Genomic DNA, 123,048 nt, shown 5'->3' with positions numbered 1-123,048 from the left:
ACGGACGACGGACGCAACGGTATGGCATAAGCTCACCTTGGTCCTTCGGACCAGGTGAGCTAATAAATAAATGATTGATTTCCAGTATATCAATGGCTATGTTTCCTCAATATATCTAAAATGTTAAACTTTAAAATGAATATTTTTCCAGTGTTTATCTAGCATTACTTCAAAGTTGTATACAGTATCTGCATCTATAATATAATAATTATTCCATACATCTATTATTCTGTTACTGAAGAAATTCTTTCTTAATTCTAGATTACGTTTCTTAAAAATTTTCTCAGTGACCTCTCGTCCGACTAGAACTGTCCATTTGGAAAAAGTTCTCAGTTACTCTATAATCAATAACATTGATAATGTCCCCTCTAGTTCTTCGATGTTGTAAAGTTGGAAGATTTAGTTTCTCTAGGCATTCCTCATATGTAAGGTTTTTGAGTCCCGGAATAAGTTTTGATGCCCTTCTTTGAACGTTCTCGATCAGGTCGATATCTGCTACTTGATATGGGTTCCATACACTTGCCGCGTATTCCAAGTGTGGTCTGACGAGAGCTTTAAATAATAACTTGAACATTGACTCATCAAGATATACAAACGATCATCGTATCAGTCCAACTATGCTGTTCGCTTTGTTTACAATGTTATGCAGGCGAGTTTTGAAATTCAGGTCCTCATCGATGGTAACCCAAATGTCCTTTTCGTGTGTGATGTTTTCCAGCTGAATCCTCTCTCCTTCCTGTCCATTCATATAGTAATGTCTTTTCTTGGAAGCTTTTATTGATATTACTTTACATTTGTTGGGGTGGAATTTGAGTAACCATTTGTTCGACCAAATTTGGAGTTTATCCAGGTCCTCCTGGAGGATTCTCACATCTTCCTCGTTCCTAATCCGTCTGTATAACTTTGTGTAATCTGCAAATAGCGGCGACGAAGATGTTGGTATTTCAGGAAGATCGTTTATATATACTACAAATAAGATTGGGCCCAGTACACTGCCTTGGTTCATTTTCATACTGTTAGTCTGAGATTACTATTGGCCTGATGAAACTTTTTCTTAAATAATATTTCCTGAAATTGTTGAGGAAATTAACAACTTTTGGCCTGGTCACTAAGCCCCTCACTTTGAAAACCCCTAAACTCCCTACCTGAAAACTGCAAATGTTTGAATGACAATTTTAATCTCGTTTAACACTAAACATGTATATGCTTTCAGCCAAACTTGTCATGTAAACATTTTAATCCATGCTTTAAGGTACCAAAAGGATATGAAATTTGGGGAAATCCACTTGAAGGAAATGGAAGTCAAGAAATTAAGAGGGAAAAACAACATTAAACCTAATACGCTTGTAAATATCCTTTAATTATGCTTTACATTAGAACAAGGTAATATACTCTTTGATGAATCAACAACTCCATGTATGATTGGATTAAATAATAAAGTAATATATATTGATAATTGTGACAGGTTATAATTAAATACATGATATGATTTAATACATCGATCACATTTCATTTTCAATACAACAAATCCATTGACCCATGGCAAATTTTAACAGGCAACTCATCACTGAGTGACTGCTACGGATTACAATTCGAAAGTGATTCTCATGAACAGAGGAAAAACCAGATGTACCAAAATGTAAACACTTATATCTGTCATGTTTTTACTTCAGAAATCCTTGGTGTTGATAAAAAATGTTTACACAATGTTCCTGAAAAAATCTGTCCACAGCTCCCTGTTATCAATATGGCTGTGAAATCTAGATTCAAAACATGTATTGCTAACATGAGTGAAATGTTATGGTCACAGGCTGCAAGCAAAGGCACATAATCTGAAACATTGTAATAAGAAAAAACAAGAGATCCCAGAGGGATCTTGGCGCCCACCATTGAATGATCTTCATAGGTTCCATGTCAGATTGATCTTTTCTCTACTTTTCCCTTCATTTTACTAATCTGTGCAAATTGAGACATCCCTCCAGTACTTTTCAAACAAGGGAATCCTAGCTATATAAGAAATTTGAGATTTAACGATGGCTGTCTGTTTGCCAGGTTGTTTTCAGGACAGACTGGTCCAAAAATGCAACACAAGGGACCAAGGGGAACCTACATATGAAATTTGAGAAAGATCCCTTCAGTACTTTCTCAGAAATAGTGATAACAAACTTCAATTGTCAAAATCCAAGATGGCTGCCTGTCGGCCATGTTGTTTTCAGATTGGTCTCAAAACGCAATAAGCATAACTAGGCACCAAGGGAAACATACATATGAAATTTCAGAAAGATCCATTCAGAACTTCCTCAGAAATAGCGATAACAAACTTCAATTGTCAAAATCCAAGATGGCTGCCTGTCGGCCATGTTGTTATCCGATTGGTCTCAAAACGCAATATGCATAACTAGGCACCAAGGGGAACCTTCATATGAAATTTGAGAAAGATCCCTTCAGTACTTTCTCAGAAATAGCGATAACAAACTTCAATTGTCAAAATCCAAGATGGCTGCCTGTCAGCCATGTTGTTATCTGATTGGTCTCAAAACGCAATATGCATAACTATGCACCAAGGGAAACCTACATATGAAATTTCAGAAAGATCCCTTATATACTTTCTCAGAAATAGTGATAATAAACTTCAATTGTCAAAATCCAAGATGGCTGCCTGTCGGCCATGTTGTTTTCTGATTGGTCTCAAAACGCAATATGCATAACTAGGCACCAAGGGAAACTTACATATGAAATTTCAGAAAGATCCATTCAGTACATTCTCAGAAATAGCGATAACAATCTTCAATTGTCAAAATCCAAGATGGCTGCCTGTCGGCCATGTTGTTTTCGGAATGGTCTCAAATCGCAATATGCATAACAAGGCACCAAGGGGAACCTACATATGAAATTTGAGAAAGATCCCTTCAGTACATTCTCAGAAATAGCGATAACAAACTTCAATTGTCAAAATCCAAGATGGCTGCCTGTCGGCCATGTTGTTTTCTGATTGGTCTCAAAACGCAATATGCATAACTAGGCACCAAGGGGAACCTACATATGAAATTTGAGAAAGATCCCTTCAGCACTTTCTGAGAAATAGCGATAACAAGAATTGTTTACGGACGGAGGGACGGAGGGACGGACGGACGGACGGAGGGACGGACGGACGGACGGACGACGGACCACGGACGCAGGGCGATTTGAATAGCCCACCATCTGATGATGGTGGGCTAAAAAGATTACCCAGGAAGATGGATCACTCTAGCAGGTTACCAAGCATGGCAAAACATTCTGCTAGGTTATCAAGGAAGGTGGAACATTCTACCAGGTTACCAAGGAAGGTGGAACATTCTGCCAGGTTACCAAGGAAGGTGGAACATTCTACCAGGTTACCAAGGAAGGTGGAACATTCTGCCAGGTTACTAAGGAGAGTTGAAAATTCTGTCAGATTACCAAGGAAGGTAGAACACTCTACCAGGATAGCAATGAAGATTGAACATTCCATAAATGATACCAAAGAAGGTGGAAAATACTATCAGGTTACCAAGGAAGGTGGAACATTCTACCTAGAAGCCATAGAAGGTATAACTGAATACCAGATAGCCTTAAAAGTCACCTTTATTAATAAATCACTACATAGTATAGCTTTATTGACGGTCACAACGGCATTTAAAGTTCTTACTGTGTTTGTCATTTATGTGTTCAGTACGCTTGAGGAAAGCAATAATTACATATTCTTACAAAGATGTGAAAATATATTCAAAGCATGAATCACAACATTTCAACATTGGGTCTTGCTGCAGTGAAACAGCTAGGATAATTGTATAACTGATAATCAGTTCTTATAATCAAGATGTTCTAAATATTTTCTTCAATTCAATCATTGCATCTTAATATTGCACAAGAACTTCATCACAAAATCACAGAGGATAAGATTGCTTGGCCATTATACATGGAAACGTTTACACCTTGGCCACAAAATACCTACATATGTTTATACAAACAAAATATAATCTAACAGATAGCAGCTTCTATAGAAGTGACCATGCACATACCCGGGTATTTAATCATTCAGAACCAATACATTTACTTAACAATTAACATTTCAATTGCTTCTTCTGCTGACAAACCTTTTATTATTACTTTAACAGTATCATGTTTTTACAAACTAGTGTCAAAGAGTGCTCTATCAATACACTGTTTGGATATATTCACTGCAATATCCCTTCCCTTCTATACCATAGCCACTTAAGACAATTTCTTAAAGCATAAGCCTCATCTTCCAAGTACCAAATAAATAGTGTAAAGAGATATCATTACATGTATATACAAAATTAAGCCCTTGTCAAAATAAACTGGCATATCAATAAGGCTTCTGATGCTGGTGGACTAAAACTGTAGTATCAAATTTAAAAGTATTGTCATGAAATTTACTGATGATGTATGAATTACTATTAGTTCAAACAACCTTTATAGCCGACTACTGTTTTAGTTTCTTGTGCAGTAGTCAAGTATTATTTACCAATGACATACCTGGTGTGGCAGGTTTTAATTGTACATAGTGATACAGGTCCCATTCCAGCTTCACACTTGGGGAATTTCCCCTTAGTTCAGTCTGTAGAGCGGCAGACCAGTAAGCTGAGGGTGTCGATCCCTGGTGGAGGCACAATACTAATTTTTCCTGGTACACCTGGTAAGTTATTCTAACAAATGATCATACATACTCTACGAATAAGGAAGTTGGTATCAAAATCAAGGGTTCATTAAAACAAACTATGACCTTTGAATATCAACTTGAAAAATTTCAGTTTTACTTAAAACACTACTATGCATAAAAAATCTTCTTTTAACTAACATTTTATTATACAACAATAAAACCAAAAGGCAATATACTGGTACATACAGGTTAAAAATACAAATAAAAACAAACTTTGTCAAAAATAATAATAACTGACCTTAACTTTGAAACTATTATGGCTTCATTATGCTCAACATTTACTGCACCAGTTTGTACATTGCATACATGTATTTTACATGTACACAAAGATTATTATAATGCCACACCTATCTACTTCTATGACACAACTTCTATCTGGGGTACTGGTAGTGATGTTGCCAGAGAGCTTTTATGACAATCTTTAATCCTTTTTGTTGATAGTGTACTTATTATCTACCCTATCTATTATTTACTAGTTTTGTCATTATCTCCTCAGACTTAATACGATTTTAGTTGTTGTAAGACCATTAACCCTACTAAACAAAATCTATTTATAGTCCACTCATGATTTAGGACTATGACAGGGTTATATTATCTAAGTTCTTCTTCAAGGGGCTTCTACAAACCCAGTGATCTAACCTATACAGGCTATTTAACTATTAATACTAAACTTGGTTCCCAACACTGTTATGGAAGGAACTGGAATTTCAACAAGATTTGATTGTGAATATAAATACTTGTGATCAACATGTTATAAATTCAGATAGAGTATTCCCACTTAATTTGTTTATATCTTAACTGTAAATATATAATTCTATAGCTATATATATCTATCAATTAGAACCTTGACCTGAGCCTGAATACAGGTTGCGTGCAATATGCAAGTTACAAAATTCTCAATGTCATTAAAAAAAATATTCAATGCTATAATCGTGTGGAATGCAGAAAAAAAATATATCCATACTTAAATTTTTCCCCTATCCTAATGTGTATAATAATAAACTTTCAAATTCTATAATTATATTATGATATGAATATGTGAATTACAACCGTACAAACCTTTTGGTGGTACGAAGTATAACAAGCTTGTGTACACACCTGGTAGTGACTTGGAAAATGTTACAACCTATCTACATCAACAAAAATTCAAAATACATATACAGTGCATCACTTTGGCATTAAAATGTGTTGTGTGTACAATACAGTAGGCTGTCCAGGTCTAACACATAACAAAACCATGATTTAAGTTTGTACATAAACACTGCTGTAGCACCTTACACAACGTACATTCCAAACTGAACAAAACTTCACACTCACGTTTACATGCAGTTAATGTAAAACTGTAGGTTTATAAACGGAAACTAGCAAATAAACGTTCCACAAGGAATGACTGCTTATCAAGTTTAACTATATTTATCGTTAGATTTTAAAAAACGAACTGCTCATTTATTGTTGTAAAAATTACAGATACAGAGAGATATACACAAGATAAACTATGGCCACCAACTGTGGAACATTTTTCAAATCATTCACCGTGTTATTTTACAATCATGCCAGAAAGAAATTATCTAAGATGATGATTTGAATATGTATATCAAAATATCCTACACCCATCTTTATTATTTTGGTACACATACTACAATGGCAATTGTTTTTTTAACAAAAAATGTTTAAGCAATTCATATGTCAACTTACAATCACTGTTACATTAAATCAGTGGCAGATGTTTCTATCGATTACAGCAATCTCCTAACAGGCTCCTTCCGTATCTATGGGTTTTAACCAATCAAAGTGATGGAAGGTGTTAATACAAAAGGTAGAATTTAGGATCTCATGTCTGCCACATCATGGTGTGTAATGGTATATTTTCTAGAGGAATGCAAGGTACCATGAAAGGAAGCTATAGATCTTAATGAAACAATCCAATTTACCCAAACAAACTATTCAAAATCTGTTTACTATACATATCTCCTTATCTCACTACTGGTCAGCAGTGTCACCTCCTGCCACCGTGTCTCCCTCCGCCTTCACGGTCACCTTCACGGTCACCTCCAATTCCTTCTCTACCTTAGATTTGTCCCCACTATCAGAATCCTGAAAAACAATCATTGGAAATGCTTCCATATTTATATTGCTGCATGCCATATCAAACATACTGTATCTCGACTATCAATTAGTACACACTGACAAGAATAGCACTTTTGTATTTTCTAAGTTCATGCAAATCTTTAAAAAGAAAAAAAAAGAAAAACATCATTCTGAACCTTCAAAAATAATTGTAAGTTCCCGACAACCTACATGTACTACATGAAATAGTGGGCATGCTGCAGACTTATATCACTATGTTTATATCATCAGCGGTTATACTGGAAATGAAATATGAAATTCAACTATCAGATAAATGAATATTTATTGTTGACCTGATTAATTATTAACTGTCGGAATATATATAAAGTGAGTTGATTATGAATAATTGATTAATTAAATTATGTGTGGATTAGACAAATGATATTTATATCACAAAGTTATTCACAGTTCATCAACACTCTGTACATGGAAAAATGTATACCTGTATCACTAATGAGTTAAAAATTACCTGGAATAACTGTGAATTTTCTGTTATTATATATATATATGTACCATCACACCAGAAATATGGTATTAGTTCTGATCACCAGAATACACAAATTACTCAAAAATTTAAAGAAAAAGTAGAAATAAAAATGTAAAATAAATTGAAAGAAACTACTTGACATATTACATATTTTTAGAGATATAGATATCTGGTAAATCAAATTATAAATTAGGTGTTGTTTAGATTAATAAAGTGGTAAAATTATTAAAATTCTTCAGACTGTCAATTGCTTTATTTACCATTGATACAAAATAAAACGATACCTGCTAAATAAGCTGATAAGCATTTTCTCTAGTCCAACTACTGTGTAAAAGCATGAAATGTCACCAGGACAAATGAAGTTAAGGGGGAAAGTAGTAATATTGAGCCAACATCTCTTCCAATTTCAATAACAGAAAAAATAACACCACCAAAAGCGAATCAGAAACCATCCAATATAATGAAAAACAAAAAGTTCTGATATGTGGTCGTCAAGAGTCATGCATTTGCTTTGATGGAAGTTTATATATATATGTACATATATGTTATTTTCTGAATAAAATTATTTATATGGTATACTATAGGTCTAAAATATGTTTCCATGGTTACACATAATTGTAATAAAATTTGACATCAGTCCACTGATTTGTATAAAATGAAATATATAGTTTGCATGGTCCTGTTTACCCATATCAGATACAGAGTCAGTACTGGTACGGTCAGGTCAGATACAGAGTCGGTACTGGTACGGTCAGATCAGATACAGAGTCAGTACTGGTACGGTCAGGTCAGATACAGAGTCGGTACTGGTACGGTCAGATCAGATACAGAGTCGGTACTGGTACGGTCAGGTCAGATACAGAGTCGGTACTGGTACGGTCAGGTCAGATACAGAGTCGGTACTGGTACGGTCCTGTTTACCCATATCAGATACAGAGTCGGTACTGGTACGATCAGGTCAGACACACAGAGTCGGTACTGGTACGGTCAGGTCAGATACAGAGTGGGTACTGGTACGGTCAGGTCAGATACAGACTCAGTACTGGTACGGTCAGGTCAGATACAGAGTCGGTACTGGTACGATCAGGTCAGATACAGAGTCGGTACTGGTACGGTCAGGTTAGATACAGAGTCGGTACTGGTACGGTCAGGTCAAATACAGAGTCGGTACTGGTACGGTCAGATCAGATACAGTCGGTACTGGTACGGTCAGGTCAGATACAGAGTCGGTACTGGTACGGTCAGGTCAGATACAGAGTCGGTACTGGTACGGTCAGGTCAGATACAGAGTCGGTACTGGTACGGTCAGGTCAGATACAGAGTCGGTACTGGTACGGTCAGGTCAGATACAGAGTCGGTACTGGTACGGTCAGGTCAGATACAGAGTCGGTACTGGTACGGTCAGGTCAGATACAGAGTCGGTACTGGTACGGTCAGGTCAGATACAGAGTCGGTACTGGTACGGTCAGGTCAGATACAGAGACGGTACTGGTACGGTCAGGTCAGATACAGAGACGGTACTGGTACGGTCAGGTCAGATACAGAGTCAGTACTGGTACGGTCACAGGTCAGATACAGAGTTGGTACTGGTACGGTCAGGTCAGATACAGAGTCGGTACTGGTACGGTCAGATCAGATACAGAGTCGGTACTGGTACGGTCAGGTCAGATACAGAGTCAGTACTGGTACGGTCAGGTCAGATACAGAGTCGGTACTGGTACGGTCAGGTCAGATACAGAGTCAGTACTGGTACGGTCAGGTCAGATACAGAGTCAGTACTGGTACGGTCAGGTCAGGTCAGATACAGAGTCGGTACTGGTACGGTCAGGTCAGATACAGAGTCAGTACTGGTACGGTCAGGTCAGATACAGAGTCGGTACTGGTACGGTCAGATCAGATACAGAGTCGGTACTGGTACGGTCAGATCAGATACAGAGTCGGTACTGGTACGGTCCTGTTTACCCAGATCAGATACAGAGTCGGTACTGGTACGGTCAGGTCAGATACAGAGTCGGTACTGGTACGGTCAGGTCAGATACAGAGTCGGTACTGGTACGGTCAGGTCAGATACAGAGTCAGTACTGGTACGGTCAGGTCAGATACAGAGTCGGTACTGGTACGGTCAGATCAGATACAGAGTCGGTACTGGTACGGTCAGGTCAGATACAGAGTCGGTACTGGTACGGTCCTGTTTACCCAGATCAGATACAGAGTCGGTACTGGTACGGTCAGATCAGATACAGTCGGTACTGGTACGGTCAGGTCAGATACAGAGTCGGTACTGGTACGGTCAGGTCAGATACAGAGTCGGTACTGGTACGGTCCTGTTTACCCATATCAGATACAGAGTCGGTACTGGTACGGTCAGGTCAGATACAGAGTCGGTACTGGTACGGTCAGGTCAGATACAGAGTCGGTACTGGTACGGTCAGGTTAGATACAGAGTCAGTACTGGTACGGTCAGGTCAGATACAGAGTCGGTACTGGTACGGTCCTGTTTACCCAGATCAGATACAGAGTCGGTACTGGTACGGTCAGGTCAGATACAGAGTCAGTACTGGTACGGTCAGGTCAGATACAGAGTCGGTACTGGTACGGTCCTGTTTACCCAGATCAGATACAGAGTCGGTACTGGTACGGTCAGATCAGATACAGTCGGTACTGGTACGGTCAGGTTAGATACAGAGTCAGTACTGGTACGGTCAGGTCAGATACAGAGTCGGTACTGGTACGGTCAGGTCAGATACAGAGTCGGTACTGGTACGGTCAGGTCAGATACAGAGTCGGTACAGGTACGGTCAGATCAGATACAGAGTCGGTACTGGTACGGTCAGATCAGATACAGAGTCGGTACTGGTACGGTCAGGTCAGATACAGAGTCGGTACTGGTACGGTCAGGTCAGATACAGAGTCGGTACTGGTACGGTCCTGTTTACCCTGTTTACTCAATCCGACCAAAATAATCTGTATCAATTTATATGGAGAACACATTACTCCAGGACAAGATATTGATATCTAAATAGAATAAATTTCAACTATGGAGGACTGATATCAATTTTACCACAAGATGATCTAACAGGAGATAGAAGGAGCCGAGCATACCTGGCAGAAGGTAAGTAAGATATATGATTTGGAGCCTTAATCCATTTCCCACTCCTCATTAAAGTAGCTGGCTGGGGCTTCCGAGGGCATGCCGGAGGTTGAGGACTCAGAGTCAGAGGAGGCATGCTCAGAGGAGTCTATGTCTATGGTATGAGATAGAGCATAGAATGATGAGTTTTTGGTGGATACACTCCTACTATTAGTAATATTACGAGTAGCAGATACCCTGTTAGTCAGTATATCATTTATATATTTGGAGCTTGATGATACACCACCAAATTTGCCTCGTTTTACCTCCGAGTCTGACGAGGAGTAAGGCGTGCTCACACTGCTGCTGGACGAGGAGGAATTTCCCGTCTTTTTATCACCACCTTCAGCTTTGGAATGCTGTGAATCCTGGCTGGAGTCCTGTTCTAGTGTCCAATCTGTAAACTCCATTGTCTGTCGAGGTGAATCTGCAGCATCCTTTACCTTACCAACTAACTGCAATTCATCCCCAATGTAATCGTCCCATTCAAAAGTGTCTTGCACTCCATTGGAGAAAAAAGAATCATCACCAGGGTCAACAAACTTCAGGCCACTGTTCGAGGGTGAATCCATGGGAACAGCATCCTCAGGAATGGTTGTCAGATTTCTGGATGAAGTGTGTTCTGTGGGCGGTATCGTGGTGCCCTTAGAAATGTAAATCTCTCTTGCAATATCATACTCATCTCGCGGCGATCCATCTCCACCATCCTTAGCACTTTCACTATGCTCAGATGTAATACTAGATTTCATGCTAAATGCATCCTCAATGCTTTCTTTCAGCATCCGTAACTTATCAGCCTCACTTCCATTAACCGCTGTTGCTTCATCCTGTTTTTCATCATCAGATCTGTTCAGTTCAACAAACTCTACACTGTTAGCACTTGTACAACTAGTAGTATCTTCCTCATCATCACTCATCTCTGCATTCATAACTGTATCCCGCTGACTCAACATGTCCCCTTCACTCTTGGTGGGAGTGACAAGTCCAGGCAAGTCCCCACGTCCTCTGCTATCAAGAGACATGTCTACAGAGAAGAATTCACTTCCCTGATTGGTACTCACTGCTGTGACATACTCTGATGACACGTTTCTGGAAACAGGGGTACTTGTCAACTGGAATGAAGGACCACTGAAAGATGATTCTTTCTCATTCATTGTCACGATCACTTTGTCTGCATATTCTTCAGTTTGAAAAGACGGTGAATCAGAAGTGGCCCCTTTCACTACCATATCACTGTTGATATTATCTTCATCCGCAATGATGATAGATGGTTCATTTTCTGTAAAGTTCAAATCAGTTCCTGGAGTCTTTTGCATTCTAAAACTGTCACTATCAGCAGTTTCAATATTCACCACACTGTTATCAGTATTATTGTCCTTTGTAGATAATACATTTTTTTCAACAGGTTCTTTTGAAGCAGCTGTACCAGCATCATTTGGTGAGGCACTTTCCCATTTTGACTCAAAATCTGTATGTAGTTCTTTTTCACGGTCAAGCATTATCTGGGACATCAAGGCACTAATTTCTTCCATAGTAGGTCTTTCTTCCAGAACTATCCAGCAAAACTGCATCACCTCATTTCTATACAAATATTAAGAAAAAAGAGTATCAGTGGAACTGATGAATGTTCCCGGAAAACAGTTTTATTGGAGGCTTTTCCTGTCTGTAAACATAAATGACACATATCTGTATGAAAATGTTAGAATTGTAGAGTTTGGATGAGTAAAGAAAAATGTTTTGATAGGATACAAACCTGTATTTGTGTCCAACACATGAAAGTAAGGGCATATTTCATTAAGTCTGATGTTTAATGTACATATCAGCTGTAAGTTTCATCCACATCAATCACGATACAGTTATAATATATTATATGAAATATTTTCACAAAGAACAATAACTCTGTAATTAAGGGGTTGCTGGCCCTGAATTTAGAATACAGCACATCGCCTAAGTATAACTAATGTATTCTCCAAGCTCAATATCCTAGTGTTTATCTCAATGTGGTTATCTCAATAAAGAATAAGAGTTCAAACAATACAATTTACCAATACATGTACCAGGGTATATATGATTAGAATTTGAAACCTTTAAGAAAATATATTGATGACCCAAATAGAACCATATTCAATGGAGTTGAATGTTATGTGAACTGAATCACTCTTCACACAAAATCTAATAAATATTCTGTTAGGTTGTATGGTAAACAGTATATTTTTAGCGTTTAGACTTTATTTTTACATGAATAAACCGAACAGAATAGACTGTTTGTAAGCCTTAGGGTTGCTGCCTACGGATATGATCACCCCTGCATGTGTTTTCTGTACATCTGACTTACAATCTCTGCTTTATCTGTCCTTGTGAAGAAGTTGTTGGAAGTTTGAGAATACGGTCGATGACCACTTTTTGGAGAACCTCCTCATCCTTCAGAGAGTTGTATGGGAGTTTAGCCATCTGTATTACCTCCCAAATGGCTACCCCATACGACCAGACATTAGCAGCCTTCGTGAACTCAGTGACTTGCCATATATGTTGATTGAGAGTGAGAGTTTCGGGGGCCATCCATCGTACAGGCAGGAGATCTCGCCCAGTGTCATAATAATCTTCCTGTAAAAAGAAATAAAGTCTATAATGAAGGTAAAAGTCCTTTTGAATAGCCATCAAGTTTGAAATTCATAAACAGAATAATAATTCCAGACACTGTGAAAAGAAATTGTGTTGCTATCAAAATTTCAGAAGTCAATTTAGTATTAGCAGACTCCATGTTCTTTAAAACATTTCTAACTGATATCAATGTTTCTACAGGTTTATCATATGTTTTTGTAAGAGATCCCAGAGTCTAAAGTCTGGATGGACGGTCAGACTGACAGATTACTGGCAAACCTTAAGTACACTCTGCCAAAAAAGCAAATAAAACACATAATAACAACATTTTTGAAAGCAATTGCATGCAAGCACTTTTAGAAATAAAGCATTGCATGACGCATCAGTTTGATTGGTAAAAGCAAACTCCAGTTATTGCTTGGAAAGTGATTTTCTATATTCAGCAACAGTGACCTAGACCTTTGACCTTTGACACAGAAAAGCAATCCAAAGCAAGCTCTTTAAATAAGCACTGTATGAAGTTTGAGTTCAATCAGCCCGAAGGAAACTCATGAATGCTATTATAAGGAAACTGATTTCTATTTATACTAACACTGACCTTGACCTTTGACCTTCAAAACTGTAAAAATCAATTCTAAGCAAAGTTTTAGTTAGATTGGCCATAACAAACTCTAGATTTGCTTGAAGGTGATTTGTTTATCTATTTTGTAACAATGACCTTGACCTTCAAATTTTGATGCTGAAAAACAATTCTAAGCAAGCCCTTTAAATAAGGAAGCACTGTGAGAAGTTCGAGCTACATCAGCCCAAGGAAACTCAAGATATTGCTTTGAAACTGATTTTCTATTATAGTAACAGTGACCTTGACCTGTGACAAATAAAAAGGAATCACAAGCAGGAACTTTCAATAAGAAGGCACTCTATGATTTTTTAGTTTCACCAGCCTATGGATACTCAAGTTATTGTACAGAAGTAAAAGTGCTGAAAGACAGACTGACGGACAGATGGACGGACGGACATATTTCTATGTCATGTTTTCTATCTTCAATGAGATTCTACCGACTCTGTGTTGTTTTCTATCTCCAATGAGATTCTACCGACTTTGTGATGTTTTCTATCTCCAATGAGATTCTCCCCACTCTGTGATGTTTTCTTTCTCCAATGAGATTCTACCAACCAACCCTGTGATGTTTTCTATCTCCAATGAGATTCTACCCACCCAGTGTTGTTTTCTATCTCCAATGAGATTCTACCGACTCTGTGATGTTTTCTATCTCCAATGAGATTCTACCGACTCTGTGATGTTTTCTATCTCCAATGAGATTCTACCGACTCTGTGATGTTTCTACTTTCAAATTAGATCCTACCTACCCTGTGTTGGTCTTCAGAAATTCCATAGTCTCCAACTTTTACTTTGAAGTTTGCCATCACCAAGCAGTTACGACACGAGAAATCACTGAAAAAAAAATTAAAATGTTCTTATAACAAGAGAACTGATAAAGTGACGTAATGGCGTTAAATTAATATACATGTATTTGGAAATGGTTATAATAGAATCTTCCCCCACTTTGAGGATGTGACCGAGAAATCTCCAACCAGAGGACTAATTTTCTTGGTTTTCTCACCCAAGGCTCTGCTAAGGATTACACAATCAAGAATACCATCCGAGGAAAGGAATGGTTATATTTCTCACATTATACTATTCTATTTATGGAGGACCTATTTGTTCAAACATATATTTAAGAATAATTAATTCAACACAATGTTGACCATGTGCTATTGTATTGCTGCCTTGAGATCCTTATATCATTGTTGTGACGTCATTGTATTGCTGCATGCTATCTGTCATACCCTAAGAGTTGACAGAGAAATCACTCCCTTGGGGGTGACAGAGAAATCACTCCCTTGTGAGTGACAGATCAAGCCCGTCATTTGTACAATTTTGAATCCTTAACCAAAGGGAATGCTACCAGTCAAATATGAGAGATATCCATTGCTTAGTTTCAGAGGAGAAGTTGTTCATATCAATTAAGCCAAATTGACCCCTCTTGGCACCGCCCCTCAGGCCCTTGAGGGGTCAGCCTCATGATCACCATTTGTACAATTTTGAATCCCCACCCCATAGTGATGCAACCAGGCAAATATGAGCAATATCCATTGCTGGTTTCAGAGAAGAAGTCCTTTATATCAATATAGCCCAATTGACCACATTTGGCCCCGCCCCTCAGGCCCTTGGGGGTCAGTCCCATCATTTGCACAATTTTGAATCCCCACCCAATAGTGATGCTACCAGACAAATATGAGTGATATCCATTGCTAGGTTTCACAGAAGTCGCTTATATCAATATAGCCAAACTGACCACATTTGGCCCCGCCCCTCAGGCCCCTGGGAGGTCAGCCCTATAATTTGTACAATTTTGAATCCCCACCCCATAGTGATGCTACCAGGCAAATATGAGCAATATCCATTGCTCGGTTTCTGAGAAGAAGTCGTTTATATCAATACAGCTATATTGACCCCTTTTGGCCCGCCCCTCAGGCCCCCAGGGGGTCAGCCCCACCATTTGTACAATTTTGAATCCCCACCCCATAGTGATGCTACCAGGCAAATAGGAGCAATATCCTTTGCTTGGTTTCAGAGAAGAAGTCGTTTATATTAATAGAGCCAAATTGACCCTTTTTGGCCCACCCCTCAAACCCCTGGGGGGTCAGCCCCACCATTTGTACAATTTTGAGTCCCCACCCCATAGTGGTTTTGAAGAAGAAGTCAATTGTTGACGGATGACGGACGGACGCTACGGTATGGCATAAGCTCACCTTGGTCCTTTGGACCAGGTGAGCTAATAAACCACAGGATTTCAGCAATGTCACATTCAAATGGAAATGTAAATCAAAGTATGCAGTAAGATTCCTTTTCTTGCAATGGCAAGCAAGAACCAATGTTTCACTATCTGTTTACTTTAGCTTACAAGGACAAACCTGTAGTGGACTTGACATGTTTTTCCATAACCGAGTATTTTGTGCGATACCTAAGTAAAGTGTAGCTTACTGGTGGATATATCCATACTGGTGTAGACAGGATAGACCAGCTGCCATGTCTAACATAAACTGTAGTAACACGCCTCTCTTCACCAAATCATCCTCCTCATGACGATGACGCTTCAGATAACTCTTTAAGTCACCCTAGGAGTAACAGCATATATAAGATAAGGATTTACACAAGATACACACAAGAAGCATAACATGTAAGCTTTTCAGAATACTTATATACTTTTCAAGAATGACATGAAGTTGATGTGTCCTCATTTCTTTCTTTTAATTCTATGTTCCGTGACTGACTTTGTTGTATTTAATCAAACAAATGTGGAGCTGTTAAAAAATATTTTTAAATTATACGATATGATCTAAAGGTTGTTGTGATAACTGGGAAATGAGACTTACATGAGGAGCATGCTCCAGAATGACGATAAAAGGATATGTCTCTGTACACTGACCCAGGAGACTGACTACATTATCGTGCTCTAGTTCTCTGTTAGAAAAAATAATCATCTTAAAATGTCTGAGTGGAGGTCTTCAAATTAATCTGTTATCACCAGAAAGTCATCAAATTAACCTGTAATCACCAGAAAGTCATCAAATTAATCTGTTATCATCAGAACGTCATCAAATTAACCTGTTATCACCAGAAAGTCATCAAATTAACCTGTTATCATCAGAAAGTCATCAAATTAATCTGTAATCACCAGAAAGTCATCAAATTAACCTGTAATCACCAGAAAGTCTTCAAATTAACCTGTTATCATCAGAAAGTCATCAAATTAATCTGTTATCAACAGAAAGTCAAATGGACTACTGTTTTGAAAGAAAAATATTTGATAAATCAGTTATTTTCAGTTGACCATTGCATATGGACAATGTATGTTCCAAAAGGATTATAACATGTGATAATTCATAAAGACAGACTTTGGTATATCACAACCAGTATTGGATATTATGTATCGGTGACTACTCTCTGTCACCTTCATCAGACAAATCACCAGGCAAGCATATGTAAATTGAGGTGTGAAGTGTACAGACATACAGACTTTTTTGCTTACTTTTTAATGTATTTTCCATCTCAATGTTAATCAGATTTTAGTGTAGCCAAAAAGAATATCCTTCATTTGTTAAGTATGAAAAAAAAAAGCTTTGACATATGTAAATAGACAGTTTTACTGAATGTTCTCAGCCTTATCATGCGTGAAATATTTATTGAAATCAGAAATATCTTAATACATGTACGGATATTCGAAGGTGGTTAAGATAGAAAATTCTACAGTATGTTTCATAGGAACGACTTATACCTAAATGGTACCATCTCCTCAAGGAAAAGTTGTCTATCTGATAGAACTGCATCATCTTTTAATAGTTTGACTATCACTCGACTCCGTTTGGATCCAGTTAAAATTCTTTCTGCATCACCAACTAAAACCTGCAATAGAAAATCATCTTGCAAAAGTATAGACATTACAAAAGTATAGACATTACAAAAGTATAGAGATTACAAAAGTATAGACATAACAAAAGTATAGAGATTACAAAAGTATAGAGATTACAAAAGTATAGAGATTACAAAAGTATAGAGATTACAAAAGTATAGACATTACAAAAGTATAGACATAACAAAAGTATAGAGATTACAAAAGTATAGACATTACAAAAGTATAGACATAACAAAAGTATAGAGATTACAAAAGTATAGAGATTACAAAAGTATAGACATAACAAAAGTATAGAGATTACAAAAGAATAGACATTACAAAAGTATAGAGATTACAAAAGTATAGACATTACAAAAGTATAGAGATTACAAAAGTATAGACATAACAAAAGTATTGAGATTACAAAAGTATAGAGATTACAAAAGTATAGACATAACAAAAGTATAGAGATTACAAAAGTATAGAGATTACAAAAGTATAGAGATTACAAAAGTTTGGAGATTACAAAAGTATAGAGATTACAAAAGTATAGACATAACAAAAGTATAGAGATTACAAAAGTATAGAGATTACAAAAGTATAGACATAACAAAAGTATAGAGATTACAAAAGTATAGAGATTACAAAAGTATAGAGATTACAACAGTATAGATATTACAAAAGTATAGACATAACAAAAGTATAGAGATTACAAAAGTATAGAGATTACAAAAGTATAGACATTACAAAACTATAGAGATTACAAAAGTATAGAGATTACAAAAGTATAGACATTACAAAAGTATAGACATTACAAAAGCTGCAAGATTAAACTGGAATTGTGGGAAATTAAACAATATATTTTGGGTGTTACATCATGGTTTGACAATTATTGAAAATTATTAATTGGTATGACCACCGAATGTTAGTTTTCAGTCACATTACCATTACAGTACTCAAACTTACCTGTCCAAACCACCCAAGTCCAAGCTCTTTAATAAATGTCAGCTGAATTCTCTGGAATGGTTTATATGTAGCTGGAAAAAAAATAATAACAATTTACACCACGTTATTTTTTACTCATTATGTGTTAATACTTTTTTTGCATACAAAGTCTAGTACAAAAAATTAAACACATCACCCTATACAATTAAAAGTGATAATGACAATGTAATCATGTTATATATATATAATTATATATATAAGTCCTTAAATATGATAACGACAATGTAAACATGCTATTTAAGTCCTTAAACATGATAACAACAATGTAAACATGTTATATTAGTTCTTAAACATGATAACGACAATGTAAACATGTTATATAAGTCCTTAAACATGATAACAACAATGTAAACATGTTATTTAAGTCCTTAAACATGACAATGACAATGCAAACATGCTATTTAAGTCCTTAAACATGATAACGACAATGAAAACATGTTATATTAGTCCTTAAACATGACAATGACAATGTAAACATGCTATTTAAGTCCTTAAACATGATAACGACAATGAAAACATGTTATATTAGTCCTTAAACATGACAATGACAATGTAAAATGCTATTTAAGTCCTTAAACATGATAACAACAATGCAAACATGTTATATTAGTCCTTAAACATGACAATGACAATGTAAATATGTTTTATTAGTCTTTAAACATGATAACGACAATGTAAACAACAGTTATATAATTAAATGATAATATGACTGACTGAGGATGCAACAATTACCCTTGGACATGTCTCCCTAGTGGTGTCATGGTAAAGAGTTGGTGTAACTAGTAGGATACAACAATTACCCTTGGACATTACTCCATAGTGATGTCATGGTAAAGAGTTGGTGTATCTAGTAGGATACAACAATTACCCTTGGACATGTCTTCCTAGTGGTGTCATGGTAAAGAGTTGGTGTATCTAGTAGGATACAACAATTACCCTTGGACATTACTCCCTAGTGGTGTCATGGTAAAGAGTTGGTGTATCTAGTAGGATACAACAATTACCCTTGGACATTACTCCATAGTGATGTCATGGTAAAGAGTTGGTGTATCTAGTAGGATACAACAATTACCCTTGGACATGTCTCCCTAGTGGTGTCATGGTAAAGAGTTGGTGTATCTAGTAGGATACAACAATTACCCTTGGACATTACTCCATAGTGATGTCATGGTAAAGAGTTGGTGTATCTAGTAGGATACAACAATTACCCTTGGACATGTCTCCCTAGTGGTGTCATGGTAAAGAGTTGGTGTAACTAGTAGGATACAACAATTACCCTTGGACATGTCTCCCTAGTGGTGTCATGGTAAAGAGTTGGTGTATCTAGTAGTATTCCAATCATTTCCAGTTTGAAATGTGATTGGAAATTGAAATTGAGTGTTACTGGGCTGTCTCTGTGTGGTCTAGTTGGTGTGGATGTACAGATTTATAAAAGTATTTGCTGATTGAGCATTTACAATGTCTATCATGACAATATGCCAACAGCTGTATAGTGATCATGCTTAATAAGCAGGGTCAGGCTTCTTCTTAGAGTGCCATAGCTTAATGAAAAGCTGATCCGTTTTGGTGTTGAATTAGGAGGGCACTGGTGGTCGCTAATTTTCCACTTAAAAGACACCAGTAGGGACGTGGGTGTTAGAGACAGATGATTGGTTCCTGTGAGGCAGGAGTACTGCCAGTGTGTGAGGCGGACTGCATGAGAGTGCCTGAGGAAACATAAGTTTTCCCAGTCAGTTGTTATAAGTTATAATTAAGATAAACATGGTAATGATGAAAGTATGTACTTATTTGACGTGCTGCCTCCTTCTGCCACTCCTTGTCCACTGAAGTTATTCGTGGCCTCAGTGCTGTCGCAGCTACAGTTTTGGCAAGGATGTCAGGCAATGGTTCAAAGGTCACATTGGAAACAATGGATGAGTCACCTGACTCGTTGGTCGGTGACATAGAATAGTCATGACCAGCCTCTTCATCATTCTCAAAGGACTAGAAAACAAAGAAACAACTGTTTTTAACATTTCAGATCACACTACACTGATAACAATGTTCACATCTGGAAATGCAGATATTTACAACAGAGGTGATTTTTTAAATTAAACACACCATTCTATCAAATTTTGTCACTTTTAGGCTGTTTGATTGTTTATATAAATATCACCTGTACCATTTATAAAGCAGATAGTATTTTACTGTAAACAGCAGTCAAGGGACTTGATGACAAAATTGCGTTCTCTCACCATTGTATTTTTGTATTTGTACATGTAAACAGTACTAAGAAGGTTTATCATTGGTAAAATCGATTAGCCTCAACCTATAATCATCAATATGTAAATCTATTTCATTTTTACTCAATGGTCATCATGCATGAATCAGAGTTTGCGTTTCCTGGGGCCTTGGCACCCAGAAATTCAAACTCCTTCTAAGTATTCTCATCACTGACCACTACAGGAAGTTTGATTGAAATCTGTTTAACAAGATATAAAAGACAGATCTTGGCGCCCACCATAGAATGATCTTTATTGTTCTATGCCAGACTGATCTTCTCTTTACTTTTCCCATCTTTCTTCTTTTCCTCTTAATGATCTGATGAGCAGGCTAAGTGAACTTCATTTGAAGTTTGAGAAATATCCCTCCAGTTATTTTCAAGAGAAAGCAATAACAAACTTCAATTCTCAAAATCCAGAAAGGCCGACTGTTGGTCATTTTCTTTTCCAGATGAAAAATCTAACTTGAAATGGCACAACTAGGTACCAAGGGCAAATTAACCAACACAGGAAGTTTGAGGAATATTCCTGCAGTACTTTTCAAGAAATAGCGATAACAAACTTCAATTCTCAAAATCTAAGATGCTGTCTGGCAACCATTATCTTTATACGGTCCATTTGATAAATCAAAATTAAATTGGCACAACTTGGGACCAAGGGGAACCTACATAGGAAATTTGAAGAATATCCTTGAGGTTAAAGTTCTCAAGAAATAGCGATAACAAGGGTTGTTTAAAGAAGAACGGATGGCAGACAGATGACGGACAGTGTGATTTGAATAGTCCATCGTCTGATTATGATAGGCTAAAGATGAAGTCAATAGCAACAGTGGCCTTGTCCCTGATCTTGGCACTCTAAAGCACAAATTTGTTCAAGGTATTTTCATACATGAATTGACCATTATATGAAGTTTTATCAAAATCTTGTTTCGAAATGGAGTCACTAGAGCGCTGACAAAAGGTGAATAAACATTTGTATGAACAGAACACTACATATATCCCCTTCCTGACTTCATCACAAGGGGATGATTTCTTGTGATGGGATAATCATATAGGTATACAATACTGTATATAACGTACTTACTGAGAATGGGGCTGAGCGCTTGAACAGATGGCACAAGCATCCAAACAGAAGAGTGACCGAGCACAGGGCAAAGCCTACCCCGAGGATCAGAGCAATTTCCAACATTTCATTGCTGTTTTGTTCCCATGATGCCTGAAATAGAAGTTAGCAGTCAATATAAGTATTCTCATATACTACACAGGATGATCCCGTAGTTACTAGGGAGGGGATAGACTAATCTCACATACTACACAGGATGATCCCGTAGTTACTAGGGAGGGGGTAGACTAATCTCACATACTACACAGGATGATCCCGTAGTTACTAGGGACACATACTACACAGGATGATCCCGTCGTTACTAGGGAGGGAATAGACTAATCTCACATACTACACAGGATGATCCCGTAGTTACTAGGGAGGGGATAGACTAATCTCACATACTACACAGGATGATCCCGTAGTTACTAGGGAGGGGATAGACTAATCTCACATACTACACAGGATGATCCCGTAGTTACTAGGGAGGGGATAGACTAATTTCACATACTTCACAGGATGATCCCGTAGTTACTAGGGAGGGGATAGACTAATCTTACATGGGGAAGGGAAATACAGCTGGCATATGCCAAGAGGCCACTCACAATAGGATTACGTCATCATTTTATGCAGCGTAACTATGTCAAAAATTGGTAATGCCATCAATTTCAATGTACATTTCATATGCATACCCAATATGATGGTGCGATGAACAGGTTTCACAACACCTCACAATTTGTTACTTTTTCTAAGTTTTCTAAGTGTGTGAGAAAAATAATCAAACATGGGCCTGTACTGTGGACAGGGATATATCAACCCTCATGTAAAATTTGGCTGACCAGCACCCTGCAAGCTTCATGCTGACCAGCCAAATTCTTACACTTGGGTTGAGATATCCTGTCCACAGAACAGGTCCATGTGGTAGGTTCTATCACCAGAGTATCAGCTGTCATTAACAAATGATGTAGAATGTCACTGTTAATACATGTACACTCTCCACATTAAAGAATCCATATTGGGCTTTTCAAGCATATATGCACAACAGGATGGCTCTTATAAATTATATTGTGATGAAATAAATCTTATGTAAAATGGTAAACTGCTACTTCATTGATGTCATAAAAAAAATTTGGAACTCCCTTGAAACAGACTTAACTAGTGCTCCTTCACTGAACATTTTTAAATCAAAATTGAATAGAAATAGACCTTTAAACACTGATACTACTCATTTATTTAAACTATGCTCACCTGGAAAATTAAATATCACTCTTTGCCAATTAAGAAACTCTGCTAGCAACTTAAATTATCACAGATTAATAGATCATCTAATTCCAAATTCAGCCTGTTCCTGTGGTTATTATTCTGAGGATCTAGAGCATTACTTCTTCTACTGTCCAAATTACAACCATATAAGGCACTTTATACATGACATATTTATACAAGTTGGTTTTATAAATATTAACTTATTAACATGTGGTAACTATGAACTTTCACTTGATCTTAATAAATTTGTATTAAGTAATGTAGAAAGATTTATAACTAATTCGAGAAGGTTTTAATTCTCTTTTATTTCTCTTTGGATCAATTAATTATATAATATTTCATTGATATGTATGTATATCATTATAATTGTTCAATAAAATACTCTTCTTTCTCACCGTCAGGTAGGTGAAGCGCTTTTGCTTTACAAAGTCTTCTATAATTATCTTACAAAGTCTTCTATAATTATCTATTTTCTATATATAATTTATATAAATAAAAATATTTCCTGAACTTTTGATACTTTTCAACTATAAATTATTCCATTAAACTATGAATGACTACTTAAATTATTACAATGATGTGTATATGAGCAAGTGTTACAAATAACCCTAATTATATAGTTCTATTGTTCAATTACTTTATCAAAATGTCATTTATGTGGGAGAAGACTGATATAGGCAAAGCCTGTTGTCAAATCCCTTTGTACTATAACATCTTGTATAATAAAATTTGTTGAAATGTGAAATGGTATGTGAGAATTTCAAATTGTTTTTTTTTCTAGCAAAGATAGGCTTGCAGCACCGGCTGTTGTTTATCTGATTTTGCCACAATATTGTTTGCTTGATTGTCCTCTTGTTGCATAATTTTGTTTTAAGATCCATTTACAATCAAACTAAAAAGTTATTAATAGGGCAAACTTTGTCATTTAATTTGTTATTTAAAGCATTACAATATCAGGACATGTTTCAGCTTAGCTGAGATTTTTACCTGGGTCATCCATATTCGGATATCCACGGTATTAAGCTACACTAGCCTATATAGTAAATACTTATTTACAATCAACAGTGGGTTCGTATACGATTGGAGTCATCAAGAAGGAAAACAATATAGTGTCTTCGCGGGTAAACAAGGACATTTCACGGTGCAATCAAACTATCAGAAACTTTACAGAATGAGGGATCGATTCAACCACACGATATCTGTGTTGGATTACGGAGGTAACACCTGTGCAGCTTTCCGTACTGTATCCTCTGATTGTCAATGAACCAAATCACAGCAATGACGTTTCTTTGCTGAGACTTTGGTTTCAGTTGGATTAGAAAACTATTTAAAACTAAGCTTGATATTCGTGAAGAGTTTTGGTCGTTGAATTACAAAAATACGCATTACGAATAGGCTTACTCTACTTTGTGATTAACAAGGAGGCGTGTCATCACATTCCAGTCTTCATTCTCTCTCGTTCATTTCGTCTGCCATTTTTTTTCTGTTCGGAGCCTATCGGCGTGTTCTCGAGTCTATAACGAAAGTTTCCAGTGCCTTCCGAAATTCCTTCAGGAGAAAATCATTCAAATTATTGTAATTAGATCTAAATGAATAAAGTAAATACAAATTGTGATGAATTTTATATTAGATATGATAAACCCACGCATCTACGAAGTCTGTTATTTTTAATTTGATGTGAAAGAATAATCTATTTTTAGTTCGAGATTAGCTTCTGACGATCCCAAAAGGCAAATGGCGGGCGACTAAGGAGGAAGTGGGTATCAGAATCTCATCACTACAGTAAAAATTGGGTGCTGAACTTTATTTATTTATTGCGTTTTGTGATCAGCGATATTAAGATAAACACCTCAACATGGAACCACAGAATAACAACCACTTCGACCTTTCAGGTAAATATAAACAGCAATCTGGTTTCAGCAGAGCGAGTGAATATTGTTCTTCAGCAACAAAGCTGACTCACAGAGAGACTTTTTGCAAAACAACCAAGTAACGAACATGGCGGCAGTCTCACGGGCGTATATTTGGATGTACAAACTAATTGGTTACAACCGAATTACTTCTCCGATTCTCTCCCGTTACCGCTTAAACAGCCTTTCCATGGGTAGAAGAAAACAAAAAGGAAGATTTCCATTTCTATACATCAAAATAAAAAGAATGACAGTTTGCTGAGGATAATCAAACAGGTGTATACATTGGGTGTAAACGAGCAACCATGAATGTGTTACACTACAAGAAAGATGACCAATTTGTACACAATGAATCAGAGATGATTAGAACTGAAATATGGATGTTTTCTGTTTTGTCTTTTTTAACTGACCAAGCAATGCAAGATTCTATCAGAATGTCCTGAGGTCAGGCATGTTTTGTGGAGACTATTTTTATAACCCTGGTAAATACTAGCCACAATATATCGCTTGGCTAGGGAAATCTTCTCTTTACCTCATTTGGTTGAGCATAATACTTATAATAATTATAAGCCTGAGGTCCCGGGTTCGATCCCTAGGGGAGGCAGTGATTTAGATTTAATTAATCATGTGCTCTGTTACAAACTTGTATATATGGATTATTTTGTCTTCAAAATCAAGGCCAATTGGCACTTACGACTGCAAAAGTTTAAAGCACTTTTAAAAATAACTTGCATTGTGCAGGAGGGAATTTCCCCTCATCCTATAGTAGCTGCATGTCCGTGTAGAGAGCAAGAGGTTGCTAGTTTAAGCCTTAACGATGCAGGAAAATTTTCATAAAATGTTTCTTTTTAAGTACAAAAACCTTCTTAATTGTTATGTCAACATGCATGTACACCAGGAAAAAAAAGTATATATATGTGTATCCAACCTAATAAACACTCCTTTATAGGTCTACCTCTATAGGTGCAACCCCAGCTTTTTTCAAGGGGATGTGTGCGCTGATTAAAACATATGAAAAATTCCTTTTTTAATTCTGCTACATAAAGATACCGTAAAACCGTGTAATTTGCACTTTTTTGTACTGAAATAAAGTTTTATGTTGGGGGTGCACAAATTATACAGGTAGAGATGTTTTCAAATATTTTTTTTTTACAGAAAAAAAAGATCGTCAATTCTCAATGTCCACCATCTTGTAAAGACGGAAATTCCTGTTAGGAACTTAAGATTAATAAAGATGCACACAGCCATTTATTCTTGTTAAATATGTCAAATAATAAAGTTGTGTATAGCTACTATACCTACTATATGTGTTGATACTTGAGTTAATTAGGGATTCATGACAATTAGATAAAAATCAGTTCTGGAAAAAGTAACTAAAGAATGATGCAACAGTGTCATACTTAGGTCTTCAAAATTAATATTTATTTTCACAAATTCCTTATAAAAAGGAGGAATGTATTCATGCAGTGTTATCATACAGATTTAAAAAAAATAATTAACCTATTAAATCCTATTGTTTAAAAGTCTGCCATGATGATGGACTTGTACCAATCATTGATCTTTGAATCCTGGACTCCACGGAGCTAGGCCAATTATTAATTGAATTCTTTTGTTTGATTGAGAAATCATCGCCTCTTATCTGTTACTGGTTGTAATCTAATTACACTGGTCTCACCCTAAAAATTGCATACGCTTCTCACCCTAAAAATGGACTATACCCAATCTTAAAACTGTGGCTGGAACAGTCTAATGACGCTTACCTGAGGGGAGAGGATGTTGATGTACACAGGCTTAAATAGCTTAGCTTGCCGGTGACATTATTGCCAATATGTTTGTGTAGTATGAAATGACACTTTTTACAGACTTTATTATAAATATTTATTATGAATTGAAAAATACTAATATAAAGTCGAAGATGTATTCATTTAAGATTAATTGACAATAAAAATGCTTGTATCTTGCATATTTACGATCAACACTGAGCAAACTATGATAATCACATGCAGTCACTTTGGTAACCAGGACCGGGCCGGTGTTCACTTTTTTATTTGGGAGGGTCTTGTAAATTGGAGTACTTTAGAAATATTATCAACATGACCAGTACCCATATTTTAGGACAATCAATGATAAGATAATTAGTATACCAGCCACAAGGTCAGTTACACTACTTTATAACTACTATACCAGTGGCTCTGAGGGAAGCGTAACACCAACATTATCCAAGCGGACATTATTTCTGTCGTCAGTTGCCACATTAAGCTTTTTTGGGCTAATTAATTGCGCATACTTGTGGCGATATGCAAAAGTGATAACTTAATTCTACTTTTCTTTGAAAGTTTGTGTAAGCTTGGTTAATGAACTAATAAATGTTTAAAATGCTGTGTGCACGGCGCTTACCGTAGCTTTTCCTCTTACGGTCAATTTAAAGAAAACAAACAAGACACAATTTTGCTATTTCCTCATTACAAACACAAAATTATCAAATTATTTAAATCATCAAGTAGTGGTGTTCCGAATGATCGAGTTCGTCGAGTATCACTTGTTTGAGACGTTTGATCAATTAATCGAGTAAGAAATATGTAATCGAGTTTCGTCGGAAGTGTCCTACTTCAGGTTTTATGAAAATATATTCGCCGGATTTCAGATAAACATCCGCAAGTTCAGCTTGACAATGTCTACAACACAGTCGCTTGCGGGAAATGGTTATGCTTGTATCATACAAAATCAAGCGTCGCAATAACTGGTACAGTGTTGTAATACTAGGAGGAATGCAAACGTACCGATGACTAAGATTTTGTTTGTGAGAACATAAGCGAATAGCTATGGAAGCAACGTCAATGTATACAATCCTTCTTCCTGGTAAACGCACAGGGTCTATTTTATGGAAACATTTTGGTTTTTAATGAAAACAAGAAGCATTAGGTCTGTTAAGTACTGATACTTTAAATATGACAAAAACTATTTATAAAATGTGCAGAAAGTCGTATTCCTTCAATGGTAAGTCACAGTTCTACTTTTGTTTTCAAAGTATATTAGACTTTCGATAACGGATGGATTAAAGCATTTTACAGCCTGTGCAAAAATTTCCAATGAGCTGAATACTCCAATGAACAATCCTTTTGTTGTTGTTTTTTATGTGTTGAATAAAATTATATGTGTTGAATAAAATTATCAAAAAAAAACAATTTTGGTTCACTTTTATCTGTGTAATAAACAAATAAACATACAGGAAGATAGTATACATGTAGCTATATAGGTATAACAGTTATTAGTTACTGAAATTGTTGTTGAAAGCATTTCACAAAATATTGAGACATGAATACAAAATATACATTTGGAAATTAATCGATTTTAATCGATAATCGATCGGTTACACACAAGTGATGATCGATCACAAAAATTCAACCGATTCCCAACACTATCATCAAGTATTAATAGAATGTTTTTGTGTTAGTGTCATATTCAAACAATTAAATGTCATCTTATAACTAGTGCTTGCAATGGTCAGCAAAAATGCCAACTGGATTAGCAAAAACTGCCAACTGGGTAACCAAATTGGGCTAATTAACCAAACCGTAACCGGTTATCATGTAACCAGCCTTTGGTGTTGAACGCTTCTGGCTGTAGAAAAATATTATAGTACTGTACAGTACACCAAAGCTTATTGGTTCACACATTGTTCCATGAATACATCACATTGAGTTCAGTTATTAATTTCATTCAGGTTTACCAGAACTTCAGGATAACTAACCACAAAACTTATGTCAATATGTTAACAATTGTAACTTGTACTGACTGTCTTTCACGTAGTTCTAATGTGCATCCTATTGCTACCTGTGCATTAATGATATCCGGTAACTCATACATTTATTTCAATTTATCATGGGAAGTTTTAAAGATGACACATGACAAGATACAAGATGTGATACAGTGTTGTTTTATTGTTCAAACACATTGTGTGTACCATGTTGTTTTATTATTCAGGGCACAGGAAAAACTTTCAAAAGCACTCCCACTTGCTGCTTTGTTAAAGAAAAATGTAAGATTCATCAGATGAATGCAAGTCTGCATTTGAGAAACTGAAAGCGTAATATCGCCAGTTCTAACTGCTCCAGATTTGCCATCGGACTAGTGGCCTGGTTAAAAGTACTTGTCCGAACAAAGAATTCACTAGTCCGGAAAAACAATCCAATTTTCAAAACAATCCAATTTTCGTTGAGGCATTTTTATTCAGACATCCTCGGCCATCACCCATTATACTTATATGACAGTATGGAATGGGAAAGTGTGATGACAGTATGTTTTATAATCAGAGATATCTAAAGAAAGAAATAAATGGATTGATGTCAGATAAAAGAGAGAGAATGGAAGACAGAATGTTAAGAACAGGGTGTTATTGTGAGATAATGTATGATGTAAAAGAAAGGCAGGAAGCTGGATGAAAGAAGAAGGGAGATTGGCATCATTAAGTATAATTAAAAGGTATGGGTTAGCCTGGGAAACTCTGGACAGAGTAGTGGACAATGGACCACCTAATAGCTGTCCATCTCAGGAAGATAAGCCCACCCATATCATGTAGTTGACCAATAGAAACATCATTCAGATAATTTGCATTTCAAGTAAATCCTAACTTTAGCAAAACTAGAAGAGAGTCTGAGAGAGAGGGAGACAGTAGCAGGGGAGACAGAGGCAAGAGTCAGAAGGGATAACATCAGGAGTAGATTGTCATGCTTCTCCAATATTGAGAGAGTGAAGCGAGAAAATGGTGTTAGTACTGTTACTTTTCCAGTAACAGCATCAGTGCAACATCTCGCTTTATTACTGACACAATGCAAACACTCTTCTTTGGGGAAATCAAGATCCCACTTTTGACCGAAATAGTGAAACTTTTACCTTTGTATGTAAGTACATTAACATCAAAAGAAAAGTGATGCTTACAAGAACCTCAATGGACTGGCTAAAGATAAAATTTGGATTCATTTATGTAATATCATGTAACGTTTAAATATAGTGTTAGCTAAACATATGCATAATGGGAGCGACGTCTTAAAGAATGTCGTCATAATCACATACTATTTTTAGACTCATACAGGATCCGCATTTAATGTGCAATAGCTATAGGGTAAAAATATTTGTAAGAATTTGTCCTGCTGAAGCTGACATAAGGCGAAACCGGTCGACGAAGTAATATAAGTCTAAAAGTTACCACTTCGACTGCTGTTGTGATCGATACACGTATCATATTTCTCCTATTGCTCGGTCACCCTCTATCCATCCTACGAAACGCACGGTGTTGGCTCTATTAACTGCTTCCTTCTAAGTACATTAAGGATACAAACCATTTCTAGTAGTCTAGATTACAAAATTATGTCATGTTTTTGTGTGAAAACCTTGGTTAATACTCTTGAGTAGTTCAGGGTACAAAGAAACAACTGTCAACAAATTACAACAAAATTATTTTGTTAACTCAATTTATCCAAAAGTATACTTAAATGTACATGTTAAGACAGCCATGATGTATGTAAAATGTATTTATGTTAGGAGTAGGCTTACTACCGGGGTAAGTTGTAAGAACTTGTGCCTAATCCTTTTTGTCATTTTAAGGCAATAAAATATGTTTAAACCAATGAATAGATATATGGCCTACCCTGATATTTGAATGAAATGGTAATTAGGTAAGTATGAAGGTATCTACATTAATAATCTAAATTCACTTCTAGAAGTTGCATTAGAAGCAGGTGAGGGATACAGTCCCATTGGGCAACATGTTTCAGAATACTTTATTTTACAACTTTATCTTAGAATCAACAACCACAACAAAAGTTGTTCTGTCCAGCCTACACTTTAAAACACAACTGCAATTATAGGGTGATTGTTTTAAACCTTGGCCCAAAAGGCCATCCGTCTGTCGTCCTTCAACATTTGCTTTAAATCACTACTAGTCAAAAAGGCCTGAATGGATTTGAACCAAATTTGGTCAGTCAGATCCTTGGGGAAAGGGGAACAGATTTTGCATAAATGGCGGCTGACCCCCCTGGTGGGCTAAGAGGTAGGGCCAAAAGGGGTCAATTTGGATTAACTGATATAAAACTTCTTCTCTGGAACTAAGCAATGGATATAGCAGCATTATTGCTCATATTTGCTTGGTAGCATGGTTATTGGGTAGGGATTCAAAATTGTTCAAATGTTGGAGGTGACCCCCTGGGGGCCTGAGGGTGGGGCCAACAGGGGTCAATTTGGCTTAATATATATAAACGGCTTCTTCTCTGAAACTGAGCAATGGATATCATTCATATTTGTCTGGTACCATCCTTATGGGATGGGGATTAAAAATTGTTCAAATGATGGGGCTGACACCCCGGGGACCTGTGCATGAGTGGCAGGGCCAAAAGGGATCAATTTGGCTAAATTGATATAAACGACTTCTTCTCTTAAACTAAGCAATGGATATCGCTAATATTTGAGTTGTTACATCCTTATGGGGTAGGGATACAAAATTGTACAAATGGTGGAGCTGACCCCCTGGGGGCCTGAGGGGCAGGGCCAATAGGGGTCAATTTGGCTTAAATGTAAGACATTGATATTTCAGTGGTAACATCCCCTAGGAGGCTGGGATTCAAATTTGAACAATTAACACCCCTTTAAATACAATCATGTTGAATCTCGACTTTGTTACTGGGTTATATCTCTTCCCCACCAGCAGTTGAGATCCCCACAACATAATCATCCATCAACAAATAAAGCTATTAGCAAATGGAACATCAGCATTATTTTGATGTTTGCTCAAATAAACCATGTGAGTGATACAGGCCCTCTGGGCCTCTTGTATTAGTGTGTCCATTTTGTATATATATTGTAAAGACCCTGTTTATGTGACCTGACGAAATCTCGGGTGACACGGTAAGCCTCGTGTGGAAAATAGTTTTCCATAAGACTTTAATCATGTGATTCACATTATAAATATGGCTTGGAAATGTTTGGAAACTAATATTATTTGGAAACTCAGAGGTGGATTATAAATGAGTGGATTGGCCTGTTTATATATTTTGACATGCCTGTATGGTTATGATCAGGTTTTCGGAAAATGATCAATGTTTTCGACATGTATGTGTTTTCTCTAGACATGATCATGTTGAATAGTTGAAAATGTAAAGTGCCAGCCCGCCTTGGGCCCCTTCCCCCCACCACCACCACGGCAGGAGTTCTGAACTTAGTCGGCCCATATCAGATTTTAAAGAGGCTGATGATTACGTAAAACATCAGAAATTTTAGGATTTACTATTACTATGACTAAACTTTTAATATTCAAACTCCATCAACTTCAATTTTTCATCAATGAAACATCATAGTCTTGTTATACTTTTGATAAGTTCGTAAGAGGAGGGAAGAAGTATTGGCGGCAATGCCTTTATGAAAGGTACAAACATTGGTATTCTGTATTGTCAATTATATTCCCAGTCTAACTCTGAACATAGTGTAACAGAATACAGGATTTGTTTGACAAAAGTATGGTTTAATTCAATAAAGCTATTATCAGAGGTTGCTTTCAAACTCATTTATTTTCGAATGTTACAAAGGTGCCTGGACCCTACATGTACAACTGACATTTATTTATAATTTATTGAAAGTAGCATTTTGTGTTTTATTTGAACTGTCAGGTACACATTACTAAAGTGTTTTATAAATCTGAATAAGCCATATGCTTTCACACTTGTACAAATGTGTGAATTTGGTTGTATGATGAATACAATGTATGGATCCCATTAAATGGATGTGGTATTTCATCTGAGATATGGAATTCATTCCAAGTTTTTTTGTAATTATCCTTCTAAACTGATGGACACATTACTAGGTTTAAGTTTTAGCAATTCATCAGTTGGTAATACATATGAATTTTTGATATTTGGCTTTATTGAATTTCTGTTCCATCCTGGATCATATTCAGTACTAGTCTTTCCAGAAATTACAAGGGACGTGATGGTATTTTACGTTGTATCCTATTAACTACTTTCAAATGGACCGGTCTGTATTATGTATGAGAGAAAGACTAACAGGGGTGCCAAATGGACTTGTTTATAACTAGAACGAAACATTTGATTGGATGTGATATATGCTTATTAATACATGATTAGACACAGGTGAGGACTCCAGCATCTGGATGGAATCAGATTCTGTTTCTCAGGTAGAGCTACAGATGTTCTATAGATTAGTGGAAAATATTGTTTAGATGCAGACATGATGGTTTTGTGGTTTCAACTGCATTGATGTAAAATTATAGGTTGATGTTTGATGAACATGTTTTACTTCATGTGATGATCCCTGAACGACTTTGTGACTGCAGGCCACCAAAAATGAATAGTTTATAAATGATCCTGACTATATATGCTGTGTCTGTGTAAATATTTGCTTATTGTGACCAACACTGCAAACCAAAGGAGAATTATATAATAATGTAATATACAATATTAATGTCTGAGACAGATAGACCTGTAATATACATGATTGATGTCTGTGAGACAGATAGACCTGTAATGTACAGGATTGATGTCTGTGAGACAGATAGACCTGTAATATACAGGATTGATGTCTGTGAGACAGATAGACCTGTAATGTACAGGATTGATGTCCGTGAGACAGATAGACCTGTAATGTACTGGATTGATGTCCGTGAGACAGATAGACCTGTAATGTACTGGATTGATGTCTGTGAGACAGATAGACCTGTAATATACAGGATTGATGTCTGTGAGACAGATAGACCTGTAATGTACAGAATTGATGTCTGTTAGACAGACAGACCTGTAATATACAGGATTGATGTCTGTGAGACAGATAGACCTGTAATATACAGGATTGATGTCTGTGAGACAGATAGACCTGTAATGTACAGGATTGATGTCTGTGAGACAGATAGACCTGTAATATACAGGATTGATGTCTGTGAGACAGATAGACCTGTAATGTACAGGATTGATGTCTGTGAGACAGATAGACCTGTAATGTACAGGATTGATGTCTGTGAGACAGATAGACCTGTAATGTACAGGATTGATGTCAGTGAGACAGATAGACCTGTAATATACAGGATTGATGTCTGTGAGACAGATGGACCTGTAATGTACAGGATTGATGTCCGTGAGACAGATAGACCTGTAATGTACAGGATTGATGTCTGTGAGACAGATAGACCTGTAATGTATAGGATTGATGTCTGTTAGACAGATAGACCTGTAATGTACAGGATTGATGTCAGTGAGACAGATAGACCTGTAATGTACAGGATTGATGTCTGTGAGACAGATAGACCTGTAATGTACAGGATTCATGTCTGTGAGACAGATAGACCTGTAATGTACAGGATTCATGTCTGTGAGACAGATAGACCTGTAATATACAGGATTGATGTCTGTGAGACAGATAGACCTGTAATGTACAGGATTGATGTCCGTGAGACAGATAGACCTGTAATATACAGGATTGATGTCCGTGAGACAGATAGACCTGTAATATACAGGATTGATGTCTGTGAGACAGATAGACCTGTAATGTACATGATTGATGTCTGTGAGACAGATAGATCTGTAATATACAGGATTGATGTCTGTGAGACAGATAGACCTGTAATATGCAAGGCTGATGTTTGTGAGACAGATAGACCTGTAATGTACAGGATTGATGTCTGTGAGACAGATAGACCTAGGCCTGTAATGTACAGGATTGATGTCTGTGAGACAGATAGATCTGTAATATACAGGATTGATGTCCGTGAGACAGATAGACCTGCAATATACAAGGCTGATGTCTGTGAGACAGATAGACCTGTAATGTACAGGATTGATGTCTGTGAGACAGATAGACCTGTAATGTACAGGATTGATGACTGTGAGACAGATAGACCTGTAATGTACAGGATTGATGTCTGTGAGACAGATAGACCTGTAATGTACAGGATTGATGTCTGTGAGACAAATAGACCTGTAATATACAGGATTGATGTCTGTGAGACTGCAGATAGACCTGTAATATACAGGATTGATGTCTGTGAGACAGATAGACCTGTAATGTACAGGATTGGTGTCTGTGAGACAGATAGACCTGTAATGTACAGGATTGATGTCCGTGAGACAGATAGATCTGTAATGTACAGGATTGATGTCTGTGAGACAGATAGACCTGTAATGTACAGGATTGATGTCTGTGAGACAGATAGACCTGTAATATACAGAATTGATGTCTGTGAGACAGATAGACCTGTAATGTACAGGATTGATGTCTGTGAGACAGATAGACCTGTAATATACAGGATTGATGTCTGTGAGACAGATAGACCTGTAATGTACAGGATTGATGTCTGTTAGACAGATAGACCTGTTATGTACAGGATTGATGTCTGTGAGACAGATAGACCTGTAATGTACAGGATTGATGTCTGTGAGACAGATAGACCTGTAATGTACAGGATTGATGTCCGTGAGACAGATAGACCTGTAATATACAGGATTGATGTCCGTGAGACAGATAGACCTGTAATGTACAGGATTGGTGTCCGTGAGACAGATAGACCTGTAATGTACAGGATTGATGTCTGTGAGACAGATAGACCTGTAATATACAGGATTGATGTCCGTGAGACAGATAGACCTGTAATGTACAGGATTGATGTCTGTGAGACAGATAGACCTGTAATGTACAGGATTAATGTCTGTGAGACAGATAGACCTGTAATATACAGGATTGATGTCTGTGAGACAGATAGACCTGTAATGTACAGGATTGATATCCGTGAGACAGATAGACCTGTAATATACAGGATTGATGTCTGTTAGACAGATAGACCTGTAATGTACAAGGCTGATGTCTGAGAAATTTGAAATCATACACATGAATGGATAAGTTGTATTAGTAATGCCTAGTATTACAGAATGTTTTGTTGATCATAATTACACCATACCAGGGAATGATATATTGTATATTAGTCAGCTGGGAAAAACAATTGAAACTGTTCAAATGAATTTGATACAGTACAAGCAATCTTAAATGACAAAAGAACTCTGTTTATTGAAAAAAAATCAGTACATGAACATTCAGTTTTCATTTATTCTTCAGTGGACATGGAAATTAAAAACATAAAAAGCAATGATTTAAAAGTTTTCAATGTTCATATTTAATTTGTACAAAGCAAAAGTTTGTATGTAGTTTGGTTTCAGTTTCATGCCCCTTTGTTTGATGGAAATATCCCTGTTTGCATTTTTCAATGCCAACTTAAGTGTGTAAACCATTATGAAATTTAATTTTGTTCTTTTGAATGAGTAGATTGTTGAACACAAGAACAGGAAGTAAAGATATACAGTGTAATGGAGAAAACTGGTATTGAAATGGAATGGGTTGAGCAGACGGCAGTGAGTCAGCAGAGTTAGTGACTATATACTGGTGCCTCGAACCACTAGGCCCACTACTGTACATCATTACCAGGGCTCATGGTGGCCCCGTTGTGTAGTAATGGAGGGAGAACCCAAACACTACACCAACACAACAGACAGTAGTAGCTGACTCCCAGGCCTACTGTAGGTCTAGATCCTCCTCCAGCATCCTACACATATATACTACTCCATGGAGTTAGCACTTCCAGATGTCAATGATGAATCAACTGCTTGCCTGCTGGGGGAATACAAAACCAACATGAGTGCCAGCTGTACTTATGCATGGCCATGTCTGCTTTCATAGATGATACGGGAGTAAAATCATCTCATAACAGTCACTTGTATTAGCATTGTACATGTATATAATGATGTATAGTTAGTCTATACTGGTCCTGCTTTATGAGAACGGATGTCATCAATTTGTTTCCATGAATAACCATGCCATACTCCGGAGTAAATTCAGATTGCTGACGCTGTTGTGTGTATGTTTGGCAGTAAATGTCACCAATTTGAATGAATATCACTTAATACAATACAATGTGACCGTGCATACTGTTGATGGACTCTGGTGATGGTGTGTAATCATTATTGGGATTTATTTGTCAAGCTTGTGTTATTCAGGATTATACATCTCATTTTCCAAGTATCAGAAACTGGAAGGTAAACAGAAGTGAAGATTTCTCCTGACAACTTGTTTGTTTTGATAATACAGAATTTATGCTTGTTACAGATTTAACAGCAGAAGAACAGAAATTGCTTACTAGCATCAGGGACAGGAAAGCTAAGCTGCTGAAGGAGATTCAGGTAAACATACTGCTATCCTCCCCTACACATATATCTAGGTAATCACTTTCTCCTGGCTTACAGGATTCCTACAGTTCCTTATCTACCATACCTAAGATAGAAACTTCCCCTCCATCCCCACTGGGTTTTGACTGGTAAGAATGCATATTTTTTATTCAGAAAAAAACAAGTAGCAGCTGAGAGAATTAAAATCTAGAGATATTTGTAGAGCATCTATAACCATAGGAAGGCAGTGAATGTAATCTAATGGCCTGTCAATCAGAACAAAATTGTATGATGCAGTACCCTGTACCCCCATCCTGGTAGACAGCCTATCTGTGGGTGTTTATGTAGGTATCACCTGATACCAGGTGATAAATATAGATGCGTGGTGATCACAGCTTAATAATTGGAAATGAATAAACAGGTGCCCGGGTTTTAAATGATTTCTTTAACTCAGTTGTGGTGTTATAAATTATAAATCTTATTGGAATTCTTTATGTATTTGAAATGGATTTAAAACAGTAGTTGAAAGTGTGTAGCTATTGCTACATACTGTTATATAAGAGGTTTGTATAAGTCACCACTACCATCACACACACTACATATTGTATATATCATATTGTGAAGATGTCTCATGCTCATCATTGTGATATGTTTGCCTTTAAATGAAGATTTGATGTATAAAGAACCAATTGTGAAATTAGAGATGGACAAATTGTATACCTTTTTACTGAGTTAAAAAAATCAAAATATTAGATTAATTTGAAAACACTTTGAAAAATGAATAACCTTGACCTTCATTCAAGATCACAGGGGTCAAATATGCTAAAATCTTTAAGCCTGTAGCATGCTGGAGTGAAGGACCTTGAACTTCATTACAGGTCACAGGGGCCAAATATCCTCAAATCTTTAAACGACTTCTTATTACCCGAGAAGCCCAGAATCCTGATATTGGGCATATAGCATGCTGGGACAAAGGGCAATAATGATTGTTCAGATTAAAATCCAACAGAATCCAACATAATAACCAAGCCATAATTCAGACTCGGAATCAATTTAAACCCAACTGAGTCTGACATAATATCCAAGCCATAATTCAGATCAAAATCAATTTAAACCCAACGGAGTCTGACATAATATCCAAGCCATAATTCAGATCAAAATCAATTTAAACCCAACTGAGTCTGACATAATAACCAAGCCATAATTCAGATCAAAATCAATTTAAACCCAACGGAGTCTGACATAATATCCAAGCCATAATTCAGATCAAAATCAATTTAAACCCAACGGAGTCTGACATAATATCCAAGCCATAATTCAGATCAAAATCAATTTAAACCCAACTGAGTCTGACATAATAACCAAGCCATAATTCAGATCAAAATCAATTTAAACCCAACTGAGTCTGACATAATAACCAAGCCATAATTCAGATCAAAATCAATTTAAACCCAACGGAGTCTGACATAATAACCAAGCCATAATTCAGATCAAAATCAATTAAATAAGGGAAAATATAAACAAAAATATAGACTTTCATGGAGACCACTGATAAAGTATAAGGAATATAAAAGTATAAGACTAGTCTGTACTGGTGGTGACCTTGAGCATCTGTCTGTGTTACTGATAGGTCATTTGTATCCTGTTTCCCTATTCAGTCACATGTACGTACACACTTATCGTAATTGAGATAGACCTGTCTTCACTACTCCTTTTCGAAAAAAGGGAAGTAATGAGGCACATAGATTAAGAGAAAACAACAAATTTGGATTAAAGGTTGAAACTGATACATGTTATGATAAGGACTGACAGTAAAGTTTGTTATCAGTAAAGTTATGTTGGCCATTTCAGATAGTTAGGGTGGAGAAGGATCTAGTCCTCATATGAGTAGGACAACACACTAATATATGTGTGTAACATGAAATAGATATATTGTCTTGATGTAACAAAGGTAAGACATAGTGTTAACACATTTACTACTAAAAGTGTAAATTATCATAGGAATAAATTAAACAAGTCATACAAAGAGTTCATTCGTTTGTATAAGTGAACAAAATAAACCATAAAAAGCAGTCAAAAAATTTGGTTGAGCAACAGCTGATGATAATTTTTTGTAAACATTAAAGCATATACATAGAACTTTATAGGTGAAATATGATCATTTAGTTTTACAATAAAATGGTACATCAAAAAGACTGATTCCCATGTATGATATACTGTGGGGTTGTTTTATAAACTGACTATTCACTTCCTTATTGTACATGGGAAATGTGAGCTAGCTATGTAGATACATTTTACTGTAGATTTATATACAAATTTAGTTTGGGGACAGGTCTATGTGGGTGTTCTTATTCACTTCCTTATCCCTTCAAGTACCAAAGTGTTTACCTCAAACTGATGTAACCACTTACATCATTACTAATCATTCCACATTTAAAAATCTCATACAGAAAACAAATGATGCTGATGTTGTCCTTGTTTGTCTCTCTGTAGGAGCTTAAAGATGAGATAGCAGAAGTTGCAAATGAGATGGAGGCTATCGATGTCTCCGAGGATAGGTAAGTTTTTTTCCATTAATCTGCATGATATTGGGATGTCCCTGTGATGTTTTTTTTTTTTAATTGATGAACATTTACATTATTCAACAGCACTATTATCTCCCTGGCTGCTGATAAACTGTTGCCAGGATATTAAACTTTGGGGGGGGGGGGGGGATGATTAGGATTCCAATGTTTCATAGCGATTCTACCATGTCACTCACTGGCAAGTAATCATCTGAATAGTTATTGAAGAAAAACAAGTACATGTAACTTAAGACAATTTGATGTATAGAATGGTCTCCAATGTGTATGTGTGTGTATATGTTCCTAATTAGTTATTCCTTGGTCTAAGCCATGGGATTGAGTCCTAGAAGTCTGTTTATCAGATGTAAACAGTGTTTTACTGAAGAGAAGGTTCCCATGGCACTAATCTAGATGAAAGACTGTTAATGCAGACTGCAGTCACTCTAGACCTTGGCCTTATCACTCAGCAGAAAATTAGAATTTTGAAGGCCCCTGCACTCCCCTGCCTCTGTAACTCACCAATTATTTACTTCAGTGAGTAAACAGACCAGAAATGTATGTTAGATATAAGGGTATGTCAAGATTGGAAATAGTCCTAATTGATAGAAAGGTAAATAAATGGCAGTGTTCTTTAATCAGCACTCAGTTTTCATGAACACCTTGAATTCATAACCTCTGTACTATTTAGATATGTGATACTGTAAATTTGGTAATTTTCATTGGGGATTTAATATTGCTATATTCCTGGCCATTGATACAGTGCAAAAATAAAGGCCATCCAATATTAATATATACAGAATATTTAGTTGTGTTAGTGGGACATGGCAATGTTTTACCACATATGAACTCCTATAATCAAACATCATCTTGTCAATTTTATATATGTATAGCAAGGGTTCGTAATTACCATGCGTCCACCTATCAGTGGTATGTATATTATGTTTCATTGTAATTTCTGTATGAAATATCTGAAGTATGAAACTGAAATATTCTGTTTGTTTGTGTGGATATCAGGACACACATGTTCTAGGCACAGATTATTGGACTTATAAAACATAGCCAATACGCTTGGTTACCGTCTTAAACATAGCCAATACGCTTGGTTACCGTCTTAAACATAGCCAATACGCTTGGTTACCGTCTTAAACATAGCCAATACGCTTGGTTACCGTCTTAAACATAGCCAATACGCTTGGTTACCGTCTTAAACATAGCCAATACGCTTGGTTACTGTCTTAAAACTGCATTTGTTGTTTGTCTGATTCAACGGTAATGGATTGACAGAGTTGATATATCGGTAATGGATTGACAGAGTTGATATATCGGTAATGGATTGACAGAGTTGATATATAGGTAATGTATTGACAGAGTTGATATATCGGTAATGGATTGACAGAGTTGATATATAGGTAATGGATTGACAGAGTTGATATATAGGTAATGGATTGACAGAGTTGATATATAGGTAATGGATTGACAGAGTTGATATATAGGTAATGGATTGACAGAGTTAATATATAGGTAATGGATTGACAGAGTTGATATATCGGTAATGGATTGACAGAGTTGATATATCGGTAATGGATTGACAGAGTTGATATATAGGTAATGTATTGACAGAGTTGATATATCCATAATGGATTGACAGAGTTGATATATCGGTAATGGATTGACAGAGTTGATATGTCGGTAATGGATTGACAGAGTTGATATATAGGTAATGGATTGACAGTTGATATATAGGTAATGGATTGACAGAGTTGATATATCCGTAATGGATTGACAGAGTTGTTATATCTGTAATGGATTGACAGAGTTGATATATCCATAATGGATTGACAGAGTTGATATATCGGTAATGGATTGACAGAGTTGATATATCGGTAATGGATTGACAGAGTTGATATATCGGTAATGGATTGACAGAGTTGATATATCCATAATGGATTGACAGAGTTGATATATCGGTAATGGATTGACAGAGTTGATATATCCATAATGGATTGACAGAGTTGATATATCGGTAATGGATTGACAGAGTTGATATATAGGTAATGTATTGACAGAGTTGATATATCGGTAATGGATTGACAGAATTGATATATAGGTAATGGATTGACAGAGTTGATATATAGGTAATGGATTGACAGAGTTGATATATCGGTAATGGTTTGACAGAGTTGATATATAGGTAATGGATTGACAGAGTTGATATATCGGTAATGGATTGACAGAGTTGATATATCCGTAATGGATTGACAGAGTTGATATATCCGTAATGGATTGACAGAGTTGATATGTCGGTAATGGATTGACAGAGTTGATATATTGGTAATGGATCGACAGAGTTGATATGTCGGTAATGGATTGACAGAGTTGATATGTCGGTAATGGATTGACGTAGTTGATATGTCGGTAATGGATTGACAGAGTTGATATATCGGTAATGGATTGACAGAGTTGATATATCGGTAATGGATTGACAGAAATTCCAAAAATTGAAGATGCAATAATTTTGATTTCAAATTAATTACACATGAATAGAGTTGTATATCATTTATGGTTAAATTTTAATAACAAATGTAAATGTTAATTGTTAAAGTGTTTATTAGAAGTTTAACTATAAGAATGATATTGAAGTCATTTGTAATAAATTCATGTATTACATTTGAATGTAAAATGTGTCCAGTTCATCATGTTCTAGTCATGAGGGCCAATTCAATCTAAATATAAAATAGGGATCATTTTACCAAATAACAGGTCATGATTTTGAAACTATCACAATTAAATATGTTTGCCTGAAAAATATTTCCTTTCATAGCATTCTGCCACACATTTAGTAGAAAGTTGAAATTCTTCATGTCTTGTATATACTCACTAAAATCCTCAGTAATTTGTCACACAGCTTTAATTTAGCTGAAATGTTTGCCCTATCAATTTTAACGCTACCAAAACTATACTGCTATACAGTACAGTAGACTATATAATATGGCCATTGTCAGATCAAAGTAAACATTGCAATAAGATGCTACAATTAACTGGCGTTTCAACTTTCAGTAATCTGCATGTAATGTAGCGTGAAATAAGTTAAAAGACAACTTCTCTTTAACAGTATTTGATGTACTCACCGATCTTTGTTTTCTTTAAATTATTATTATAAAAAAAACATCCATCAACAAAGTCTCATTTGACCTATTGCGATCATGTTTTGTCCGGCGTTGTAAACAATTGACTTTTTCGACTTCTTCTGCAAAACCGCTGAACCATTTGATGAAATATGGCAGGAAGCTTCCTTAGGTAAAGGCCAACCAAATTGTGAATTATATGGTCCCTACCCCTCAGTAGCCTGAGGGGTAGGGCCAAAAAGGGTTCAATTGACTGAAATTTCAAAAATCATCTTCTTAATCACAGATATGCAAGAATCGGATAATCTTCATAGATAAAAAAAAAAAGTCTGAAGGTACTTAACCAAAATTGTGAATTTCATAATCCCGGGGTCTCACGTTTGTAGCATGGAATGACAGTTTGATGGTATGCACATGTTGACCTTGACTGACCCCCAGGGGCTGATGGGCGGGGCCAAAATGGTCAAATTAGTTTAAATTTAAAAAAAAATCATCTTCTCAAGGGTCAAATAAGGTCAAATCAAATATATAATCTTCATAAATTGAAGGTGCTATGCCAAAATTATGAATTTCCTGACCCTGGGGTCTCATGTTTGCCCCTGGGGCGGAGAAAAGCTTATCTATAATTTATTAAAGGAAATCACATCTGTTTCATTTCTATTGGAAGTAGCAGTTTTTGAAGGCAGTTCGCTGGTATGTGATTATTGGCCCCAACTGACCCCCAGGGACTGATGGGCGGGTCAAAGGGTTAAATACATTGTATACAGAAATATCAAGTGTATCAGAAACTCAGTTGACCATTAAGGCCTATGGACCTCTTGTTAGGAATGAAAGTGACCAAGGATTCTGAATGCTTTTATATTTAGAAAGATGATACTGAGTAGGTGCAAGAAGAAAAGTATGCAGTTGATACTGTATTTTCCAGCTTGGATTTAATGATAAATCACTCATAAGATTCCATTTGACATGATTTTAAAAATGAATTATACAGCAAGGCAAAGGTATTTTTTTAACATGAAACTCTGAATCAGAAACTAGGCATGTATTGTAGAAGTTTGGTATCCATAGAAGTGATTTGATTCTATCTGCACTTTTGACCTTGGTAGGGGATGGATATAGTTGACATGCTGTGAGCTCAGGGAGAAGTGTGCTAGAACTGCCACAAGGGAGATTTAGTGAGGTATAGGTTATCCTGGAGGCTAAGGTCAATTCTACACAATCAGATTGTATTTCTCCTTGAAACAAAGATTTTATTATGCACTCTGCCCGCTGCAGATGTTTTAGTATTTTAATGGACATCTAATATCTGTACCTAATAGTATTAAATAAACTGATAAATGGTTCAATGATTTGTTACCTAAATGCTTTGTCATACCAAATTCAAAACATTTTATGAAATTTATGCAAAAAGGATTGTACAACATTAAATTTTGAACAAATATGAAAAAAATCACAATACAATAAATATGCACCATCCCAAAGCCATGTTTTAGCTCTGTGAAGACAGAAAAGATGTTTTGTGCTAGCTGACATATGGTAACTACCAGCTGCAAAAGTTGGCAATAGTGTATACATGTAAATGGATCCCAAGGTCAGATTGAAGGGAACTGACCTTTGATTTTGTATCTACACAAAACATACATGAATGAAGATTGTTGTTATACAAGGAAATTGATACTGCACACTGAATTCTGACTCATTAATTGGTCCAAGTATAGTCTGGAGGGGCAAATCACCTCAGTGTAGAATACCTTGTCGACCTTGACTATGTTAAACATGTGTGTTATTTTGGGATGATATAACTTGTCATAAATAGGAGGAATTAGATGTACAGTACTTCATTAAAGTGCATCCATGGGGGAGCGGAAATAATTGATGTCAGAACAAAGTGAGATGCATTTGGCACAGAAATAGAAGTATAAATTTTAGGGTCGCTGTGGATAAAGTAGATATACATGTATAGAAATGTGAAGGAAGTTCTTTGATCTTCAACAGAACGACTCTAATGCAAACCCTCATGTAAACCCTCTAGGGGAAAAAATCTGTTTTCGATGTGTCTAGATCTGTTTATAGACTGTATTGTAAAACCTGTTCCGATGTGTGTGTTCATAGTCTGTATTGTAAAAAACTGTTTTCTGTGTGTCTGTTCAAAGACTGCAGCATAAAAAACTGTTTTCCATGTGTCTGTTCAAAGACTAGTGCAATCTGGATCAGGTATGAAATTAGAAACAGTGTATAAAGTGAATGTTTTAGTCCATAAAATTCCTCCTAGCATGACACAAAACAGAAAAGAAAAAGTAATTGGTTTTATAAGTGTACCTAACTAAAGGTCATAACAATAAATCCTACTAATGTAATTGATTTATAATGCTATATGTCCACCTCCACCCCTGGATAATAATGTAATTGATTTATAATGCTATATGTCCACCTCTACCTCTGGATAATAATGTAATTGATTTATAATGATATATGTCCACCCCTGGATAATAATGTAATTGATTTATAATGCTATATGTCCACCTCTACCTCTGGATAATAATGTAATTGATTTATAATGCTATATGTCCACCTCTGGATAATAATGTAATTGATTTATAATGCTATATGTCCACCTCCACCTCTGGATAATAATGTAATTGATTTATAATGCTATATGTCCACCTCCACCTCTGGATAATAATGTAATTGATTTATAATGCTATATGTCCACCCCTGGATAATAATGTAATTGATTTATAATGCTATATGTCCACCTCCACCTCTGGATAATAATGTAATTGATTTATAATGCTATATGTCCACCTCCACCTCTGGATAATAATGTAATTGATTTATAATGCTATATGTCCACCTCCACCTCTGGATAATAATGTAATTGATTTATAATGCTATATGTCCACCTCCACCTCTGGATAATAATGTAGTTGATTTATAATGCTATATGTCCACCTCTGGATAATAATGTAATTGATTTATAATGCTATATGTCCACCTCTGGATAATAATGTAATTGATTTATAATGCTATATGTCCACCTCTGGATAATAATGTAATTGATTTATAATGCTATATGTCCACCTCTGGATAATAATGTAATTGATTTATAATGCTATATGTCCACCTCCATCTCTGGATAACAATGTAATTGATTTATAATGCTATATGTCCACCTCCATCTCTGGATAACAATGTAATTGATTTATAATGCTATATGTCCACCTCCATCTCTGGATAACAATGTAATTGATTTATAATGCTATATGTCCACCTCCACCTCTGGATAATAATGTAATTGATTTATAATGCTATATGTCCACCTCCATCTCTGGATAATAATGTAATTGATTTATAATGCTATATGTCCACCTCCATCTCTGGATAACAATGTAATTGATTTATAATGCTATATGTCCACCTCCACCCCTGGATAATAATGTAATTGATTTATAATGCTATATGTCCACCTCCACCTCTGGATAATAATGTAATTGATTTATAATGCTATATGTCCACCCCTGGATAATAATGTAATTGATTTATAATGCTATATGTCCACCTCCACCTCTGGATAATAATGTAATTGATTTATAATGCTATATGTCCACCCCTGGATAATAATGTAATTGATTTATAATGCTATATGTCCACCTCCACCTCTGGATAATAATGTAATTGATTTATAATGCTATATGTCCACCTCCACCTCTGGACTTCAGTGGATATAATCTTTTGTTTCCCACTTACAGCAAAAACAACCCCAAAACAAAGCAAATGTCCATTGGGAAGAAGAAATTCAATATGGACCCCAAAAAGGTAGGTTTGCTCTATACAAGAAAATGTGTTGTGGGTTATCAAACCCAGCTGACATATGTAAACTTCCTGTTTGATTGGCAGTACCATACACTGGCCAGACAGACAGCAAAGCACCCTCTCCCCAATACACATATTTTATTACTCCAGAGCTATTTAAAATATACTGACAAAATCCATTAAAATTTAATTTAGGGCCTACCATGGCTGTACAGTGTGTATCTCTACATCCATGTCACATGATGAAAACTTTAACCAGAAGATGTTATTAAAGCTGTTTCCTGTGTTTGGTAAAAAAAACAACCTGGCAAGATGCTATCCATTTAAGACAGTTAATTTTGATTGTACACTCTATAGAGCAACTTAACTTGGACTTAGAAATACACTTTATTACATCAAAATATATTTGATCATAGTTTGATTGAAAAATATCATTCCGCTATCCCTGTTCATAAAAAAGATCCATTTTGATAGAGCACTTCCTCTTCCCTGTACACATGATACTAGTATAGAAATCCACACTAAGTTGTTTACTTCAGACATCTTAAGGAAGTAGATCTTTACTGTACACAGATTTACTGGGGGGATTGCCTTACAGACTGGTAATTGAGTAGGAAAGACATTTTTGAGATATTAGCAGAAGTTGGTCAGAAATGGTTCCTGATAATAGTCATTTACTCTGAAAATAACATAATTTCTAGATTACATGGTTCTTTGAAGACCAGTGTACCATGACAGACCTGAGGGAGATAAGGTACCACCCAAATGTTAACCATCACTGGTATTCCTGTTTCAGTTGTAGACAGCAGTGTACAGGTCCAGGCTGTGTCCTGGTTTTACAATGTTAACATTACAGTAAGCTCTTCTGCCATACAATTTGATTCAGGGTGAGAATAAAGGGCAAAATTAAGCAACAATAAACAGACCAAGTTAACACATCATGAGTGTACTGCATCTTCTCAGTTTGTTGTTTTACAAACATACATCCATTGTATAGTTGTAGGAGCAGCCTAAATTTAGCTCCAGACTTGCCCTCCCTCTACAAGAGGTCATCAGCGGATGATGCATGCTTATCTTGTTGCTGTTACTGTAGCATAACTCAAATTTCTTCATTAGAATTTGTTAAAGAGCCAAAAACCCCTACACAATGATAGAAGTGATCATGATCAGATTTTATCATACGATGTATGTGTAGTTTTATCTTTGATTGTTTCCAAACTACAAACATCAGTTCCATAATGCCTTGATTGAGTTCAACCATATACTGTAAACATGCATAACTTAGCAGGAATCTTATTTTAGCATTTTTTGCACTGGAAACTTTTCACTAAATTATGATTATGCGCTAAATGTACCGGTAGTTTAATTGGTTTCTATGGCAATTATTGAGTGTCAAACTAAGTAAATTTACAGTAGCTTGATCTGGTTTGTTGATCTGTCATAGCTTGTCATAAACTGAAGCTAGGGCAATGAAATTTTATGTACTGGTATATAAATAGTGGTAGTAGTGTTGTGTTCAGGTCTGATGTTTACATTCAAGGTCATTTGGAGGTCAAAACTCAATAATACATTTTTTGGGCATAACTTTGTCTCTGATTCCTAGAATGGTAAGGCATATGTTGTACATGATTAAAGGTCACATTTAGGTCAGACGTCATTCACTAAATTCTGAAATGCTTTTCTGGGTAGTATACTACTAACATGTAGGTTCAGTAAAATTATGTGGATATGTATAGAAAGTCGAGGCTGGGTACATACCATTACCAGGTCTGTAGTATTGTATAACCTCTGTAAACTGACCACCTGTATTTCAGGACCTTCATTTTAACATTTTACAAGTTTGATTTCCATTTCAGTTCAATCCTGTGTGCAAATATACATACCTTGGTACATACATATGGATGTAAAGTGGTTTATTTTTTTGAAGGATACATATTTTTCATGTCGTTTATTCGTTCAATGATATATGCAGTTTTAATATTCATTTGACTGACAAATTATAAAATGTGTTTTAACTGTTGCAGGGTATTGAATACCTTATTGACAATGGACTTTTGCCAAATGACCCAGCAGAGGTGGCCAAGTTTCTACACCAAGGAGAGGGACTTAACAAGACTGCTATAGGGGACTATCTCGGAGAAAGGTAATTCATTCCACTAGAGATAAGAAACTTAACTAAAAGAAGAAACTAGGGTAAATCAACTTGCTAGGTAAATCTTTTCCATTATATTTGTTTACAATGTGTATGAAAAAGTACCTTAAGTCTGTCCTTGTTGTCATTATAAATATTAGGTAGGCAGACTTATCTGGTATTCTGCGGGTGTTCAGTTGATGTTTTGACTTGGTTGATTTTGCCAATTAGAGGGAAAGATAAGAAACAGTAGTAGTTATTACTCAATCACAAACAAATTTGTAGGACATATATATGGGGTCTTTACTCAAACACAGGCAAGTTTCTAGGACATTGAAGGAGCTAATTCCCTAGTACCTCACAAGTGTCTAGGATATATGGGTCATCATTGAAGGAGCTAATTCCCTAGTACCTCACAAGTGTCTAGTATATATGGGTCATCATTGAAGGAGCTAATTCCCTAGCATCACACAAGTGTCTAGGATATATGGGTCATCATTGAAGGAGCTAATTCCCTAGTACCTCACAAGTGTCTAGGATATATGGGTCATCATTGAAGGAGCTAATTCCCTAGCATCACACAAGTGTCTAGGATATATGGGTCATCATTGAAGGAGCTAATTCCCTAGCATCACACAAGTGTCTAGGATATATGGGTCATCATTGAAGGAGCTAATTCCCTAGGATCACACAAGTGTCTAGGATATATGGGTCATCATTGAAGGAGCTATTTCCCTAGCATCACACAAGTGTCTGAAATAATGTCTAGCACTAAAGATTTTGACGTATCTATGTACATGACCATATATATGACCATATTGTTTTCTTGCAGACATGAATTCAACATCAACGTGTTGAAGGCCTTTGTGAATTTGCACGCGTTCTCGAACATGATCCTGGTTCAGGCTTTGAGGTGAGATAAAGATCATCATTTAATTGTCTGAGTCTTTATAAAACACACCTACCAGGTACTTGTTATGATTTATGTAGTACTGGGATCATAGACATTATGTAAGCTATAATTATAACCATCTGTCCATTTCTGAAGCCTATAGAATGTGATCAGGGTGATGATACACAGAACTTCAGACAACACATGTCTAACCCAGTGCTAACTCATCAATTTTCTGCATCTGTTACCAAACACTAGGAATGATCTGTTTCTATTTTTGTGAAGTAATGAAAAATGCCCTGACATACTGATGTATTTGTTTACTTTTTGTATTTTAGACAATTTCTCTGGAGTTTCCGTTTACCAGGGGAGGCACAGAAGATTGACAGAATGATGGAGTGTTTTGCGCAAAGATATTGTGAATTGAACACTGATGTATTCACAAGTTCAGGTAAAGAAAAGAGATTGATTATGCTGTATTTTTATTATCAAACCGATAATTTTCAACAAAGTACGTGCTCTTTCTTTTCAAATGTTAGGAAGACTACTAATAAAGCAGCATACTGGTATCCTCGGCATTTCTGGGTTGGTTTACCGTCTCCTATAATCACTACCATGGGCTGCGTGCAGGCGACATGGGGGGGCATGATCCCGTGCCTGTTTCCGCCTCTGCCAGCATTTCTTCTGTTGGGAGTGTCTTGTTCATTTGGAGATTAGGTACTCGTATGTTAACAATATAAGGCCAAGCTGTCCTTTCAGTTGTCATTAAGGTTTTTTGACCATACAAAGTGTACTATATCCACCAGTAATTAATACACAATCATGCCCCTAATAATATGATATAAGGGGCTATACTAAACTCAGGACTTGTTACAGGATGATAGAAAATAGCTTAATGCATTGATGAGATGTAGATAGTCACTACTACAATACTGCCTTATGCTAGTTATACCCCCGCAACGAAGTTAGGGGGGGGGTATACTGGAATCAGGTTGTCCGTCCGTCCGTCTGTCTGTAGACGCATATTGTCCGGACAACTTCTCCTAAACCGATTTGCCAATTCCGCTGAAACTTCACACAAATATTAATGATCATGTGTAGATGTGCATGCCACTTTATTTTTCTCAAAATTATGGTTGCTATGGCAACTGGTCACTATAAACAGGTTTTCCGATAAGAACCATAACTTTAAGTTTGTCCGGACAACTCCTCCTAAACTAAATGGCCAATTTCAATGAAACTTCACACAAATATAGAGGACCATGTGTAGATGTGCATGCCACTTTCTTTTCTTTCAAAATTATGGTTGCTATGGCAACTGGTCACTATAAACAGGTTTTCTGATAAGAACCATAACTTTAAGTTTGTCCGACAACTCCTCCTAAACCGAAAGGCCGATTTCAATGAAACTTTACACAAATATAGAGGACCATGTGTAGATGTGCATGCCACTTTATTTTTCACAAAATTATGGTTGCTATGGCAACTGGTCACTATAAACAGGTTTTCCGATAAGAACCATAACTTTAAGTTTTTTCCGGACAACTCCTCCTAAACCGAAGGGCTAATTTCAATGAATCTTCACACAAATATAGAGGACCATGTGTAGATGTGCATGCCACTTTCTTTTTTTTTCAAAATTATGGTTACTATGGCAACTGGTCACTATATTACTGGGTTATCTTGGTTAGCCTCTAATTAACAGTTCCAATTCACCATTGACTTGTGCAGATTGCGGGGGTGTATTAGTCAGCCATCCTGGCGACAGTTCTAGTTGACATATTTAAATCAGGAAATGGTGGTATATCTGAAGCTTCCTTCCTTCCTTTACACAGGAATTCCTAAGTGTGGTTTGTATCAGGATGATTGTGCCTCATTATAAACCAGGTTTGGAGTCTGTTTTATGTTCATACGTTCTTTCTGTATTGAGGTTTATCAACTAATCGGCATTGGATGAATCATTGAAAGTAATGCATTACTGTTTACTTAACATTAATGATGTCACTGATTAGATGTCTTTTGTAACAGTGGCCCTAACATACATGCTGTGTTTTAAGTTAAAAACATAATGATGATATCTCTTGCTGAATTACCTGTATTTATAACAATGTTTGTGATTTCTGATGTTTTTAGACACATGCTATGTACTGTCCTTTGCCATAATCATGCTGAACACCAGTCTACACAACCCCAGTGTGAAAGACAAACCCACGGTAGACCGCTTCATACAGATGAACCGAGGCATCAATGATGGTGGAAACCTTCCAGAGGACCTCCTCACTGTAGGCTATTAGCAATCAATAAAGTCTCAAGTGACCTATAATAATCACCCTTTGTCCTTCCTCAGTCTTTAAACAATTTACTTCTCTGAAACCCCATTTCAAAAATCTTCATCTCAAGATCAAGATAAGGTACCCTAAAAATATGTGTAATTTGCGCACCAGTGTAATTTTTGCAGTTACTTGGGCTGAAAATGCTGGAAAAAACTAAATTAAAAAAATTTGACCAAAAACGATGTCAAGGAGGTCCCGAAATCGATGAATGAAAATGACACTAACTCCGATTAGCTCCAAACATTGTTTAAAACCATTCTATTAATACTTGATGATTTAAATAATTTGATCATTTTGTGTTTGTTATTATTAAATAGCAAAATTGTGTTTTGTTTATTTTCTTGAAAATTATAAACATTTATCAGCTTAAGCTTACACAAACTTTCAATGAAAAGTAAAATTAAGTAATAATAATAATAAATTAAACCAATAAAGCTTAATGCGGTTGCTGAAGACAGAAATAATGCTTGGATTATGTAGGTGTTACGCTTCCCTCAGAACCACTGCTGTTGGTAGCTATAAAATAGTGTAACTGACCTTGTGGCTGGTATACTAATTATATCATCATTGATTGTTCTTAAATATGGGTTGTGGTCGTGTTGATAATATTTGTTAAGTGCTCTAATTTACGAGACTTCAAAAAAAATCCCGGTTACCAAAGTGACCGCATGTGATCATCGTACAGTTAGCTCAGTGGTAAATGGAGACAAGACACACTCATAATGTTAAATAGGCTTACTACCCTAATTAATTAGATTAGATTACAGCCAGTAACAGATAAGAGGCGATGATTTCTCAATCAAACAAAAGAATTCAGTTAAAGAATTCAGTTTGTAATTGGCCTAGCTCCGTGATTCAAAGATCGGTAAGCCCATCACAATGGCGGACTTTTAAACAATACAATTAATAGGCTAATTGCTTTATCAATCTGTTTTTGATGTTGCATCATTCTTAGTTACGTTTTTCCAGAACTTAGTTCTATTTAATTGTGATGAATCCCTAATTAACGCAAGTATCAACACATATAGTAGGTAGCTATACATCACTTTATTATATGACATATTTAGCAAGAATAAATTGCTTTGTGCATGTTTATTAATCTTCAATTCCTAACGGGAATTTCCCTCTTTTTCCAAGATGGCGAACATTGAGCATTGACAATCTTTTTTCTGTAAAAAAAACTTGAAAACATCTCTACCTGTATAATTTGTGCACCCCCAACTTAAAACTTTATTTCAGTACCAAAAAAATGCAAATTACACAAGTTTTTACGGTAGATTCAAATAAAAAGGGTCAAATTAAGTGAAATTTTAAAAATATTCTTCTCAATACCCAGAGAAGGTAGATGAAAATACTCTTTATATGGAAGGGTTTTTAAGTGTTTTTCCAAACTGTGAATTTCATAGTTTATATAGGAAAATCACATTTTTTAGCACATTTTTTTTTCTTTTGGGCTAGTCCAATGTTGCTGCTAAAGATTCCTTTTTTAAATTGAAGTTCTAATTTAACTAAACATGGAAGTGATAATGGTAGAACAATCTGATTTCACTTACTCCAAAATAATCCAGTCTCTACCACAGAAGTACTAGTATTGTTGTCTGCATGTAAAATGAGCTAGTAACATATGTATTACAAATAAACTTTCATGATAAATTTAAACGAAAGATATTTTGAAATTAAAAACCATTTTCTTCATTTCCATTTGAAACAAAATTAAAAATTTTGCATTGCTGGATATTTTCAGAGTTTGTATGACAGCATCAAAAAAGAACCGTTTAAGATACCAGAGGATGATGGAAATGACCTCATGCACACTTTCTTCAACCCAGACAAGGAGGGGTGGTTGTGGAAACAAGGTAACTTGAAATGTACCACAATATTCTGTAATAGCAGGTTTTGTAGCAAGATCAACTTGTCTCTGTCTATTTACTCAGGTCTAACAAATGAACTGTGAGAGTTTTCACAACAATCAGTATGATTGGCATGTCTAAGAAAAAAAACAATAATTCATTAGTATTGAGGCGCCATTGATCAATGAAGGGGGTATTTGGGTAATATGACACAGAGACAAGTGGTTGGACTACAGAGCCAGTGTAGTAAGTAGATGGTGCGTGCTGGCTAGTGTATGGGAGAGCGGATGCATGGATGACTGGATAGACTATAGCAATGTCTACATAGTTAGCTATAGGCTTCACCTACTGTTAGTGTTCCATGTACTGGCTATGACAAAGTAACACCCTTGAGTCTTGATACCAAGCTACGGCGGAACTTCCTTTGGCAGATACGCATGATGAGATCTCCTATATCTAGCTAGTTGAATATGTCCAGCTTTTATACTCGCAGGATGTTGATTGAAGTAAAATAACAAATAAAAGATTATCAAGTTGAAACAGAAGTAAATTACTGTCTTTTTCATGCTACATTCTGCTGCTTTGTAATATCTGCTCCATGATTGAATGTTTTTCAATGAGGTTATGCATAGCCTAATGATATATTAAAATCTAAATAGCGTTGAAATTGAATCAACTTTGTAACTATTCCACGTATACTGTAACTTTACTTTTCTGCTTATGCATTATTTTTCTGATCTCTACCACACGGTGTTAAGCAGGGCCATTGTTTACTATCTGGTGCACAAGGTGTTAGAACTAGTGTCTGATTGGCTGCTACATAGGGTTTCTATTGACTTAAATCTAACAGGTTTTTTCATTGGATAATTCTATATCTATAACCAGTTCAAAATACTTTTGACATTAACAAGTTTGATCTATTTAGGTGTGGGATCTAAGACATGTTGGCTTTATAAATTGTTTGCATGGTTTAAAATTCTCCCTATTTTGATAATGACCTAGCATATTATTAACCCAGACCTTGATGCCTAACATAGCTGCAATGGCACAGATTGATCAAAAGTACTTTCATTCCATTATGATTCCAGGGATTTCTGTCACATGATAGATTGGAGGCATGCTTTATCGGCACGTTGACATGTAGATATATGTGTACTATTCCAAGCTTCTGTGAAGTGTCTGTTCCCAGTAGAAAAATGCTCCTACCGCAATCTAATTAAAAAGAATGGCCAAATTCACTTCATTTTTCTGCACTTTTATTACATGTTGATCTGACACACCTGACATTGGCATCACTGTTTACCAATTATCAACCAATCATATTATCTGTCTCTTTTAATATTCAAAAACAAGACAGTGACAAAAATTACCTTTTGACCAGTCATATGGTCAAGGTCACTGCTGCAGAATTTAAAGGTCCTAGATAGACTTAAGCAAACCATTCACATTTTCGACTTTCAGAAACCCCTGAACCAATTTCAATGAAATTTTGCAGAAACCTTCCATGGCTTAAGGCAAACCAAAATTGTGAATTATATGATCCCAACCCCCAAACGCCTGAGGGACAGGGCAAAATAAGGTGTTTTTTTGTTTTTTTTTCATGACCCACTTAATGTAGAATCAAATACTGTCACATACTTATTTTGGCAGTTGTTTAATTTTAGCCCTGTTTGTGCACACAATATTACATGCAGAGCTAAATTTTTTATTTGAAACTGAACATGAACAAAGTATGTACAGTGAAGATCACTTAACCCACCCTTTCTTTTATGTGCATTTTTGGAAGACCTATAGCCATCGTGCTTCTTTGGTCGTCATGCACCGTCCGCCGTGCGTAAGACTTTATTTTTAAAAAAAAACTCCTTCTTAACCCCAATGCGGATTACTACCAAATTTTTTTTGAAGCATAATTGGGGGAGGGCGATCATATCTTATGTAAAAGAGGCTGGTCTGACCCCCTGGGGACAGAGGGGCGGGGCCCTTAAAGGGGAACTTTGGTGAATTTTTGCTTTAAAACGCTACTCCTTAATGCCTTAATGGATTACAACCAAATTTAGTTTGAAACATCATAAAGCGACAGCAATCATAATTTATGTAAATGAGGCTTGTGGGGCCTCTGGGACTGGGCTTTACCAAAGTTGTGAATTTCATGATCCTAGGGTCTCACATTTCACCCTGGTGTTGGGGTAAAATTAGCTAGAATAGTTTATATACATAATTCATATTTTTGAACATTATGGGATGGCAGTGTAATGGTATGCACATATTGGCCTTGAATGACTCCCAGGGGCTGATGGGTGGAATGGCAGAAATACAATGTATATTGAATTTAGAACCCAGGTGTCTTTTAAGGCCCATAAAACTAAACCAAGTTTGATGAAACTTTGCATGTAGCCATATATTGACAAGGTCTTGGACGAGATCGGAAAATGGGAACTATTCAACTATAACAGATCTATCATGACAACATTTTTTTAGCTCACCTGGCCTAAAGGGTAAATATTTCAGAAATGCTAATAGTCCTGAAAAACCAGATGGATTTTGATGAAATTTGGTCTGGAGAATTATTTGGCAATATTGGATGTTGCATAAATGAAGGATGTAATACTCTTGGGGTGGAAGAATTGGGGCTCAATAAGGGAAATATAGCAAAAACAAAAAAACTTTAAAATACTCTTTCTTTTTCAAGAATGACAGGATTTAGTTAACCTGTAGTTTGAAAACATTTTTGGGAGAGTCAGTTCAAAAGAAGGCAAATACATGTATTTGAAATTTTACTTAAATCAGAGTATTTTGTCGTACTTACTGAAATATCCTTGTGAGCAATGCAGGTCCTCTGGCAGTCATTTGTTGTTTGCTTTATCTTTGATGACATTTGTGACATGGATGCCAACATACAGGCTTTGTAACTATCTATTGCCTATTTGATAACACTTGGTTGCTTCTGTTAGAGACCTGGCAAATTTGATTGGTTGATATAGCCAGATGTCAATTGGACGGTGATTCTTCAGATCTCTTTGGAACAAAGGGTAGATAAATGTTGCTTGAGAGATCTGATTTTAATTAGATTGTGCTTAGCAGTTTGTTGTTTGGCTGACTTAATTCTAGTTATGGTCAGAAGAAACTAATGAGTGTCAGCATGGTTTATATAGATACTGAAAATCAGGACTTTTTTACAGTAGATTTTACCAACAATAAATTGACTGGATGAGAATTGTAGTCAGTGGAATGTTGCTGCAAATGTATTGTATTTTAAACATCAGTTCCATAATTACAGGGGAAAGTTTAGAGGAAAGACAATGCCATAGAAATGGATATCGTGTGTAGATGTCACTGGGTTGTTCCATGTTGTCTAGTATACATATGGATAGTGATAAGAATTGTTGTTATAAAGATGTGTGTGCATGTGAAATATTTTGCATGACTATTGAGTAATTCTTACTTCATTTATGAAATAAGGTGGTACTTCTAGATCTTTTGTTGTCAAATATTTCTCTTTTGATGTATTTTTTTCAAATTGCACTGTTGTGATTTTGTATCCCTGTATTTCCTTACACAGGAGCTTCCAAAAAATTAAGTAAGTGTGGCGTAGTTTGCGTCATTGTTTACTGCTCGTTATTCTTTGTTTACAGTTATATGACCCTGACCTGTTCATTTTTCGGCAAAAGCTTTTTGGTGCTTGGAGATTTATGGCTATTGCTGTAGAATGTTTGCAATGCATCAAACTGGTTGAGATGGTTATATGTTCCAGTTCAAAAATATCCTATCAATTTCCTCCGACCTTTTAGACAAAAAAATGTTTGAAAATGCAAAATGATAACCATATTGATGTAACTGTAAACATTTCAGGTTCAGTTTTTGGCTTTATTTTAGTTTGACATATGTCTCAAATTATTTACAACCTTCATCATCATCAAAATAATGGAAGATATTAACATAATAATAACTTTGTTCATTATCAGCAAACTATATTGTGAATTTGCTGAGGAATCATTTTAATTTAATGTTGAAAAGCATTTCTGTTGTTTACATGGTAGAGAGTAGTAGAACCTGTTTTTTCCTGCATGCATGTCATCAATTGAGCCAATCAGATACTAAATTACTTTTGTTACCATGGCAACCAGATGAGCCATCATGTCGCCATGGTTTCGTGGTGTGCGATATAATTAGTATAATCAATGAGCACCAGTAGAGCAGTACTTGGCACTTGTTATGATATAATGGTGGTGGTTAACTGTTTACTGTAACAGCTATGATGATCAAATGCAACATTCAATAATTGATGCAGAATTTTAAAATATTAATACTAATAACAATGTTTTACCTCATAGATAATGCAAAATTTTAAAATAACTAACAGCTGTGATCAATGAAATGCAAACAGAATGCTAATTTATTCTTATTGCCAGAATTTAAATATATTGTTAATGCTAAAATAAAGGAAAGCAAAAACGTAACTAATATTAATTAAATCATATCAAAGAATAAATAAAATTTCAATCCATTTATAATCTCAAAAAATTTTTGTTTACCAAAATCTGACCTATTATCTGTTACTGAATTACAGATTTGTGTGTTTTGATTTGAAAATTAAAGAATACACTAATATGTGTAGCTATAGGATGTGTTTTACTGTACCAAATGTTGTTTTGATGCTTTAAGGAACACAACCATCCAACCTCCTCATCTGCAAACAGAGTAAAAGAGACATGGTCTCAGCCAACTGAGTTTGGCAAAATTGGGCTGTTAATGACAATAACGTAGCGCAAACAACCAGCGTGGTGTATGATAATCAGAAAGCTTTTGCCATGTACTGTTAATCCCTATTGTAGATCTGCTTTGTAAATCGTGGGATCAAAGAATATCTCTCCACCCTGGATTTTGTTGGTGTAAAGTTTGACCTAACTTTAAATGACTGCTGTATAATTGAAGTCGATCTTTCTCTATAGCGGCCATCTCTTAAACATCTCATTATAAACATTGATGATTTCTTGGTTTATATGCTGTATATATCTTACTGTGTCACTTTTCTGGACCCTAGTATCTGCTTGGTATACATATTAACAGTTACTCTCATATAGGCACATCTAGTACACTATAAAACATAACTGTTTCCTCCGTGTTGGTACTATAGATATACTGCGTACAAAAATTGTATGCAGCAGGTCCTGTCTGATTGAATTGTTATAGGACAGATTCCCTGCTGAAATACATAATGTTGCCTTTTCTTTTATGTCATTTTCTTGGTAAATCTCATCTCAACTTGTTGAAAGGTTAAAATATTTAAAATTTGTGTAAAATTTGGACTTGATATGTTTCATCCAAATTAGATCTAAAGGTTGTTTCAGATTTTAACAAATCACTTGGAATTTCCTGTTAAAAAAGAGTAAGAAAACTGGACAAAGATTCCAATGATACAAATATATCTTACGGATGATGGAAGTGGTAGAGATAAACCTCCACAGAAGATATACTGTCGGTGACAAGATCTATCTAGGCTATGTATATTGACCCTTTCTCTCCTTTGCTTTGTGTATTAATAACATTGAAGTTCTCTCCCACTAGAACGTTTAGAACAGTTCAGCACTGCAGCATACAGACCCAGCATGCCTATAAATGGGAGGAACCTCTCAAATATCAAAACCACAGTTCCTGTTACAATGTCATTTATTGTTCCTTTGAATTTTGTACTTTTTTTTTCAATAATCCTGATACTTGATATGTAAAAAATCACATTCTCAAACATGAGACCGAATTGTTAATAATGTTGTGATGAAATCATCAAGGGATTATTAATCAAATCAAATAAAACCAATATAATCCAACTAGCATATAAGGGATATTTTCCACATGTTTTTGCTGTTATGAAAAATGTATAAAAACATGTGCTTCTGATGGAAATCATGTGTCTTCATTTACCTAAATAAACATACAATATCTTATTTGTAGAATATAGATTTATATCTAGATCAATTTACAAATGTTTGCAGAGCCCTGATCGCATCACAACAGGTTTGCATTTTAGCTGAACAGTGCAAAGTTTTTGTACATTTTAATAATCGACAAATAAGCCTAACGATGCAATATTTTTGTAAAATGTATTATCCAATGCCCCTTAGTTCCATTGCACTATATATTAATTTTATATTCGTCGGGAGTATTTCCACTAATCAAAAGTCATTAGAGTTAAGGTACAGAACAGCCAGAAATGTTCCAACTTAGCGGAATATCCCTTAAAACATGATGTAGTGGACAATGTGTGAAAGTCTGATATACATGTTATGCACAAGAAAGTAAATTAAGATTCTGAAATTTATATAGAAGTTTGAATGTCAGTCAGACTTGATTACCTGGGTATGTGCATGTACATGGCTTTGGTCAAATGTATCACCGCTTTTACAGACTGTTACAAGGACACAGTTGCCTCCCCTGTCTGCTCTCTATTGGATTGTCAGATTAAACAGCTTCTGTAAATCTTTAACACCCCCACAATCTTAACAAAGGAACCCTATATAGCTTTATATTTACCAGCGGTGATCATTTAAGGGACTTTTCTGTAAACTTTGTTGAAACTTCAATTATCAGGAACATTTATAAAAAGATTGTGATTAAAACATGTTTGAAATAGATTTGCCAATAGATTTAATAAATATCTGAGGTAGTCTTTCTGTCATTTCAACACGGTACAATTCAGCAGTTCAACCAGATACACCAATGCATGTTGTTGTAGTCTAGAATTACACTGGCTCACATCAATCATCCAATAAATGTTGCAATAATAGTGAAAACTTCACAAATTATCATATGATTCAAGCAAACATATTAATTAACATGTTACATGGTAAGTCCTGAGACCAAGAAACATACAGTTGTGAATACTTCTACAAAAATTCAGGCATAATTAACATATTGTCCAAAATTGTTGAAAATATCAGTTGCAATACAATTCCGCAGGTAACAATCTTTGGAGCCAAATGCATGCTCTGTATCAGTTTCTTGGGTCATTTGTACCCAACATGTTTAAAGTTTTGGATATGCCTTGATTTCTTCAGAACTGTTTAAGGAGGCAATTTTAGCAAAAATTCTTAGTAGAAACAATGACCAGTCTATATAGCATTGTCTCCAGGATAAACTAGAGTGTGATATTTATGCATTAAGGTTATGAATTCCATTTGATAAGTGACTGATTTGATAAGTATCATTTGTCCATACAGAGTTATATTATATGTTATAAAGTATAACATTTTCAGTATATTTTTTGTTTTAGGCGGTCGGTACAAGAACTGGAAAAGAAGATGGTTCATTCTGAATGATAACTGCCTCTACTACTTTCAGTTCACCACTGTAAGTTACTCAAAACTCAATCGAAACCTTTAATACTGGTTTTATTGACATGTCAGGTCCAGTTAATTGCTACACATTACATTTCATTTTCTGTGCATTCTATGCATGCGTCTATGTATATTTAAGATAGAGATCTATATAGCACAACAAGTTCACAGTGCGGTTGTACTATATCGGCAATTTAAAACATGACATGAAGCATATGAGATGATGATCAAGAAATCAATTTGCAACACTCATACAGTGGATACCGTATTGGATACAGTGACATAATTTCTATGACAGGACAAAGAACCAAAGGGGATTATACCGCTGGAGAACATACAAGTGAGAGAGGTACCTCCAGAGAAGTCCTCCAAACCTAACGCATTTGAATTGTATGCGGCAAGCAACGACATCATTAAAGCTTGTAAAGTTGACAGAGAAGGCAAGGTCGTGGAAGGTCAGTATTTGGCTATTGTTTTACAGACATTTGAGCAGTAATCATCTTTACTTGGATTTAAATATTTTGCATGAATGAGGCTAGAAATTACTGCAATTTGATTAGTAAGCTTGTATTCAATGATAAGTGTTGTTTTTGTGGTGTGATATTTGATACACTGGTAAATTGATTTATCACGTAGGTAAACACAATGTGTACCGAATGTCATCTGCAACAGCCGACGACAAGGAGGAATGGATCCGATGTATCAGGTTGGTATCCCCAATTCATTAAATTTCTACATAATACCATCATTTAGTAGAATGTTTGCTTGTTGTTAAGTTTAAAATTTAGTGAACATGTCTGCTATGAATTTTACAACTGGTAAATCTGTAACATGTTCTTCAGGCTATCACTGTTAAACATATGCACATTGACAACTCAGTTTTGTGAACCTTTCCTTCTATTTTAACTTTACCACTATTTGCTTGTAGAGCCAGTATAAGTGAGAATCCATTCTATGATATGCTGTCCGCCCGTAGGAAGAAGGTCATTACAAAGTGAAGAGGTGGCCTGCTGGATACAAGGCCTGGATGGTCACACACAACATGCTGTACATCTTCACATACTCATCAACACATAGTGAAAATGGTTCTTGTATAGAAAACCTGTAATGCTCCTGTCTGTGATTGTGTAGGATAGCAGACTTGAAATGATAATTTATTGTTCAATTACTGATTCAGAAGTACTATTGTATGAAATCCTAGCTTTAATTGCACTATGGGTTTCTAAAGTCAGAAAACTTGACCTGTTATATGTCAATTTTACTGTAAACATAAATCTTGTTTTTTATATTTGACTTCAATAACTGATTGGTTTGTTGATATTACTCAGACAAATGCTATCATAAATGGCTGAAGTTGCTGCTCACCAATTGTGCCACAATCCCTGACCGTTGTGCCCCTTCAAAGAAAACCTCAACAATTGTGTCACTGGTATTGGTATGCGTGTAGTAAAACAGCATGTATTTACCTGGTATAATATATCAATTCAATCTTTATAGGTTGTTTCAGATTTTATTAAATACTGTTTTTATTTATTATTTCAAAAATGCATAAAAATAGGATGACATTTGAAAAACATTCTCTACATTGAACTTTTTTTTTTTTTTTGCATTTTGAGAATAAAACCAAGAGCTATTGAATTGAAGGGATTAACTAAAATTGTTTGAAACATATTTCTGATGATATATTTGAGATGTATAAACAGTATTTGTAGCTTTTTAGGTCATCTGAGAAGTCTCAAGTGACATTTGCGATCATGTTTTTGTCCGTCGTTGTGCATTAACTGTCTGTAAACAATTTACATTTTCACCATCTCAGAAACTCTAGAACCAAATTACATGAAATTAAATTTCAACCAAAATTTTGAATTATATGGTCCTATCCTCCAGGGTTCCTGAGGGGTGGGGTAAATTAGCTGAAATTTCAAAAATCTTCTCGGGGGCCAGATATGGTCAGGTAGAATCAGATAATTTTTCTAGATGGAATGATCTAGATGCTTTAACCAAAATAGTGAATTTGATAGCATCGGGGCTCCCGTTCCTCCCTAAGGGAGGTGGCAAGATTTACAATAGTTTATAAAGGAAAATCACATTTTTGAGCATCATTTGTTGAACTACCATTGAATATGATTTAAGACTGGGTTAATAGTACGGTATGAGTTTGGGATGACAGTTTGATGGTACATGTATTCACACATTGGCCCTGACTGACCGCCAGAGGCTGGGCAGGGCTACAATGGGTCAAATGGACCGAAATATATATATGAACACACGTGACCGTTAAGGCCCATAGGCCTTGTGTTTGATATGAAGAACTGTGATAAGTCCACAGTTGGACTTGAAAGCAATAATAAGGATTACACTTTGGGTACTCAGACCAAACTTGTAGAAGTAGGGAAGTACTGGAGACAATATTTATTGTATAATAGTTGTACGTTCTATATATAAAGTGATTCTAGTCAGAATAGGTTTGAGAGCCACAGGATTTGAAATATATCCTTGTGTTGGTCCATGATTCATTAAGCTTTATTTATACTGTTAATGTAAGAATTTGGTGTGAAATACCTTTGTTTGACTCACTTTGTGATGCATTGATTACCTCCCCTTAATTAGTTGATCACGTGCCCAGATTGGGCACCTTAGGAGAAGATTACACCAATCATCCAGGGACCAACATTGTACTTGTGTATAGGACTAGTGTATTAAGTCAACACTAGTAATCACTTTACCTGTCGGTCACGCTATGTCTGATGTCAACCCTATGACTAACTAGTGGTCACTATACCACTCGGTCACTCTACACCTGTCTGGTGTTGTCTAGTGACCAGTGTGTCGCATCAAAACTGACCAGCTAGTGGTCACTATCCTTCTATTTCACGCTATACATGTATATAACTATGTTCGAGATCAACCCTCGACTAATTAGTGGCCGTGATACCTGTGTATTTTCTAAGGACCAGTATGTGACCACCTGTTTGTATCTGCCATGTTGATAGGTTGTGTCCTTACGAAATAATATATTTTTGGGAGTCCTTCATACCTCGTGTATCCAATCATAAACAGGTTGTGGAAAACCACCAACTTTCGTATAATACACAATTTTCATTATATGTCATTTGAGTTATAGCTTTGTTACTAAAAATATCCAAAATCACTTAAAACTTCACCTTTTAAATTTTCTTATCTAAATGGCATCTATTTAGTCATGAAACATCATTCAAAAGGAAAAATAAAATTAATTTGCACGTGGGAAAGTACCGAAAATTATGCAATACTTCCGGTGTAGCAACATCAAGTTTCTAAGTAGCCAAAGCTTTCAGTAAACATCTTTTAGTGAAATATTGTTTACTTTGTTCAAAATTAATACACCTTGCAAAGTATACTGTTTAAGAGATTCTTGCAATTTTTTAGTAACAAATCCATACCCCAACTGGTGTATAATAGGCGAGTTTGTGTATTATATGCAAGTTTGTTTTCTCCAACCTGATAATGCACTGACCACTGGTCATGGGGATCAGGTAAACCAAAGGAGCTGTCCTTAGTTGGTTGTACAGATGTTTTTTAAGAATAACTTGTAACTTCATTTGTTTATTTAATGTAAAATTTAATGTTAGAATAAGTGTGTCTACCTTTAATGTCATGACTGTGAGTTGAAATAAGAGTGAATTGAAATCCGTGCCAGTTTGTTCATGTAAATGACGGGTGAGTGATGATGGTGGTTTGAATGGTTTAAAATATTCGTATTGAATTGATTAAAACTGATATGCACATCGGTATTACTGAATCAATGATGTTAAAATTTTTGTCTCATGCACATCTAAAACACAAAGCCAAGACAATGGTGTTACTTTAACCCAACTTGATATATACAGTTAGAGCATGTAGTGGACATCTCAACTTACCCTTCATTTACGGAATATCATACAGATTTATGATCCAGTGACTATGGAAATGAGGGATGTTGGGAATCTAGACTTTTAGTTTTGTGTTTAGCTCAGCTTCTTCCAACCAGACCTAAAATATGGCTGCATGCTAGTATGGACATCTCCACACTTTACAGATTATGTGAATTTTCATTTTAGATTTTGAGAAACTAATTGAAAATCTATTGCTCCTCCAATTGATACAAAATTTTGTTTATAGTTAAATTGGAATGAATTCTATAATGTATGGGTGAATTTTCTTCTAAAGAATATTTCGAGTAAAAATGACAGGAGAATTTTGAGAATAAGTGTTCTGTGAAATTTGATATTTGTCTTGCAGTGCATAATTATTTACACTTCATAGTGTATACATGGTGCTTCCATACCACCAAATTGAGTTTTTGGAAAATATACTTAATTTTTTGTGAATTTTGGAGTTTGCTTAAAATCCGATATACATATTTATTAACTTTTAGTGAGACAGGCGAGGCATAATTAGTTCTTCTTGTTAAATAGAGTTTAAGATGAATATGAAATCACTTCAAATGTGAAAGTTTGTCAGGTGTGTGATTGATGGTTTGAGTAATGTTCTCCTCAGTGTTTGTACATTATAATGGACCTATATATAGACTAACCTCCCTGTATAGCTTGGTAGGGCCTTGTGTAAGGTATTTATTAATACACAGGTATGTAAATATGTTGTTTAGTTCATTGTTTGAAGATAGAGCTACCAATAGCTCAGTACCATACAATCACAATACTGTTCATATTTATGTTCTTGGTATTAGATGTATTTTTTAAATATATTGTAATGTTATGAGTGGTCAGACTTTGAAAGCTGTGATTTTGAAACTGTCATAAAAATAGTCACATGACATCTTAATACCTCTGTAACCTGTTTGCACAGATCATGGAATATTGATTATGACACACAAAGTTTTAGTCATCTATACCATTCAGTAAGTTTCACATCTAACATGTTGGTCCTGTTTACTCAGAAGATCGCTCAGCATACAAAATGTCAAACTTCCTTCAGCTCATTATGTACAGACTATGCAGTCACTTTCACATATGTAGATCGATCAAGAGTGTTATGCATCATCACATTTTAATCTGTATTATGATTGAAGATATATATATCTTGTAATATTGTTTATAACACACGATTATGTATCCACGTTTGTAAGGAAAAATGGCAAAGACATTTTTGTCATCAGTAATGGTCAACATATTACAGATGTATACGGAACACAAATTAACAAAAAAAAATACTACATGTATTACTTAAATAAATTTGTATCTCTAAAACCTATTTCTAGCATTGTTTTTTAAGCACATACCTGCAGGGCAAGGGGAAATCTATGTACAAAGTGTACAGTCATGTAAGTAACTGTTGTAGATATTTGATATACTTCATTTTCTTTTCTCATTTGCCCAGCTTTGCAAGGTTACCAAAACGTTAATTCATTCTTCATTTAGATGATTATCAATATCAAAAGGTACTGTTTGAATTTTTTGTCGCCAGTTCCCATGTATATTTCAACATCCTTCGGCTGCAGGGTATAAGGTACCACATACATCTTTAGAACAAGGTATTGTAGTATATTGGTAATCTTAAAAAAAGAATAGTTATTACCTCAGCAACTACATGTAATAGAATTTATATATTTTTGCCAGAATCTGATGGTTAACCATGTGTCGAGATGTCTAGAGACATATTTCAAGCATCGAGAGTGGAAATGTTGAATTTTGGTTTCCTGCCTTTGAGATTGGTCAAGATCAAAAGATACTTTTTAGACATACTTTATATTCCTTTGATCCACATGTTATACAGACCAAAACCAGTTGCCAAAGTATGCTAACAACAAAGATGATCATCAGAAATCATTTAAACAAGCATACTGAGGATTGCTTAAGCAATACATGTCCCCTATCAGCCCCGCCAGCTATTACACTGTAATGATTTTTAAAGAAACATGGTTTTCTAAAAACAGTAGCAGTGACTTTGACCTTGACCTCAAGTAATAAAGCCAGTAGAATGCTTAACAATGGATTTTCTAAAAATAGTAACAACCTTGACCCAACATCCCTGTCCTTAGATATTATGGTCCATTGCAATTGTGTGAAATTAGATCAAAATCACTGAAGAAATGAAGCCGCTGGAGCACTGACAAAGGATTTTCTAAAAATAGCAACCTTGACCCAACAACCCAGAAAGTCGAACTTATAAAGATATAATGGTCGTTTTTAATTGTGTGAAGTTTCATCAAAAACCCTCGATGAATTAAGCCTCTAGAGAAGTGACTAACTTCACCATCCCCTAGGTTTCATCGGTGAAAGGGAGTAATAACATGTTTGGCCACTGTGCTCTGGGAAATGGATGATTCGTTTGAATAAATATGGTTAAGGATAAATTGTGAAAAGGAAACTCATTTATAAGTTTATAATAATAAAGATGATGGCGGAAAACTAACTCACAAAAATAAATTATTTATGGAATTTTAACACAAGCCCTGAACAGAATAATAAATAAAGAAAACACTGTTATTATCACTGAAGAATTATCTTCCATTGCATTTATTGACATCCATCATATGTGCAACATGACTTGATGAAACACCATTACAGTATTATATTTATACTATTACAGTATAATGTATTAATTATCCAATATGAAGATGAGGTTATGCCCGATAACACATAGACTCTGCAATTTCAAAACATGAACAATGCACTCAGCATGTAAACAAAGTGAATTTTACTAATTATTTCACATTCATTTCCGGAGATCTAAACATATATATTGAATATCAACATGGATGTTAGGGCAGACATGCCTAATGAGTACACACTCGGGATCAGAAGGACTACATTGTTCTACTGTTACCATGACATATTACCTACACTGTTACCATGACATTACACAAGCTTTTGCTATATTCCATACACACGAAGAATTAATTAACAGATAATGTATATTCTAAAATAGGAGCCAATACATCTCGTTGGCCAACTTCGAATAGTTCCAAAAGGTAAAAATAAAAAAATAATAATTGAATCGACCCGAAAAAAGACAATATCAGGATTTTTTTCTTGCCCTTTTATTCCTGAGTATTCGACCAGGCTTTTTAAGGATTAATAATGACTGATACAACTTATAGCCTTCAATGATACTTCATGAAACATGTAATGAGCAAGAGGATGGCAGCAATGGTTTATGTATATATGGAAGCAACTTAGAATAGGCAATTGAGCCACAACATGTAGTTACAGTGTTACAATCTCACTACTAATAGATCCAATACAAAACAGCAATGGCATGGATTCTGGAATACCACAAACTATAAACAGAATTGCAATTTCACTGATGTGACTGAAAGCAGAGGCCAGAGTTGTATTACAGTTGATGTTGCTGTTGTAAGCGTGTAGTAATCATAAGCACTGGTTAAATCAGTAAAGTATATAATTATTATTATTGTGGCACCTGTGAATGAGCTACTGATAATATACATTTATACGTGGTATCTGTTAGAAAACGGACAGCTTGTGTATCCAGTATACTAGTTGAAAATTTTTATCTTTTTTTTTATTTTTGGCATCACAACATAACCCTGAATGCTTCCGATATTCGGTTAGAAATTTCAACCTTCTTACATTTTCAGAGTCTGATTGTCATACCATTGAAATCTTCTACTGACAGCATGGTAAGGAAACTTAACAACAGTACCGCGTGGCAGAACAACTTATACCCCTGTTCAATGGCGTGTGGTGTGATTGATGAATACAAATTTGTACCGGATGAAGAGTTTGACTTCAGCTACATGTATTTGGTTTTGAAGGTGAATTTTGAAATTTTAGTCAATTTCCTCAATTTTGGGGACAATATCTAATTTTTAAACCATATAGATTGTCATCCCATGATAAATGTATTCAACAAGAAATCCTAGGCAAAATTACCTTGGAAGTGCTTAGACAATCCTTCCCTTGAAATGCCATAGTAAACTTTATCCCTTCCAATTTCAAGTTTTTTACAAAATTGCCAGATAAAAATTAATCCAACTGTCAATATCAAATGCACATTATACTTTTGTTTTTATTACTATTTTAACAATAAATGTAGTAAGACAAAAAAAACTACCTAAAAATATGGAAACAATTGCATTGCTCACCTGGATATTTCAGTAATTATGGCAAAATACTCTAATTTAAGTCATATTTCAAATATTTTCCTACTTTTGAGCTGCCTCTCCCAACAATGGTTCAAACTACAGGTGAACTCAATCCTGTCATTCTTGAAAAAGAAAAAACATCTTAAATTTGCTATATTTCCCCTTTTGGGCCCCCTTTCTCTCTGGCCAGGTGAACCAAAAAACCTGTATATAATATTATCTTTACAAAGGACAATAACTTACGTAAGTTACAGTCACATAATTCCCATTTTCGAACACATCCAAGGTCTTGTTGATACATCTATATTGCTACATACAAAGTTTCATCAAACTTGGTAGATATTTACTCCAGTTGTTGTGTTCACCAATAATGATATTATACAAAGGGCAATAACTAAGTTACTGTCGAATAATTCCCATTTGTTCACCAATAATGATATTATACAAAGGGCAATAACTTCCCATTTGTTCACCAATAATGATATTATACAAAGGGCAATAACTTCCCATTTGTTCACCAATAATGATATTATACAAAGGGCAATAACTTCCCATTTGTTCACCAATAATGATATTATACAAAGGGCAATAACTTCCCATTTGTTCACCAATAATGATATTATACAAAGGGCAATAACTAAGTTACTGTCGAATAATTCCCATTTGTTCACCAATAATGATATTATACAAAGGGCAATAACTAAGTTACTGTCGAATAATTCCCATTTTTTTTAACTCATCCGAGAGCTTGACGATATCTGAAATACATACAAAGTTTCATCAAAGTTGGTGTGAGAAAAATACCTGATCAGTATCCTCATTAGTATTGACACAACACTGTTTTATAAAAACTCTGACCTAGCTGTCTACTGATACCGGTGCAGGGGTACGGCAATAGCACCCCTGCACTTTGTCCCGCAAGCTAAAAATAAGGTTTTTCTTTCATGGCAAATAAATTCCTAACAACTAATACCTCCATAGGTATATTTCAAGTCAAAACAAAAATAAGGAAACCAATCGGTGCTAATCCAGTAAAATATCTACCAAATGGAGTTATGTCCAACAGGGACCATCAATAGAACTTATTTACCATCATTGTATTAAGCTGCAATGTCTCCACTACATACTCAGCATGCTTAGAATTTCTTTTCTGGAGGATATATATTTGACTAAAATGGCCCTAAATAGCATAACTTAGACACTCCAGTGCGGACTTATCTTCATAAGAATTGGTTATAAAATTTCCCTTAACTCAACATTTCAATGCACAGTGACGTGTCCAAGTAGTGCTAAATTGTTGTAATGGAGAGCCAGACAAATATTGTAGGATGACTTATGTTATATAAATATGTTTACTTATTTGTATTACTTTACAAATTTGGTATTAACGCAAAACTCATAACTGTGACAATCCAGGAAAAATAGAAATTATTAAATATTTTCACAGGAACAAAAATTGAGTGCAAAATGCAGGAATCCATCTTTAATGACATTGCATGCTTCCTTTCCCACTCTCTCCAAATATGGCATTAATTTATCTGGATGTAGATATTTTGCTATGTTTAGTGTGGCAAATGTATGCAATGTTGGGTTTAATGAAAATCTTTTGAAGAGAAAGCAAGTCATAGTGTGCAGTTGTGTAGGACATTCCATCCTTGGGTGTAGAATATCCCACAAAATGAAATATACATTTTGCAATGGATTATAATATCTGTAAACAGTAATCCCTCTAAAATCACTAAACACGTAGTAAAGTATGAATTGTGTATCATGATACAACTGGTTCTTGTTTAATTAACATTACATGATCTCAAATACATTAATTTTGTACAAGCCTTGATAATAGTACAGTAAATGATATGTTTATGAACCATATTCAGATAGCAAATATCAACTTTGTTAATAGCTTAGATTCTAGGTTTTGGTTTCGGTAGCTGAAATCTTTGACAAATCACATGCATGATATATATCATTCATTAAGTTGATAAAAGATGTCCAAACAATTCTTGAACAGAAGTACAAATGGACTTAACCATGATGTAACAGTAGTATTTATAGACAGGTAACCATAGTATTTTGACACCTATAGTGTTTTCAAGCAGCGCAAACTGACACAAATTTAAACACAAAACTATAATTAAGCATTAACTTACAAGACATGTTCAGCACAGCAGAGACATCAAAATATAATCTCTCTCTCTCTCTCTCTCTCTGTCTCTCTTGGTATATTAGCTGACTTAAAAATAAAAACTATTCAGTTCAGTATAAATAATTAACTGTAAGCAATAACATCTACACATTTTTAAAACTCATGACTGAGAAAATCACACATGCTTATCATATATTCTACAAATATAAATGTTGACAGATCATCACATCTGTTGTACCAAGTCAAACATTCCAGTATAATAACTGCTCTACAGTTGTCCATTTCCTGGCAACACACCTCGGACAATCATTAACTATATTTGCACTTTTCCCATCAATATACAAATGCCATCTACAGGTAACACTTTCCTAAAGTAAATAGATTACACATTCCATCTAATTCAAACATTCATGTCCAAAGACAAAACATCAATTTAATCTGATTTGAAAAAAAAAAAAAATCCCAGAGAACGTGAGACCAATCCTAAGCAAACTTATTGGAGGACCATCAAAGGCAGTCTGGTTATGACCTTGCTAGATACCAGCTCAAGGCAAGATCTGGTAGGACTTTGGCAATGAAAACAAAATCAAAGGCAAAGTCTGGTGCAACCTTGCAGGAGAGAAATCCATAACGAGATCTGGTATCAACTGCTGTCAATGCTTGTTGTATTTGGCTGATGAATGACTGCTGTGCTGTAAGTAGCTGCGACTGTTGTCTCGGTCTCGGTGTCGATGTTCACTATGATGACTGTGAAAGTGAGGACCATTGGAAGGTTTGTGGTGAGACCCATTGGTGCCATTGTTGTAGCCATTGTTATAGTAGGAACTCCCGTCATATGACCCTTTCCACTAAACAAAATAATCGATATATGATAAATTCATGAATTAATCACACAGAATATAAAGCACTTTCACATTTATTTGCTATATGCCACATCCGTGTTTCAGCTAGGATTTGAAAAGTGCAGGGCCCTGGCCAAAAAAAGCAATTTTTTATGCACAATATTTCTTTTGGGGGCATGTTTTTGTGCTGGGTCATTCCGTGTGTAGCATCTTTATCAACATTATGTTCATGTATTGTGCAAGGCCTGGTTCATAATTATATTAGACAATAAAACTCTTTTTATTTATTGTTCTATTTGATACATTTCTTCTATTGATTTTTTGTTTCAAGATTTTAAAGAATAAGCATTTTTCTTTATAATTTACCTATACACTTCTTTGAATTTTAGACAAAAGATACATATGAAGCATTAGTTGACTGCAGTCATTTCAAAAAGATTTCAGATAACGAATAACAGCTCAAAATAATTCTGAAAAATAGTAAACATAACTAAAACAAGAGCTGTTGGAGAACAGCATAGCTCGTCTCGCAAATGTTTGTCAATAAATAATCAAAATATATTAATTGGAATGGTTTCGCAAATTGCATTAATAATATTTATATTGTTTACTGTACTTGATCAGATTATGTTTTGTGAATTCATGCAATTTTCAAAACCATACCAATTTATATATATATAAATTATTTATTGAAAACATTCGGGAGACAAGCTATGCGGTTGTAGATTAAATGAATTTATTAAATACAAATGTAAATTGCTTTTGGACATATTTCTTCAATTTTTTGACAAAATATTATCCTAATGAGAGTTATCTCCCTTGAAAAATGTGGACCGGTATAAATTGTCTATTGTGAGCATTTTCACATTGTTTTATTTTCAGTTTCACCCCCAAGAAGGGATAGTGTAACTCCATAGGGACTCATTTACCAAATATCAGCACCCTAGTACAATCATAAAGTGATGTGTTAATAGCTTTCAACATTTGCACAAAAATTTTAAAAAATGTGTTTTTTCCCCAAAAAAATATTTCAGTTTAACTATGGCAAGGGATAGTTTAACCCCCACAGGGAACCTAATACCATGTATTACTATGCCTTTCAACACTCACAACATAAACTTAACACAAATTCCAAAAATTTAAAACAAAACAAAAACACAGATTTTAAAGTTTTACTCCAGGAAGGGATTGTCTTACTCCATAGGGACTCTATTGCCAAATATCAGCACCCTAGTACAATTATAAAGTGATGTATTAAAACCTCTTAACACTTGCACCAAAAACTTAACGCAGAAATATTTTAGGTCCAAAAATTTGAAAATTCTGGTTTTTTCCCCAAAAAAAATCTTTTAGTTTAACTCCGGCAGGAGATAGTTTAACCCTAGAGGGACTCTATGTTTACTTTAAAGAAATACTCGCATCTTATACTATATACAGGATTTGGTACACTGCCCTAGATTGATACATTCATGACATGGAAATACAGTGGATCCTAGATACATACACTGTAAGGTCCATACCAGCCTATGTTGAATATCTTTACTCGCCTGAGTAGAAGGATAACAATTTTTCCATTGAAATTTCCAAAAACCTTACCTCAAATAAGCAATTCTTCAATTCAAATCCTTTGTGTTCCCATGTTATGATTAATTGTAATAAGTTACAGCTTCATATGTATAAAGTGTACTTGGCAAATTCCAAATATACTTCAACATGTAGATGATTTAATATATAGAAACTTTGTATATTTGCATTACTGTCACTATGCTTTGTATCAAAAGGAAAATAAAAACATTTTGCAAAAAAAAAAATGTGTATTTACCATTTTCTAGTACACCAATATTACACACAAAATGGCAGCTTCCTTCAAATGGTTTACAGTTAGTCTCCTGTCCGATTACATATGGTTGTTTTAATAAAGATTATTTATACCTATACACCTGTCACCTTCCCAAGAAAGATTTGCTGCCAGGGAAGGTAAAGTAAATTATGCCCCGATTATAATTTTTAGAATTTTTTCAAACACGAAACTAAAGGCACAGGCACAGGAGTTAAAAGGCAGGGCACATTAGAAAACATTGAAAATAAGGGCATGCAGGGTGAGCATCCTACTAACCAGGCCTAGCTGGAATACTGCATCTATTGAATATTTGTTTCACATTATAAACTCAATATTATTAACATTTTAAAAGAGTGATGTAAAAAACAAAAAGAAGCTTTCCTGGAATCTGGACAAATATTTTACTTGCTTGCTGCATGTAAATACGAGACAAACATTCTGTTGATAATACTACTCACTCTGTTCCTATCTTGATTGCGTTCATCTTGCATCTTTTGGAAGTTGTTATTGGGTAAAAAGTCAAAGTCAGCATAATGCTTTTTAACTTTCTTCACCTGAAAAAAAGACAAGATGGAAATCAGAATGTAGCAAGAGACATCTTTCTACCACAATACGCTGCGTTATTCCACCCTCAAGCCAGTGTATAAATGTGCCGACTGTTGGATATATATACAGTACATTCCAGTTAATCGGGTAACGCTTAATCGGGTATTTCGTTTAATTGGGTAAAATTTCAAAAACCAAAACCATTTTCTCTTAAATCATATTAAAAAAATTCGTTTGATTGGGTTGGAAAAGTCGTATTTTTCGGTTATTCGAATAGAACAATCGGACAAAAAAAATTAGAAATGCTCCGATTTTCACGAAAGTCATCACATATTTCTAGACATTTATCAACAAATAGGGTAATTTAGATGGTTAAAATGTAAAAAAAAAAAACGGTAAAATATTACCTTAAACGATAATGTTATGTCGGGGTTTTGTCATGTTCAGAACTGTGTTGTTGTTAATTCTGCCTCGTGAGGTTTTCCCCCAACAGGAAATCGATTAAGAATTGTGGGTAAAATTAAATGTTATTTTTAGAGTCAGCAGCAGGCCAACGTAATGGGGGTTTAAAAGCATAATTAAGCTACTAGACAATTAAACTTTTACTTCTGGGATGTAAAATCTTCGAAGTAGAAACCAAAACAATAGGTTTTGACCTGGGTCTGACATTGCTACAGATCGATTGATAACACTGCTTACTGTATGTGGCGAATCCAAAGTGAGGGGTTCGCCACTGGGAAATGTGACGACACCGGTACACAGGTGAGTTATTAAAAAAAACAGTAGCGAGCAGTAAAAGGACAGACGCCCGACGTTAGCTAAAAATTCCTATTCAGGTAAGGATTAGAACTGGTTAATAAAAAACATTACATTGGATTTCGTGTTGTTTTATCAGTGACAGCCAGTGTCAAGTTCGTATAAATTTATACCACAGGAAATGACGTAAATAAACTCGGTTTCTCCGATCTCTGTGCTTTGGCAATATAATATGGAATATTTTAAACTTCATAGCGAACATAAGAATGTCTCTATGATAAACATGAATGATTTTAGCTGTAATTGTCGGCGAGTCCTTAGATCGTATGTCAAGTTATATTAGGAACACGTGGATGAAACAGGGATGTATGACCCCCGATTTGAGGTGCTATGATTGTACTGTGTCACGAATAAGAAACAATCTTTAAGGTTTTATTATTTTAATACATGTATTTTTATACAATTAGTTAAAGTAATCTGACAATTTGACATCAGTAAAAGCACAAACAAAAACACTGTTTATTAACAATAATAACGCAAATATTTTCATCCAAATTCGACCCAAGTCTTAACCATTACGGACCAAATCTAAGATGGTGACGTGCATATCAGCTCATTGCATAAGTTGGTTAATCGGGTAAAAAGTCCCCGCAAATAGGCAACCCAATTAAGTGGAATGCACTGTATATGTTATATTCCACTAGTGGAATATGATCAATATGATCTTCCAGCCTTTTGATTGGTCAAGAATTCGAACTTTGAACCGAGTTGCAATTGTTATTGACGTCATTCGATTACATCACTGGGTCCCGGCCGTCACCTGTAAACCTTATTTGCATATGCGAAATAAGACTTGGCTACATTTCCCTTTGATTCAAGCCGATATTATTGTAGTAGAAACAGGTCACACGACTCCTGATTTTTGGATATATAATTTATTTCACACTCGTTAGTAGTTTTTTTTTAATTACAAAAGACACTCACTAAAGCTCATGTCTTTTGTAACATATAAAAAATAACTTACTCATGTGAAATAAATTCCATATTCAACAACTCGTTGTGTAACCACAACTTGCAATCCTTATTACACTGTACCTCCTATTGCCTCCAATTCCTCTACACAATCATACTACTAATTGGAGAGTATACCTCCTACTACCTCAAATCTCTCCAACACAATTATACTACCTCCTACACAATTATGCTACCTCCTACTACCTCCTACACAATTGGATTATGCTACCACCTACTACCTCCTACACAATTATACTTCCTCCTACTACCTCCTACACAATTATACTACCTCCTACACAATTATACTACCTCCTACTAAATTACACTACCTCCTACACAATCATACTACCTCCTACACAATTATACTACCTCCTACTACCTCCTACACAATTATACTACCTCCTACTACCTCCTACACAATTATACTACCTCCTACTACCTCCTACACAATTACACTACCTCCTACACAATCATACTACCTCCTACACAATTATACTACCTCCTACACAATTATACTACCTCCTACACAATTATACTACCTCTAACACAATTACACTACCTCCTACACAATCATACTACCTCCTACACAATCATACTACCTCCTACACAATTATACTACCTCCTACACAATTACACTACCTCCTACACAATCATACTACCTCCTACACAATTATACTACCTCCTACCTTACACAATGAGACTTACCTCCTACTACCTCCTACCAATGATGCTCTCCTCTACCTCCTACACAATTATACTACCTCCTACTACCTCCTACACAATTATACTACCTCCTACACAATTATACTAACTCCTACACAATTATACTACCTCCTACTACCTCCTACACAATTATACTACCTCCTACACAATTATACTACCTCCTACACAATTATACTACCTCCTACTACCTCCTACACAATTATGCTACCTCCTACTACCTCCTACACAATTATACTACCTCCTACACAATTATACTACCTCCTACACAATTATACTACCTCCTACACAATTATACTACCTCCTACACAATTATACTACCTCCTACACAATTGTACTACCTCCTACTACCTCCTACTACCTCCTACACAATTATACTACCTCCTACACAATTATACTACCTCCTACACAATTATGCTACCTCCTACTACCTCCTACACAATTATACTACCTCCTACTACCTCCTACACAATTATACTACCTCCTACACAATTATGCTACCTCCTACACAATTATACTACCTCCTACACAATTATACTACCTCCTACACAATCATACTACCTCCTACTACCTCCTACACAATTATGCTACCTCCTACTACCTCCGATCCCTCTACATAATTGTAGTAGCTCCTACTAACTTCAATCCCTCCAATACAATTTGTACAAAACAAAATATCACAGACCTTTGGAGCCCACCAATAGATATTTACTTGAATAGCCCAACCTCAGATCTTCTCCATTCTTGGACAAATACATTCTAACTACTTGATCCTTAATAAACAGTATTTTAAATGGCACTCATCAAGTGTTCTTTTCAAAATCATGATTATAGATTTAAGTTCCTAATTTGTTAGTAAGGGAACAGATGATTATCAAAATTAGGAAATGCCTGTAAAACATGAATGCCCCAGCTGCCACTTGACACCCAGAAACCTCAGCAGTTCCTGAGATTAGCTAGTTACATTGCTACAAGATGAGACGCGACATACATGGGTAAAACTATCTACCCCTCCATTTCATACCTTTCCTCGGTCAAATTCTTCATCATAGGCATCTGACCATGCACGTTTCCTTTCCCTCTCACGGTCAGCATCTAGGTCCAGAGAACTTTTGCCACCATTCCAGGATGCCACTATGTAAACAAAAGAGTATCAATGTTACTAACAGAACACTTAAGTAAGGGGCCACAAAGCCCCTGCACAGTATCAAATGAACTGTTAAACAAGTGCAATCAATGATTGCGAAAGCTCACCGGCGGCAGCAATCACACTATGCATTCATTTTTTATGTATCTATAAGCATGTCATTTTGAAATTGTACGTCACATAATATCGCTCCTAGACCTCTAATGGATGTATAAACCAAATAAGAAGGGTGTGGACTTACAAGCTTTCAAAAACTTACCCCAAAAATATTTAAAGAGGGTTTTTGTGCCAAAAAACTTACCCCAAAAATATTTAAAGAGGGTTTTTGTACCCCAAAAATATTTAAAGAGTCCACTAAATGGTAAAATGCCAAAAAAAAATCACAATTTATTTTGGCATGATTTTGATATAACATCACTCCGTGACATCTAATGAATGCATAAACCAAATTAGAAGAATGTGAGAGCATAATTTTGGAATTACCCCAAAAAGTTTAAAGTGGATTTTGGTGCTAAAAAAGTTAAGTTCACAAAATGGTAAAATGCGAAAAAATCACAATTTTTTTCTGCATGATTTTGCCATAACATTACTCCTAGACCTCTAATGAATGTATAAACCAAATTAAAAGGGTGTGAGGTGTATACTTTTGGACTTAGAAGCTTTCCAAAAACTGATCCCAAAAACTTAAAGTTTTGGGGTGGGACGCCGACGCCGGGGTGGCAACATTAGCTCTCGGTTACTCGTAACCGGTGAGCTAATAAAAACTACCAGGGTCTCAAAATTCCCTTAAGACTTACACCAACGGACTCCCAACACCCTGTTAACCACCTAGGGAATCCCAACACCCTGTAAACAACCTAGGGAATCCCAACACCCTGTAAACTTACACCTAGGGAATCCCAAAACCCTGTAAACCACCTAGGGAATCCCAACACCCTGTTAACCACCTAGGGAATCCCAACACCCTGTAAACCACCTAGGGACTCCCAACACCCTGTAAACCACCTAGGGACTCCCAACACCCTGTAAACTTATTCCCAGGGACTCCCAACACCCTGTAAACTTATTCCCAGGGACTCCCAACACCCTGTAAACCACCTTGGGAATCCCAACACCCTGTAAACCACCTAGGGAATCCCAATACCCTGTAAACCACCTAGGGACTCCCAACATCCTGTAAGCTTACTCCCAACACTACACAGTAGTTGTGCAATAATAAGTCACCTCATTGATGTAATACCATAGCTTTGATCTCTATAGCATTTTTCATGTTGATAAATATAAAGATATTGGAATCAGCTATTGACTTAACGATAGCTGAATTTTATTTAACAAAACAGCTACTTGAATAGAAGATTTTCCAGTCTGCAAAAACGTCTACCTAACCTTCATAGACCCATCCTTCAATTACTCATGGAGGGGGTTGTCAGAAATGACCCTATTCACTAAATACCTTGCCATAGTGACTCCCAATATCATTTCTTCTGGGACAAAGAGATTATAATTACCTGAAGAGCCGTAGATATGGTGAGCGGATTTTTCCAGCTCATCTGCTACCCGTGCCTTCTTCGTACCATCCCAGTATTGACCAGATCGAGCGTCTCCACCAGGACCATTATTGGGGCGTTTGTAACCATCTTTGATGTGATGATCCCAGCTTTGTACAGGAGCTGTTATTTCAATTTGTTAATTTACAAAAAAAGTTACATTAGTATAGGGCATTGATAGTTACACACATTTATTTCAATTTATTTCAATTTCAATAAAGAAGACAACAGTATTTCTAACAATCTTTCTGTGTCGTGTTAATTTAATTACAGTAATATATACAAACAATTTATGTGCACAGTTAGAGAAAAAAATTGTTCAAATCTTCTATATTATATTCAAGAAGGATCTTGGTGCCCACCAGAATTGGTTCCATGAAAGACTGATTTTTTTCTCTACTTTTCCCTTCTTTCCCTTAATTATTTGATAACATGGGGAACATATCTGAAGAACTTTCTGAAATATATATGAATTATAACAAATTTCAACTGTCAAAATCCCAGATGGCTGCCTGTTAGCCATTTTGTTTTCCCAATCAGACTAATAAATGAATGGACACAACTAAGAACCAATTTCAGGGGGAACCTATATTTATAGCTACATGTAAAGTTTGAGAAATATCCCTCCAGCCCTCCTAAAGAAATAGCCAGAGAAATCTTTAATTGTCAAAATTCAAAATTCCGTCTGTTATTCTCAATATGAAAATACACGACTAGGGACCAAGGAGAACCCACATACGAAATTGAAAAGATCCTTTCTGTACATTCTGAAAAAATATCTGTAAAACAAATCAATTGTAAAATTTCAAAATGGCCAACTGTTGGCCATCTATCTCAAAATTTAACGGGCACAACTAGGGACCAAGGGGAATCCACATATGAAATTTGAGGGAAATCTTTTCAGTACTTCCTAAGAAATAGTGGTAACAGAAGTTGTTTATGGACAGACAGAAGGACAGATCACGAACCACCGAGACTACAGAGGAAAGGGGATTTGAATAGCCCAGGCTGATTAAGTTTCTATTAAAATCATCAGTTTTGATATGTGTGCTGACTACCATTACCTTTGCTATCACCTGTCTTTTCATCTCCACTGGGGCCTTTGAGAGAATCCTTAGTCTTCTCTACCCATACAAACTCCTGGCTGTCCTCAGACTCGCTCTCAGACTTTTTACGAGGTCCGTCTTCCTCCTTTTCTCCATTCATGAGCTTCTTCCTATCCTTACAATAATCACCAGACTTTAATTCCTTCTTTAATTTGTGTTTCTTTTTCTTGTGTTTTTTTGTGCGTTCTGAGCTATCGCTGTCAGGCGCAAGTTCTTGGTACTTCATGTCTTTGTGCTCCTTTTTGTGCTTCTTGCGCTTTTTATGTTTTTTATGAATGGATTGTTTTCCATCTGAACACACATAGCTGTCAGAAAGGAGGCTCTGTTTATCCGATATATCGACAGATTTGTCGTCCATCACCTCACTGATCTGATTCATAGTGGTTGATTTTGAAGACACCATGTCAGAAGTAGAGTTAGACACATGCATTGCTTCAGTGTTACAAGAATCATCTGATTTATCGCACATAATTCTATGCTCCTCAGCAGACCCAGCTGAAGTGTGTCTGGGGTTGGGAGAAGAAGGAGATGGCCTACAATCCTTTATATCTTCTGAACAATTTCCTAATTTTTCATTCTCCTGTACCTTCCATCCTGGAAACTGTCTCTCTGGCACTTTGGGGTACACTGCCATGTCTTTATTGCCCATCACTGTCCATTCAGTGGTGGAGTTCACACTGTCACGACTGGAAGATGAACCAACCGAGGGACTTGGAGCAGAGTCCTGGTTGAACACTTGCCAATTTGTTGTGGAGTTGACCTTTGAACTCCCAGCAGGCACCAGGTTAGTCACACAAGTTATGCCAGGATTATCACCAAGTATCCGTTTCCCTGGGCTGAATGCTGACTTTTCACTGAACTGTAATGTCAGATCCTTTGTTGGACTAACCATTAGATTGAGACCATCCAGTCGATGGTTTTTACTGTCTCCATGACCTTTGGTGTCCAAGAGATTGGCATTTCCTGGTACAGACGTAGTGGCATTTAGCTTCTTATCAAAAACAACTGCAGAATCATCCAAATGTCTTCCGATATTTTTCTGGGAAAATAAAGGCAAACCAATCTTTTTGATATCTTTTTTGATGCTGGATGATTTAGTTTCAGTTTTCTTACCTTTAGTGATACTATTGGTATTTTCCGAATCAGACTCGCTGTCATCACCATACGGTACCAACAGTGACTTCATCTGATCAGAGTCTTTCACAATCTTTGATTTACCATTTGGTGATTTTTCAAAAGTGGTAACTTTGCCATTTTTGATTTGCATGACAATTCTTGGCTTGTCCTCTGTTTGCTGTTTGACAGAAGTCTGTGGTTTGATACCAAAAGCTACCCGATCGCGTTTATCAGGTAATGGAGTACTTAGAGATTGTGTTGAGGTGGACTTCTGCACCTGAGTAGAGGAGGACAATGATGAGGAACTGTTGTTTTTTCTAGCCACACTAGCTCCAACATCACTGCAAGGACCACCTGAAGTATAAATATAACATAAAACTAATTCATGAAAAATTCTGAAAGAAAATAAGCTAGAATCAGTCAAGTATGATCAGACTATGATGATGACCAGTCCAAGCTTTAACAATAACAGGCTGTCTGAAACTAATCAAATAACAAGTCTCTGCATCACATGAAAAGAACATTCCATTTTTCAGGTAATAATATTGTAGAATATTCCTCTATTCCTAGAGCAAAAACCAAACCAGACTACTTACTGATTACTCCATTAACTTTGAATTTCTTGTTGATGGTGTGGTTTGGAGGCAGGCTGGGACCGATGACCTATGAAATAGCAAACATATTATAAACACCTTCATTAACAATTATATTCATAACAAAGGCCTATATGCTTAAATGCTCACATGATCCTTTAATTATTGTTCTATACCTAAAACAAGACACATTGCATGTAGATTTGAATTTTGTTTTACTAATTATAAGATCTAGTTCAATATGTTTACAACATAGCAATGTGGATACTATGGTCATTTAATTCTTTCCATCCTTATTTGTCTACATTTCCTTGACATCCATCCTCTATAAACCGTACAGCTTTATATTCCCAAAGCTCATATATCCAATTAATTTGCACATATCATAACACTACAGGCTTAGTGTCAATGTCAACATATAAGTCATTGGAGGCCAATGGTCAAATTGGCTAGCAATGTACATCAATGTGGTAGATTTTTCATTTGCATATCATATTGTAAATTATTTTCAAGGTCAAAATTAAAGCCTATTAGTCATTTAAAAAAAAAACACTCAAAATTAAACATGTAAAACTAGTGATCAGGGAGAAACAATATACGAATTTTGAAAAATCTTTTCAAGAAATAGCGGTAACAATCTTCAACCTGTCAAAAGTAAAAATGGCTGACAGGCAGAATTCAATATACACAACTAGAGACCATTGGAAACCTGCATATAAAAATTTGAAAGATATGTACAGTACTTCATGAGAAATAGCAGTAACAATCTTCAATTGTCTAAATTCATAATGGCCACGTTAGCTATTTTGTTTTCCAATCATTCTCAAAATCCAACATGCACAACTAGGGACCAAGGAGAACCTAAATCCAAAAATTGAGAAAGATCAATTCAGTACTTTCGGAGAATTAATGGTAACAAGAATTGGAGGAGGATAAATAGACAGATAGACCGTGGAGGAAAGGCAGTTTGAATAGCCCACCATCTGATGATAGTGATAGCCCAACATCTGATGATAGTGATAGCCCACCATCTGATGATAGTGATAGCCCAACATCTGATGATAGTGATAGCCCAACATCTGATGATAGTGATAGCCCACCATCTGATGATGGTGATAGCCCAACATCTGATGATGGTGATAGCCCAACATCTGATGATGGTGATAGCCCAACATCTGATGATAGTGATAGCCCACCATCTGATGATGGTGATAGCCCAACATCTTATGATGGTGATAGCCCAACATCTGATGATAGTTATAGTCCACCATCTGATGATAGTGATAGCCCAACATCTGATGATGGTGATAGCCCAACATCTGATGATAGTGATAGCCCAACATCTGATGATAGTGATAGCCCAACATCTGATGATGGTGTGCTAAAAATCTGGATACCACCATTGCTTGATTATCGCAGTTCACAGGCAAAGGTTTCCCTGACGGTGCCAAAGGGCAGGACAGGTGCATATCAGGCCTAATTTTTCATGCGCAAACAGGTCCGTATTATATAACTGAAAAAAACTTACCTTGTTCAACGGTCTTGGAATAGACTTTGATGACATTTGTGAAGGCTTGGACTTAATGTAGAACAGCAAATAGGCTTCACAAGACAACACCCGTGTGGCACTGACTTGCTGAACCTGTATAGAGAGTCAATAAACAAGTCAATATTTAGACATAACAAAAATAAGCGGTTACATGAGTCTCAAACATATAACTATCTTCTATGTATTTACAAGGTATTTCTAAACAGTTCCACACCATGAAAAAAGTAGTAAAGTTTCGCCCCTCCTCAATTATTGTAACCAAATTTGTATCACTTCCATTTAAATGTGATTTTCTTGCATAAACTATGACAAAGTTAAGGACCTCTCCAGGGAGTGACATAAAACCTATGGGCCATGTAATCGACAATTTTGATAGATCACCTTTAGACCTTTTCATCCATGAAGAGTATTTTGATTATCAAATCTGGGTCTTGAGAAGATTTTTGAAATTTCTGTCAATTTGACCAAAAACATGGGATTTTCATCCTGGAAATGATCTCATGTATGTTATCAATCTGACCAGTCTTTAATAAAAGTTAAATAGTTCCGAGTTTTTGAGAAGGACTGTATCTATGATGTTCACCAACAGACATACCATAGAGTCATTCATGCAGTACCAGATTTGACTAGGAGACTTCACATAGCAGTAGTAATGTCCAGAGTTACAGCTAAAACCAGAATGGACCAGTACAGCATACAGCTGGTACATCACCTTCTCTCCCTGAAACAAAAACAACCAAGCAATTAAAACACCTCCCAGTAATACAATCCATCAATGAAAACTCTATTGTGCAAACACTTATGTAGTTCTAGCTTCATGGAATTTTTCACAGTAGTAGTCTTTGGAGGTAATCTAGAGAAACTAAACTGTTTCAGACAATCTTTGTGCAGAAAGCATCATAACAATAGTGATTATAAAACACAAAGTGGTCAGAAACATTCAGGCTTTTGTATTTCACATATTTAATACTGTGTTGTAAATAGTATGATTTTCCTGAGAAGCATATCATATGAATTACAATATAGCAGTTTTCAAAGTACAATGATTATGTCTAATGACTTGTGTAACTATACTCAACTTACACTTGATCAATAGTTCTGCTTTTCCTCAATTAACTGCTAATAACAGTAAATTTGGCTTCTGATGTTTCCCTTACCCAGTAATCCTAGTGACATGCATCATTTGATATCTTGATCAACATTGGACTTACTTGTCTATAGCTCATGTAAGGACGAAGGTTAAGTTTCTCTGGGAACTGAATGTGGCGACTCACTTTACCCATCAACCTGTTGTAGTCAAACCTATAAAATAAATCCAATATTTACTATAAAATCACTGAATAAACATTATTTACATCCAACAAGTCAACTGAAAAACAAAATTACTAATTAATACAATGACACAAATCCTTCAGGCTATACCAGTTTGGTTTGCATTATTTAATGTCCTATCAAGAGCTAAAGTCATTTAAGGACAGCCTTCTCTGTGTGTGTCAGATGCATATGATTGGTGAATGTGTGTGTTTTGGGAGGCTGTAATATATTCGTGTTTTGTTTCCATGTTGGAACTGATGCCAACTTTGTAGTGCTGCCTCAATGAAGTGCACTGCTGAAGTCATCGAGCAAGACACTCCATCCGGTTACATTATACTGACGATGGACTGAACATTCATCCCACTCCCAAAATACAGAGCATTAAACACAACTAGCAACAACCATTGTTACAGACTCTGGTGTGTCTCAGCCAGAACTCAAAGCCTTCCTCACCGCAGCGAACACTTAACTAAAGGCCAAAAGTAAGGAAGAAGAAAGTAGTTCAGAAAGAAGAGATAAGATAAGATCCCAAATATAATCGCCTTTTACAATCATGCAATGGAGGCAGCAGGTAAAATTTGTACAACCTAGCTGTAGGGCAGATTCTTTACTTGTAAAGTGCATTAGTTTCTAAAATCAAGCTACCAATAATACCAACCTTTTCAGTGAAATTGTCAATATGTTTGGAGCCTTGTGAATTGAAAATCTTTTGTGAGCTGGCACCTTTTGTTTGCATCTAAAACAAAAATAAGTCATTGATAATCTAATTTTAAGTCATTCTTTAAAATTGCGTTTTCAAAATTTATCCTTTAAATATTATTTTTTATCAAAAAAGAAACATCTAAATTTAAACATATATGTTAGAATATACTGTTGATTGAGATAAGAATACTTACTTTGTACACATGTATGCATTGTCATTGTCCAGTGTCTCAGGATGTACATATTTCTCCAAAGCTTTTTCAAGGGTCTGTACAGCCTGGTATATATATATGTAAATAGAATTTCTAATATCAACAGGACATTACACAAGTTAGTGTATTCCTTATACAAGGAAAAATCAAACGGAAACAAACTTACAACACATCTTTTTTTTCTACTTCTTTTTGTGTATTTTTGTTATGGTTTCAAGTATTTTACTCTCAACACCTCAATTCTACATACACTCAATCGCAGAAGTGATCTCTCATATAGATATATAATCCCAGGTGCATACTCTTGTGTGGTCAAATTGTGACTTTTGACCTTCACCAGGAATTGTCGTTGTAGGAAGCGACATAGCAATACCATGGTGTACCATCAGTGAAGGTTTATGATATCTGTTGTACATACTTCCAAATTTGCACGTATAGTGTGCTGTTTGGTTTATTTTGTTAAACATCCTATTAACAGCCAGGGTCATTTAAGGATGGCCAGGTTTTGGAGGTGGAGGAAAACCGGAGTACCCGGAGAAAAACCACCAGCATACAGTCAGTACCAAGCAAGTGCCCCACGTGGGTTTCGAACTCGCGACCCAAAGGTAGAGGGCTAGTGCTAAAAAGTTGGTACACCTTAACCAATAGGCCACTGCAGCCCCTTGTGTGCAGTTAAGTTTTTGAAGTTTGCTTTCCAAAAAAATTGGTGATTTTTTTTTTAATGTTTAGATTTAACTGCACAGTAACTGAATACTCCAGCATAAGAGGATAGAAAACTCCGACTTATCAAAGTTACATCACAAAATTTATTTGGAATCATCGGTCAGATTTGCAAATTAGAATGGACCCGTCTACGATGTTTTGTATACGGAAACAATTCTGCTATCGATGGGCTGATCACTACATATGTACTTTTATATCATTGAAATAAACATGTCGATAGGATAAATTTTACAGTGCAGACAATGAATCAGAGCAGTTTTTACATGATATAATAGGGCCAGTTGGTCAGTGACTGCCGCAGGAGATCAAGGCATTAGTGTTATCCTTGCTTAATTGTGTATGTGTGCCGTTACAGCTTCAGTAAATAAACAAGTAGAACAATTTATAACACGATTTATTTAGAATTATGAATAAACTATGTGCTGACATATCATTTCAAATTTTGTTTCATGTTAATTGAGCCATTAAACATCATATTGCAACTGAATACGACAACTTGCTCAAGTGAGATTGTATGTGTGTGGAACACATGTGGCTCGACAGATCATAAATCCATGCAATTTGCTGATCAATAGATATACAATTTCAGGGAATTAAACATCAAAATAACTGATTATTATTTCCTTGATTATTTGCTAAAATTTTACTTATAAATGCTTTATATATTTAAGTATTAAATTAGTATTCTGTTGTCGAAGGAAATGACGATAACAAATCTCAAATCACATTCATGATATCCAAGCATCTGATTGGCAAAGGCTTCTTCTTGCATACAGTGTGCAGTGGATTTTTCCACCAGACAATTTTTTTTAAAGTGCACACTATATGTGTACATTTACCTTTTGCACTTAAGGAGGACACTTATGCATGACTTGTTAAGACAGAAAGGTAATTTTACCAATATGAAATGTTGAAAAGGTGGTTGTTTGCCTAGTCCAATGATGTATCCTTAAAGCACAGAATCAGCAATGCAAACAACTTTTTTGGAGAGAATTTTTAGCCCACATTTATTCTATTTTGTGCAATATTGACATCAGTACATTTTAGTATTCTTGAGAATTGAAATCTTTTCACAGCTCTGCCAAAATTCACTTGAAGTAATTATTTTTCTTACCTTAATATCCAAGCTGACATCTAGAAAGGGGTCATAAGTATTTGACATCTCCTTACATCGCATACACTGGACTGAATGGGAAGAGAAAAGTGAGATTGCCAAATAAAGGTATTGGAATAAATTAAACTGAAATAATCAAAACTGCAATCCCCACTGATATAAATACATTATATCCTATGGATTAAATATAGTCTTACAAGTGAAAATGTCAGACCAAAGACATTTCAACTTTGCAGAGAGAGAAAAAAAATAATAAATTGTTTGATAAGGTTGATACATACCTTGACTTCTGAGAAACCCTCCAAATATTTGGTTAACCACCGTAGTCTCTTTGCTGAATTTGTCTAATCTGCAACATACAGAAAATATCAATCAAGTCGAGTTGCAATCCAATTTTTTTTTTGCACAGTTAAATCAAAGTACTGAAAGTACTGTAAACGAACATTATTGTTATAATGCAAAATCAGTAACCTTTTAAGTTTAAAGTAGATAAATTGGCTAATTTAAGAATAAATTGCAATTAATTTGAAATGTTTGGAGCTGTTCTGATATGATTGTATGCATGTTTCTCTTAGGTCCTTAATAAAATTGGAAGTAACTATCTTGGATTGATAAAAATAAAATATGTCTTCTTTTTTTTGAAAAGGCCTCATCAGTTATAATACAGTTGGGACATTATTGATGCCAACTTTCCAATATGCACTAAATTTAGGATACTTCCATTGTTAGTTAGGCATATTTCAACTTATTACGATGAAACATGCATAAAGAATTACTGAAAGCCAAAACTAGAGCTTCTGGTATAATCATTGTTAACAACGTGATAAAGGATAACAACCAGATAGATTTTAGGGTCCATTCTCTGAAAATAATGCAAATTTAAGCCCAATTTTTCTCCATTTCGGTATTTCCAAGTCCATTTTGGTAAATATCCTAAACGCATGCGTGTTCTTACATTATACATCGTTTGTCGGCATGTTGTTGGCTATCGGTATTATTATGATTAAATTTTTCGTAATACATAATAGTTTGAAAATAATTTCTATCTCGGAATCATTTGTTTGATTGTTAGAAGTGCATTGTGCAGTAAACAAATTTGTACATTTACATTGGTGAAAATTGCCGTCTTTGTGTCCAAAATCGTGCAAAAGTCAGTCAATCGAATCGATTCTAAGGGTGATTTTGGAGTTACCTCCCTTACAACAGTAAACTACTACCCCCCCCTTTTACATTAAGCATTCACATTCATCATGGATACAAATTTTATAAGCACATGCATGTGCAAAAAGATCTTTTGAATGTAGTTCATTAGTAAAATAACATGCTGATATATCGCTAAGTCTATGGTTTGAAGTGAAAGTTTTGAAGGCAGCCATATTGGATTGAAAACGGAAGTACGTGGTGCATGGGTGAAAAAGTCGCCAAATATGGGCATACACAGCAATTCTACTCTGGATTCTAATAAACGTACATTAATGTTCGTTTAAAAATAATAATTCAAATAGCTTTCTCAAGATAACTGCAATGATAATTGGACAGTTCTTCCAATATTTCTATTCATGTCAACCTACTTGTTATGTCCATTCAGACACGACCGCTGCATGGCATCAACCACATATCTCAGGAATTCGTGAGCATCTTCCTGACGACCCCAGTGCATATGTTTGGCTATCACTACAAAAAAGAAAGGCATTAGGCTCAAGTGTTTTCAAACATAGCTTGATAGAGTCAAAATGTTTGAGGGGAAATAGTCACCTAGAACAGAGGATCATCACTTTGACAGATTTGATGGTTCAAGATTATCTATCACATAATGGAAGATGTTTCCCCATTTGGGTTGACATTTGAGATGACCAGTAATTTAATTGGTTCTACTGCAGAGAGCATGCTACAGGACTCACTTCTCAGTTTCTGTAACACAGATTGTGGTTTGATGGCATTTCCTGAGTTTTCATAGCAACGCTTAACATGGCGCTGTAGTTCACACATCATGCAAAATCCTGCTTGTTTGCCTGGAATATTAAAGGTTTATATAGTCCTTAAATAAACATACAAACCAAGGATGCTATATCAGCATGGATTCTACACCTGTAGATATGGCAAATTAGTAGGCCTTTTGAGCATCGATGATAAAAATCTTTTATGTCTGCTATTTTTTGGATGATATTGATGTAAAAACATCTCAAATCCAATTCCCCAAGCAAAGCTCAAAAATATATCATTCATTTTCAAAACAAAACATACAAAACATACAAAATGTCAAAAATTCAAATTAACTAATATTACATCACAATGTTACATTTTCAATAAAGAACCCTGCTTAGTTTAACAGATATTGTCATGTTGTGTTGACAAACATTTTCTATGAACAGACAAGCTGATTCCATCATTAGTTCAGACTTCAGAGGTACTAACATGTGGTACTGTGTTCATTGCTAAGGCAGAAGTTGACAAGAGGAGCAGTGTAGGTGAGGCACTGGAGAGTGGAGTTTAGGAAGCAGGTATTCCCCATGTTCACTAAACCAGCCCCAATTTTCTGCATCTTCCTCCATTCCAGCTGAACCTTCTCCTCTGGGTACAAAACAACTTTTGGTGTTGGTAGGGAGTCTCCGTCTCCTTCTCCATTCATTCTGGAACCTGAAGTCACCATACTTTTGAAAGTCATGCAGACATACTAAAAAGTTCAGTCATACTTTTAAGCCAAAAACAATTACTTCATTTTCATGACATTTTTTTCAAAGGAGATGGAACTGGGAGGCATTTTTTTCAGTTTCACATGACAATAATGAGACGAAATATTTTTTTATAGGTTTCAATGAAAATCATTATTTTCAAACAAGAGTTTAGTATTACTATTACAAAATGAACATATATCTTGTTAACATAACACAACTAGTTATTGGTTAATAAAAATCAGTAATTTACTTTTGTTTTGGTTCTAGATCTGCCCAAATGAGCAGTGGCTGACTATAAATTCCCAGTTTTTTTTAAGGCATTTTACATTAAAATCTGCAATGCGTGGCCCTTAAATGTGTGTACGCCTGAGAACCAAGATTTTTGTCTAATATACTGATTTACAGGACTCTCCTCAAATCTTAAATTTTTTCAATTTTGGACATGAATTATACACCACTGTATTTGAAGTCAGCAAATATTTTCAATCAAAGACATATTTGTTATCCAAGTTGGCTTGCTTCAAACTAAGATATAAACAAAGTGATTAATCCCTTGTAATGAGGGGTATCTATATATCCAAACCTCAGTTTTCAAATTCATTATATGTGTACTCTCAAGTAAAGAATGTTGATGCAGATGAATTTAATGTCAAGGTTATAATTGAACTGTGTATGAAACCATACAAGCTTTCAATCATCAAATCTATTTTATTTCAAAGCATCTTCTGCTTCCCACACATGTGGGTCATGGTCAGCGCAATGAAAAATCCTTGTTTAAATGACGTCCCTCTATAAATAGAAACTGATCAACGTAACCCTTTCAGAATATAAGAACTCTTCAGGCTTGGAGGGGAAAATTTCAAAATGTGCATGTACAAATATTTCCATGCCCATAAAGGGGTGCAGATTCTGTAATAAACATATATATAGTGGACAAGATGTCCTACATCTCTTTGGGTGTTTTAAACAAGACGTATAACCTAGTGTGGCAATGTGTTTGGGATGTTATTTGTGCATCAATAAGCTAAGCTTAACAGAATATCAGAATGACTTGGCAGTGTCAAAATGGGCTGAAATGCCTGATAACAGGCTTTTCCCTTCACCTAATTAAGCCAGTTTTAATTGACAGGAAGACAACTCTGTCGGACAAAAGGGCATCAATGATATTCTGCTGAAATTATTTAAACTGAGATTGATATTAAGTTTCTAAAACATGTTTTTGAGATTGCCACCACGGTTGTAGATATGCAGCTTATATAAAGTGTATGTTGTTACCTCCAATTTGATTGGCAAAAATTTGGATATGAAAATAGCAGCAGCCTCGAGCTCTACTAAAGTGAAGATTTTTCCCTGAGCAGACCCACGGTGGATTAGTGTAACGTTAATGTGGTAGTCTAGTTAAATCAACTTTGGTTATCTGACAAGGATTTAAAAATTAAAGGGCTTCATATAGAATGGCAATCCCATCTTTAGAGTGTAGTGTTCCTTTGAAAATTATTGCATGTATTAGGTTTTATGGTAGCCAGACAAAAAAAATGGGTCATTAATTAGAGTAACTTGGAAATAACAAGATCTAGAGGACAAAATACATTTTGGGAGTCCTAATATGTAATTACCAATGGTCCTGATCATCCCAAAATAAACAGAAAGTTAAAAAAAAAAAAAAAGCTGAACAAATTTTGTTGAAATGCATTACCTTCTTTCTGTTTATTACTGCCATTCTGCTCAGTAGAATATTTTTTGAACTGATTCAGAGGTATGTATTTAGCTCTCAAAGAGTCCACTTGCAGAGAATATGGCTTCTCTGCTGGTTTGAAATCAATCTTATGCAAGAGGACTTGTTTAGAGGAGGATAGAATTTGACAATCCAAGCTCTCCTCCCCAACCAAGGAGGACTTCAATGTCTCCTCAATTTGCCCGATATTTTCTGAAGAACTTGCAGGCATAGCATTGGTTAATCTGAAAGAACAAAAATATTTTTCATTTTTTTTATTTGGTACATACCCAAAATGAGACAAAAAGGCCCTTTCCCATCCATATCAGTGAGAAAAAACCCTGGATATTGAGATGTACATGTATATTATTACACACTTACTGAGATTCAAACCTGAAACTAGCTAATGATCCCATACTCTTATTATAATTTGTATGTACCTGTAAATCAACTGATTTGGTGACCAATGACTTGCACATACACCACTATGTAAATTTCTTCCATCCGTAATTCAACCAAGTAATCAGTACTTTTTTGTTGTCTTTAATTTTATGGTACTGATTTCTATGATTACATACAGTTGGTTACTAATTGTGTAACAGATCTGGACATTCTTCTATGTGATAATTACCCAGCTGGTATGTTCTTTATTCTGTTCTTTATTTCTTGCAATTGTAAACAGTACATGTACAGTACAACTTCTCGAAACCAATCCTTATCAAAAGCAATTTAATACCTTAAATTTGATATGGAATGAAATAGCTATATAGAATTGATCCTTCTAGTAATAAAAAAACTTCCCTATACTGATCCCTCTGAATTACAAATACCAAACCGATTTTGTGTTCAGAATGGTTATATACCCAAAATTACTTTCGAAAGAAACAATTAAATTTTTCATAAGCCTATTGATTTTAACGATAACGTTCCACCTACCCTAAAATAATATTAATAAAATCAATATAAAGCCTACATAAAATTACGACAAAATGGGTGCCCTTCGATACAAGTTACTCAAATTATTAGTGTTCTATCGATTCTTCAGGCAAAATTTTAGAAGAAACTAGGGGAAATTCAGCCAATCAGATTAGGTATCTATTTAATATGTCATCACTTTTAAGTAAAGCTAGCATAATTTTGGTATCCTTCAGTCCACGCGAAATATCACCGGTCCGTCGGACATGTCGGATAAAATTTCCGTCGGCCCGGTTAAGTGTTGAATAAATCCGGACCGAATGTCCGGTACGTTTTGAACCTTAGAATCGACCCCGATTCTCTATCAAACAACTGTTTGACTGGCGTGGTTCTGATTCGTGACTCATTCAAGCGCTATTTTGACCGCGACTCACAAAACATTCCAGAATTTTCTCGCCTCAACAAGATGTTGCGGTTTATTGAGGGAGCGATTCCCGGCAAACCGATCAAAAAGAAAACATCTGAAACAGAAAGGACTGTTCAGAAAACCGAGGCGAGTAAGAAGTATGAAGCAAAGCGGGCGCCTCATAAACGTAACATTAAATGGAGAGAGAAACGCGAATGGCTGCAGTTCAATATGGAACAGAACACCATGTCATGTTCAGTTTGTATTGATGTTTACGGGAAATCGTCTGCTGGAAGTGGAACAAACACGTTTTTGACCGGATGTTCCAATACCCGTGCTTCGGTCGTAAATGACGGAGAATGATAATCATGATGATTTCCAGTAGTTTTTAAATTTGAGTAAAATTTGATTCTATATGTCATGTCTTGAGTTTTTTTTTTTATTTTGGAGTCAAAATATAGCTTATCAAGTAACATAATTTGGTCTGGTAAAAATTTTACTTTACCAGACCAAAATGTCTCGTAAACATGAATCCGGTCTGGTAATACTTCAGCTTTTACCAGACCAAATGTCCTGTAAAAAAAAACATTTCGCGTGGACTGTATCCTTTTATATGCAACTAATGCGCAATCTCGGAAATCAGCTATTGTCTCTGTTGGCAGAGTTGTTATATTAAGCTAATTCAGCAGCAAATGATGGCCTTTGCGGTGGGAACAGGGTTTGCACAAGCAGTTTATGTCACGTTTGGCAGGATAAGGATTAATTTGGGAAAATGAAAAGTATACAATTAGCTTTAATCGATTTAAATGTAACAAGAAATTGTAATTTTAATATCATGAAAGAGGACTTACATAAAATGAAACTTGAATTTTCTATAAAAAAATAATAATTGCAACAGTGACCTTGGGTCAAGAAACAGAAGCCATACATGACACATCATATTTAGTATCTGTGTATTTTTTTTGTTTGTTTTTAATTGACAATGTATGTTGTAAATGTATACATCTGTTCTATTGCTTTTAAACGTTCAAAATTGTCTGATGTATGCATATACATCCTGTGGCTGTAGTTCACGGTCTATGCGGCATATTTTTAATATAACCTGTCAGTCGGGACGAAGATCTAGAAGACCGGATAAAATTATTTGTACTAGTCTAGTGTTTTCACCGTTCTTTGACAACTATATTTTTACCCAGAGATAACATTGCAGACAACTGTTACAGTATTCAATAACAATTTAAGAAATTCATTACTTGGTTGCTATGTTTTTCAATTCAACATATGAAAACGAAATTTTATCCCGATATCTAAGTGGAGGATAATTGGATGGCTTGGGATCCAGACCTCGTGGTGGTGTACGTGTGGTAACAGTTTCTTGTGCGCATAAACTGAAAGCAGGTCAAGCTGAATTTCCGAATGCATCGATTCAAAAAAATAATAATTCGATCCGCCTATCTGCTATAATGAATAATTATATATATTGTCTGAGAAATATCCATAAATATGTCGCGGACGAAACAGCAGTCGGGCTCATATCGAATGATAACAACATGGAATCCACATTGTTTCTGGCCACGAGACACGACACCGGTTGATAAAATTATTTTGTGCAATGGGATATATTAATTGTATTGGCATAGTACATATATATTTATCTAGGTGAATGGTCAGACCAGACTGTTAAACTAATTTCAACAATATTTGTAAAAGACAAGGCATGTAAAATACATAAATATTACCTGCAACATCCAACACCGAGAAGATTTCGAATGCAACATCCGGGTATTCTGGCAATAGACCTTCCTTCGCATGCGTATGAAACAATATATTGGGTGCATTCGGATAGCAATTGAAACCATTTAAAGATCCTTGTACATTTCCCAATTAGACTTCATTAGTGTCCTAGGCTCGGTTATAACCAGAACAAGGACGTTAAGCCCCATCAATTAATCAACCAATCAATCAACCAATTAGATTTTACTCTAATATTCTAAATAGTTTGTCCTGCGTTCTTTAAGGATTTTTTGTGGATCTATCTGGCAACATAAGAGAAAATCAAAAATCGACATAACAAAACCACAATTCTAACTCGAAATTGATCAAACGAGAGCAAAAACAAACAAAAAACATTCTAAAGGTGCAAAGAGATTTTGGAAACAAAATTGGGGAACAAAGGGCCACAACAACACTCCTGCAGGACACGGTTTTGAGAGACCTTCCTCAGCTCGTCCCATGTCATACCGGCTGTCTTCATTTCAGCGCCCGTGCTCCTTCGCCAAGTCTGCCCGGGTCTGCCAACTTTTCGTTTTCCTTCGAGGTTCCAGTCCAATGCCTGCCGAGTGACGTTTGCTGATGCTTTACGCATTGTGTGGCCAATCCACCCCGTTTTTCTCTTCCCGATGTCTTCTCTGACCGGTGCTTGTTTAGTTCTATTTCAAAGGTCCTCATTTTTAGGATATTGCGCATCTGTTGACGAGTGTTTGTAGTTTGTTCCTGTTTACATATCATGCTCATAATTTCTACCGTTCTAGAGATGGATATCCTTAGGTGTTACACTTTTTTATGCAAATATTGGATAAATGATTTTGTTTGTCTTGTTTACTTGAGAGTGCTACATCGTCGATATAAACTAACTAACCAAATGAGACCAGTCCTTGGGTTCATGGCCCTATATAGTCAGAGAATAGCAGGACTTAAAAAGGATGTATTTGAGTACCTCCTTCAATACGAGGCACACAACATATCAATCATCCCTCGTAAGTCACTAGTTGGACCGTGTCATTCTGTACCAGAGAGTACAAAAAAAAGTCACTAGTTGGACCATCCCTGGAATATACAGCCACAAGCTGGGGCCCTGATACGTCTGACCAAGTCCTTTAGCAGTTATAACAATTAGCTAACACAGGTTTAGAGAGCCTGGCTTGACACGAATTTGAAAATATCACTTAGCTGCCTGGGAGCCCCTAGTTCATTTGGGGGGGGGGGGGGGGGGGGGGGGGGGGTCATAGTCATTATGTTTTCCTTGTTTTTATATATGTCACCTCCGAGGGCCATCAACTGGAAGTAAAAGCTGATCTTTTCCTAGCATTATCATCACATCATTATTCATTTTACAATAGCGAAACAAGTTATAGGAAAGCATAGTGAAGATTACATTTCTGTCGAGAGCCTAACAATTCACGGTCCTACTACATAAGTGACACCGACCAGTTCCTTTTTTCCAGAGTAGATCTACCCAAAGAAAACCCATATTCACGTCCGATAGGCGTGCCACTTCGCCTCTCCCTGCCACCTACAGTGAGTATACAGTACGACTCTGGGAACAATATGAAGACGTAACTTTTCATAGACAGGAACAAGTGATAATGAATTTTAAAATGTAAATACTTACTTTATATTTTTGAATGCTTGTTCATGCATTCGATTATCGGAGGACCTGTTTAATCAATATTGTTGAATTATTAGACCTAATGCACATAATTCGCACATCCCATTTCATACATCTATGTTAGCGTGCCACTTTATGGGCTGGCACCTGCCTTCATTTGAATATGTTTTCTCATTCGAACTCGCCCAAAATGGCCGCATCCATGTGGGGAAGGATACTCGTCAATGCTACGAAATCAGTCAATCCTGTGTGTCGTGTAAAAAACTGCCATAGCTTTTTAAAGACAGGTTGGAAATCATTCGACCGTACTTTACCTTTTAATAATCATGTATATGGTTGCTCTATTTATTTCTCAAGTGTACAACGGTGCAGTGTTAGCGACAAGACCGTCAAAAAAATGATGGACATCCTTACTGACAAATTTGCTGAGGCCCGGGAACTGATGCAAGACGCGGTAAATATATGTTATACGTTGCTTTTGAATAGGGAACATTCGTTCATCAGCAACACTCACGTGATATTAGCCTCTGTTGTTAAGGGGAATTGACGCAAATAATCATGATACAACAAGTCTATAAATTAATATGGTGATGTGATTATTTGATTTTCTTCTTTCAGCGGGAAAGCCAGGGAACTGTCTACTTTTCGGATGACATGTCTGAGGCACAGGAAGCTGTACAAGACACACTTGAAGAATACAGATCACTTCTGAGTAAACTGGATGAAACACAGAAACAGAATGTGGTTAGGACTATTGGACTCCGACTACTGACTGGCGTCTGTTTTCTAGAAAATTTCCAATCCAGCGGTGTGTATTACCCACAATACCATACTGTTTCAATAAGCTCCTATCTCACAAATTGAAACAGTATGGTATTGTGGGTAATACACACCGCTGGATTGGAAATTTTCTAGAAAACAGACGCCAGTCAGTAGTCCTCGAAGGCGAACATTCTTCACTTGTACCAGTAGAGTCAGGGGTACCCCAGGGGTCAGTCCTTGGACCAAGTCTGTTTCTATTTTATATAAACGACATGCCCCAAGGTTTATCCTCCTCTATCAGACTTTTCGCTGACGACACTATTGTTTATATCACTGTCTCCTCAGACAGGGATGCACAAACATTGCAGTCTGACCTAGACAAACTGGCAGCCTGGGAATCTAAGTGGAAAATGGCATTCCATCCTAAAAAATGTAATGTCCTCTCCGTTACCCAACGTAGAAACCCAGTGCAACATGAGTACTATCTCCATGGCCATTGTCTAGAACATGTGGATAAAGCTAAGTACTTGGGAGTTACCATCCAACAGAATCTTAATTGGGGCCCCCACATACAAAACATCTGCAATAAAGCCAACAAAACACTAGGTTTTCTAAAACGAAACTTAAACATCAATTCCATTTCTGTGAAACAGCAAGCATATAAATCATTAGTTCGGCCTTCAGTAGAATATGCTTGTACAATTTGGGACCCACATCTAAAAAACGACATTGACAAACTAGAAATGGTCCAACGACGAGCCGCCCGCTTTGTGACACACAGGTATCACAACACATCCAGTGTTGGCGATATGCTCCAAAGACTAGGCTGGCGTAGTCTTTCAGACAGGCGTAGGGATGCCAGACTCACTATGCTGTATAAAATCACACACAGCCTTGTTGCCATCAACAAAGACAATCATCTCACTACTCAAAACCGTCAAACTCGACTATCACACTCCTTTTCCTATCAAGTCCCGCACTGCCGCACCACCTGTCGTAAAGAATCTTTCTTTCCAAACACCATATCCGAATGGAACAAACTCCCTCCTGATCTCATCTCTGCAAACACTATTACTGCCTTCAAATCCCAGCTCTCTTCCTACAAATATTAATTTCGTCCTCAATGTACATAGTTTTAACCTGATAATTTAGTGCTACTTCTTATTTTTCCCTTTAAGCATAGCGCAGATCATTGACAGCATCTTCATAATGTTGAAGGAGGTCAACAATCGGTAGAAGTAGAAGAATGGAAGAGCTCAAAGCTCAACAGGCTGCATTGGAGGAAAGTCTGAAGGATTAAATATGTGGGACTAGTACTGTGTACAGGCAAACATGGCTTCTTTTGGTAGTTTCTCAGAGTGCTGTTTAACTGTGACAGCTATGTACTACAGAAAAAAACCTGACGAGAACATACATGTACCAGCACAGGCTGCTTTATAGGATTTTGGGACATTCACTTTTGTTTAACATTACCATTTTGATATCAAACAAAGACATTGCTTATTGTGATGTTATTTACATTTTATTTACATATGTTTTTGCTGTGTACTGAGAATGTGTTAAAGATTTCTACAGTTATTTGCTCTTGTTATTTATTACCTTGTTGTGAACAAAATCATGGCTAAAGTGTTTTTGGGCAGTGGACTGATGTGAATAAACTATATTATTTTTCTGTATGATCAGTAAGGTGTATAGATAGATGTTAAAATGTGATGAAAGAGAGAACTGCTGATAGACGTGTGATAAAGGGGAGACGTGATGATAGACGTGTGATAAAGGGGAGACATGACAGACGTGTGATAAAGGGGAGACGTGATGATAGACGTGTGATAAAGGGGAGACGTGATGATAGACGTGTGATAAAGGGGAGACGTGATGATAGACGTGTGATAAAGGGGAGACGTGATGATAGACGTGTGATAAAGGGGAGACGTGTGATGAAGGGGAGACGTGTGATAAAGGGGAGACGTGATGATAGACGTGTGATAAAGGGGAGACGTGATGATAGACGTGTGATAAAGGGGAAACATGATGATAGACGTGTGATAAAGGGGAAACGTGATGATAGACGCGTGATAAAGGGGAGACGTGATATACGCGTGATAAAGGGGAGACGTGATGATAGACGTGTGATAAAGGGGAGACGTGATGATAGACGTGTGATAAAGAGGAGACGTGATGATAGACGTCTGATAAAAGGGAGACATGTGATAAAGGGGAGACATGATGATAGACACGTGATAAAGGGGAGATGTGATAAAGGGGATACGTGATGATAAAGGGGATACGTGATGGTAGATGTGTGATAAAGGGGAGACATGATGATAAAGGGGACATGTGATGATGGACGTGTGATCAAGGGGAGATGTGATAAAGGGGAGACATGATGATAAAGGGGAGACGTGATATACGTGTGATAAAGGGGAGACATGATTGTAGATGTGTGATAAAGGGGAGACATGATGATAAAGGGGAGACGTGATATACGTGTGATAAAGGGGAGATGTGATAAAGGGGAGACATGATTATAGACGTGATAAAGGGGGGGATGTGATGATGGACGTGTGATAAAGAGGAGACGTGATGATAGACGTGATCAAGGGGAGACGTGATGGTAGATGTGTGATAAAGGGGAGACGTGTGATAAAGAGGAGACGTGATGATAGACGTGATCAAGGGGAGACGTGATGGTAGATGTGTGATAAAGGGGAGACGTGATGATAAACGTGTGATAAAGGGGAGATGTGATGATAGACGTGTGATAAAGAGGAGACGTGATGATAGACGTGTGATAAAGGGGGGGATGTGATGATAGACGTGTGATAAAGGGGAGACGTGATGATAGACGTGTGATAAAGGGGACACGTGTGATAAAGAGGAGACGTGTGATAAAGGGGAGACGTGATGATGGACGTGTGATAAGGGGAGACGTGTGATAAAGAGGAGACGTGTGATAAAGAGGAGACGTGAGGATAGACGTGTGATAAAGGGGATATGTGATGATGGACGTGTGATAAAGAGGAGACGTGTGATAAAGAGGAGACATGATGATGGACGTGTGATAAAAGGGAGACATGATGATAGACGTGTGATAAAGGGGAGATGTGATGATGGACGTGTGATAAAGAGGAGATGTGTGATAAAGAGGAGACGTGATGATAGACGTGTGATAAAGGGGAGACGTGATGATGGACGTGTGATAAAGGGGAGACATGATGATGGACGTGTGATAAAGGGGAGACGTGATGATGGACGTGTGATAAAGGGGAGACGTGATGATAGACATGTGATAAAGAGGAGACGTGATGGTAGACGTGTGATAAAGGGGAGACGTGTGATCAAGGGGAGACGAGTGATAAAGGGGAGACGTGATGATGGACATGTGATAAAGGGGAGACCTGATGATGGACGTGTGATAAAGGGGAGACGTGTGATGAAGGGGATACGTGATAGACATGTGATAAAGGGGAGATGTGTGATAAAGGGGATACGTGATATAAAGGGGAGACGTGATGATAAAGGGGAGACGTGATGATGGACGTGTGATAAAGGGGAGACGTGATGATGGACGTGTGATAAAGAGGAGACGTGATGATGGACGTGTGATAAAGAGGAGACGTGATGATGGACATGTGATAAAGAGGAGACGTGATGGTAGACGTGTGATAAAAGGGAGACGTGTGATAAAGGGGCGATGTGATGATAAAGGGGAGACGTGATGGTAGACGTGTGATAAAGGGGAGACGTGTGATAAAGGGGAGACGTGTGATAAAGGGGAGACGTGATGATAGACGTGTGATAAAGGGGAGACGTGTGATAAAGGGGAGACGTGTGATAAAGGGGAGACGTGATGGTAGACGTGTGATAAAGGGGAGACGTGTGATAAAGGGGAGACGTGTGATAAAGGGGACACGTGATGGTAGACGTGTGATAAAGGGGACACGTGATGAAGGGGAGACGTGATGATAAAGGGGATATGTGATGATAAAGGGGAGACGTGATGATAGACGTGTGATAAAGGGGACACGTGATGATAGACGTGTGATAAAGGGGAGACGTGATGATAAAGGGGAGACGTGATGGTAGACGTGTGATAAAGGGGAGACGTGATGATAGACGTGTGATAAAGGGGAGACGTGATGATAGACGTGTGATAAAGGGGACACGTGTGATAAAGGGGAGATGTGATGATAGACGTGATAAAGGGGAGAGATGTGATAAAGGGGAGACGTATGATAAAGGGGAGACGTGATGATAGACGTGTGATAAAGGGGAGACGTGTGATAAAGGGGAGACGTGATGATAGACGTGTGATAAAGGGGAGACGTGATGATAGACGTGTGATAAAGGGGAGACGTGATGATAGACGTGTGATAAAGGGGAGACGTGATGATAGACGTGTGATAAAGGGGACACGTGATGATAGACGTGTGATAAAGAGGAGACGTGTGATAAAGGGGAGACATGATGATAGACATGTGATAAAGGGGAGACGTGATGATAGACGTGTGATAAAGGGGAGACGTGATGATAGACGTGTGATAAAGGGGACACGTGTGATAAAGGGGAGAGATGTGATGATAGACGTGTGATAAAGGGGAGACGTGATGATAGACGTGTGATAAAGGGGAGACGTGATGATAGACGTATGATAAAGGGGAGACGTGATGATAGACGTGTGATAAAGGGGAGACGTGTGATAAAGGGGAGACGTGATGATAGACGTGTGATAAAGGGGAGACGTATGATAAAGGGGAGACGTGTGATAAAGGGGAGACGTGATGATAGACGTGTGATAAAGGGGAGACGTGATGATGGACGTGTGATAAAGGGGACACGTGATGATAGACGTGTGATAAAGGGGAGACGTGATGATAGACGTGTGATAAAGGGGAGATGTGATGGTAGACGTGTGATAAAGGGGAGACGTGATGATGGACGTGTGATAAAGGGGACACGTGATGATAGACGTGTGATAAAGGGGAGACGTGTGATAAAGGGGAGACGTGATGATAGACGTGTGATAAAGGGGAGACGTGATGATAGACGTGTGATAAAGGGGAGACGTGATGATGGACGTGTGATAAAGGGGAGACGTGATGATGGACGTGTGATAAAGGGGACACGTGATGATAGACGTGTGATAAAGGGGACACGTGATGGTAGACATGTGATAAAGGGGACACGTGATGATAGACGTCTGATAAAGGGGAGACGTGATGATAGACGTCTGATAAAGGGGAGACGTGATGATGGACGTGTGATAAAGGGGAGACGTGATGATAGACGTGTGATAAAGAGGAGACGTGATGATAGACATGTGATAAAGGGGGGACGTGATAGACGTGTGATAAAGGGGAGACGTGATGATAGACGTGTGATAAAGGGGAGACGTGTGATAAAGGGGAGACGTGTGATAAAGGGGAGACGTGATGATAGACGTGTGATAAAGGGGAGACATGATTATAGACGTGTGATAAAGGGGAGACATGATTATAGACGTGTGATAAAGGGGAGACGTGATGATAGACGGGTGATAAAGGGGAGACCTGCCGATGGAAGATATTTAGACGTTATTTGGTAGCTGTGATTGTCCGCTGATTCTGATGGAATAAGCAAAGATTGTTATTAAGAACTTTTTGTTGCGTTGTCGCGCGGAAAATTGAAGATAATTGCAACGAGCTAAAAGCAAATAAGATTAATTTCTTTAAAATAAAAATTCTGGCGAAGACCACTTTGTTGTACACAACATTCAGCATCCGGCTGTTCACTTTGAAACAATACGGGCGCCAGTACAGCACACCTTTCCCCGTGCATGTTTGGAACAGGCGTTAAAAATTAAGGGACTCTTCCGGTTGGGAAGATGTAACGAGTCTAATAGATCTACGACGATCGTTTGTTTTCATATTGAGTAGGAAGGCCCCTTGTGAGCTTTCATGATCATTTCTGCACGCCATCAGTACAGTAATAACAACGCAATATCTGGCCTCGCCAGCGCCTTTGATGAGAATATAGGTCTGGGAACTGTCGCGTGAACCGTGCATATAAACGACTCATTAAGTATTTAAACCTGATCCCGTCTTCCTAATTTATACTCTATTTGTACTACTGACTTAATGTAAATTAGACATAAGGAACATCTACGTAAACTTTCACTGACTATATAGTGAATGTACATTAGTAAAACTGTTCAGCTTTATATTGGTATAGATGTCCTCTGTCGGTAAGTTCACTGACATTAACAATGGACAACTGTTCAGTTTTATATTGGTATAGATGCTCTCTGTAGGTAAGTTCACTGACATTAACAATAGACAACTGTTCAGTTTTATATTGGTATATATGTCCTCTGTAGGTAAGTTCACTGACATTAACAATAGACAACTGTTCAGTTTTATATTGGTATATATGTCCTCTGTAGGTAAGTTCACTGACATTAACAATAGACAACTGTTCAGTTTTATATTGGTATATATGTCCTCTGTAGGTAAGTTCACTGACATTAACAATAGACAACTGTTCAGTTTTATATTGGTATATATGTCCTCTGTAGGTAAGTTCACTGACATTAACAATAGACAACTGTTCAGTTTTATATTGGTATAGATGCTCTCTGTAGGTAAGTTCACTGACATTAACAATAGACAACTGTTCAGTTTTATATTGGTATATATGTCCTCTGTAGGTTAGTTCACTGACATTAACAATAGACAACTGTTCAGTTTTATATTGGTATATATGTCCTCTGTAGGTAAGTTCACTGACATTAACAATAGACAACTGTTCAGTTTTATATTGGTATATATGTCCTCTGTAGGTAAGTTCACTGACATTAACAATAGACAACTGTTCAGTTTTATATTGGTATATATGTCCTCTGTCGGTAAGTTCACTGACATTAACAATAGACAACTGTTCAGTTTTATATTGGTATATATGTCCTCTGTAGGTAAGTTCACTGACATTAACAATAGACAACTGTTCAGTTTTATATTGGTATAGATGTCCTCTGTAGGTAAGTTCACTGACATTAACAATAGACAACTGTTCAGTTTTATATTGGTATAGATATCCTCTGTCGGTAAGTTCACTGACATTAACAATAGACAACTGTTCAGTTTTATATTGGTATATATGTCCTCTGTCGGTAAGTTCACTGACATTAACAATAGACAACTGTTCAGTTTTATATTGGTATAGATGTCCTCTGTAGGTAAGTTCACTGACATTAACAATAGACAACTGTTCAGTTTTATATTGGTATAGATATCCTCTGTCGGTAAGTTCACTGACATTAACAATAGACAACTGTTCAGTTTTATATTGGTATAGATGTCCTCTGTAAGTTCACTGACATTAACAATGGACAACTGTTCAGTTTTATATTGGTATAGATGTCCTCTGTAAGTTCACTGACATTAACAATGGACAACTGTTCAGTTTTATATTGGTATAGATGTCCTCTGTAAGTTCACTGACATTAACAATGGACAACTGTTCAGTTTTATATTGGTATAGATGTCCTCTGTAAGTTCACTGACATTAACAATGGACAACTGTTCAGTTTTATATTGGTATAGATGTCCTCTGTAAGTTCACTGACATTAACAATAGACAACTGTTCAGTTTTATATTGGTATAGATGTCCTCTGTAAGTTCACTGACATTAACAATGGACAACTGTTCAGTTTTATATTGGTATATATGTCCTCTGTAGGTAAGTTCACTGACATTAACAATAGACAACTGTTGAGTTTTATATTGGTATAGATATCCTCTGTCGGTAAGTTCACTGACATTAACAATAGACAACTGTTCAGTTTTATATTGGTATAGATGTCCTCTGTAAGTTCACTGACATTAACAATGGACAACTGTTCAGTTTTATATTGGTATAGATGTCCTCTGTAAGTTCACTGACATTAACAATGGACAACTGTTCAGTTTTATATTGGTATAGATGTCCTCTGTAGGTAAGTTCACTGACATTAACAATAGACAACTGTTCAGTTTTATATTGGTATAGATGTCCTCTGTAAGTTCACTGACATTAACAATGGACAACTGTTCAGTTTTATATTGGTATAGATGTCCTCTGTAAGTTCACTGACATTAACAATGGACAACTGTTCAGTTTTATATTGGTATAGATGTCCTCTGTAAGTTCACTGACATTAACAATGGACAACTGTTCAGTTTTATATTGGTATAGATGTCCTCTGTAAGTTCACTGACATTAACAATGGACAACTGTTCAGTTTTATATTGGTATATATGTCCTCTGTAAGTTCACTGACATTAACAATGGACAACTGTTCAGTTTTATATTGGTATAGATGTCCTCTGTAGGTAAGTTCACTGACATTAACAATGGACAACTGTTCAGTTTTATATTGGTATAGATGTCCTCTGTAGGTAAGTTCACTGACATTAACAATGGACAACTGTTCAGTTTTATATTGGTATAGATGTCCTCTGTAAGTTCACTGACATTAACAATGGACAACTGTTCAGTTTTATATTGGTATAGATGTCCTCTGTAAGTTCACTGACATTAACAATGGACAACTGTTCAGTTTTATATTGGTATATATGTCCTCTGTAAGTTCACTGACATTAACAATGGACAACTGTTCAGTTTTATATTGGTATGTATGTCCTCTGTAAGTTCACTGACATTAACAATGGACAACTGTTCAGTTTTATATTGGTATAGATGTCCTCTGTAGGTAAGTTCACTGACATTAACAATAGACAACTGTTCAGTTTTATATTGGTATAGATGTCCTCTGTAGGTAAGTTCACTGACATTAACAATAGACAACTGTTCAGTTTTATATTGGTATATATGTCCTCTGTAAGTTCACTGACATTAACAATGGACAACTGTTCAGTTTTATATTGGTATGTATGTCCTCTGTAAGTTCACTGACATTAACAATGGACAACTGTTCAGTTTTATATTGGTATAGATGTCCTCTGTAGGTAAGTTCACTGACATTAACAATAGACAACTGTTCAGTTTTATATTGGTATAGATGTCCTCTGTAGGTAAGTTCACTGACATTAACAATAGACAACTGTTCAGTTTTATATTGGTATAGATGTCCTCTGTAAGTTCACTGACATTAACAATGGACAACTGTTCAGTTTTATATTGGTATAGATGTCCTCTGTAAGTTCACTGACATTAACAATGGACAACTGTTCAGTTTTATATTGGTATATATGTCCTCTGTAAGTTCACTGACATTAACAATGGACAACTGTTCAGTTTTATATTGGTATGTATGTCCTCTGTAAGTTCACTGACATTAACAATGGACAACTGTTCAGTTTTATATTGGTATAGATGTCCTCTGTAAGTTCACTGACATTAACAATGGACAACTGTTCAGTTTTATATTGGTATATATGTCCTCTGTAAGTTCACTGACATTAACAATGGACAACTGTTCAGTTTTATATTGGTATAGATGTCCTCTGTAGGTAAGTTCACTGACATTAACAATAGACAACTGTTCAGTTTTATATTGGTATAGATGTCCTCTGTAAGTTCACTGACATTAACAATGGACAACTGTTCAGTTTTATATTGGTATATATGTCCTCTGTCGGTAAGTTCACTGACATTAACAATGGACAACTGTTCAGTTTTATATTGGTATAGATGTCCTCTGTAAGTTCACTGACATTAACAATGGACAACTGTTCAGTTTTATATTGGTATGTATGTCCTCTGTAGTTAGGACTCTTAAATACAACTGTATATATAGAATAATTGGGTGAAACACGTGATGGTATGGAATCTAGGTTACAGTTACTATAAATAAAATCAAATATAGACTACATTGTCAAAGCTCTTCTGAATATAATCAGTATATTTAAAATCTCGAACAATCTGTTCAGTCAAGGTAATCAATATAAGCTTATAGGTCACCGGTACTATAAATAAAATCACAAAGAAAAATCTTAACCATCGACATGTACTTCGGTCATTACTTCGTCCGATACATCTTCCCTGGCACCAACACACCAGTCATTTTACATGTTGACAGATGTCTGGTGTGAACCAGGTATCTGCCTTTCAAAATGTCTAAGATGTGGTATTGGGACAAGAGAAAACCCCGTTATATGGTCTGGGTCTGAGAATAAGAGACGATACTAAACAACCATTCCCTGGTGATATTTTAGAAATACAGGAACATCGATCACTCTGGCATGTTCCAGCCGGAGGTAGCCTTCACTATCATAACATCGACATGTCTTAATTAAACACATAGCCTGTCCGTCAATGCAGAAAATTGACTTCGCGATCAAAGAATAAATAATAATATTTAAAAACAAAAGGTCCGCGGGGCCTGCGCAGCTTACCCAGTTATTTCAGCAATCATTGAAAAACCCTAATACCGATTTAAAAGAACGATATCTATTTTCTCTAATGGACCCCGCTCCTCCTGTCCCCGGGGGACTGTTTCCTCTGATGAGCCCCGCTCCTCCTGACCCCGGAGGATTGTTTCCTTTGTTGGGCCCCGCTCCTCCTGTCCCCGGGGGACTGTTTCCTTTGTTGGGCCCCGCTCCTCCTGTCCCCGGGGGACTGTTTCCTTTGTTGGGCCCCGCTCCTCCTGTCCCCGGAGGACTGTTTCCTCTATTGGGCCCCGCTCCTCCTGTCCCCGGAGGACTGTTTCCTCTATTGGGCCCCGCTCCTCCTGTCCCCGGAGGACTGTTTCCTCTATTGGGCCCCGCTCCTGACCCCGGAGGACTGTTTCCTTTGTTGGGCCCCGCTCCTCCTGACCCCGGAGGACCAGAATCATCATTTATGCATATTTTCTCTTCTCCAAAGGACTCTTCTGGCCAAACATTTTTTAAAATCTATTCAGTCCCCCATGACAAGCATGCAGCGATTCGCTTCTATGTACCCTATTTGTCCCTGGAGGACTTGAGTCACCATTTATGCAAAATTTGTTTCCCGGCCGCAAGGATGTCTGACCAAATTTGACCAAATTTTTGCCGTGGTTCATGACCAATATCGATTTAAAGACTCGCGTCTATTTGGCCCGCCTCTCTTCCTCTAATGTGCGTGCGTGCATGCATGCGCGCTTGTGTGTGCGTGTGTGTGCGTGTGAGTGTCTTTATCTCGGAAAATAATTGACAACAGACGCCACGGCATGGCATAAGCGGCCAGTCCTTCTTAAAGGTGATGAAAAACTGTCGACCGGGATCATCATCTGGCCCCCGACCGTCACGTACTGTTAGGTAACGACATTATCATACCAGTTCTTACGTAGAGTTAAAACAACAAATCTAAACACGTTTTCAAAAATACATTATTTTGAGTTTAGGCGAATACATCTGAATACATATAGACTGATACTTGAAATGGAATGTTCTCTCACCAAACTATCTTTGTAAATCATCTCCTTTCAGGAGTATGTGAATCAATAAAACAGATATTTACACGAAAATAAGTTGACGTCAACTTTTGATTAAAATAAGTTGACCATGTTTATTCCAAACTGATAAAATAACAGTTGTATTATACACAAACAAAAAAGATCACGTCATGATTCTATTTATAGATAATTATATAGTAAATTATTTAAAGAGATGTAAAAGGAGACAAAGAAAAACACAACACGGAAGTGAAAACAAAACTAATTCTTATGTATAAGCAATTTAACGAAGTGAAAATAGGAAGTAAAGTGAGGAAGGTTTACACGGAGACACTTTGAGAGGTGTGCGGATTAACCAGGTGTTCCAAAAGAGTAAACGTGTGCTGTGATTGGTTATAGCTATTGCTTCTGTCTCCTGGACGAGGTAAACGGAAATCTGTAACACTGCCACTCGCTGCTCTTTGAGTGTCGCCCAGTTGACGGTTAGGTGGCGCGCTACCTTGGTACATTTCGGTATGATGGTACTGTAGAGCATGACGTCAGTGGCCTCATCACTATCAAACAACAACCCTACTAATGACCGATCTCGTTCTCTCATTGGCTCAGACTCATTTGGTAATAATCAGTAACTTGGTCTGCAGTAACAGGTCCAACCCAAAAGAACAACTTACGAACGAGGCTGGCCCCGTGAGCATTTTTATGGGATTTAGGTGGACGAGCGAGGCTGGCCCCGTGAGCATTTTTATGGGATTTAGGTGGACGAGCGAGGCTGGCCCCGTGAGCATTTTTGTGGGATTTAGGTGGACGAGCGAGGCTGGCCCCGTGAGCATTTTTGTGGGATTTAGGTGGACGAGCGAGGCTGGCCCCGTGAGCATTTTTATGGGATTTAGGCGGACACTGTTAATACTGTCTACAAGTCGCTGAAGTTTGTGGTCAGTTAAAGTTTATTTATCATTATTCATGTGTAAGCAATACTTAGTTATCAAGCGAAATCTCGATTGGTTGTGTATTAAATCTGTAATGTTTCAGTAGCTTTATGTGAATAAAAACCATCTACTTGATGTCGAATTAAATTGAAGTCTTGGAACCATTCGATACAAACAAGATGCATTAAACATGAGTTATACACACATTTCGTCTAGTGACATATCCGCTTGGAAATGGAGTTGGGGCAGTGTTTACGTTGGATCTGTTTTGATTGTCTATACACACGTAACTGTTCGCCAGAAGCACCTGCCCATGTCACCGTTAAGGATGCTGACAGGTTGGACGCGCTGCTATTTCCGGTGAGATCAATAGAGAAGAGCTCCACCCGGGATCTCGGGCACTGTGAGCCAGGCAGTGTTGTGTGGACTATTATACTGCGATGCTGACAATCTTACTTCGTTTGACTATTTCATCTGCTTTTCTATTAACAGGTATGTCTTCAAAGTATATTTTATGTAACTCCTCATAATCACGACAGTTTTCCAGACTTCTTCAAAAGTTTGGTTTGATGTCATACATTTCGATTTAAAATACTTTTCCCATTTCGACTATTTAATCAGTGATGATATATCTCAATGTGTTACTGAACAAAGTTAATCAGATCAGGCTGAATTGTGATAATGTTTCATTTTATTTAGAGTTTGCTATTTTTTGGTATATAGGTATTGTGTCATAATTTAATTATATACAATTCAACTTAATTCAACTTTATTGTCACACTTATAATTACAGTAGTAATTAATGACAATTAACTTGTAACAAACCTAACTAATCTAACAATCAAACTTGCTATTACGATGGACTATGTCTAGAATACAAAGTCGTGATGTCGTATCATGCTTGTCTGGTGAACTAGATTTGATAACCGATATGAACTATTCCGAGTGTTTTCAATGTGGTCAAGATTATGAAAATACCCGGTGAAAACTATCCGATCAGAGGTGCGGTTAAGAACGATGACTATCGAAACTATATAGGAAGCTATCATTTTCCTTACTACCTCTTTTCAAAAGTGCATACGTTATTTCTGTTTTAGCATTCGGAGGTGATGGGGGTTTCTCTAATCGTGATGATGTAGATGACGATGGCAGTGAGAGGGACAGAGCGCGAAATTCTGTCGCTGAAGGCGCGTGGCAGATAACGCCTGGACAGCAAGTAGACAGTGAAAGTTATCTTCATTTTCTGAATGAAAATACTTTAAAAGATGTGGAGAGAGATATTTATCACCACCGTGCACGGCGGTCACTGGAGGAGTATCCCTTTGTGTATCATACTGGTCATCTGTACATTGACCAGGGCATCGACTGGCAGGAGGAGTTTCAGTATAAAACGTCGGGCGCCTTCCTCGATCTCCAGACGCTGCTCTTGTCTTGGGTAAGTCATTTTATAATCATTGCTTCATCGTAAAATAAACCAGGTACCAACCCCGCAATATGTACGTGATACCAATAAAACACAAAACGTGTCACGTGTGTTGGACGGCCATTCCATTGCATGCCACCATATCATATGTAGACGTTTTTTTTTGTAGTCCAAGCATAGGTGTTTATAAGTCCAAGACCGATTATAAACTATTCTACCATGTTTGCTATGCAACGCCAGTTTCGATTGGTTTAAAACCATGTATTATTTTCCAATAACCCACGCTCGTGCCAATAATATCCGCTCGTGTGTCACGGCTGTTACAATTTTATATATCTAATATTCACCCGTTTTATAAACGGTTACTATAGCTGAGTGGGCTAATGGGTTAGTCTTTCAATAATTTTTTATCACGACGCGAGTTCGAATCCTACGGAGGCCCCCCTTTTTTCTTTTTCTTTTTTTTTTTAATCCTTTTTTCAAAATCAATGCCATATGATAGACGCTCTTGATCGTAGTACTGTATTGCCTGTATATTTCATCAACAAATAATGCAATACTCAAGAAATAAATTACAAGCCAAAGTTTTCTCGGGGTTTCCTTGCTGTTTTTCTATTAGAAAGAGGTCGATCTCAGAACTAAACAGGACATGGTAGAATAGAAATAATCAACTTTGACTCGTGTATTGTTGCAGGGTATACAACTCGGACTCGGATGTTTTGCAATTTTAATTAATAACTCAGGCCTGCGGCCTTCGTTATTAATTCAATTGCAAAATATCCCCGTCCTCGTTGTATATCCTGCAACAATACACGAATCATCGTTAATTATTTCTTAAATATATAGAGAAAGATCTGTAACTCCTTTCGTCCTGCAAAAATTGGTCAATTTCATTCAAAGTGTCGTCACAATTTTACCTGAAAAGATTTTTCAATGGCGATAGTCTTAATCAAAAGTTAATATAGTAACTTTTAACATAATACTAAGAAATCATACCTAAGTAGTCTATTTCTTCTACGCGCAGCTTCGAACCTCAGAAAAGGGATGGATTTTCTTTAGTCGGACACGATCGAGAACATTTTTTCAAACGAAAATGTCTATTCGCTACACAGAAAACGTGATGGTCTACAATTACAGGGCTTGATGCTAACCAATATGAGGTCAAAACAAACTTATTTACTTGTCTAACGCTTCACTTCATTTCTCCTCTCGTGCTCCCCATGGTTGTTTTCTGCATCGACAGGTATCAGTGTCAAGTCGACGGCCATCTTGCCACTTGCCCTTCAAGTTTTGTAAACCGTGATTTTATTGGTCGGCTTTTGGCATTGGCAAGATGTTTTTCCCGAGAATAGTATTTCAGCACGCTAACTGCCGTTTTTATTACTTGTTGTGTGTTAGCACCGTCTTTTCAAAAAACATCCTCTCCAGCGCTTCTTCATCCAGATTATCGAAACTTTTAGATGAAGCCATTTTCTCGAAGGCCCTTTCTTACTGTAGGCCTATTGCTATTCAAGGGATGGGGAAGAGACGATCAGAAACAGAAGAACTTTTGACTATTAACCTGGTTAATAGCATTTTTGGAGGATGTGGTTCAAAAAGCACTTTTATTGTCTACTTTTTATATCGTGTAAAATAAGGAAAAGTGTAATTACATCGTTTATGTTGTGATAAAACATACCAGAGCAAGATGAACACCAGCCGGGCCTTAGCTATATGTAGCCCTGTCAAATCAAGGCTCCACCAAGAGATGTAGACAGGATCTCAGCTATAGCCTTGTCAATGTTGTGATCAAGGCTCCACCATGAGATGTAGACAGGTTCTCAGCTATAGCCTTGTCAATGTCGTGATCAAGGCTCCACCAAGAGATGTAGACAGGATCTCAGCTATAGCCTTGTCAATGTTGTGATCAAGGCTCCACCATGAGATGTAGACAGGTTCTCAGCTATAGCCTTGTCAATGTCGTGATCAAGGCTCCACCAAGAGATGTAGACAAGATCTCAGCTATAGCCTTGTCAATGTCGTGATCAAGGCTCAAACCACGAGATGTAGACAAGCTCTCAGCTATAGCCTTGTCAATGTCATGATCAAGGCTCCACCACGAGATGTAGACAAGATCTCAGCTATAGCCTTGTCAATGTCGTGATCAAGGCTCCACCATGAGATGTAGACAGGATCTCAGCTATAGCCTTGTCAATGTCGTGATCAAGGCTCCACCAAGAGATGTAGACAAGATCTCAGCTATAGCCTTGTCAATGTCGTGATCAAGGCTCCACCACGATATGTAGACAGGTTCTCAGCTATAGCCTTGTCAATGTCGTGATCAAGGCTCCGCCAAGAGATGTAGACAGGATCTCAGCTATAGCCTTGTCAATGTCGTGATCAAGGCTCCACCAAGAGATGTAGACAAGATTTCGGCTATAGCCTTGTCAATGCTGTGATCAAGGCTCCACCACGAGATGTAGACAGGTTCTCAGCTATAGCCTTGTCAATGTTGTGATCAAGGCTCCACCACGAGATGTACACAGGATCTCAGCTATAGCCCTGTCAATGTCGTGATCAAGGCTCCGCCACGAGATGTACACAGGATCTCAGCTATAGCCTTGTCAATGTTGTGATCAAGGCTCCACCACGAGATGTAGACAGGTTCTCAGCTATAGCCTTGTTAATGTCGTGATCAAGGCTCCACCTCGAGATGTAGACAAGATTTCAGCTATAGCCTTGTCAATGATGTGATCAAGGCTCCGCCACGAGATGTAGACAGGATTTCAGCTATAGCCTTGTCAATGTTGTGATCAAGGCTCCGCCACGAGATGTAGACAAGATCTCAGCTATAGCCTTGTCAATGTTGTGATCAAGGCTCCACCACGAGATTCAGACAGGATCTCAGCTATAGCCTTGTCAATGACGTAATCAAGGCTTCACCACGAGATTCAGACAGGATCTCAGCTATAGCCTTGTCAATGACGTAATCAAGGCTTCACCACGAGATGTAGACAGGATCTCAGCTATAGCCTAGTCAATGTCGTAATCAAGGCTCCACAGCGAGATTCAGGCCAGACATTTGCTAAAGTCTCGTTCATGTTTTGGTCAAGTGAAATGTAAAGCGCAACGTAGGCCGGACATTAGGTATAACATCGTCTGTGTTGAGATCAAGGGAACTACAGCGAGATGTAGGTCGGACCTTAGCTATAGCCCCTTCCATGTAGTGATGAAAGATGCTACAATGAGGTCGGACCTCGTTCATGTTGTGATCAAGGATACCACAGCGAGGCTGGGCCTTATCTATAGCCCCTCTGTGTTGTGATCATGGATATCACAGCGAGGCTGGACCTTATCTATAGCCCCTCCGTGTTGTGACCAAGGATATCACAGCGAGGCTGGACCTTATCTATAGCCCCTCCGTGTTGTGATCAAGGATATCACAGCAAGGCTGGACCTTGGCTATAGCCCCTCTGTGTTGTGATCAATGATACCACAGCGACGCTGGACCTTATCTATAGCCCTTCTGTGTTGTGATCAAGGATATCACAGCGAGGCTGGACCTTAGCTATAGCCCCTCTGTGTTGTGATCAAGGATACCACAGCGAGGCTGGACCTTGGCTATAGCCCCTCCGTGTTGTGATCAAGGATATCACAGCGAGGCTGGACATTATATATAACAACGTCTATGTCGTGATCAAAGATATTACAGCGAAGCTGGACAGTGAAAGATGGACCGGGCATTATCTATAAAAACGTCTATGTTGTGAGCAAGGATACTACAGCGAGAGATAGGCCGGACCTTAGCTATAGGCATGGTCAACGCTGTAATCAAAGATGCCACAGCGAGGCAGGACAGTGAAAGATAGGTCGGACCTTAGCTATTACCTGGTCCATGTAATCAAGTATATCACAGTGAGGCTGGGCCTTATCTATAGCCCCTCTGTGTTGTGATCAAGGATACCACAGCGAGGCTGGACCTTATCTATAGCCCCTCCGTGTTGTGATCAAGGATATCACGGCGAGACTGGACCTTATATATAGCCCCTCTGTGTTGTGATCAAGGTTATCACAGCGAGGCTGGACCTTATCTATAGCCCCTCTGTGTTGTGATCAAGGATACCACAGCGAGGCTGGACCTTATCTATAGCCCCTCTGTGTTGTGATCAAGGATATCACAGCGAGGCTGGACCTTATCTATAGCCCCTCTGTGTTGTGATCAAGGATATCACAGCGAGACTGGACCTTATCTATAGCCCCTCTGTGTTGTGATCAAGGTTATCACAGTGAGTCTGGACCTTATCTATAGCCCCTCTGTGTTGTGATCAAGGATATTACAGCGAGGCTGGACCTTATCTATAGCCCCTCCGTGTTGTGATCAAGGATATCACAGCGAGGCTGGACATTATATATAACAACGGCTATGTCGTGATCAAAGATATCACAGCGAAGCTGGGCCTTATCTATAGCCCCTCTGTGTTGTGATCAAGGATACCACAGCGAGGCTGGACCTTATGACCTCGTCCATATGGTTTTCAAGGATACAACAGCGGGTTGAAGGCCGGGCCTTATCTATAGCCCCTTTGTGTTGTGATCAAGGATACCACAGCGAGGCTGGACCTTATCTATAGCCCCTCTGTGTTGTGATCAAGGATATCACAGCGAGGCTGGACCTTGGTTATATCCCCTCTGTGTTGTGATCAAGGATACCACAGCGAGTCTGGACCTGAGTTATAATCCCGTCAATGTTGTGATCAAGGATACCACAACGAGGCTGGACCTTGGTTTATCTTTGTCCATATTGGATATCTGTAAACACCACCAGTACGTCTATGATTAGAAGTTCGTTCTTGATAATAATAATGTCTCGCTCTAGTCACACTTAGCTATACAAACCTATAGGACGTGTCAGCGGTAATTGATTTTATAACTGGCGATAATGATTTCAAGTTAAAATATGACCATTAATTGTTTTCAGAAATTCAATTTTCAATGATGGACCATCACACATTTAATCTATGGGGCACACACCTGCGTTACGGTCGCGTAAAAAATAATAAAAATCCAATAAATCTATGTTGTAGTTCGACGACCTGTTCTCAAGTGGTCCCCTGTCGGAGACTTATCACAGTACGCTTATCCATGAATTCAGGTACGTCACAGTCGGCTTTATCAACCTTTTTATTTATTGCACAATGCCTGATATATCACTCTTAGCTTCATTTTACAAAGATGATATATGTTGTTCAAGCAGATGATACAGGCAAAAAAATAGATAATAAAATCAGAAAACCTGCCTGTTGAAATGTGTAGCTTTTTCTAATGATACTTTTAGTCCATGATCTTTTCCTCTATTGCAGTTATCAAATTTATTTTAGTTTCATGCAAAAACATAAATGTACATGTTTTATTCCTCCTGAATTAACGAAACATCTATGACTTGACCAAATTACAGAAATAAAACTCTGTTCAAAGTAATTCTTTTCAAGGTTATGGTCGGTAATATAATTCCCAGGGGTAGGGATAAGTTATAAACCCTAGGGGTAGGGATAAGTGATACAACCCCAGGGGTAGGGATAAGTGATACAACCCCAGGGGTAGGGATAAGTGATACGACCCCAGGGGTAGGGATAAGTGATACAACCCCAGGGGTAGGGATAAGTTATAAACCCCAGGGGTAGGGATAAGTGATATAACCCCAGGGATAGGGATAAGTGATACAACCCCAGGGGTAGGGATAAGTGATACAAACCCAGGGGTAGGGATAAGTGATACGACCCCAGGGGTAGGGATAAGTGATACAGCCCCAGGGGTAGGGATAAGTGATACAACCCCAGGGGTAAGGATAAGTGATACAACCCCAGGGGTAGGGATAAGTGATACAACCCCAGGGGTAGGGATAAGTGATACAACTTCAAGGGTAGGGACAAGTGATACAACCCCAGGGGTAGGGACAAGTGATACAACCCTAGGGGTAGGGACAAGTGAGACAACCCCAGGGGTAGGGATAAGTGATACAACCCTAGGGGTAGGGACAAGTGATACAACCTCAGGGGTAGGGATAAGTGATATAACCCCAGGAGAAGGGATAAGTGATACAACCCCAGTGGTAGGGATACGTGATACAACCCCAGGGGTAGGGACAAGTGATACAACCCCAGGGGTAGGGATACGTGATACAACCCCATGTAGACCGGCAATATCAATTAGTGCTACTTTTACTGTAGGGAAGGCAGTATAGTGGTCACCTTCTCCATGGTTCTCAGTACCAATGGTACCAACACTACTATCACGTTAGACTCGGAGACGGTCACCCAGTTACTCCTGAGCGCTATTAGCAACACGACCATAGGGAACTTCACTGTGGACGCCAATAAGACATCCATCATAGGTAAGTATCCTTAATGATACAGCTGTCCATAAGTATCCTTTAATACCAAGCTTATCAAAATAAAATAAACTGATATCGGAGAGTACCCCTAGATTTACCGACATCAGTACCCTCAGATTTACTGATATCAGCGAGTTCTCCCAGATTACGGACATCAGTACCCTCAGATATACTGATACCGGAGAGTACCCACAGATATACTGATATCAGCGAGTTCTCCCAGATTTACCGACACAGTACCCTCAGATTTACTGATATCAGCGAGTTCTCCCAGATTTACGGACATCAGTACCCTCAGATTTACTGATATCAGCGAGTTCTCCCAGATTTACGGACATCAGTACCCTCAGATTTACTGATATCAGCGAGTTCTCCCAGATTTACGGACATCAGTACCCTCAGATATACTATCGTTACCCTTAGATATACTGATATCAGCGAGTTCTCCCAGATTTCCGGACATCAGTACCCTCAGATATACTGATATCAGCGAGTACTCCCAGATTTACGGACATCAGTACCCTCAGATATACTATCGTTACCCTTAGATATACTGATATCAGCGAGTTCTCCCAGATTTACGGACATCAGTACCCTCAGATTTACTGATATCAGCGAGTTCTCCCAGATTTACGGACATCAGTACCCTCAGATTTACTGATATCAGCGAGTTCTCCCAGATTTACGGACATCAGTACCCTCAGATATACTATCTTTACCCTTAGATATACTGATATCAGCGAGTTCTCCCAGATTTCCGGACATCAGTACCCTCAAATATACTGATATCAGCGAGTTCTCCTCAGATTTACTGATATCAGCGAGTTCTCCCAGATTTACGGACATCAGTACCCTAAGATATACTGATATCAGCGAGTACTCCCAGATTTACCGACATCAGTACCCTAAGATATACTGATATCAGCGAGTACTCCCAGATTTACCGACACAGTACCCTCAGATTTACTGATATCAGCGAGTTCTCCCAGATTTACGGACATCAGTACCCTCAGATATACTGATATCAGCGAGTTCTCCCAGATTTACGGACATCAGTACCCTCAGATATACTGATATCAGCGAGTACTCCCAGATTTACGGACATCAGTACCCTCAGATTTACTGATATCAGCGAGTATCCGAGACTAACTCATAACAGTACCCTTAGATATACTGATATCAGCGAGTACCCCTAGATTAACCGGCATCACTACCCTCAGATATACTGATATCGGCGAGTACCCTCAGATATACTATCGTTACCCTTAGATATACTCAAATATAGAAATATCAGCAAGTATTCTCAATTCTACCATGTTTGCTATGTAACGCCAGTTTTGATTGGTTTAAAACCATGTATTATTTTCCAATAAACCACGCTCTTGCCAATAATACACACTCGTGCCAATAATACACGGTACGGCTGTTACAATTTTATATATCTAATATTCACCCGTTTCATAAAAGATTATAGCCGAGTGGGCTAATGGGTTAGTCTTTCAATAATTTTTTATCACGACGCGAGTTCGAATCCTACGGAGCCCCCCCCCCCCCCCTTTCTTTCTTTTCTTTCTTTCTTTCTTTCTATTTTAATTTTCAAAATCAATGCCATATGATAGATGCTCTTGATCGTAGTACTGTATTAACTGTATATTTCATCAGCAAATAATGCAATACTCAAGAAATAAATTACAAGGTTTCCACGCGGTTTCTTTGCTGTTTTTCTATTAGAAAGAGGTCGATCTCAGAACTTAACAGTACATGGTAGAATAGAAATAATCAACTTTGAATCGTGTATTGTTGCAGGATATACAACGAGGACAAGGATATTTTGCAATTAAATTAATAACGAAGGCCGCAGCCTTCGTTATTAATCTAATTGCAAAATATCCTTGTCCTCGTTGTATATCCTGCAACAATACACGATTCATCGTTAATTATTTCTTAAATAACATCGAATACCCTCAAATATACTGACATCAGTATATACCCTCAAATATACTGACATCAGTATATACCCTCAAATATACTGACATCAGTATATACCCTCAAATATACTAATACCAGTAAATATCCTTAATATAGTGACATCAGTAAATACCTTCAAATATACTGACGCCAGTTAATACCCTCAAGTAAACTGACATCAGTGAGTACCCTCGCACATACTGACATCAGTGAGTACCCTCACACAAACTGACATTAGTGAGTACCCTCACACTTACTGACATCAGTGAGTACCCTCACACATACTGACATCAGTGAGTACCCTCACACATACTGACATCAGTGAGTACCCTCACACTTACTGACATCAGTGAGTACCCTCACACATACTGACATCAGTGAGTACCCTCACACATACTGACATCTGTGAGTACCCTCACACATACTGACATCAGTGAGTACCCTCACACATACTGGCATCAGTGATTAACTTCATATATAAAGACATCAGTGAGTACCCTCACACATACTGATATCAGTTAGTACCCTCACACTTACTGATATCAGTGAGTGACCTTACACATACTGACATCAGTGAGTACCCTCACACATACTGACATCAGTGAGTAACCTCACACTTACTGACATCAGTGAGTACCCTCACACATACTGACATCAGTGAGTAACCTCACACTTACTGACATCAGTGAGTACCCTCACACATACTGATATCAGGGAGTACCCTCACACATACTGACATCAGTGAGTGACCTTACACATACTGACATCAGTGAGTGACCTTACACATACTGACATCAGTGAATAACCTTACACATACTGACATCACTGAGTAACCTTATACATACTGACATCACTGAGTAACCTTATACATACTGACATCAGTGAGTGACCTTACACATACTGACATCAGTGAGTACCCTCACACATACTGACATCGGTGAGTACCCTCACACATACTGACATAAGTGAGTGACCTTACACATACTGACATCAGTGAGTACCCTCACACATACTGACATCGGTGAGTACCCTCACACATACTGACATCAGTGAGTACCCTCACACATACTGACATCAGTGAGTACCCTCACACATACTGACATCAGTGAGTAACCTCACACTTACTGACATCAGTGAGTACCCTCACACATACTGATATCAGTGAGTACCCTCTCACATTCTGACATCAGTGAGTGACCTTACACATACTGACATCAGTGAGTGACCTTACACATACTGACATCAGTGAGTAACCTTACACATACTGACATCAGTGAGTAAACTTATACATACTGACATCAGTGAATGACCTTACACATACTGACATCGGTGAGTACCCTCACACATACTGACATCAGTGAGTACCCTCACACATACTGACATCAGTGAGTGACCTTACACATGCTGACATCAGTGAGTACCCTCACACATACTGACATCGGTGAGTACCCTCACACATACTGACATTAGTGAGTGACCTTACACATACTGACATCAGTGAGTACCCTCACACATACTGACATCGGTGAGTACCCTCACACATACTGACATCAGTGAGTACCCTCACACATACTGACATCAGTGAGTACCCTCACACATACTGACATCAGTGAGTAACCTCACACTTACTGACATCAGTGAGTACCCTCACACATACTGATATCAGTGAGTACCCTCTCACATTCTGACATCAGTGAGTGACCTTACACATACTGACATCAGTGAGTGACCTTACACATACTGACATCAGTGAGTAACCTTACACATACTGACATCAGTGAGTAACCTTATACATACTGACATCAGTGAGTGACCTTACACATACTGACATCAGTGAGTAACCTTATACATACTGACATCAGTGAGTAACCTTACACATACTGACATCAGTGAGTACCCTCACACATACTGGCATCGGTGAGTACCCTCACACATACTGACATCAGTGAGTAACCTTATACATACTGACATCAGTGAGTGACCTTACACATACTGACATCAGTGAGTACCCTCACACATACTGACATCGGTGAGTACCCTCACACATACTGACATCAGTGAGTACCCTCACACATACTGACATCGGTGAGTACCCTCACACATACTGACATTAGTGAGTGACCTTACACATACTGACATCAGTGAGTACCCTCACACATACTGACATCGGTGAGTACCCTCACACATACTGACATCAGTGAGTACCCTCACACATACTGACATCAGTGAGTACCCTCACACATACTGACATCAGTGAGTAACCTCACACTTACTGACATCAGTGAGTACCCTCACACATACTGATATCAGTGAGTACCCTCTCACATTCTGACATCAGTGAGTGACCTTACACATACTGACATCAGTGAGTGACCTTACACATACTGACATCAGTGAGTAACCTTACACATACTGACATCAGTGAGTAACCTTATACATACTGACATCAGTGAGTAACCTTATACATACTGACATCAGTGAGTGACCTTACACATACTGACATCAGTGAGTACCCTCACACATACTGACATCGGTGAGTACCCTCACACATACTGACATCAGTGAGTGACCTTACACATACTGACATCAGTGAGTACCCTCACACATACTGACATCAGTGAGTACCCTCACACATACTGGCATCAGTGATTACCCTCATATATAAAGACATTAGTGAGTACCCTCACACATACTGACATCAGTGAGTACCCTCACACATACTGACATCTGTGAG

At 36.9% G+C, this 123,048-nt stretch overlaps 4 protein-coding genes and 1 long non-coding RNA gene across 9 annotated transcripts; 3 read left to right on the top strand and 2 right to left on the bottom strand.

The window, feature by feature from the left end:
- Positions 1-3,217: 3,217 nt before the first annotated feature.
- Positions 3,218-7,008, top strand: LOC117323729. Its single transcript, XR_004531815.1, has 2 exons — positions 3,218-3,403; positions 3,525-7,008. It is a non-coding gene; the product is annotated as an uncharacterized LOC117323729 (long non-coding RNA).
- On the bottom strand, positions 4,191-24,672 carry LOC117323703 (serine/threonine-protein kinase LMTK2-like). Of its 3 annotated transcripts, none has more exons than XM_033879120.1 (11): positions 24,544-24,615; positions 21,857-21,988; positions 20,297-20,495; positions 18,474-18,544; positions 17,391-17,518; positions 16,489-16,576; positions 16,097-16,230; positions 14,419-14,503; positions 12,782-13,050; positions 10,713-12,027; positions 4,191-6,796 (listed from the first exon to the last, which is right to left on the bottom strand). In XM_033879120.1, the coding sequence occupies exons 1-11, from the start codon at positions 24,568-24,570 to the stop codon at positions 6,683-6,685; spliced, it is 2,562 nt and encodes an 853-aa protein (XP_033735011.1). In that variant the 5' UTR covers positions 24,571-24,615; the 3' UTR covers positions 4,191-6,682. The 3 variants fall into 3 exon arrangements, with proteins under 3 accessions (XP_033735011.1, XP_033735002.1, XP_033734991.1); XM_033879111.1 differs by having other exon boundaries at positions 6,685-6,796; positions 10,419-12,027; positions 24,539-24,672; XM_033879100.1 differs by having other exon boundaries at positions 6,685-6,796; positions 10,419-12,027.
- Positions 24,673-24,841: 169 nt separating this feature from the next.
- On the top strand, positions 24,842-66,523 carry LOC117323710 (cytohesin-1-like). Of its 3 annotated transcripts, none has more exons than XM_033879126.1 (14): positions 24,842-25,029; positions 37,198-37,271; positions 39,750-39,814; positions 46,695-46,761; positions 48,783-48,901; positions 49,722-49,802; positions 50,120-50,232; positions 51,915-52,063; positions 53,859-53,970; positions 57,524-57,541; positions 61,232-61,308; positions 61,594-61,750; positions 61,932-62,001; positions 62,224-66,523. In XM_033879126.1, exons 1-14 carry the CDS (start codon positions 24,993-24,995, stop codon positions 62,291-62,293), a joined length of 1,209 nt encoding a protein of 402 aa, XP_033735017.1. In that variant the 5' UTR covers positions 24,842-24,992; the 3' UTR covers positions 62,294-66,523. The 3 variants fall into 3 exon arrangements, with proteins under 3 accessions (XP_033735017.1, XP_033735024.1, XP_033735033.1); XM_033879142.1 differs by lacking the exon at positions 24,842-25,029 and adding an exon at positions 36,599-37,041; XM_033879133.1 differs by lacking the exon at positions 57,524-57,541.
- Positions 66,524-70,840: 4,317 nt separating this feature from the next.
- Positions 70,841-95,885, bottom strand: LOC117323700 (ubiquitin carboxyl-terminal hydrolase 36-like). Its single transcript, XM_033879084.1, has 18 exons — positions 95,824-95,885; positions 92,746-93,008; positions 90,790-91,011; positions 90,276-90,386; positions 89,946-90,048; positions 88,656-88,723; positions 88,375-88,445; positions 86,520-86,602; positions 86,282-86,359; positions 85,521-85,611; positions 84,905-85,030; positions 84,289-84,402; positions 82,764-82,830; positions 81,010-82,521; positions 79,907-80,068; positions 78,276-78,385; positions 74,674-74,769; positions 70,841-72,381 (listed from the first exon to the last, which is right to left on the bottom strand). Exons 2-18 carry the CDS (start codon positions 92,993-92,995, stop codon positions 72,187-72,189), a joined length of 3,459 nt encoding a protein of 1,152 aa, XP_033734975.1. The 5' UTR covers positions 92,996-93,008; positions 95,824-95,885; the 3' UTR covers positions 70,841-72,186.
- Positions 95,886-97,648: 1,763 nt separating this feature from the next.
- Positions 97,649-99,812, top strand: LOC117323692. The gene is made up of 3 exons (XM_033879073.1): positions 97,649-97,926; positions 98,091-98,235; positions 99,479-99,812. The coding sequence occupies exons 1-3, from the start codon at positions 97,663-97,665 to the stop codon at positions 99,532-99,534; spliced, it is 465 nt and encodes a 154-aa protein (XP_033734964.1). The 5' UTR covers positions 97,649-97,662; the 3' UTR covers positions 99,535-99,812.
- Positions 99,813-123,048: the final 23,236 nt, after the last annotated feature.

This window comes from Pecten maximus, chromosome 1 (genome assembly GCF_902652985.1).
Source record: "Pecten maximus chromosome 1, xPecMax1.1, whole genome shotgun sequence".
In the NCBI taxonomy this organism is placed as follows: Eukaryota; Metazoa; Mollusca; class Bivalvia; order Pectinida; family Pectinidae; genus Pecten; species Pecten maximus.
The sequence above is the reverse complement of the archived record's forward strand: the minus strand, read 5'-3'. Positions and strand labels throughout refer to the sequence as shown.

Excerpts from the sequence above, each read along its gene's own strand:
- LOC117323703 (XM_033879100.1), bottom strand. The coding sequence starts at position 24,570 with ATGACACGCCTCCTTGTTAATCACAAA. Across the intron at positions 21,989-24,543 it reads GCCTCCTTGTTAATCACAAA|GCATCATGGGAACAAAACAG; the intron begins GTAGAGTAAGCC and ends CTTCTATTTCAG. Across the intron at positions 13,051-14,418 it reads TTTCTGAAGACCAACACAGG|GAAGATTATTATGACACTGG; the intron begins GTAGGTAGGATC and ends TTCTTTTTACAG.
- LOC117323710 (XM_033879126.1), top strand. The coding sequence starts at position 24,993 with ATGGAACCACAGAATAACAACCACTTCGACCTTTCAG. Across the intron at positions 46,762-48,782 it reads TCAATATGGACCCCAAAAAG|GGTATTGAATACCTTATTGA; the intron begins GTAGGTTTGCTC and ends TAACTGTTGCAG. Across the intron at positions 50,233-51,914 it reads TGATGTATTCACAAGTTCAG|ACACATGCTATGTACTGTCC; the intron begins GTAAAGAAAAGA and ends TGATGTTTTTAG.
- LOC117323700 (XM_033879084.1), bottom strand. The coding sequence starts at position 92,995 with ATGCCTGCAAGTTCTTCAGAAAATATCGGGCAAATTGAGGAGACATTG. Across the intron at positions 90,049-90,275 it reads TGTGTTACAGAAACTGAGAA|TGATAGCCAAACATATGCAC; the intron begins GTGAGTCCTGTA and ends TCTTTTTTGTAG. Across the intron at positions 82,522-82,763 it reads CAAAGTTAATGGAGTAATCA|GTGGTCCTTGCAGTGATGTT; the intron begins GTAAGTAGTCTG and ends TTTATACTTCAG.
- LOC117323692 (XM_033879073.1), top strand. The coding sequence starts at position 97,663 with ATGGCCGCATCCATGTGGGGAAGGATACTCGTCAATGCTACGAAATCA. Across the intron at positions 97,927-98,090 it reads GGGAACTGATGCAAGACGCG|CGGGAAAGCCAGGGAACTGT; the intron begins GTAAATATATGT and ends TTCTTCTTTCAG. Across the intron at positions 98,236-99,478 it reads GGTTAGGACTATTGGACTCC|GAATGGAAGAGCTCAAAGCT; the intron begins GACTACTGACTG and ends GTAGAAGTAGAA.